Here is a 121,896-nt window from a genome sequence, read left to right on the forward strand (position 1 = left end):
AATTTTAAAAAGAGCTATAATATTCATAAGAATAATTCTGCTAACCAGCCCTACTCCAAAGATAACCCCACCCTCCCACCTTATAGAGCACCCCACCCCATTCAGATCCAAACTGTCTAGTTGCGAAAGCAGACAGGCATTTTGAAGCAGTTCGGGCTTACATATTTTAAAGACCTGCTTCTGTCTTTCTTTCTAAACACCTCACCCCTGTCTTTTACGCTCTGGATTCCCTAAAAATATTTACTTCCAGTAGCAAAGAGTTTGAGCTCCTGCCAGTGTTCAGTTCATTGAGTATTGGTACATCACTAGGTATGTGACGCTGTGCTCCACTCTCTGGGGTAAAGATGATGAAAAGTCGGTGTAAAAAAATGCCCCTCATTGATAAAACCAAACTAGGAAGCCCTATACTTTTCAGTGTGGGAAATTAACAGAGAATGCAAATCTCCCATTAGGGAAGGATAACTGCCCAAGCAACCTTGGATGTGTGTAGTCCCTAGAATTGTCTCCCATCCAACTACTAACCAGGCCCGACCCTGCTTAGCTTCCGAGATCAGACGAGATCGGGCGTGTTCAGGGTGGTATGGCCATAGACTGTGTAGTCCCTGGAATTGTAACAGACCTGCCTCCCCAAGCACAGGACGACTCCCAACATCCTTGGCTGCAGCCCCATTGTCCCCACCTGGAACTGGAACAACTGCTTAGGCACCTTGCTATCTTTCCTTCCCAGCTCTCCCTACCCACCTCCTGAAGAACATTCCCTAGACTTCCCTATCTCTTCCTTGAGCCCTTAAAAGACAGGCCTTACGGGGTGCCTGAGGGACTTATGGGACGCCTGGCAGGTGCCTGGGTGACTCAGTTGGTTGAGCTTCTGACTTCGGCTCAAATCATGATCTCATGGTTTGTGGGATAGAGCCCCCGGTCCGGTTTTGTGCTGACAGCGTGGAGCCTGCTTCGGATTCTCTGTCCCCCTCTCTCTCTGTCCCTACCCTGCTTGTGCTCTCTCCCTCTCTAAAATAAACATTTTCCACTATACGTCAAACTAGAATGTAAATTTTAAAAATAATAAAATTTAAAACAAATTAGAAAAATATAAATAAAAATAAACATTTTATTTTAAATTTTTTAATGTTTATTTTTGAGAAAGAGAGTTGGGGGGAGCAGAGAGAGAGGGAGACACAGAATCTGAAGCAGCCTCCAGGCTCTGAGCGGTCAGTACAGAGTCCAACCCGGGGCTCGAACTCACTAACCTCAAGATCATGACCTGAGCTGAAGTCCAACGCTTTAACCAATTGAGCCACCCAGGTGTTCCAATAAATGCTTGAAAAAAAATTTTTTTAAAGACAAGCCTCAGCTTCTCAGACTGTCTCACTCCCTCATCTTCCATCCCCCTTCCCACCCGGAAGACTCACTTCTCCCACAGGTGATAGCTGTGCTGTACTGAGTTCTCTCATAATGGAGCTCATTCTTCAGCTGAGAACCAGCCCCAGCTGAGAAGGGAGGGCTACTTTGCATCGCAGACCCCCATTGCTACAGGAAAGCAGTCATGATGTTCATACAACAAGAATTATGTATTTGTAGTGACAGAAGGGCCATGCCTTCTCTCATGCAAGGATGAGGAGCTAACCATCTGGCAGGAGAGACAGAACAGTGCAAGACTAACTCAAGACAGAATGTGAGAGAAGTCCACTCAGTGGCACTGATAAAGTGTCAGGAGGACATAAATGAGGGAGAAAACCTTTTTTTCCCATTGTTGAAGGAAAGTTTTAAGAAATGAGAGGCATTTGAACCGGCTCTCAAAGAATGAGGAAGGTTTCCATAGGCAGAGACAGGAAACAAGACTGGCCAAGATTAAAAATTTAACCACACACAGTGGGCAATACAGGCATACCTTGGGTGTAGAAAAAAGTACACTAGGACTTGATTATAAATAGCTGGGTTTGAGCAAACCAGAACTGTGTCATATGGGCTTCTTAATATTTACATATTAACTTTTTATTTTAAACTTGAACAAAAGTCCGTACCCAACTTAACTGTTGAATCCTTTTGCTTTTCAGGCCAGAGAAGGGGAAGTAGCCATTATTGATAAAGTCCTAGACAATCCAGACTTGACATCTAAAGAATTCCAACAATGGAAGCAGATGTACCTCGATCTTTTCTTGGATATCTGTCAAAACACCACCTCAAATGACCCATTAAGTATTTCTTCTGAAGTAGATGTAATCACTTCCTCTCTCGCACACACTCACTCATACATTGAAACTCATGTGTAAGTGTATTCTGCCCTCTGGCCATCTGGTACCTTTTGGTACTTTGAATAAGTATATGAGGTAGTTTTATATCAGTGTGTGGGACACTTGACAAGCTATACTTTAATGTTACCAAACTACATGAAACAAACCATATATGGTCATTATACCACTGTCTTTAATGAGCATTTGTATATTTTATATGCAATTAGTGCTCAGCTTATGTTTACCATGTGCAAAATCAACTGTCTTCAATGACTTAAAATTAACTTTTGCAAACAACTCTGAAGACAGGTTGTCTTCAAGTAGTAAAACCACAAAAAGGCAGTTTTCTGTATAAGGTCATCTTTTCTCCCTTTAAGTTAATTTTATATAAACAAGACTTCAAAAGTAAATCACACTTTTTCAGGTGCAGACATCCTTGTGGGTGGGAAAGAATTTAAACCTTTTTTATATTTATTAAAATGTTCTAAGAATTTTCTTAAACATTGCACAAAGTTTAATGCTGTAGTTTTATTTTTGTGAAATGTAGATGTGCATACAAGAGTTAAGCAAAATAGAAGAGCATCAACATAAGAAAAGTTCAGGTATCTAATATTCGTCTTAATAGTCTATTAACTTGTGAAAGCTGGTTAATGGAAGTATTATTCCAAATCTATGGGGACACTTAATGGTGTATCAGGGCAAAGCTTTGTAAGATGTTTTTGTAACTAAGACCAAAATTGAAGATAGAGCTGCTTTATTTTCTTGGTTTAAATCTTCCTTTATTTTTGTAGTGATGAAATGCTGATTGTGTACAGAGGAATTTGGGAGTGGATTTTTTTAAAACACAGCTAATTCACCCAGAAAGGCAGCTAAGATAGATAGATATATATATAGATATATATATAGATATATATAGATATATATATCTATATATATATATATAATTTTAGCCCAAACTCATGTTTTTAAACTCCAGCTCCTAAAAAACAAGGTATAAACTGAAATGACTCAACTTTCCAGTTATTTTTCCAATTTTCCCCCTAGTCCATTAATTAAGCTTACATAATTATACTTCAAGCAGGGGAGTAAAATATGTTTAGTTACAGGCTGGTGTGTGTTCTAATATGAAAACAATGTTGAAAAATAAAAATGTGCCTCTCTCCTGAGGAGCAAGAGGATGATGGTCATTCAGAGATATATTACAATGAATTACATGAGAGAAAGAATTTATAGAGGTTCTTCCTAGCTTCATGAATTGTTCTGTAGAGTGGATGAAGTCTACGAAAAAGCACTCTTCACATATTTCCATTTATAAGTATCTCATTTTTGAAAGTGATCACAGCATGATAATGACTGTGCTGCTTTTTAGTGTCTGGCTGCATAACGTACAAGTCACAATTTGCTGTTTTTTTTAGGAGGAGGAAGGGGCCCTCCTTTACTATTCTATATCCTAAATCTACTTCTAATCAGCTTTATACTGTTGCCTGTACAGCTCAGTGAATGTACTTTCATCTCTAAGAGTTCAGATATATGCCAGTGAATATTTTTTGCTGTAGGGGAGGAAGTAAAAACTCCACAGCAGGGATCATTTTCTTTGCTTTTGAAATCAACATTGAATCACTATCGTTTTGCAGACTTTGCACACTGTACAGGAGAGTGGCCTTTCTACAGCACATTTTCAGTAATCCTATATTTAGTCAAAATGGATGAGAAAACATGTATTAATGTTTGTATGGAATTTGGGGTCTAGTGTAATATTTTTATCATTTAAAAAAACTATTTGTAAAAACATTTATTTACTGCATGGATATTGACGTACATTAAATTTGTGGAATTTTGTATATGTAAAAAAACAAAAACCTCTTGTCCTAAAATGAAGTGTGCTTGTTACAGGTGTTTAGACTTGTTGATGTTTACTAGACCAAATGTGTACATTCACTTAAAAATATCTGTACCTGATGGATGTGTCATGGATACAGCAGCAAGGTTGTACCCTGTAAACAACGAGCAGTTGATGGAAAGACTAGTTGTGTTGCTACTAAGCAGCTTTTACCTTTGTAAAGTCAGCTCTGTTGTTTTAAATGGTAAAAATTAAACTAATGAATTTTAAAAGACTCGTGACTAGCTCAGCATGAAAGAGACCTTTTAACACTATATTTATCTGTACATTTTATTGCATTAGTTTCAAATCTAGGAGAGAGGCAGCACTGTAAACTGAAGTGAAATAAATTTAGCTCTTAATGAATCCTTACAAAGCACCTACTTTATTCATGCAGAGTTCCTCACCACATTTCTTTGAGACCTAATCACAGAGCCATCTTCCCCCTACCCCCTTCCCTAGTTACCAGTTCTAACTTTGCCATTCCACTGGTGGTATAAGCCAGAAGCAGCAGCTGTTCAGTGTATGCAAGTATGTTTTCTGAGACCCTGCAAAATCAAGCTGGTTTCCCACTTAACTGCCACAAGCTTGAAAATTTCACATACTCCTCTTTCCTTCCTCTGTTGATTCTTGGGAAGTTGGGGGGGGTGCACCACCAAAAATAAGTTATTGTTTTGGGGGGTTGTTTTTTTTTTTTTACAAATATAACCTATGGCATGTCTGCAGAATGAATATTTAAAGATGAAAGAAACAGGTTTGGGTTTTGCTAGATGTGCTGCTTAACCAAAAGAGCCTGATTATTATGGCTAAGGACTGCTGAAATAAAACCAATGAATGGCCTAAAGCCAAGGCAAAAGCAGGCTAGGGATTAAGGATGAGGGACACAAAAATTTAACCTAGTATACTTTTTCCAAAAACAAGTGCTTTCCTAGAGATTTTTTTTTTCTCTCTCAGTTCTACATTTATATTAAACCAACAGAACAGAACTATAAACATGGTTCTGGATCATAAAATCATAGCTCTCCTTACAGTGATTTCATGCTATTTAATGAAGGCACTTTCCCTTCACTATTTATTCAGATAATGCCATATTTTCGGACTATTTATTACAGCTTTTATAGCTAACAATTTTCTGGGTTTTGTATATAATTTCTTGTACATTTTTGGCCTTGTTTGGCACAAGTAATTAGTCTAGCACCTAAGGAAACACTTTAAGAGGGAAAACAGGGTCATATCTTCTTTGCAAAAGTCCATCTCTAGTCCAGCGTGAGTCTTCCTAGACTTCCAGCTCACTGAAGCAGATACATATATCCTTTTGTTTTGACTCATCCTGTCTCCCATTCTCAGCTTAAGGGGAAATGTTCCTGTTGGGCCAAGCCCTTGTTTGCATATTTAAACTTCAGAAGCCGCCCTGCTCCCAGAGTCCCATTCTTAGGAAAAGCCCACGTATTACTCTGTAAACCTGCTCAAGCGCGACTTTTTCTCCCCTGTCGCCCGGAGACTGCACTAACCCATTAAGCCCAGCATTAAATCTGGCGTTTCTCCGAACCCTCCCTCCCTCTCCTCATCCCCACCCTCAGCCAGCTGCAGCACTGCACACTGGAGGCCGTTCCAGGCCCAGGGTAGCGCGCAGCCAATGTCCTCCCAGCGGTCCAGGTCGAGGTCGTAGCCCACCACGTTCCGCGTAGACACCTGCCGCGAATCCCGCCACTTGAGGCCGCCCAGCAGCAGCGCCGTCTCCTCCACAACGGCCAGCCCATAGCAGAAGCGATCATAAGGTAGCGGCCGCAGTCGAGTCCACTGGTTCGTGCCGGGCTCGTAGCGTTCGATCTCAGAGAAGGGCTCATAGCGCCCCAGAAAGGCGAACACCGCGCCTCGCAGCACAGCCATGTGGTGCCCGAAGCGGGCAGTGCTCATGGGCGCCCTCTTGCTCCACGCTCGCTCCCCAGGGCCCAAGGTGTACATGTCCCGGAGGCTGCTCGAGCTGCCCTCGCCTCTCCCCGCCTTACCCCCAGAGATGTACACGATGCCGCGGTCCCCGATGGCCCCCGCGTGGCCATACAACGCCCGCGGCAGCGCCCCGGCAGTCGTCCAGCGGTCCCGGCGCAGGTCGTACATCTCTACCGACGCCAGCGCCTCGCCGTTGGCGCCCAGACCCCCGACGGCCAGGAGCGCCTCGCCCACCGCGCCGCACCAGAAGTGGGCCCGCGCTTCTCGCATAGCGGGCACCGCCGTCCAAGCGTGGAAGCGCGGGTCATAACGGTGCACTTGGGCCGTGACGGCCTGCTGTCCGCCTGCCAGGGGTGAGGAAGCGCCGTCCGAAGGGCTCTCCCCGCCCAGGACGAACAGGAAATTGCCTGCGGTGCACACGCTGTGCCCCAGTAGCGGTGCAGGCAGCCGCGTGAGACTGCGCCAGCAGTGGTTGTACACGTCGAAAGCCACCACGTCTTGGGTGAGCTCCCAATCCTCCTCCTCCTCTTCCAACTCACCTTCCTCCTCCTCCTCCTCCCCCTCCTCCTCCTCGGGCTCCGCCATGGCGCCCCTGCCCCTGCCTACTGGCGGTGGGGCCGCGACCTCCTCGGTCACCGCCTCCCGCGCCCTGCGCCCTCCGACCAACAAGATGCGAGTTTGGGGGCTCCGGACGCTGGTCTGCTCGCCCTGCACGAGAGGCTGGCGGGAGGGCGCAGTGTGGTAGTTGAGGGCCTGGATAATGAGGCCCTTAACCCGGGCGGGCAGCACGAGGCCAGAGCCCGAGTACACGCGCCGCAGCACGTCTGCAGGTACTAGGCCGAAGCGAACGCGCTCAAGCAGCGAGGTGCAGTGGGCCAGGCGTTCGGCCTCAGGCTCCTGCCGCAGCCAGGCCAACGCCAGACCCAGCAGCCAGGTCTCAGGCACCCGCGCCACGTCGGGGGCACCCAACACAGCCTTCAGCGACGTGGGGTTCAGCTCCAGCAGCCCCGCGGGGCCCGCGCCCCGCACCAGCAGCTCCCGCAGGTGGCGCACGATGCAGCGCTCGGCCTCGCCTAACGTGTGCGCCAGCCCGAAGCGCGCCGCCACGTTGGCGGCGAAGCAAGAGTTCTCTGGAGCCAGCTGGCGCTCCAGGTAGCGACCGCACAGCCCCAGTGCTTCGGTGACTTGCAGATAGCTGGCGGCCTCGAGCGTGTCCTCCACCGTGTCCATGGAGAGCGGCAACCAGGCGGTGTAGATGAAGTCCAGCAGGCGCTGCAGGCCGGCCGCCGACGGCACGTGCAGGTGGATCACGCGCGCCCTGGATTCCCGGGTGTGGCTCTTGAACAGGGCCCTGAAGTAGTCGCTGGAACACGCGAGAAGCGACCTATGGGCCGGGAACTCGCTGCCCTCGGCCTCCAGCGTCACATCGCACAGGAAGCCCTCCGCGCGCAGGGCCTGGTAGCCGGTGAGCAGTGCACCGCCATGAGCTTTACAGTAAGATAGAAAGTAACTCATGATGTCCAGGGTGGAAAGCGGCCTGGCCGGGGCTGGGGGCCGCCGGGCACGGCCAGAGTCATCTCGGGGCACCGCGCCCCTGGGTCCCCCACGCGAGCCGCAGAGCCCCTAGCAGGGGCCCATTTTTGCCTGCTCAGCTTAAAGCCCAGGGCTCCTTCATTCAGGTCTGCAGATAGCCCTGTATCCCTCTCAGAGCAAACCCGGTCGGGGAACGGTTTCCATAAGCTCCTAGTAGCAAAGGGCACGGAGTTTGGATTCTTCCGGAGGGTGCAGGATTTGGTTCCGGCGTCTGCAGAGGCTGCCAGCACGTTGCCCAAAGCCCCCTCCCCGGCCCAGTTTGGGAAGCCCACACCTGCGCGCCAGGGGCCGCAGTGGCCACACACCATCACCTGGAAGGGCCGAGCTGAGGGTGGACTGACTCGGGGTGGGGGTTGCTGGATCTCCGACGGCGCAGATGCAAAGATGTGGCCCGCCTCGGGCGTCCCGGGAGTGCGGAACGAGGGCTCTGGCCTCCCGGGGGTGGACGAGGAGGACGGATTCTGCGGGCACCCGCGAGGGCCGGGGACAACTGGGTACGGGGCGGAGAGGGGGGTGAACTTGTTCCGCGCGGAGGATCAAATCAAAGCCTGGGGGATTAAGAAGGGGGGGCGCAGGTCAGCGCGGCGCGTCGGAGGCATGATTGGGCGCCGTACATAACATGCCGGTAGCTCACAGCGACGAGAATAGCGCGCGGCCTCGGCCTCCCTGGCGTGCCCCGCCCCGCGCCCCGGGCTGCTGGCGGCGAACCCAGGGCCGGGGCGCTGGAGGAAGCGGCCTTGGCCTGGGACTTGACTCCGGTGACCCGACCAGCCGCCGGTCACCAGGGGGTCTCGGGAACTCGGCTAGGGCTGTGGGAAGCGTTCACTGGAGGTGCGCCAGTCTCCCGGGACGCTGTACCTGGTGGTGTCTGGGGGAGAGGCGGCTGGCTGGGTCGGAGGAATGTCGACCCCGTGGTGCCCTTGCGCCTGGGAAAGAAGCCCCCTGGCTCGAAACTTTCTGCTTTGGGAAGGCCCTAATTAATCTGGCGGGGGCGGGATTAAGCGGCGATTTTGCGCGCTGACACCCAGGAGGCCGCTGAGTTGAGAGCTACTAGCTGGAACCACGCCCGGGGGAATTTGGGGCTCCCTGCCAGGGGCGCTTCGTTACACGCCCCTCACCTGGACTCACCCTTTCGAGATGCTGGGCCTACTCTGCGCCCTTCCCGAGGCGGCCCGCGTCTCCCGGGCTGGCTCGTCTCACATTCTGCGTTGCGGAATTTGCTCCTACCCCCGCTCCCTGACTCCCGCTGAGTTCTCCCTTCCTGTTCTTGGACCCAACCCAACCCATCCCTTGGCAAAGTGGACAAGAAGATTGCAGGTGACTTGGATTTTCTGCCTTTGAATGACCACTTCCTTTAAGAAAGTAATTCATTCCAGTTTCTCTCCCTGACTTTCCAGACTCTGATCTGATTACTGCCTGCTACGTCTTCAACGCTGTGACGAGATAATGGGCAGTAAGGAAGGTCACAAAGTTCCGTAGAGGCTAGAGTTTCATAGGGCCCCATTTCATGAAGTTATTTATAAGATGCACCCAGCACAGAAATGGTGACTAAAACCACCCAATCTTGAGACATTAGGAAGCACTTCTCCATCTCCTCCATCCTCCTCTTAAATAACTAAATGATTAATATAACTATTCTTTCTTGCCAATTTGGAGCTTCTGTGTTTTGCTTTCATCTAGAATTGATTTTTCTGTTTTCTAATGCAACCCCTCTGGCAATCTGTTCTAAGTGAACCTTTTGAGAGCATCTGAAATAACTTGCATTTCTGACAGTTGGGATTGTGTTTCATAAAAAAGAAGAAAAAATGTCGAATGAAGGATTAAAATGAATCATTTTCTTCCTCTTATGCCATTGTACTTACAACGTTTCCAATTAGAATTCTTGAAGTGCAAAAAAATATTAGTAAAATGATCCTGCTTTCTTTGTCAGAGATGGAACTGCATTATGACTTAAATTAGCCAAATTATAAAATGCAGGCAGAGGCTCAAGTTAAGGGCTTACTTAAACTCCAGAGGCTAAAAATACTCCAATTTGAATTCCTAATGTTAAAACTACAGATGGATTCAGGCGGGGTGCTGGGTGTTTTGGGGTTTTTTTTTTTAAGTACTAAAATTTCTTAGTTCAAAAATAAGATACCAGTTTGGTTCAGTGTGCACAAATCTGAATGGTGAAATTAAACGGACTTAATAGAAATTTGGTAGAAGGGATATTATAGATCATTTAACCAAACTCTCCTTTTCCTCTGCAACTTCTTGTTTTTCTTTTCAAACAAATGTAGCAAATGAGCCCCAGAGAGAGTACAGTTTGTCTGGGTGACTAGGATATTGAGTTACGGAGTCTGGACGAGAATCCAGGGCTCTCTCCCCACTATATTACGTGACCTCTGTATGATAAAAATAAAATAGTGCAACACAAAGATTACTGAAACCAAATTTCAGAATAGTAAAGTTTAAATACAATTTTTAAACACGTTTTTTTTACCCCAGAATCAATCACATCTTGTCAGATCTATCCATCATCATGCATTTAGATTGAATCCAAAATGTCACACTTACTTGAAAATAGAGATGCTGTGGAAGACTCTACATCTTGACATCAAAAAGTCAATTGTGCACGATAAGCTTGTGTTCATTGCCGGCCCAATATGCCAACTTAATGTGTTTTGACATTGGGGATATAAATGAATTGTGTTAATTGAGGAAATTTTCATATTGGGTGTGTTTCCTAGGTTTTCTCTAGAAAATATAACTATCAGTCCATCCAAGAACATTTTTGTCCTTTGAGTAACGTTTGCAGAAAGGGTCAAAATTTTAATTTTTGTGCAATATTAAGTATACTAAAAAACATTTCAGTGTGCTTTTTTTAGTTGTGTTAGATGTGTGTCTTAAGTTGGGTCCCCTAGAAGCAGGCTCTGCAACCCAACCTGAATGCTTGGTGATGAGCACATGTGATAGGATATTATCATCATGTTAAAAATGATCTACTATGAGTGGCCTTCCCCATTTAGACTATAAGCTCCTTGAGGGCAAGGACGGTTTCTTGGTCTTTTTATTTCTAGCCCCTGTCACAGTCTTTGGCATAATTAATGTTGGGTTGAACAGATCTAGGTACCTGGTGGTACCATCAGTGGGAGGAGCAACAGGTTATTAAGAGGAACTTGACAAGAACAATTAGTTCCTTCTCTCTGGCTCTCTTTCTTGCATTCACACAGCTAGGGTTGAAGACACATCCTGGTCAGGCTGTGAGCTAACAACACTAAGAATCAAATGGGTAACCATGGGTGGCCCCTGACTGGACCCGACTCTTCCGAAAAGGCCAGACCACCTCATCCAGCCCCCACTGCAAGCCAGCACTGCCCTGCAGCCTGACTCCTTTACCCAGATCAGTCCCACATGACTCTTGGCATCTAGTCAGACATGCTGCTGCTACTCCTCCCTGGAGGAGGGGCCCCAAGTGCCCCAGTAGCTCCTCTGGGTCCCAGCTCACGTGGCTGGGCTTCTACTGAAGGCCCAGATATGCACTCCAGCATGCCTGGTGGGATCCTGCAATTTGCTCTGAACCCTTCACCCCTTGTCAGAACTGTGACCTCCTGTCAGCATTCCCTTCCATACACCTGAACCTCCTGTGAGAGAACCTAGAACCGCAGTCCTCCATGCATACACCTTACTTGCCACATCAGGGTGGCACTGCTGTCAGCCATGGAGCCCCACTTGGCCTGAATCAGTCTTGTCTAGCTCAACCTACATTTCATAGTCCTCGTTTCTAAAAGAATTGTGTATGTTTTAAAAAAAATCAAAAATTGCAAATATCCACGTATAACAGACACAGCATTTCTTTGCAAATGTAATGTGCTTTCTTTGGTAACAGTTTTATTGAGATATGATCCACATACCATATAACTCACTAATTTAAAGTGTACAGTTCGGTGGTTCTTAGCATATTTACAGTTAGGCAACAACACTGGAGTCTAATTTGGGGGCATTTTCATCCCCTCATACAGAAACCCTGTACCCTTTCTGCTGGTAGGAATGCAAACTGGTGCAGCCACTCTGGAAAACAGTATGGAGGTTCCTCAAAAATCAAAACTAGAGCTACTCTACAGCCCAGCAATTGCACTACTAGGTATTTGTCCAAAGGATACAGGAATCCTGTTTGAAAGGGGCACATGCACCCCAATGTTTATAGCAGCTCTTATTGACAGTGGCCTAAGTATGGAAAGAGCCCAAATGTCCATCGACAGATGAATAGATAAAGAATATGTGGTATTTATATATAATAGAGTATTGCTTGGCAATCAGAAAGAATGAAATCTTGCCATTTGCAACAATGTGGATGGAACTAGGGTGTATTATGCTAAGTGAAATTAGTCAGAGAAGGACAAATATCATTTGACTTCACTCATATGTGGAGTTTAAGATACAAAACAGATGTACATAAGGGAAGGGAAGCAAAAATAATATAAAAACAAGGAGGGGGACAAAACAGAAGAGACTCTTTTTTTATTTTTTTAATGTTTTTATTTATTTTTGAGAGAGAAACAGAGTGCCAGCAGGGGAGGGGCAGAGAGAGGGAAACACAGAATGGGAAGCAGGCTCCAGGCTCCGAGGTGCCAGCATAGAGCTCAACACAAACGATGACATCATGACCTGAGTCCAAGTCATATTGCTTAACCGACTGAGCCACCAGGTGCCTCAGAGACTCTTCAATACAAAGAACAAACTGAGAGTTGCTAGAGGGGTTATAGGTGGGGGAATGGGCTAAATGGGCAAGGGGCATTAAGGAGGACACTTGTTGGGATGAGCACTAGGTGTCATACATAGGGGATGAAGCACTGGATTCTACTCCTGAAATCATTATTGCACTATATGCTAACGAACTTGGATGTAAATTTTTTAAAAAATGAAAGGAGGGAAAGAGGGAGGGAGGGAGGGAGGGAGGAAGGAAGGAAGGAAGGAAGGAAGGAAGGAAGGAAGGAAGGAAGGAAGGACCAACCCCTGTGCCCTTTAAACTATCACTTCTCGGGGCGCCTGGGTGGCGCAGTCGTTTAAGCGTCTGACTTCAGCCAGCTCACGATCTCGCGGTCCGTGAGTTCGAGCCCCGCGTCGGGCTCTGGGCTGATGGCTCAGAGCCTGGAGCCTGTTTCCGATTCTGTGTCTCCCTCTCTCTCTGCCCCTCCCCCGTTCATGCTCTGTCTCTCTCTGTCCCAAAAATAAATAAACGTTGAAAAAAAAGTTAAAAAAAAAAAAAACTATCACTTCTGTATGCCACCAAGCAGCCCTGGCCTCAGCCCGAGGGAACCACTTATCTACTTTCTATCTCTGGATATTTCATATAAATGCAGTCATACAACACCTGATCTTTTGTGACCCACTTCTGTGACTTACCATGTTTTCAAGCTTCATCCGTTGTAGTGCACTTTTGAGGAAGAAAACGATTATGTATAGTAATAACATTGGGAACCTTTTCTCAAAACCACAAAACTCTAAACTGTGCTCGTTTGGTATTTAGGATACTGTTTTTGGCAGGTTAACTCCTTATCATCTATCTTCAGTTCTCCTTTAAGTCCCAATATGCTTCCTTCTTACGTAGGGCTTCTGGCAGCCTCCATAGAGAGCCTGTTACTAGAAATAGGCACATTTAAGTTAGCTATCTGTGAAAACATGATCACAAACAATAAAGACATACAGTAGAAAAACACTCCCGTGTCATCTTCCCCCTGTTCCAAGACCCCTTTTTGTGCACAGGAAATGTATTTTATCTTTGTGACATGCAGTTCAAGCAAAAGAATTTCAAGGGACGGGGTGTGTGTGTTAATCACATGTGATTTTGGCATTCTGGCCCAGCTGACAGTTTAAGAAGCAGCCTGGCAATGGGGAAGGACTGGGCTTTGGGGTCAGACAGACCTGGGCTTCATTTCCAGATCTGCCCCATGTGACTTTCAGCAAGTGACTTAAATTCTATGAGTGTTGTTTTATTGTTTTTAAAAAGAGGATGATAACTGTACACTCACAGGTCTGTTAAAGTTAGATTATGACTGCTCGTGATGTAAGTACACACAATAAATGTGCGTTTTTCCTTCTTTTTTCTTCCTTGACTAAAGCTTTCTGAAAACTCCTAATACCAGAGTCTAAGCACACTGGAAGTGTAACTGAGTAGTGGTTCTCAGTGATCTTCCTGCAGTATCACCTAGAAACCTATTAAGAAGTGTAAATTCTCACCCCCCCCCAAACCTACTGCATCAGAAGCTCCACTAGTGGAGAGCCCAGTAATATGCTTCTCCAAACCCTTCTTCAAAAAGTGTGTGAAGCACTGGAATCGAGCATTGTTCTGCCACATCCTGAATTCACCATACTCCGTAACAACTTGTTCTGGGTATGATGTCAGCGTTTTCCAAAGAAGAGAGGAGGCACTAGCTCCCAAAGGTCAGAGGTCAGAGACCCAGATGGGAAAAATTAGTGGCCCCGTGTCATATGACTGGTCATATTAACAAAAATAGATTGTGGACTTATTTGCCTTTCATACTTTACATGATGGTAACATTAACAGCAGATCACTGAAGCATGAGATGATGACTTGGTAAGCAATCCAGTTTCTCAAACTCTTGACTGAATACTCAAATGAGAAGCCCTGAGTTCCCATCTGGAGCCACATTTTAAGATGCCTCAGATGAATCAGGTAATGTCCAAAGAGGCCAGCTAGAAGGAGGGGAGGGTCTGGAAACATTCTTTCTCTCAAACAGGGATCAGGTAAAGGAGGTGAAGATTTTAGGCTAAAACAAAAGAATCTTTTAGAGGTTAAATGATCTTTGTTGTCAACTTTCTCAAAGGCAGGAGGGACATAGGTGGTGGTCTTGTGGCTACAGACCTAGGACCAGTAAGTAGAAGTTACAAAGAGATATTTGGCCACAGCATAAATGGGAACCTTCTAGCAATTTAGAACTTTGAAAGAAAATGTAGAAGTAGAAGTAGAACATACCAGGCCATTAGAAGAGTTACCTGAGCCTTGGAGAAGATAGGGAACTCGTCCAAAGTGACAAAGCAGACCTTGTCAGAGCCCCACCCATGCACATCTATCCCAGTCACTTTTACTCCCCAGCAACCAGCACCTGGGTCCCTTGGTGGACAGCACCCCCCACCCCAGGCTGCTGGAGCCCACCTTGCCACTGCACCTGAACAAAAGAAAAAGTACCGGAAAATTACACCTCCTGAGAGCCACCCTTGACAGCTCCCTTTCCAGGTGTGACCCACAGTTTCTAGAGATCCCGCATGGGATTGAGCCAAAGCCACCTTCTGTCGGATCCTGTGTGGTGACTTCCTTCTCTTCCCAGTCTCGCCTGCCTACCTATTTTTTCCAGGAATACCTCCTAATAAATGACTTTCACAGGAGTCCTCATCTCAGAACGAACCCCTGCCTCTGGGAAACCCAATGCAAGATATATAAGTGGGAAATTTCTCAGAAGGTGGTGGCACATATTATATCCACAAAGAGCCATCTGTCATCCGCTTGCAGCCATGTACGGAGCACGACAGATGTGCTGTGTGAATAGATGTGTGTCCGGTGGCACAGAAGGCCTGGGAGTCAGGACAGCCTGATGCTGGGGCTGGGCACCTCCACCTCTACCCAGGTGGGCTTTCAGGGATCTTGTGGGGAACTGAGTGAACTCCAGGGTCCTTTCAAAGCCAGCACACCACACTTCGGAATCACTGGGCCCTGAAGTCTCATCTGCAGGTGCCATTTAAATGTGAGCTTTACCTGACATCTTTATTCTGTAGGATTGATTCGGTTCTTCTATATCATGCCCCCCCTCCTCAGGCCAGCTGCTGCCTATGAGCCTCACCACCTCCAGCTTCCATCTGCATCGCATGTACCTTAGAGCTATGCCCAGCTTTTTCCTTCTAATACTTCTCTCTCTCCTTCCTACATGGATGGCCTCATGTCTATTCTTTCACTCTACAACAGCTCACACCTGAGGTCCCACTTTCATCCATGTTCGTGCATGTGGCTTGCCACACTTGGCTGCCACTGAGCTTTGCAACCGACTTGGTTTCCAAAGGGGCAGTTGATGACTCTGGTAACTTTCTCAGTAAGAGAGATACAAACCATCCGCGGTTCTGACCATGTGGTTGCAGACCATCAGAACCTCAGAGCTTGTTAAAATGCAGGCTTCTGGACTACATGCCAGACCAACTGCATCATAATCCCCAGGCACAGAGCAAGGGTGTCAGCCTTGTAATAAGCTTCCTGGGTGTTTCTCACACACTCTGAGGCAGTACTACTCACAGTGTGGTCAGCCAACCCGCAGCACAGCCTCACCTGGAAACCTGTCAAAGATGCATATTCTCAGGCCTTGTCCCAGACCCCCAGAATCAGAAACTTGGGAGGTGGAGTCCAGCCATCTGTGTTTTATCAAGACCTCCAGGACATTCCAGTGTACACTAAGACTTGAGAAACATTGCTCTCAAGTTCAAGAACCATGTAGAATTTTCAATCCATTCATTCAAAGATGTTGGGGCACCTGAGTGGCTCAGTGGGGTAAGCGTCCGACTCTTGATTTAGGCTCAGGTCATGATCTCATGGTCATGAGATCAAGCCCCACGATGGGCTCCACACTAAGAGGGATCCTGCTTAAGATTCTCTCCTTCCCACTGTGGGGCACCTGGGTGGCTCAGTCAGTTAAGCATCTGACTTCGGCTCAGGTCATGATCTCCCAGTTCAGGAGTTCAAACCCCACGTCCGGCTGTGTGCTGACAGCTCAGAGCTTGGAGTCTGCTTCAGGTTTTATCTCTCTTTCTCTCTCTCTCTCTCTCTCTCTCTCTCTCTCTCTCTCTCTTCCTCCCCTGCTCGTGCTCTGTCTCTCTCTGTCTCTCAAAGATAAACATTAAAAAAATTATTTAAAAAAAAGATTCCCTTCTTCCCTTTCCCTTTACTCCTCCCTTGCTTGTGCTCTCTTTCTCTCTCTCAAAAAATAAAAATAAATTCAAAAAAAAGAAAACATTTAAAAAATATCTATTATGTTCCAGATATGCTAGGCACTGATGGCACAATGATGAGAGAATGAGTCAGAAGTCCTGCCCTAGAAAAACTTAAGCCTTAATGGATTCCATGTCATGTTGGTGCTTCAGTATGTCTTCTAGATTGCCAAGAAAATTCAGCCTTCTTTGTCCCTTTCACTAGGTCTTTGCCTGTCCTACTTCATTTGGCAATAAGCCATCTAAGTAGGAGAATCTAGTGCCAGCTCCCAAATGACTGTTGCTGAGGTGCAGACTTGGGCTGGCTGAAGGGTTTCCCAGAAGAAGATGGAACATCCTGTGTCAGCTGATCACACCCTGCACCAGGTCTGCAATCGGCCCACAATGAAGTGGGTTGGCTTTTAGCATCTGACCCCAGAGAGCCAGCTGTCAACCACTTATAGCTGTGTACAGATACCCAAGCCCATGATTTTTGATGGTTGGACCTTCTTCAGAAAGATGAAACAACATTCTTTTTTTGTTTGTTTGTTTTTTAATATTTTTGAGAGAGCACAAGTGGGGTAGGGATGGAGAAAAGGGGACAGAGGATTTGAAGCAGGTTCTGCACTGACAGTAGCGAGCCTGACATAGGGCTTGAACTCACAAACCGAGAAATCGTGACCTGAGCCCACAAACTGAGAAATCGTGACCTGAGCTCAACCGACTGAGCCACCCAGGTACCCCTAAACCACATTTTGACATTAACATCAGGGTCTCTTATGCATTTTTCAAAATGGCTGCATGGTTCAAGGCGCCTAGGTGGCCCAGTTGGTTAAGCATCCAACTTCTCTTCAGGTCTTGATCCCACAGCTCGTGAGTTCAAGCCCTGCATCAGTCTCTGTGTTGACAGCTCAGAGCCTGGAGCCTGCTTCAGATTCTGTCTTGCTCTCTCTCTGCCCCTCTCCCATTCATGCTCTGTCTCTCTCTGTCTCTCAACAATAAATAAACATTAACAAAAATTTAAAAAAAAAATTTTTTTTTCAACGTTTATTTATTTTTGGGACAGAGAGAGACAGAGCATGAACGGGGGAGGGGCAGAGAGAGAGGGAGACACAGAATCGGAAACAGGCTCCAGGCTCTGAGCCATCAGCCCAGAGCCCGATGCGGGGCTCGAACTCACGGACCGCGAGATCGTGACCTGGCTGAAGTCGGACGCTTAACCGACTGCGCCACCCAGGCGCCCCAACAAAAATTTTTAAATGGCTGCAGAGTACAAACCAAGTCATATAATGGAAAGTGGCTCAGATATGTCATTTGAGCATAACCAGAAATAAAATCATGGAATACCTTTGGGGTGTTAGTAAGTTTCTCCAATCACCCATGCCTGTTAAAGGAGTTGCAAAGCTTGGAACATCAGATGCTTTTTTGTTAACTAACACTCCTCTATAGAGGTATTGTACTCTTTCCTGAACTTTTCCTGTATCTGATACATGGCCAACATGTCAGCTGCACCAATTACTTCTGCTATTTTCAGAACCTTTTTCTAATGATGCTGGTCAGTGACTAATATAGAAAAATTCTGCACAATATCTCGCCAACAGGAGGGAGCTTACCAGATAGTTTGCTCTCAAGTGCTTATAAACTTCTTAAAGGTATTCATAATCTTAACAGCCTCAAAATCTTGTGGCATTTGTCCATTTGCTAAGGAAAATTTAGGGGGCGCCTGGGTGGCTCAGTTGGTTAAGCGGCCGACTTCGGCTCCGGTCATGATCTTGCAATTCGTGGGTTTGAGCCCCCTGTAGGGCTCTGTGTTGACAGCTCGGAGCCTGGGGCCTGCTTCAGATTCTGTGCCTCCTTCTCTCTCTGCCCCTCCCTTACTCATTCTCATTCTCATTCTCTCTCTCTCTCTCAAAAATAAATAAAAACACTTTTTAAATTTTGAAAAAAGAAAAATTCTGCAAAAGTATCTACTAAGATTTACCTATACAATCATGGGCATTAAACAGTAACTAAACAAGTGACTGTTCTCTGAGCAATGTTCAGTTCTTTCACTCACGAAGTTTCAGTTTGAATTCCAAGCAGGAGACATTTCCCACTAGAGCAATCAGATCTGCCCTGCCCTCTCACCCTAGAAAGGGCATATTACCATCAGAATTATGAGGGCATAGGGTAAGAGCAGTGTTTCCAGAACCTGCCCACTGTAGGAGGTCCATGCACCACCATATGCAACTAATGTAACCCTGGCCTCAGCCTCCTTCAGGAGTTCAGTAAAAATGGCACCAGCCCTCTCCCTGCAAATGGCAGAAAACCCAGTATTGCCCCAGTAATTCTGAAGAAACTCAAAGGACTTACATCTCTCCTAGTAACTCTTTGCTCCAATTCCTGCTTCTGCTGATGCCTTCATATCATTCATGTTTTGCCTCTTGGGGTTGTTCCCTGTTCTCTACTCTGTGCTCACCCACCAATGGAACACAGTCACTAAGCCTTTATTCTCCCCCTTTACTTCTCATACAACCTGTGAGAGTCTATAAAAACTTTTACTGAAGACTTGAGTATGACAGGCACAGAGAAACAGCAAAGCATAGAGTAGCAGATAAAATCCATACCTAGTCCAGTTTTTAAAATTTCCCATCTGTCAGTTCATTCTCTCCAGGGGCCATTACGCTGTGTAGGGCCCGGTCTCCTTCCCTTCTCCTCTTCTTTCCTGCCCCCACCACACCCCTGTCTCCCAGACTTGTTTTAGAAATCCAAAATGCGTGTCATTTCATTGTTGAGGACACTTCAGATTTCTGTTTTCTCTAGGCACTTTGTCCTGGCCAGACCTGATTATGGTGTGTGTGTGTGTGTGTGTGTGTGTGTGTGTGTGTGTGTGTGTGTTTATTAAAGTATACATAATGCAAAATTTACCATTTTAACCATTTTTAAATATACAGTTCAGTGGCATTAAGTACATTCACATTGTTGTGCAATTATCACCACTGTCCATCTCCAGAACTTTTTCATCATGTCACATAACCTCTGTATACATTAAACACTGACTCCCCAATTGCCTTTCCCCCTACCCCTTCCAACCACTATTCTACCTTCCATCTCTACAAGTGTGACTATTCCAGGTACCTCATATAAGCAGAGTCATAAAATATTTGGACTTTTATGTCTGACTTAGGATAATGTCATCAAGGTTCATCAATTGTGTAGAGTGTGTCAGAGTTCCTTTCTTTTGTATGGATGAGTAGTTTTCTACTGTAGGTATAGAGCACATTTTGTTTGTCCGTTCATCTGTCGATGGACATTTGGGTTGTTTCCCCCTTTTGGCTTTTGTGAATATGCTGCTGTAAACACAGGTGTACAAATATCTCTCACAGTCTCTGCTTTTAATTCTTTTGTGTATATATCCAGAAGAGGGATTGCTGGATCATATGGTTATTCTGTTTAATTTTTTAAGGAACTGCCATACTGTTTTCCACAGCAATTAGCAACTGGCAGTGCATGAGTTTCCACCAGCAGTGCATGAGTTTCTCCACATGCTTGCCAACACTTGTTTTTTTGTTTTTTGTTTTTGTTTTTGTTTTTGTTTTTCTAGCCACCATCCTAATGGGTGTGAGGCAGTATCTCATTGTAGTTTTGATTTGCATTTTTCTAATGATTAGTGTTGTTGAGCATCTTTTCACATGCTTATTGGGCCTCTGCATATCTTCTTTGGAGAGATGTCTTTTCAAGTCCTTTGCCTATTTTTGAATTGGTTTATTTCGGTTTTTGTTGTTAAATTGTAGGAGCTATTTATATTTTCTAGATATTAATCCCTCTTCAGATAAATTATTAGCAAATATTCCCTTCCATTCTGTGGGTTGCTTTTTCACTATGTTAACAGTGTCCTTTGATGCATACGAGTTTTCAATTTTGATGAAGTCCAGTTTATTTTTTCTTCTGTTGCTTGTGCTTTTGGTGTCATATCCAAGAAATCACTGCCAAATCTAAATTCATTAAGACTTTCCCCTATGTTTTATTCTAAGAGTTTTATAGTTTTAGCTCTTACATTTAGGTCTTTGATCTATTTTGAGTTAATTTTTATATATAAGGTAAGAGTCCAACTTCATTCTTTTGCATGTGCACATCCAGCTTTCCCAGAACCATGTGTTGGAAATACTGTATTCTCCATTGGATGGTTTTGGCACGCTTGTCAAAAATCATTTGACCATATATACATGCAAGGGTGTATTTCTGGGCTCTCTATTCTATTCTGATTGTCTATATGACTGTTTTATGTTTTTATTACCAGTACGTTTTAGAGTCAAGAATTGCAAGTCGTCCCAACTTTGTTCTTTTTCAAGATTATTTTAGCTACTTGGGGTCCCTTGAAATTTTATGTGAATAATAGGATGAAGTTTTCTGTGTCTACAAGAAACATCATTGGGATTTTGGTAGGGATTGCACTGAATCTGTAGATGGCTTTGGGTAGTATAGCCATTTTAACAATATTAAGTCTTCTAATCCATGAACACGGTATGTCTTTCCATATACTTGTGTCTTCTTTAAATTCCTTTGGCACTGTTTTCTAGTTTTTTCAGTGTACATGTCTTTCTCCATCTTGGTTAAGTTAGTTCCTAAGTATTTTATTATATGTGAGGCTATTGTAAATGAAAATGCTTTTTTAACTCCCTTTTTTTGGACTGTTTGTTGTTAGTGTATAGAAAAGCAACTGATTTTGGCCTGTTAATTTTGTATTCTAAAACTTTGCTGTACGCATTTATTGGTTCTGTGTGTGTGTGTGTGTGTGTGTGTGTGTGTGTGTGTAATCTTTGGGCTTTTCACGCATAAGATCATGTCATCTTTGAACAGAGACAATTTTGCTTCATTTTCTTTTTCTTGCCTAATTGCTCTGACTAGAACTTCCAATTTCATGTTGAATAGTGAATTCAGGAGTCCCTGTTTTGTTCCATGACTATGTCTTCAGCCTTCCCTTTCATATGCAGAGAAACCTTTAAGGCATTTTTATACACATGTCCCTGACTGACAGAACCTGCACTGTGCAGAGGAGATGTGACAGTCTTGCAGAAAGTAAACACCAGGGAAATTTTGGAAATGGTCTAAATTTTGAATACACTCCTGTGCTTAGAAGTGATTTTGTAGGAAGTGTGCCCAGAAAAAATTACTAAAGTAGAGGTGAAGAGGGCCTGGGAAGGACGCCAAACAAGGATGCAGCAGCCAGCAAATCCCTCAAAGGATAACTTGGGTTTGGTCCTGAGGAATCCCTGGGACAATAGAGGTCATACCTCAGAATTGTCCCCATTGGGAGCACAGGGACTGGAGTGTTGATACTTCTGGATATCAGTCATTGGTCAAGGACCAAGTGCTCCTGGGGACACTTCCAGCTCTCTCTTTACACAGGCAAAGCAAGGGCCAGCAGCCAAAGACAGTCTTCCAGCAAGGAGATGCAGTTGCTACTGTTGGGAATGAAACACAAAAATGGTGAAGGAAGGCAAGTGATATGCGTGGAGCACTGACTGCATCTACTATGCCCATGTTAAACTAACAGGTCAGCAACATCTACTAATATATAGGGAGGCTCTGAGAACTCAGCATTCCCACCCCAGGAGAACACTGGATGGGTGGTGTATCCATGGTCCCAGCAATACCAGCTATTGATGACATTGTGAGGATCAGACACACCTTACCCAGATAATGCTTAATGTCAAATACTGGGAAGACTGGTTGCCCATTAAGCAATGAACAGATTTGTCCTCAGGGGCTACATGGCTAAGCACTGGTGACCCAAAGACACTGCTTGATGCCCAAAGATCAGTAAAGCGACACATCACAGGCCCAAATTGACAGGTGTTGTGAGGGAGGTTGGAACACACTCACTTTTGCTCCCTCTCTGTCCACCTACTAGTGCAGTGGTCAGCCAGCATCCCCCATCCCCTACTGTTCAGGAGGACATTATAGAGCAATGTTACTGAAGGATGATGGCAAACTCTTGGCACACTCCTCTCCAAATAAGATTTCTGAGGGTGACTGCGTAAATCTGCCCTTCTCCTTTTGTCTCACCCCCATCTGTCCCTATTTCCCTCATTGATATTTCTTATTCCTCTGAGTCTGGCAACCAGTTGTGACTCCATAGGCAACTCACCTCTCTGTGCTTTTTTACCTACAAATAGAGACAACGTTTAATGTAGTGTTAAAAGGGTGCTCTGGAGCCATTGTGCCCAGGTTCAAATCGTGGCTCTACCATTCTCAAGTCATTTAGTATGAGACAATTTATGAGGCTTCCCAGTTTCAGCTTTCTCATTCTGGAAGTGTGGAAGTACACAGAACAGGGATAAGGAGTGTGTTAATTCATAGCAGCACTTGGTACATTATAAATAATAAACATAGATACTCTCCCTAAATACATTACGGAAATACACATAGCTCTAGAAAAATGACTTTCACTCAGGAGTTTTCATATATATTGTTCATGCAACCTCGGTGTAAATATACAAACATCTTACCGAAAAGCATAGAGTGACTCTTGAACTAAGGTATTTAATAGCCAGGATTGATGGTACAATATATTAACTTACTAAGAAACCATTCATTAGTAATATATGCTTCTGTAGGAAGGAAAAATCACTAAATGGGAGGGATCAGTAAGTTCATGTCCTGTAATGAGATTTTGCCCAGGATCCCTCCATAACACTCCAAGGCACTCAAGCTTACATAGGCACAGAGTCAGACCTGGAACCCAGGTTTCCAGAGCCCCCTAGAATAAGATTCTGCAATGTGATGGGAAGTGCTGCAACACAAAAACAGCAGCATGTGAGGTCTTCCTTGTAGTCATGTTCTCAGATCAAACTAAACAGCACGAAGGGATTTCACAAAATATTTCTTTCAGCTGCAAACCTCGAAGGAATGAGCTTGTGTGACATAGATGTTTAATAGTAAATAAACATTGAATAGTTTCACAAATTGACATTGTAAACAGAGTACATCATATAAGCCTGTGACCGTTAATTGGAGGGTGCACCCCAAGCCATGGTGGCCTGGTAACGACACTCTGAGTCAGTGTTCAGATTAAGGGTTGTGCATATCAGCCATCTTCCTATGCTTAAGGTTATGGAGCCACGTGTCTTAAAATTGACCCATTGCATAATAATATAAATACTGTTAGCATTTTTCTAACTTACACACATTTTCCCCTTAAATAAACTATGTTGTTAATTTTCCCCATCTCTGTTCAAAGATATAGAAATTTCAAATTTTTTGCCAAAACAAAGGAAGCAAAAGTACCTCAAGTCCTTCCATTCAGTAACAACCACTGCTGTCATTGGGGGTTATTACTGAATGGAACATATTCATATTCATGTAGACTTGGGGTAAATAATTTTGCACGAGTGAGATCACACCATGTGCTATTTTGGGGCCAGCTTTTTCACTTAATTGTATGTTGTGGGGATATTCTCAAGCAAATGTATATGGGTCTACATACACTTTCTAATATTTGCGTAGTATTGTTTATTTGAATGTAGCAGTTTAACAAATTCTCTTCTAATAGATATTTACGTTACCTCCTTGTTTTCATTCTTATAAACTAAGCTGTAAGGAACGTCCTTATACAAAACTCTTTGAATTGCTGTGTGATTAGTTCCTTGGGATAAAGTCCACAAATGTAATTCCTAGATTAGAAAGAATGCATTTTTTTAAATACAATTTATTATCAAGTTCGCTAAAATACAGTCTATACAGTGTGATCTTCTTGGTTTGGGGGGTAGATTCCGATGATTCATCGCTTACAAACAACACCCAGTTCTCATCCCAGAAAGTGCCCTACTCAGTGCCCATCACCCATTTTGCCTTCTCTCCCGCCCCCCCCCCCCAATCAACCTTCAGTTTGTTCTCTATATTTAAGAGTCTCTTATGGTTTGCCTCCCTCCCTCTCTATTTATAACTATTTTTCCCCTTCCCTTCCCCCATGGTCTTCTGTTAAGTTTCTCAAGTTCCACATATGAGTGAACATATATGATATCTGTCTTTCTCTGACTGACTTATTTCATTTAGCATAATACCCTCCAGTTCTATCCACGTTGCTGCAAATGGCAGGATTTCAAAAGAATGCATTTTTTAAAGGGAGGCATGTATATAAGTACTTGCATATGCAAATATAAGTCTGGGAGGGTATAAGCCAGAATACGATCAGTAATCATAACTGAGTGAACTAGGTAATTTTGTTCTCATCTATATATTTAATTTTATAGGGCTATAGATATTTTTTCTCCTGTTTTTAATATTCATAGAGCTGTCAGCTAAAACCTAGGTAAGGCTATAGAGAAGTACTTGGGATAATCACAGGAATATAGATGATATATGGATAGATGGATAGATAGATCACAGGAATATGGATGACATATGGATGGATGGATGGATGGATGGATGGATGGATAAATAGATAGATAGATGTGGAAGACAGGTAATGATGAGCCAACATAAGAATAATTGATGTTCTAGAAATAGAAAAGCCTGCTAATGAAAGAAAGTATGCTCATCAGTATTATACAAGAAAATCTCCCTAAAATAAAGAAATAAATGAACTTGCTGATTGAAAGGTAACATTTCATTCCAGCGAAATGTGTTGCAGAACATTCAACAATAAGACATTTCCTTTTTAAGCTTTTGAACTTTGAAATTAAAAAAAATTCAAGTGTCCAGGAAGAAAATGAAAATAGCTACAAGGGTTAAATAATAATCAGGCTGCCTCAGACTTACTCATACCCACTACTCAATAATTCTATATCTAGGAACTTAGTCTAAGGAAGTAATTAGATGAGTTTCAAGATCTATGGGGTGCCTGGGTGGCTCAGTCAGTTAAGCATCCGACTTTGGCTCAGGTGATGATCTCACGGTTCATGAGTTGGAGCCCCGTGTTGGGCTCTGTGCTGACAGCTCAGAGCCTGGGGCCTGCTTTGGATTCTGTGTCTCCCTCTCTCTCTGCCCCTCCCCACTCACACTCTGTCTCTCTTTCTCTCAAAAATAAACATTTAAAAGAAATTCAAGATCTACATAAAAGGATTTTTAATACATTATTTATAAACGTTTTTTTCAAATATATGAAATTCAAGAAAGATTTAAATGCTAGAATACTAGGCAACCTTTAAAGACTACTTAATGACATGGGGAAATGCCCGTAATATGATTGTCAAGTGAAAGAATCATGTTACAAAAAAGTAATCACAGTATTACTCTAACTAAATCTGTGCACACGTGGAGGGAAAAAAAAAGGCTGGAAGGATGTACATGAAAACGAGAAGAGCAGTTATATCTAGCAGAGTATTACAGGGATATTTTTTCTCTTTGTCCTTTTCTACATTTACGAAGTCCCCAACAGTGACAAGTATTGCTTTTATATTGGGGAGAAAATGATAAATTTTATTTAATCAATTATACAAAAGATGTTACTGGTAACAAATCAGCAAGATTTATAATGTAGTATAGAGTTATAAGATTTGGGGTCAGTTTCTCTGACTAGACTTTTGGAAAACTCAGCCAATCCTATTCGTGAGCAATTAGCCTGGGGATGTGTTGATAAAAGAAATAAAGTTTTGAACACTTCAACTCCTAAACCTGCTCATGGTCACCATTAACCATCTTTACTTGGATTACAAATCAGATGAAATGTCAGTCGGGCTATAAATTTAAGCAGGCTACATTAGATGGGAACATAGAACATCTCTGTATGTTTGGATAGGCACCATTTGCTTCATGGTATGAATAAATGTATCTGTAAAATGGGCCTCTGAAAAAAATCTAGTATCTGACTGTTGTCAGAACACACATCAATGGTGACACATGGTGTGCGTAAAAAAAAAAAGCATTTATTGAGGGACAATGTATAAAAGAGTAGAAAGCATGTGCAGTCCTCCCAAAGTGGCATTATCCCACTGCTACCATGGCCAACGTTCCAATAGAGAGGGCCCTCCTCTCCCTGTGATGCTCTACATACTGTAGTTCCAGGGTCAGGAACTGTGTAACATCGTGAACGTTTCCTGTGGCCTTGGTAGAAAAAGGAAGCCTCCAGACCCAGTAGCTGGTAGCAGCCTGTCCTTTCCTTAAGCTCACTAGACCTGCTGAGCCAGATTGTCCCTCAACTCCCATTAGTAGGGAGGAAATTAGGCCCCAGAGCCACCCAGATGAGTCTTACATCACTGCTGTTTGATGCATTTAGAGCTAAGACCAAGTTCCTCAAAACTGCTAGATACCTGGATTGCCACAACAAATTTCCTCCACCAAAAAGGAAATAAGAGCTATTCCTCTATTTGGACACTCGTCATCCATCACGTGGAAACCCAATATTTCCGACAAGGCCTTGCCCAAATGACAGCCTGTCCAAAGTCCACCCTTCCATTCACAGCTGGAAATGATTTTTTTGTCCCAACAGGCTGGTTGGATGACACCAGTGATGACTTCTGAGACTCATTACAGCTCCTTGGTGGCCTCTCCTTGTGATATTTTAAATTTCATAACAGTTTTAGTCATTTAGTCAGTCCTTGGTCTGTTATGAATCTACTGTTTCTTTTATTTGAGTCTTAGGAATTTCTTCCATAGTGCAGCAACATGTTAAACTGGAAGTATGCAAAAGGGGCTCTCTCTCTCAACATTGTTATGCCCTAAAATCTATTGAAGACAAAAGCCCTCCCTCAGCTCTTAGTGACCTTCCAAAAATACTGCAGAGTTGGGTTTTTTCTTCCCACAAATTTCCTTTTATGATAAGCTTAACATTTCTGCAAAGAAAATGTTACAATACCAGAAACTTGTAAGTTGACATTTACTTAGTTTTTACAAGAGGAATATTTAAAATTTACACAAGGCTTACATCTGAACATCTTCAAGTTTTGTAGGTATAAATCTCAAAGGGTAACTCTAAAACAAAACTTAAGGCCACTGCATTTGCACAGGTAAACAGAAACGTATCCACATGGCTGTTTCTAGATCAATATGCTTAAATCCTTGAACTTTGCTGGATTATGACCCCAGGTAGCCACCTGCTTGCTAGGGGAAGCCTATAGAGTGAGCTATGTACTCAGATTCACCAATGAGAAGCAACACGTATGAGCAGTTAATTATTTATATCCCCATGCCATAAAACATACCCATAGACTCCCTCTGGAATTTCGCATGAATACTTTAAAGGAGGCTGAACTATGGATTCATTCCCAGCCTTTCATTATGAGGATCATTTTGCAAAGTAACAACATTTTACAACCCCTCAGTTAATAGTGGCCCAGCTCTTCACAGTTGTCCTTTGGGAGAAAAAGAGACCAAAAGCTCCCCTGTTCTCAGCCAGAAACAACTGTTTTTGAAAATCTAAAAACAGAACGAGAAAGTATAAAGGAGAAAATTGTTCACATTTACACATCCAGAATAAAATGTTAATATCGTGGCATGTTTGGCTTCCAGAGTTTCCTCCTCTCTTACCTCCCGCCACAACCTTCCTTCTCTCTGTCTTATTTTCTCTTTTTTAAAGAAAAAACAGCCTTTTTTTAATTAAAAGATTTTTTTTAACATTTCTTAATTTTTTTGAGAGAGAGACACACACACACAGAGTATGAGCGGGAGAGGGGCAGAGAGAGAGGGAGGCACAGAATCCGAAGCAGGCTCCGAGCTGTCAGCACAGAGCCTGACGTGGGGCTCAAACACATGAACCGTGAGATCATGACCTGAGCCGAAGTCAGATGTTTAACCAACTGAGCCACCCAGGTGCCCCAAAAACCTAGCCTTCTTTTGTCAACACGAAACATACTTACTTTGAGGTTGACAGTCCCCCACAAAACACCATCCAAAAGTAGTTATCACTGATACTAAGAAGGCTCCAGGTGACTACCTAGCCTCATGCAAAAAGATGGATAAGTAGATAGACAGACACAGAGAGCCTTTTTTTTATTTTACTTTTTTTTACTTTTTATTTTTTAAAATTTGCATCCAAATTAGCATATAGTGAAACAATGATTTCAGGAGTAGATTACTTAATGCCCCTTACCCATTTAGCCTATCCCCCCTCCCACAACCCCTCCAGCAACCCTCAGTTTGTTCTCCATATTTATGGGTCTCTTCTGTTTTGTCCCCCTCCCTATTTTTATATTATTTTTGTTTCCCTTCCCTTATGTTCATCTGTTTTGTCTCTTAAAGTCCTCATATGATTTTTGTCTTTCTCTGACTAGTTTCACTTAGCATAATACCCTCCAGTTCCATCCACATAGTTGCAAATGGCAAGATTTCATTCTTTTTGATTGCTGAGTAATACTCCATAGTATAGGTATACCACATCTTCGTTATCCAGTCATCCATCAGTGGACATTTGGGCTCTTTCCATACTTGGGCTATTGTGGATAGTGCTGCTATAAACATGGGGGTGCATGTATCCCTTGGAAACAGCACACCTGTATCCCGTGGATAAATGCCTAGTAGTGCAATTGCTGGGTTGTAGGGTAGTTCTATTTTTAGTTTTTTGAGGAAACTCCCATACTGTTTTCCAGAGTGGCTGCACCAGCTTGCACTGCCACCAACAATGCAAAAGAGATCCTCTTTCTCCGCATCCTTACTAACATCTGTTTTTGCCTGAGTTGTTAATGTTAACCATTCTGACAGGTGTAAGGTGGTATCTCATTGTGGTTTTGATTTCTATTTCCCTGATGATGAGTGATGTTGAGCATTTTTTCATGTGTCGGTTGGCCATCTGGATGTGTTCCTTGGAGAAGTGTCTATTCATGTCTTTCACCCATTTCTTCACTGGATTATTTGTTTTTTGGGTGTTGAGTTTGATAAGTTCTTTATAAATTTTGGATACTAACCCTTTATCTGATATGTCATTTGCAGATATCTCCTCCCATTCTGTCAGTTGCCTTTTTGCTGATTGTTTCGTTCCTGTGCAGAAGATTTTGATTTTGATGAGGTCCCAGTAGTTCATTTTTGCTTTTGTTTCCCTTGCCTCTGGAGACGTGTTGAGTAAGAAGTTGCTGCAGGCAAGATCAAAGAGGTTTTTGCCTGATTTCTCCTCGAGGATGTTGATGGCTTTCTGTCTTACATTGAGGTCTTTCATCCATTTCGAGTTTATTTTTGTGTATGGTGTAAGAAAGTGGTCCAGGTTCATTCTTCTACATGTTGCTGTCCAGTTTTCCCAGCAACACTTGCTGAAAAGGCTGTCTTTATTCCATTGGATATTCTTTCCTGCTTTGTCAAAGATTAGTTGCCCATACGTTTGTGGGTCCATTTCTGGGTTCTCTATTCTGTTCCATTGATCTGAGTGTCTGTTCTTGTGCCAGCACCATACTGTCTTGATGATTACAGCTTTGTAGTATAGCTTGAAGTCTGGGATTGTGATGCCTCCTGCTTTGGTTTTCTTTCTCAAGATTGCTTTGGCTATTCGGGATCTTTTCTGGTTCCATACAAATTTTAGGATTATTTGTTCTAGCTCTGTGAAGAATGCTGGTGTTACTTTGATAGGGACTACATTGAATATGTAGATTGCTTTGGGTAGTATCGACATTTTAACATTTGTTCTTCCTATCCAGGAGCATGGAATCTTTTTCCATTTTTTTGTGTCTTCTTCAATTTCTTTCATAATCTTTCTGTAGTTTTCAGTGTATAGATTTTTCACCTCTTTGGTTAGATTTATTCCTAGGTATTTTATGGGTTTTGGTGCAACTGTAAATGGGATCGATTCCTTGATTTCTCTTTCCGTTGCTCCATTGTTGGTGTATAGGAATGCAACCGATTTCTGTGCATTGATTTTTATATCCTGCAACTTTGCTGAATTCATGAATCAGTTCTAGCAGTTTTTTGGTGGACTCTTTTGGGTTTTCCATATAGAGTATCATGTCATCTGTGAAGAGTGAAAGTTTGACCTCCTCCTGGCCGATTTGGATACCTTTTATTTCTTTGTGTTGTCTGATTGCAGAGGCTAAGACTTCCAATACTGTGTTGAATAACAGTGGCGAGAGTGGACATCCCTGTCTTGTTCCTGACCTTAGGGGGAAACCTCTCAGTTTTTCCCCATTGAGGATGATATTAGCGTTGGGTCATTCATATATGGCTTTTATGATCTCAAGGTATGATGCTTTCTATCCCTACTTTCCTGAGGGTTTATGTCAAGAAAGGATGCTGTATTTTGTCAAATGCTTTCTCTGCATCTATTGAGAGGATCATGTGGTTCTTGTCCTTTCTTTTACTGATGTGATGAATCACGTTAATTGTTTTGCAGATATTGAACCAGCCCTGCATCCCAGGTATAAATCCCACTTGGTCGTGGTGAATATTTTTTTTAATGTGTTGTTGGATCCAGTTGGCTAATATCTTGTTGAGGATTTTTGCATCCATGTTCATCAGGGAAATTGTTCTATAGTTCTCCTTTTTAGTGGGATCTCTGTCTGGTTTTGGAATCAAGGTAATGCTGGCTTCATAGAAAGAGTTTGGAAGTTTTCCTTCCATTTCTATTTTTTGGAACAGTTTCAAGAGAACAGGTGTTAAGTCTTCCTTAAATGTTTGGTAGAATTCCCCTGGAAAGCAATCTGGCCCTGGGCTCTTGTTTTTTGGCATATTTTTTATTACAAATTCAATTTCCTTACTGGTTATGGGTCTGTTCAAATTTTCTATTTCTTCCTGTTTCAGTTTTGGTAGTGTATATGTTTCTAGGAATTTGTCCATTTCTTCCAGATTACCCATTTTATTGGTATATAATTGCTCATAATATTCTCTTATTATTGTTTGTATTTCTGCAGTGTTGGTTGTGATCTCTCCTCTTTCATTCTTGATTTTATTTATTTGGGTCCTTTCCTTTTTCTTCTTGATCAAACTGGCTAGTGGTTTATCAATTTTGTTAATTCTTTCAAAGAACCAGCTTCTGGTTTCATTGATCTGTTCTGCTGTTTTTTTGGTTTCAACAGCATTAATTTCTGCTCTAATCTTTATTATTTCCTGTCTTCTGCTGGTTTGGGGTTTTATTTGCTGTTCTTTTTCCAGCTCCTTAAGGTGTAAGGTTAGGTTGTGTATCTGAGATCTTTCTTCCTTCTTCAGGAAGGCCTGGATTGCTATATACTTTCCTCTTATGACCACCTTTGCTGCGTCCCAGAGGTTTTGGGTTGTGGTGCTTTCATGTTCATTGACTTCCATATACTTTTTAATTTCCTCTTTAACTGCTTGGTTAGCCCATTCATTCCTTAGTAGGATGTTCTTCAGTCTCCAAGTATTTGTTACCTTTCCAAATTTTTTCTTGTGGTTGATTTCGAGTTTCATAGCATTGTGGTCTGAAAATATGCACGGTATGATCTCGATCTTTTTGTACTTAGGGCTGATTAGTGTCCCAGTATATGGTCTATTCTGGAGAACGTAACATGTGCACTGGAGAAGAATGTATATTCTGCTGCTTTACGATGAAATGTTCTGAATATATCTGTTAAGTCCATCTGGTCCAGTGTGTCATTCAGAGCCATTGTTTCCGACACAGAGGCTTTTTAAGAGAATGCTTTTATTTAAAATAAGAATAAAATAGTTAAATGCTATTTTAATTTCTTTTTTTCTTTTTGTTAAAGAAAAACTAGCTTTCTTTTGTGAACACAATACATACTTAGCTTGAAGAATTCAAACAGTTTAGGAAAACACATTCCATCATATAATGGCATATGCACGCAAAACATTAGGTAGTCAATGTTTTAAATGTTTAAAGGTTCTAACATTTACATCGTTGGTCCATGGTTCCAGAGAGCTTTAAGAGTGTTCTGGTGATATTTGAGAAAATTGGTTGCAGCTTTTGGATGGGCTGTGAATACATTGTTCTTGCCATTTAAAATAATAGAGTATAAGCTTCCTTTATCTGAACATTTGCTATCCCACGTGTTTTCAGGAATGGATTAGATGCAGATAGCAAGGGAGGTCTGCATTCACAAAATTAATGTAGAGAGACTGAGAGGCATCCGCCAAGAATTCCTTCACAGCATTAAAGAGCCTGTCTGGTTGAAAAACTGCCCCTTTCTTGCCTCATTTGTAACTGCCTCATGACAGAACATGTACATGAGCCAAAGGGGGAAAATCGTGGGGTGGTGGTACGAAATACTTTGGGAAATATGTGAAGATTTTTTAGGATTATAAGAAAAAAACAGTTCAAGGAAACCCCAAGGGAAAACTCAAGGCTGTATGGAATAGCAGCTCAGATTCTCACTCCAAAAAATAACAATGCAGAGAGAATGACAGTCTGCAACCAGAACTGATGTGAACCAGATTCTTCAAATAACCTATTTTTGCAGGTTACCACCAGCCACAGCCAGTTAAGGACAGGTCTAAAGAAAACTCCTGTCCTAGTGGAGCACCACTTGGCTTCGTTCAAGTGAAGACTCCATTAACCAAGTCTGTACTCAAGCCTTGACATTTCTCACAACAGTCATGAAGAATTCCACTGATTATGTAAAGTTCAAAAGGAGTCAAACAGCGTAGAGTGATCCAAGAGAAAATTTCTTGTGGAGATAGGTGATCCAGAAAATCAGCTTTACCCTTCTGCTTCAAATATAAACATAGGTCAAAACACACACATTTTCCTTAACTCTGAGAAAATCTCTGTAAGAATAACTTACAAATGCCTATCCAGTACAGGTAAATTACATCTGGCTTGAAATACTCACAAAAGGACCCCAGGCATGTAATACCAAACAGAATCAAACAAAGAATTTCAGCAAGAATAATGCTTTTGATTAGGCATTTATATACCATGGTCAGGGCATTTATTCCGTGACCACATTTGTAAGCCTAAATGATTTCAGAATTCACTCAGCATGTATTGAGTTACTAGAGGGAATCAGTGGTAACTTTAAAGTGGAAATTATACTGTTCAGCAAACCTTGATTGCATCGATAGCTATAAGGAATGAGGTAATATGATGCAATACTTGTTTTATCTCTGCCTGAAAAGTTTGTCTGTTCTAGGAATTCTGGAAGTGGGCCAAGATTAGTCCTGTTGTAACAATTGAGGCCATATGTTTTCATATTGACAGATTGCTATATTTTCACTAGATATCTACAATGGAAGCACTTGATTCTGTAAAATTAACATGTGAAAGTATATATTCTATAAAGCAACTTCTCATTTCTTGATACAGTATGCAATCACCATTTGTTCTATTTAAATAAACCTAACTCTATTCATAGGCACAGAATTTTTCTGTCTGCAGACTTATCCCTCCAATTATTTACTTTATGTAGAATATCTTCTATTTTGGGGGCACCTGGGTAGCTCAGGTTAAGCGTCCAACTTTGGCTCAGGTCATGATACCACAGTTTGTGAGTTCGAACCCCGCATTGGGCTCTCTGCTGTCAACACAGAGCTGCTTCAGATCCTCTGTCCCCCCTCTCTCTCTTCCCCTCCCCCACTCACACAGGTGCTCTATCTCTCTCCAGAAAAATAAATAAAACATTTTTAGAAAAGAATATGTTCTATTTTTTTTTCTTTTGAAAACAGGTATATCTCTTTCAAGTCCTTTTAAGTTTTATATCTTAAAACCTTCCCACACTAAAGTTAGCTCTCCTGGTTTGTTGACAAATACTTACTGAGCTCTCACCATGTGGTAGACACTGAGTTGTTCTCCCGGATGGGCCAGAAAATCCCAAGATTGGCTAGATCAGAGGGAGAGAGATAGTTTAGCAAGCAAGAGCCACAGAATGTAATGGTCCCCAGATCCAAGCAGCATAGGGTCTCTGCAAGCCCTTGCAAAAGGCACTTATCTCTGTAAAGTCCAGGATTTTTTTCTGATGTCCCAGAGTGTTACTAGTATCCTTTTTTTTTTTTTTGATAGAGAACACACAAGTGAGCACAAGCAGGGGAGAGGGGGCAAAGGAAGAGAGAGAGAAGTGAAAATCTTAAGCAGTCTCCACACTCAGCACTGAGTCTCACACAGAGCTTGATCCCACAACCCTGGGATTGTGACCTGAGCCAAAATCAAGACTCAGATGCTAAACTGACTGGGCTACCCAGGAACCCCACTAGTATCCATTCTAAAGACAAGACATCGAATACCCAGCGTTCTGAGGTCAGGGAATTTTCACAGGTTAGGGAAAGCCATCTTAGGGCTTGCCAATGGGGAATTAGTTCAGACCCATCCTATCCCCCAAGTCTGCATAATTCTACCAAGAGTGGAACATGTTGAAGGCCTTTGGGTTAGTGCAGCATTCCATAAAAGAGGCTATTTTCTCTTCTCTGAATCTGTTGAAGCAAAAAGAATCACTAGTATACAAGGGTTGGCAGGAAAGGTCAACTGACATTTCATCTCCAATTGGATACTGGCTTAGCCATTGGACTTGTCATTTAGTCCCTGGCTTCCTTGAACAATGGCAAAGAGAACAGGCAAAAGGTGACAGGGCTAAGAAAGGAGCTGGCAACATACTTGCTTGCCTACCCACCATTTCAGAAGGGGAGGATTTGGGAGCTTCCTATGGATTTAGTGGGCACCTTGCAAGGTATCTGGGCTTGAGCAGTGTTGCTGGTCTCTTCCACCAAAGGGGTATGCTGCAGAAAGAGGTCAAAGGGTAGACTGTCTTTGTTGTGGTAAAGGGTGGGAATCAAAGTGGTCCTGGTGAAGGCTGGTCTCCCAGGACAGGAAAGAATGCAGTGGGGAAGACTTACCCAGGTGTTGTGAAGGAGCCATATATGTGCTCCATGAGACTCAGGTAGCAAGGAGCCTGCTGAAACAGGTGTCTATTGTTGTGTGTTAGTGTTGGTCAGAGGAGGGGAGAAAAACAAAGAAGAGTAGTGTCAACTTAATCAGTACAGAAAGGGACATTAGCTCTTTTCTTTTGCCTTTCCTCTGCCCTAACGCATGCAGAAGTTAGTCTTTGTAACAGGGAGGAAAGGAATGTATGTAAACAGACCATGCATCATCCCCCACTTCAAGCCTGACCTAAGGGTAGAAGAATCAAATGAATGTTCAGTTGACCTTGAGATTGAAATTTCAGAGTGAAGAGGACTGAATATTTGAGCTGAATGGGAATTGTTCCAATAAGCAAAAGTGACTGGTCAAGATGTTTTCAAGGACCTGCTACCTGGTGGAGAAGGGGGAGGTAGTAATTGGACAAAAACCAAGCACACAGACAGAGTCCTCAACAAACCAGTTGCATCTGTTTACAGGGCAAGGGAAGGCTTATCAGTGGAAGTGGTACCTTGTGATAAATGTTAGTGCTGCTTATGGATAATGACGCTTTTCATCATTCTTGGCACCTGGAAAGATTTTACATCTCTGTCCCCTTAATGTTAGGCAGGGCCTTGGCTTTGTGACTGTTCTGCCAGTGGGTTGTTAATGCAAGTGACATGTGTCACTTCTAGGCCAGAGAAATCGTTGGTTGGTGTGAGACCAGTTCTTCTTTCTCCCTGTTATGGCGAGTGTGGAAACCTATGCTGATATGAGGGTACAGTCCTCAGCCAGCCTAAGGAGGAAAGCTGCCCTGGAGAGGGGGCTAGGCCTGCAAAGGACCTTGTGTGAGAGAAAAACAAACACTTGTTATCTTAAGCAACTGAGATTGAGTGTTTCTCACTGTGGCACAAGATAGCCTATCCTGGCCAATACACAAGTTAACTGAGACCTAACAGACAAAAAGTAGTCAGCCATTGGAAGGAGGACATGGGCAAAATGTTGCCAGCAGTGAGAATAGTATGTGTTAAGTCTAGGAAGGGAGAGAAGCAATGGTATATTTTGTGACTTGAAGGAAGTACAGAAAGGTAACGGATGGTGGGATGAGTAGTTTGGAGAGATGAGGTGCCAGGAACCAGATTGTGAAGGACCTTGTCAGGCATATGTAAGAGTTTGTGCAATTTTAAGATCATGATTTCTGTAAGGACCAGGCTATAATCTATCTTCTCCAATGACCCCACTGTGGAGTTAAGTGTGGGATAGCAGGCAGCAAATGCTATAGAAGGCTTTGCTTCCAAATTGAATCTCAACTTTCAGTTCTTTCCTAGATGAAATTTTACTCCCCTTAGAATAAACTTTTCTTTAGGGTTCAGGAAGGGTATCAGATATTTGCAAACTGGACATTAATTTGAAAAATAAAGTGGTTGGCCTACACAGGGACTTTTTTTTAGTTTATTATTTATTTTGAGACAGAGAGAGTGCAAGCAGGGGAGGGGCAGAGAGAGAGGGAGAGAGAGAAAATCCCAAGCAGGCTTCATATTGTCAGCAGTGCAGGTCATGACCTGAGTCCAAATCAAGAGTCAGATGTTTAAATGACTGAGCCACCCAGGTGCCCCAGGCCTACTTAGAGACTTTATGAACATTTATCAAATGAATGAAAGCACGAATAAATAGAAGGCTGTTTTGATACAGCCACTAAATTCAATGCATCTCTTGGTTTCACAAATATAAGTAGAGAAATCTCCATTATTTTGATATTGATTAATGCCTCCAACAGTGTGCTTATTAAAACATGGCCCACATGCTATATACATGCTCCAATAATTCATGCAGTTTATAAAAGATTAATAAAGTCTATCATATCAGTGTACCCATAATTTTGCATAATTCTGTTGAGTCATGCTTCTCACAAGAGTTGATATTCATAGTTTCATCAAATTCTATACACTGTTGGTCTTCATAGCTTGGTTTGTGAAATTGCCTCATCTTCTAAACAGATATCAATGAGCAATCTTTATCCCTTGACCTTGCAAGTACTGCTCAAACCCACAAAAGTTAAAAGTAGAGAACTGGCCTTTTAAGTACCACAAGCACCAGATGCAGGGGGAAAAACATTAGGCCCATGGCTGAGAAATTTTGTATACATTTAAAACTAAAAACTGGAAAGGATAAAATGTCAAAAGAGTGATTATTATACAAAGTTCTACTATGCAAGTTATTTATGGTGTTTTTTCTAAAACTCCTGACCCTGGAATCAATTTGTAAATCAGTTGGAAACCAAGTTTATCCTGAATGCAACCCATATATTCTCAATCAGAGCCAGCTGGGACTTTTCCATTGTTGTGCAGTCATCCTCCCATAGGTTTCTTATCTGGGTGTGGAAAAGGGAAGAAGGGAATTGTTCCTTCTCATTTGCCTCCTGCCCAGGACAGATTTTAAGAGACATTATCTCCATGGTTCAAACCAGTTAGTTATCCATACCAATTTGTTGTGCTTTTTTAAAAATTATTATGGAAGAATTTAAACTATGTACCAGAGAGAATAAAGTAATAAACACCCACGTACCCAACCACCTTAGCTTCACTCATTACCAAATCATGGCTGATCTTGTCTCATCTGTATACCCATTCAGATCTTCTTTCCCATAAAATTTTGAACTTCCACTTTGTAAGTATTGCATAAAGGTAAGATCTTATCTTTGGATAAGAAATCACTACTCTTCCTCCCAGTTCTCTCAGATGGTCACCACAGAAAGTTACCCAACAGAGCTACCTAGAGTCCACTCTTTTCTTGCTGCCCCGAGGCATATATCTTGTCATACTGCCCATGTATCCCATCTCAGGAACTCTCCTCTTACTGGCAGGCAGGAAAATGATAGCCCACATGCATCATTCAGCCAGCCACAGCTCTTTTCGGGTCCGTGGCAGAATCATCAGGGACCCAAATGCTTTTCATAAACTGGAAGTTTTTGCTTATTTCTTTCCCTAAGTATATTTCTTTTATTGATTTCTGGTTTAATCCACTTTAGTTTGAGAGCTTACTTTATACAATTTCAGTCTTTGACTTAATTGAGACTCATTTATGCTCCAGAACGTTGGTCTGTTTTGGTTAATGTTTCATGAGATTTCTGCAGGCATGCTACAAATGTCAATTAGATCATGGGGGTTGATAGTATGTTTAAATTTTTTATGTCTCTACTGATTTTTTTTCCTACTTGTTCTAGGAATTAATGAGAAAGTTTAAGTTCATACAAATAATATTGTTGATCTGGGTGTACTTTTAGTTCTGTGAAGTTTTTCTTTTTATATTTTGGAACTATGTTATTAGAAGTACATTCACATTTAGGATCACTGTGCCTTCCTGTTGAGCTGACTCTTTTTCATTATGGTCATCCTCTTTATCTCTAGTAATACTTCTTTCCCTAAAGTCTACTTCAGCATTAATATAGTTAGAGAGTTTTCTTTTCAGTATATCTTTCCCATATTTTATTTTTATTTTTTCTGTTCCCTGATATTTTGTTTGTCTTTGCCTTGTCATTAAAATGTTTATTCCATTTACATTTAATGTAATTATGATATAGTTCGGTTTAAGTCTACCAAGTTGCCTCTATTCCCAACCTCTCTCATTGCCCCAGATCTTGGCAAAAGGCCTATTGGAGAAAACTGTCTAGATGTTTGGGGCTTCTCTTGATTTCAGTCAGTTGTGCCAGCCCACACAACTGTTAGAAATTTCCTTGGTTTCTTTTTACCCCTATGATGTCTCTCTGCATATGGTAAGCTTATTCCTCAGTACTTGCCCACATTTGGTAAATGGCTCTGGAGGGGATGGCAGTTGCATTTCTCTGCTTACTTAGGAATGGTTCTTCCCTCTTAGGAAATTTACTTAATGAAAAAAACAAAAGGAACAGAGAATAAGTGAAATGTGAGGCCCTGTAAAGTAGTCCAAAATTCCATATATCTATAGTCACAAATTGTTTAAAATCTTGCCACATTTGCTTAATCTTTTTCCAGAACACTCAAGTAATTGAAGATATCATAGTATGTTACCTCTAAATGCTTCAGCATTCATCTACTAAATACATTCTCCTGCATACTGACAACACAATTGTCACATCGAAGAAATGTAATGTTGCTACTATAATATTATCTAGTATACATTTCATAACTTCTCCAATTGTCTCCAAAATATTATTTGTACTTTTTTTTCAGACTGTGTGTGTGGGTGCATGCACAAGCAGGGGAGGGGCAGAAAGAGAGGGGGAGAGAGAGAATCTTAAGCAGGCACCATACCCAGTGAGGAGCCCAATGCGGGGCTCAGTCTCACAACCATGAGATCATGACGTGAACTGAAATCAAGAGTCAGACACTTAACCGACTAAGCCACCCAGGTGCCCCATTTGTATTTTTTTTAATAAAAAAATTGTATGTGGCTGTTGTGGATTTTTTTAGTCTCCTTTAATCCAGAACAGTCTCTCCATGTTTATTTATCTTTCATGACTACTGACATTCTGGATTTGTCTAATTATTTCCTCACTCTTAGGTATAGATCATGTTTTTGGTCAGAATACTACATAAGTGATACTGTGTCCTTCCCACTGCATCATATCAGGAGGAACATGGTATCAGTTTGTCCCATTACTGGAGGTGCTAGATTTGATCATTTGTTTAAGGTGGGGTCTACCAGATCTCTCAACTGTAAAGATATCTTTTGTACCTTTGAAATTAATCAGTAATCTGTAAGGTGACATTTTGAGATTATATGAATATCTTGTTATCCAACAGCATTTCACTCATTGGTTTTAGTATCCACTGATGGTTTGCATAAATCAATAACTACATTGTTGATTGTGAAATTGAGATTTTTGAATTCTATCATTTCTTCTACATGTCTAAGCTGACATTCTCTTGAAGAGCTATTCCTCCTCCCACCTTTTATATATAGTATTACTGCAGAATCATTGATTTCCTTGTTATAATCCATTACTATCATTAGTCTTTGTGGTCCTTAAATTATCCCAAATTTGGCTTTCCAGCCAATGCCTGTGCCCCTTTGATGCATCCCCACTGTTCCTTGAGCACTTCCTTGCTTTCTGCACCACAGGATGCTCCAGGTTCACATTGTACCTTCCCTGCCCCATGCCTGGAATCAGCCATTTCTCCAAGGAGGGTAGTGGTCTTCATGTGGTGTCCAACAGTCAGTGATACATAGGATGTCCAAATGCAGTGGCAGTTCTAATGATGTTTATGTGGTTTCAGTACTGGGGTGTGATTTGTGCATCTTTCTTGGCTGCATAGCCTCCTAAGCCTTATTTTCTGGCCCTACTGAGGATGTTATGAGCCACTTGATACCATTTTATCATTCCTTGTTCATTTAAATGAGCCAGAGTGTCTGTTGCTTATAGCCAAGAACCTTGATTGATACAAGCACCAAATGATTCACATAATAAGACTGAATTCCCTGTTCTCTGGGTGGCAGTAGATAATCCGGAGCCTGTGAAAAAGTGTGATGTTGTAAGGGCTCATAAGAGTAGATTGGATGAAAATGAATTTAATAGCACTTTTCAGTTCCATAGCACTTTAAGCATCATCTTTAATACCCTTGACATGTTTGAGAGCTGTATTATTTTCCTCATTTGAAAGATGGGAATTTGAAGTAAATGTTGTAAGAACATGTATTAAAACTGAACTGTTTGAAGATAAAAGGTGTGCTGAAAACTCAAGCAAAAAAAAAAAAAAAAGAAAAATATACCCAAATATGGGGGTTTTTTGGTAGTCACTTCAAGAAGTCAAATCAACAAAAGCATACAAATGCTACTATCTAAAGCTAGGATCTCTTAATTGTCCCTGAGGGGCCATTTATCTGCAAAGAATTTTATATTAAATTCATGAAGATATACCAGTAATCATTAAAAGGGACTATACTGAGAATACAGTAAGACCCTGGAATAAAAAGAAATGGGATGTAAATTACTGAGATAGAACATGAATTTTAAATGGTGGTTGTTTTTCACAGCCAATTGAATTAAAAATCTTATCTACATTAACTTCACTCTCTCTTTGTAAATCCCCCATAACTACTCTTGACATCCTTATATGCTTTTTCTTGACTCAGTGATTCTCCATGAGGGTGAACTGACTGGAGGAAGCATGTAGCAGTATATACTATTCCAGGTGTATTGGTTATTGCTTGCTGTGTAGCAAATTACCCCATGTCTTGGTGTCTTAAAACAGTAGCAAATTGCCCCATGTCTTGGTGTCTTAAAAACAATACATGTTTATAAAGTCTCAGTTTCTGTAAATCAGGAATCTAAGCATGGCTTAGTTGGGTCCTTTGCTTCATGGTCTTTGATGAGGCTTTGATCAAGGTGTTGGCCAAGGGTTCTCAGTCTCATCCGAATTTTCACCCTCTTTACAAGCTCTTCATGTGGTGTCCAACAGTCAGTGATACATTCTGTTAGCAATATTCTGTTATCTGCTGGCTATTGGATGAGGCTTCTCTCAGCTTCTCCCACATGACCACTTACTTCATCAAAACATATAAACTGAGAAGTCAGTAGACAGAGTCTGTTGCAAGACAGAAGTCAAAATCATTTGTAACCTAATCATGGAAGAGACATCCTATCACCTTTGCCATATTTTTTTGGTAAAAGCAGGTAACAGGTCCCATCCTCACTCATGGAGAGAGAATTACACAAAGGAGGGCGGGGATCATTGGGGGCCATCGTAGAAGGCAGACTCCCACACCAGGGACACTGTTCTGAATGTAGTATTGGGGCAGCCCTTCAAAAATGGCCATTCCCAGTGAGATGGAAAACAAATCTTGGGCTTACTGTGATCCATGGTATCCCTGAACCATTCTTTCCTGACTTTCTAAAACATAAGCACTTTGGGGAAACTGTGATTGCTAAACATTCTTGTTTATTTTTGAGCATAGATAGTTCTTAAAACATACATTTTAACAAGTTAATCATTTAACAAAGACTTTAGGGACTAAATTTTATTCAACCCAAGACCATATGTGCAGGGAGGCAGGGGAAGGATAGAGGGATGCCCTGTATTTTTGCTGCATGTAAACATAAAATACTCATCAGTGTAAAAATATTGTTACTCATCCTCCTTGGATTCCTTCCCACTCTCCCACCACCCCTGCTGTGCTTTCTACTTACATATCTTCCTGTTACCTAGCACTTGCCTATAATTTCCTCTGATGAAGGGCTTTGTACCTCACTCGTCAGGAATCTCCTTTGTTAAGCAAATTGCTTGCTTTTACCCTTTGAAATATTCCACACACTTTTCCTAAGCTGTATTTTTCTTCTTATGATCCTATTTTTCCTTAAAAAGATAAGCCCCACAGCTGTGAGTAATGGAAGGTGCCAGAAGAAAAGGACGCTGGGACCTCCAAAATCTGGAAGGATGCTTTATCTGGTTGGTTGAGAAACATAAGATACAGGAGAGAATTGGAAGGGGAATAAGTTTCCCTTCATCCTAAGGAAATTGTCCCCACTCGACCACCAGCTTATGAGGGGCTAGTGGTAGTGGTGCTGAGGTGGCTGATACTGGTGACTTTAGTGACACATTGAAGATGTAGGAAGCACAGGACTTGGTGCAGGAGCACCAGGAACATCGAAAACCCTCAAAGGAGGAGTTTGGGAAGGGTCAGGTGCAGGACTTCCCAACTATTCAGCCATGACAGGGTAGGATGTGAAGGCTCTAAACTGCCAATGAGAAAAGAATAATATACCTGCTTTTGTACCACGAATGAAGCCATCAGCAAAATGAAAAGGCAACCTGCTGAATGGGAGAAGATGCTTGCAAACAGTATGTCCAATAAGGGATTGATATCCAAAATATATAAAGAATTCATACAACTCAATTAAAAAAAAAAACCCTAAACAGCCTGTTTTAAAAATGGGCAAAGAGGGGCGCCTGGGTGGCTCAGTCGGTTGGGTGGCCGACTTCGGCTCAGGTCATGATCTCGTGGTCCATGAGTTCGAGCCCCGCGTCGGGCTCTGTGCTGACAGCTCAGAGCCTGGAGCCTGTTTCGGATTCTGTGTCTCCCTCTCTTTGACCCTCCCGCGTTCATGCTCTGTCTCTCTCTGTCCCAAAAATAAATAAACGTTAAAAAAATTTTTTTAAATAAATAAATAAAAATGGGCAAAGGACCTGAACAGATATTTTTCCAAAGAAGTCATAGAGATGGCCAACAGACACGTGAAAAAGATGCTCAACATCACTAATCACCAGGGAAATGCAAATCAAAACCACAATGAGATACCACCTCACACCCATCAAATGGCTTTTATCAAAATGAAAAGAAATAAGTGTTGGTGAGGATGTAGGCAAAAGGGTATCCTTGTGCACTGTTGGTAGGAACGTAAATTGGTGTAACCACCATGGAAAACAGTATGGAAGTTTCTCAAAAAATTAAAAATAGAACCTCCATACAATCCAGTAATACCACTACTTGGTATGTATCTAAAGGAAATGAAAACACCATTCTGGAGAGATATATGCACCCCTATGTTTATTGCAGCATTATTCACAATAGCTAAGACATGGAAGCAACCTAAGCATCCATCAAAAATGAATGGATACAGAAGTTGTGATACATATATTCAATGGAATATTAGCCATAAAAAAGAATAAGATCTTGCCATTGGTGACAACATGGATGGACCTAGAGGATACAGTGCTGAGTGAAATAAGTCAGAGAAAGACAGATACCATATGATTTCACTTACATGTAGAACCTAAAAAAACAAAACAAATGAACAAACAAAACAGATCCAGACTCAGATACAGAGAACAAACTGGCAGTTGCTAGAGGGGAAGGTGGTGGCAGGACTGATGAAATAGGTGAAGGGAATTAAAAGGTACAAACTTCCAGTTACAGAATAAGTCAAGGGGATGTAGTATATAGCATAGGGAATATACTCAAAACTGTATTCCAAAGTATTGGAATAACTTTGGTAATAGTAACTAGTAACTATTGATGTGATCATTTTGTGATGTATAAAAATTTTGAATCAATATATTGTATACCTGAAATTAATATATGCTTGGCCCTTGAACAACGTGGGTATGAACTTCATGGGTCCACTTATATACAGATTTTTTTGATAAAGGGTAGTACTGTAAATGTATTGTCTCTTACTTTGTCATAAAAATACAGTGTATAATGCATATAACATAAAAATATGCATTAATCAACTGTTAGTCTTTTCACTAAGACTTCCAGTCAGTTGTAGGCTATTGGTAGTTAGGTTTTGGGGAGCGAAAAGTTATATGCAGATTTTCAACTGCACAAGGGTCAGCACCCTTGCATTGTTCAAGGATCAACTATATATTGTATGTCAATTATAATTCACTTTAAAAATGTTTTTAAGGGACACCTGGGTGGCTCAGTCAGTTAAGCATCTGACTCTTGATCTCAGCTTAGGTCTTGATCTCAGAGTCATGAGTTCAAGCCCCACATTGGGCTCTATGCTGGGCATGAAGACTACTTAAAATAAAATAAAATAAATGTTTTTTAAAAAGAATACAATGTTCAAACACTGGAAAGTGGGGGGAAAGAGGTGTGAGGTGGTGTGAAAACATGAGCATCCTCATTGTTCATAGCAGGAAGTCTAAAATTGGAACAGGTAGTTAAAAATTTACAACTTCAGGGGCACCTGGGTGGCTCAGTCGGTTAAGCATCTGACTTCAGCTCAAGTCATGATCTCGTGATTCATGAGTTCGAGCCCCTCATCAGGCTCTGTGCTGACAGCTCAGAGCCCAGAGCCTGCTTTGAATTGTGTCTCCTCTCTCTGCCCCTCCCCCACTCGCACTGTGTCTCTCAAAAATAAATAAACCTTAAAAAAAATTCCAGGTTCAACCACTTAATATTTTAGAATCTTCTTTCTTAAACTCAGGAGTCTGTTAGGAAATAATATCTGGTGGGGAAGAGATATTGATTAGGAATTCTTTAGTTTCGCTTCAGTTGCTTTTTTTCTGTGATATTCAAGTAAAATTAAAAGTAACATTTTAATTAAAATACGATTTAATTCTTATTTTAATTAAGAAATAGCATCCTCTTTAAAGCCTCCGTGTCTGTGTCTATCTATATACTTCTGTATCTTTTTGCATGAGCCTAAGCACTTATCTGGAATCTTCCTAATATCAGTGATAATTGGTTTTGGATTGTGTTTTGTGGGAACTCTCAACTTCCCTAACTTTGTGCTTTTCTAAACTTTTTGAATTCTCTAAGCATGTATTGGGGCACCTGGGTAGCTCAGTCGGTTAAGCATCCAACTTTAGCTCAGGTCATGATTTCATGGTCTGTAAGTTTGGGCCTCACATCGGGCTCTGTGCTGACAGTTCAGAGCCTGGGACCTGCTTGGTATTCTGTGTTTCCTTCTCTCTCTGACCCTCCTCCACTTGTTCTCTCTCTCTCTCTCTCTCTCTCTCTCTCTCTTTCTCAAAAATAAATAAACAGGGGCGCCTGGGTGGCGCAGTTAAGCGTCCGACTTCAGCCAGGTCACCATCTCGCGGTCCGTGAGTTCGAGCCCCGCGTCAGGCTCTGGGCTGATGGCTAGGAGCCTGGAGCCTGTTTCTGATTCTGTGTCTCCCTCTCTCTTTGCCCCTCCCCCGTTCATGCTCTGTCTCTCTCTGTCCCAAAAATAAATAAACGTTGAAAAAAATTTTTTAAAAAAATAAAATAAAATAAATAAACATTAAAAAATAATAAATGACAAATAAATAAAATAAGCACATATTGTGTTGACAAAAGAAGGCTAGTTTTTCTTTTGAAAAATGAAAAAAATAGGGGTGCCTTGGTATTTCAGTAGGTTAAGCATCCCACTTCGACTCAGGTCATGATCTCACAGTTCGTGGAGTCTAGAGCTTGCTTTGGATTGTGTGTCTCCCTCTCTCTCTACCCCTACCCCACTTGTGCTCCGTCTGTCTCTCAAAGGTGAATAAATGTTAAAAAAAATTTACAGAAAAACTAAGGACAGAAAGAGGGTAGGAAGGAAGAGGCAGAGAGAGAAGAGAGAGGGGAGGAAATTCTGAGAGCAAACATGCCAAGATATTAGCAGTATATTCTGGATGCGTAAATGTGGACATTTTTTATTTTCTCCGTTATGCTTTCTGGTTTTTTTTTTTTTTTTACATTTTCTCATAATTGACATACAGTATTACTGTTGAACAACATGGGGATTACAGGCGCCGACCCCTTGCACAGTCAAAAATCCTCATATAGTGTTTGGCTCCCCAAAAACCTTACTGATAGCCTCCTATTGACTGGAACCCTTACCAATCACATAAATAGTTTATCACATATTTTGCATGTCATATATATTATATCCTGTATTCTAACAACAAAGTAAGGTAGAGGAAAAAATGCATTTTTCGCTTGATTTTCAAACAAAACAAATGAACAGAAGGACAGAAACAGGCTCACATTTTTTCAACTTTTGGTGTATGTCAGAATCATCTGGGGAGTTTGCTGAAGCACACAATCGTGTGACCCAGAATTTCAGATTCAGGAGACTGAGTTGGGACCCAAGAATTATCACTTGTAACAAGATTTCTGGTGATACTGTTGCAGCCTGCATGTAGAGTATATATGAATTTCATCCTTCTTCCACATTCAGTGAACATTGCTGAAATATAGATAACCAGGGTGGAAATAATATCTTTAAGATGCTTTAAATAACGAATGAAAATTACACTTAGTAAAATGAAATAAAAGGGCAATTTTCTAATGATGGTTATTGGCCAATGGAAGAGTTGCCTCAGCAGAGTCTGGTGGCCAGAGGAAGGAGATGGACGCTTCAGTCAGGTTGGCATTTGGGGGTTAGTAAAAGAGTCAGTGGAGCTGTAGAGGCCTCACATCTTAGAAGTCCAAATACAAGGAACTCAGGGTTAGCTTTCTCTGGCATGTGAGACTCCTGAAGTGGGTGTGACTTTGAGCCATAGTCTGAAGCTGTAGATGTAACAACGTGAAGGGAACAAAAGTTCTCCAAGTGGCCATCTGTTCATATTCTCTTTGCTTACGGTTATGTAGCTCTAGACAGCATGAGACGGGCCTCTCATCGCATTTTTGGAGCACGGTGCTTACTTTGGTATCATGCACACACTCACTGCAGCATTGGTTTTGTGGATGTGAGCTACAATTTCTTTTGAAGATTCAGCATTTGGATCCTCTTTTTCCCTTTCCTCTGATTGCTGATGAACATGAAGCTGAATGAATACTACTTTGTGAGAAAACATTTTTCATTTAATGATTGGGAACACTGACCCTCTGGATGTTGATGGTACACATTTAAACAACATCTATCAGGCAGTGGCCGAGATAGGACTGCAACACATTCTACAGCCCCTTACCTGGACTCACTTGCAATGTAAACAGGCTTTCTGGAACTTGCTTACTGATTTGCAATAGCAAGTTTTTGATTCAGACAATAAATCTGGAATAAACATTTTTGTAAGTCATTTTAGTGAGTAGTTGGATAGTGAGAGTTCAGATAATGAGGGATACCTGGGTGAATCAAACCTTTACATGTGGCAGGCATAGGCCTGGGTGCTGGGTATATAGTAATCAACACAATAAATATGGTACTGCCCTCGTGGCCTTATAGCTAGTGAGAGAGCGAGACAATAAAGCAGCAAAGGAATAAAATGTATACCCCTGCAAAGCGTGATAAAGACCGAGAGGAAAATAACAGGATGCTATTAGAGATAATAATGTAGGGATGGGGAAGGGGTGGGGAGCCCTTCTGAGAAGGTAATATTTTATTTTTTGTTTTGTTTTTATGGAACATTTTGTTTTGAGTTTTCTATGGAAATGTTTAAAGCACAAAAAAGTACCAAGAAGAAAATAACAGCCACCCACATTTCCACCATCCAGAAATAACCTCGTAGAACTTCAGCATTGTTACTTGCAATTAAAGCTTGTGAAAGATCTCCTTTGCTGCTGTGGGAAGAGCAGGGGATTCAGTGGAGAACTCGGGGTGGCCTGGCTTGAGCTCCTGACTGTAGCTAAGGAGAAGGGGGGCTTGGGGATGAATGAGTAAGTGGCTGAGGAGGATGGAAGCAAATAGGATGGACCTCACGTGTTTGGTGTAGTCAAATGGGCGATAATGACGTCATGAAGGAGCCAGGAATAGGGTGTGTGAAATAGGCTGGAGATGGGTAAAGGAGACCAAAAATGCAGTAATTTTGAAGTTTCACATGAAACACCTAAATGGAGCTGTCAAGTAGGCCACTGGAGAAAAGATTCTGGGGCACAGAAGAGAGAAGATATTTATTAGAGATGTTGTATACAGATGCTATTTAAAGCAGTGGGGATGGAAGAGATCACCTGGGAAGAAAGTTTAGAGAGAAAAGAAACAGGGTCAGGACTGAACCTCAAGAAAAACCAACATGAAAATGGAAGCAAGGAATAGCAACTGGGCTAAAAGAATGAAAATGACTAACCACGAGGGTAGGAGGAAAACCTGATGAGTTCTATGGTAGGTAGAACAGTGGCCACAAAACATCCATGTCCTAACCCCTGCAGCCTGTGAAGCTTTACCTCAAATCGCCAAAGGGACTTTGAAGATGGAATTAAGGTTCTGGACCTTAGATGGGAGCACATCCTGGATTCCCAGTGTCATCACACAGGTCCTTGAAGTGGAAGAGGGAGATGATGGTGGAGGAAGAGGCTAGAGACAGTCAAAGTGTAGAGAGACTTGATCCACCATTGCTGGCTTGGAAGATGGAGGAAGGGGCCATGAGCCAAGGTACTTGGGCAGCCTCTAGAAGCTGGCAGCTGCCCTCAGCTGCCAGCCCATGAGGATGTGGCACCCTTGGTCCTATAGCCACCAGAACTGAATTCTTCAGATTCTTCCCCAGAGCTTCTGGAAAGGAACCAAGCCAACACCTCAGTTTTAGCCTGAAGGAACCTGTGCCAGACTCCTGACCTCCAAAACTGTAAGATAATACATTGTGTTGTTTTAAGCCTCTAAGTTTGTGGTAAATTGTTACAGCATTTCATGCTCAAACAGTATTAGCTATTATTATTACACTCTTTGAGACTGTCTTTTTAACTCATGAAAGTAGTGATTCTATTTCAGTAGGAGTGGGTAAGGTGAGAATTGCTTCTCTCATCTGTGGCCTGGGGGAGCCCTTAGAAAGTTCACCAAAGTATCCATACCAGAGGGCATCAGAGGCAGTGGCTGGTGAGTCTCCCATTAGGTCAGCCTGTCTTAATTGGTCTCTCAGTTCCCAGCCAATGGCACAGGGATGCCACGTGCACACTGCACAAGGTATGATGGTGTCTCACTCCCTCAGTTCTATTCAGGCCATCTGTAGTTTGCCATCAGAGTCCCTACCCTGTGCCCCCACTAATGCTGCCTCCTCAGAGAAGCAGAGAGGACTTGCATACAAAGTAACACAAGTGTCAAGACACTTTGTGCTCCCTGCCTAAATGTCAGGCTTTGAGAACTGTGCCCTCCCTATTCTCCCAATGTGGGTAATGTCCTATTTCCTGACAACTGGAATCTGCTCATCTGTTACAGCCACCCAGGGACAACCTGCAGCCCGCTGTCTTAGAGCAGTGCTTCTCAACGTTGGCTGCACATTAAAAGCAGCTAGGAAGTTTTTTGAAAATACTGATTTTTGGGCCCTGTTCCTTTTTTTTTAAATGTTTTTTTTTGTTTGTTTGTTTTGAGAAAGAGAGACATTGTATACCTAAGCAGGGTAGGTGCAGAGAGAGGAGGACAGAGGACCAGAAGTGGGCTCTGTGCTGATAGCAATGAGCCTGATGGGGGGCTCCAACTCACAAACTGCAAGATCATGACCTGAGCCGAAGTTGGATGTTCAACCGACTGAGCCAGGTGTTGGGCCCCATTCTAAATCAAGTGAACCAGGATCTTTGGGTGTGGTGCCTGGGCATAGGTACTTTTTGAAAGCTCTCTGGGTGATTCCAAAGCCAAGTGCTGTTGGAGAAGCACTGCCGTATAGCATTTCCCTTTGGCTGCTGAGAGAGGGAGGCACTCCTTATACCCAGGCATCTGTTAAAGTCTGAGGTCCACAGAGCTAATGGACAGAGTACCCACATTGCAGAGATCTTCCGCAGAAGCCAGGAAGAGACATTCAAAGACAGACGTCTCCAAGTCAGAGTGGAGAACTCAGCTACAGCTACCTTGACTGGTGATACTGTGCTCTGGCTCATCTGGGAGATTGGAAGGGGCTAAGGCTTGAGAGACAAAGATATTTCATTCTTTTTCATAAGCTTTATTCAGGATGCTCATTTTTTTTTTTTTTTTTTTTTGGCTAAGCCATAAAATTTCCATCAGTTCTAGTTTCACAGTGTGGCAGACAAAATGATCTCCATAGGTCTTAGTCAGCTTGGGCTGCTGTAACAAAACACCACAGACTGGATGGCTTAAACAGCAGACATTTATTTCTCATAGTTCTGGAGGTTGGGGAGCCCAAGATCGAGGTGCCAGCCAATTTAGTCCCTGGTGAGAACTCTCTTCCAAGCTTACAGATGGCTGTGTTTTTGCTGTGTCCTCATATGACCAAGAGAGTAAGCTCTGGGGCCTCCTCTCCATCTGTGAGCACTAATCCCATCATGGGGGCTCCACCCTCATGACCTCATCTCAACCTATTTACCTCCCAAAAGCCTCCCTTCCTAATACTGTTACAGTGGGCCTTAAGGGCTTGAACACATTAACTCTGAGGGAACACATTCAGTCCATAGCACCATATTTCCATACAATTTCTTGACAGTCTATAAATTAAAATGATCAGTGTCCTGTAGATATTTCTAGCAACCCAAGTAGCCAGAGCTTAATAAAAGTGGTAGGAAGCTATATCTTTAGAATCTTTGGCTAAGACTGACAGAGGATTGCTGTGGTAGGCAGAATGACTCACCCCTCCCAAAGATGTCCATGCCCTCATCTCTGGAAGCCATGACTACCATCACCTTACCTGGCAAAAGGGGCTTTACAAGTGTAGTTGAGGCTACAGGCCTTAAAATAGATTATCCTGGGTTATTGAGGCAGTTCCAATCTCATCACATAAATCCTTAAAAGCAGAGAACCTTCTCTGGCTGGTGGCAGAAAAGACACTGCAAGAGGGGAAGTAGGAGAGACCTGAAGCAGGAGAGAGACTCTGTGCCCCATCAACACAATGAAAATGGAAGAGGCAACATGATAAGGATGTGATGGCCTACAGGAGCTAAGAGAGGTTCTCAGGTGACAGCCAGCAAGGACATGGAGACCTCAATACTCTAACTACAAGGAACTGAATTCTGCCAACAGCATATTCTTCTCCAGAACTTCCAAAAAAGAGCTCAGGCTACCTGGCCCTTTGACCTCAGCCTTGACACCTAGAACAGGGGAAGCAGGGGAGCCCACCCAGATTTCTGACCTACAGAATTATGAGGTGATAAATTCATATGGTTTCAAACTACTAATTTGAAGTGATTCTTTAAAAAGCAACAATCCTGTGTGCCATTCCTCATCCATAAAAAAGGAGCAAGGTGGAGACTCATCTACACATTTGTCTAAAAAATACACACACACACACACACACACACACACACACACACACACACACACACATTCCCCCTTCAAATAATGCAAGCTACTCTATTCCCAAAGAATTTCCCAGTATTTCCTCGGTTACTTCTTCTGTACCCCTGCCCATAGCATCCAAGGGATATCTATTTCTGATATAATCCCTTGTCAGCCACCAGCCCACTCTATGTGCAGTAGCAGAGCAAAGGAAGAGGAAAGAAAGTGCAGTCACTTAAAATGTGTAAATATATACTTGGCGCAGTGATGAAAAGAATCTGGAAGAGGCTCTTGTCCTTGTTTCTGATCCTGAGGTATTTAGGTATTTAGGACTTCCCTCCTCCATTACTCCCTCATATTCCCATAACCCTCAACCCCACTACAGCTGACTGCAGCAGTATGCTGGTAAGCGTTTAACAATCAGCTCTCCATTATAAATTGTACTGACACAAAGGATGTTTAGCACAATAATAAATAAAATAATAATAAAATACACAATGCTCTTTATTGAAAATTCCATATTGGCAGTTGATTGTCAAAGCTTAGGTTTTTTGGAATGTCTCATTGCAGTTCTTTTGCCAACCTGTGGTTGCAGTTCAACCATGATTAGACAAAACTAGACTACAAATAAAGGCATGATGACTACTCCAACTCGGCCAAGAAGTTGCTCAAGTCATTAATAAGTGTATTTCTGACATGGATATTGGTTGATAATTCTGTTTGCATTAACAAGGAAGATGGCAGGGAAAAAATAAAGATACATGACAGAATTGTATTTGTTCATCAGTGACGTGAGCAACTGCTTTACTGAATCAAGTAACTTTTGAAATATTAGATGACTGTTTCCTCAGATTTTTGTGATATGATATATATCAGTCATCAGGTATTTTAAATTCTGTTTCTAAGAGTTAAAAAATAATTTTTAGATTGGGGCACCTGGGTGGCTCAGTCGGTTAAGCGTCTGACTTCAGCTCAGCTCATGATTTCACGGTTCATGGGTTCGAGCCCCGCGTCTGGCTCTGTGCTGTCAGAGTCTGGAGTCTGCTTTGATTCTGTCTCTCCCCACTCTCTGCTCCTCCCCTGCTCACATTCTGCTCTCTCTCAAAAATAAATAAACATAAAAAAATTTTTAAATGTTTTTTAGATTAAGTTATCATTAGTTATTTGTACACAATTGATCAAAATGACATAAATATAAATATTGATAATCATAAAACACAAAAAAGCAAATTTTAATGGAAATTGCATTTCTCAGTAATATGGAAGGGGATGATTTTTAGAAACTAGTTCATGTATCCGTGGATAAATATGAATGAGGCAGGGCTCGGCAGCAATTAAACAGTTTATTTCTGTTTTTTCATTGTTAGAGATGTAAGTCCTGAGAAGTCTTGCTCATATAAATAAGTATACAGGAATGGAATAGTTTTGCCCCTCAATTTGTTGAACTCTTTCCAAGTATGTGCTAAAGTGACATAGTAATCTTACAACAAATGTTATTTTCAGTGAGGTATCAGCTCCTAGCTCGTAGGTTTTTCAGTTTTGTTGAAAGCAAAGAATTAGAACTGTATGATTTAGGAAATAAATTGTCATCTACTCTCTGCATCATTTACATTCTCCATTTCAGAGAGTATACTAAAAAGACATTACTGTGACTTACAACACAACTCTTAACATTACTTGTTGCCCTTTCTCCAACAGTCATCTTGTTTAGCCTTTATACTCAGAAAAGCTTAGCAAATCCTTTTAGCTATTTGTTGTTACAATATTATTTATAAAGTATTTTTATATTGCCACGTGCCTTATTTTATTTTTTAATATATTTTTTTCATTTTCTTAATTAATTTTTTAAATATTTACATCCAAGTTAGTTAGCATACAGTGCAATAATGATTTCAGGAGTAGATTCCAGTGATTCATCACCTATGTATAACCCCCAGTGCTCATCCCAACAAGTGTCCTCCTTAATGTCTGTTGTCCAATTAGCCCATCCTCCCACCCACAACCCCTCCAGCAACCCTGTTTTCTGTATTTAAGAGTCTCTTATGTTTGTCCCCCTCCCTGTTTTTGTATTAGTTTTGCTTCCCCTCCCTTATGTTCATCTGTTTTGTATCTTAAATTCCACATATGAGTGAAGTCATATGATATTTCTCTTTCTCTGACTGATTTTGCCTAGCATAATATACTCTGGTTTGAGCCACATTGTTGGAAATGGCAAGACTTTATTCTTTTTGATTCCCAAGTAATATTCCATTATATAAATATACCACATCTTCTTTTTCCATTCATCAGTAGATGGACATTTGGACTCTTTCCATACTTTAGCTATTGTCAATAACACTGCTATAAACATTGGGGTGCACGTGCCCCTTCAAAACAGCACTCTTGTATCCTTTGGATAAATACCTACTAGTGCAATTGTTGGGTCACAGGGTAGTTCTTTTTTTAATTTTTTGAGGAACTACCATACTGTTTTCCAGAGTGGCTGTACCAGTTTGCATTCCGACCAGCAGTGCAGAAGGCTTCCTCTTTTGCTGCATCCTCGCCAACATCTGTTGTTGCCTGAGTTGTCTGTTTTAGCCATTCTAACAGGTGTGAGGTGGTATCTCATTGTGGTTTTGATTTCTATTTCCCTGATGATGAGAGATGTTGAGCATTTTTTCATGTCTCTGTTAGCATCTGGAAGTTCTCTTTGGATAATTGTCTATTAATGTCTTTTGCCCATTTCTTCACTGGATTATTTGGGTTTTGGGTGTTGAGTTTGGTAAGTTCTTTATAGATTTTGGGTACTAACTCTTTATCTGATATGTCATTTGCAAATGTCTTCTCCCACTCCGTTGGTTGCCTTTTAGTTTTGCTGATTGTTTTCTTTGCTGTGCAAAAGCTTTTTATTTTGATGAGGTCCCAGTAGTTCATTTATGCTTTTATTTCCTTTCCTCTCCAGAGACATATCAAGTAAGAAGTTGCTGTGGCCAAGGTCAAAAATATTTTTGCCTGCTTTCTCCTCTAGGATTTTAATGGCTTCCTGTCTTATATTTAGGTCTTTCATCCATTTTGAGCTTATTTTTGTGTATGGTGTAAGAAAGTGGTACAGGTTCATTTTTCTGCATGTCACTGTCCAGTTTTCCCAACACCATTTGTTGAAGAGACTGTCTTTTTTCCATTGGATATTCCTTCCTGCTTTGTCAAATATTAGTTGGCCATACATTTGTGGGTCCGTTTCTAGGTTCTCTATTCTGTTCCATTGATCTATTTGTCTGTTTTTGTGCCAGTACCATACTGTCTTAATCATTACAACTTTGAATACAGCTTGAAGTCCAAAATTGTGATGTATATTGCCACGTGCTTTAATTATATTTTCATTCAGGGGCGCCTGGGTGGCTCAGCCGTTTAAGTGTCTGACTTCAGCTCAGGTCATGAGCTCACGGTTTGTGAGTTCAAGTCCCACATAGGGCTCTGTACTGACATCTCAGAGCCTGGAACCTGCTTCAGATCTGTGTCTCCCTCTCTACCCCTCCCCTGCTCATGCTCTGTCTTGGTCTCTCTCTCTCTCTCTCAAAAATAAATAAACATTAAATTTTTTTAAAAAATTATATTTTCATCCAAAGCTTGGAACCACAGCTTTAGATTGAATCATTCAAGGTTTGGAAAATGTCTTCCATTTCATCTGTATGGGAAAGCCCATTTTCATTGTCAGACCAGTTCATCAAGTCATATTTGCCTCTTTTTCCATGTGACATCTCACACTGACTTTGGCTTCTCACAGTGTGGTGGTCTCAAGGTAGTTGGTCTTCTTCCAGGGAGGCTGTCTTCCAAGAAGTGGGAAGCAGGAAGTGCGCAGCCAGTTAAGGGTTACACATAAGACTGGTATGGCATCATTTCTGCCCTGTTCTATTGATCATAACAGCCTCAGACCCCACCCAGATTCAAGAGGGTAGAGAAATAGACTCTACCTCTCATTGGGGAAGTATCAAGGCCACAGTTCAGAAGACTGTTGGATGGGAGATTCTGTATCCATCCTTGGAAAAAACAGTCTGCCACAGCCTGTTTCTGAGAATGTATTTCATCCCTACTTAGGAACTGAGGAAACAACCTGGGGATGGATTCCTATAGGCATTACCATGAGGTGGACTCCTGTCCAACGTCCATTTATTTTCTGACTATTCTGACTAATGGGCCACAGTAACTTCCAGGGTCCTCAGGAATTAGGGCTGTCTTAGAGCCAATGTCCAATAATCCATTAGATATATGTGTTTCCCTTTTTCCAGTGCACATTTACTATGGTAAACAATACAGTTTCTCTGATGAGGGCCAGAAGAAAGACCCAAGAGGTTCTGGGGAGGTCTCTGCAGGTTCCTTGCTTCATTCAAGGAGCTCTATTCTGGGAGTTGAGTGGCTCAAGTTTTAGAATTAGATGAGAGGGGGCACCTGGGTGGCTCAGTCAGGTAGGTGTCCACCTCTTGATATTGGTTCAGGTCATGATCTCAGGGTTCCTGAGTTCGAGCCCCATGTCAGGCTCTGTGCTGACAGTGTGGAACCTGCTTGGGATTCTCTCTCCTCTCTCTCTGCCCCTCCCCTGCTCTCTCTCTCTCTCTCTCTCTCTCTCTCAGTCTCTCTCAAAATAAATAAATAAGCATTTAAAAAAAGAATTGGATGAGAGGCCTCAACCAGATATTTTTTAGTTTTTGGCACATGCTTAACTCCTTATCTGGTTTTGTTGTTGTTTTAAAAGTTAAATAGGGCTTTAGTAGACTACCCAGGATCTTCATATCTGGAAATCCCATGATCAGTCCTTTACTGCCAAAGATCCTCGTGGCTCACAATCTTCTGCTTCCCACTCTGGTAGCCATGATCATCTTGATCCTGGTGGTGAAGAAGTGTCCCCTGGCCTTTGTTACTCTGATGTATTTCTAACACATTGATATCAGGAAGCCCATTTCTACATTATCATATCCTGTCAGTAATTCTGGCCTATAGAGAAGAAGCTCTACCATCACAAATTTATTTCTTAAAGCCATGGGGGGGCATCTTCTGGGGGTTCTCAAGTGACATCATTAGTGGAAGCACATAAATGAATCAATGTAAACATTACTATGTCTGTAAGTCTTTAGAATCCTTGAAAATGAATTTCTTGGATCTGTATCATTTAAGGTAAGCCACAACTGACTACAGGTTTCAGTGAAGCAGCCAAGTCAACTCTTAGAAATATTTTCAGCCTCTCAAGCTAGCCTACTAGATCCAAAATCTCTGGGAAGTGGACCCATGTTGATTAATTCAGCCCAGTATAAAGTTGTGCTTTTCCATTTTTGGTCTAATACCCTCATTTCTACATTTTCCCCAGATTTTTGCTGATTATAAGTGAACATCCTGCAATTATTTTGGTGTATAAGCCTTCTTATTCTGGAGTGACTTGACGATTGGCTACCAGAACATGCTGGTCTGACTCTAGTGGTGGGGGGCATAGAGAGTAAGAATTGGCTTTCTATTGAATTCCTTCCTTTAGGAAGTTAGGAGACAGATACCACATAGTAATTTTGGGGAAAGTTTAAAGGATTACTAACTAGTAACAGGAGATTAGGTACTAAATACTTTGGACAACTGTAAAGAATACACGAATAGTTGATATAGGGAGCAGCCACTACGTCTAGGCTAAGGCAGAACACCTAAGGAAGGAACAAATATGAAAGAAGCCTTATCAACCAAGGCTGAGATTCAGACCTTGGTAGAGAGAGTAAGGCAGTAGTCCTGGAATGCAGATGAGTTTGCTGTGGCGCCACAGAATAGCTATGGCAAGCTGGAAACCAACTCCTGGAGCATCAGTGAAACTCATCAGGAAGCTCCCTGTTGAGATGCTGGTAGCACTTGCCGGGGAAACCGCCAGTGGGGGTGCACAGACGCTTACTGGATGGCAAGTCCACCTGTGCATCTTGCACCTCCCTGGTTGCCACATGCTGAAGATGCAAGGGAAAGCACACCAGCATCAGGAGGGGCCCCTTCCTTCTGCTGTGCCCTTGTAGGTCGTGTCTACTGCCAACACTTAACATCATGCAAGAGGGCAAAGGAGAAATGTCTCCCAGGTCTGGCTCTGGTAGGCAATGAGTGGATAAATGGATAGCTGGCATAGGAATGACCTCACCAAACAAAGGACTGCCGTCAACAATCCCTTGATGTTCACTGGACCTACAGCCAATGATCCTGCCATCTTTCATATTTTCATATTTTCCCTTCTGATCTTCATTGCCCCCCCCTTTTTTAGCTTTATTTCTTTGGTCAACCATTTCATTTCCCTGCCCTGGTTAAACCCAACTCTATGAAAGATGGAAGTAAAAAATAAAAACAGCCACCATTTGTGAGGGATGAACATGAAGTAATGTCCTCTGAAGAAAGGCAGGTTTTCCTTACAACATGCCCAGTGCTCTGGGTTTGTTCAGAGAAGAGATTGAAGACAGAGTGGCTTTTGATGATTACCAGCTAGGGGTTGCAGAGAGCACTTTAAAGGAGGTAGGGAGGGCTGGGAGGTGGAAACTGAATGGGGATATACAGAGCCCTGTGGGACTCTAGCAGAGAATAGGAGGGTGACATGTTAGTCTGGGCTTCTTGTAATGAAGGAAGGGAATTTAGGACACAATGAGACTAGTCCTGGTGGTCTTAAGGAGGCTGATGGTGAAGGGGTGAGTATTAGGGGAAGGTGGGAGAGATGAGAACCTACAGCTGCTTGCCTCTTCTCTCCTGCCAGGAGGAAAACGATCCCACCTCTTGGGCGAGGGCTTCACTTGTGATGCTGCCAGTGGTGATGTGGCTGTTCAAGGGGGAATGAGTCTTCAATGAAGACATTATTCCAAGTGACCATACATGTGTAATTTGCTGGTTTTCCAGTGGCTGCCACATGCCTACCCCTTAACACTGTCTTTAGAGCCAACTAGGACAAATAACTCATTCCCAATAGCTTCTGTTTCTCTAAGGCTATTTGTCACATCTCATGCCCAGATAGAAATTTCTGTATGAGTCAAGGTTTATGACTGCACATAGTAGATGCTGACCCATCACTGGCAGCATATCGGATAATTCACATATTCAGTGGGAGTGCTGGAGAAACTTTATTGGAAGGAGAATAGGAGAGAAAAGAGTGAGTGTGTCACCAAATTATGCCACAGAGAAGTTTGGTTAGGACACCAGTGTACCTTACTGAGCCATGCCTCAGGCACTGCTGCCATCAGACTGGGGAGGCCACTTCCATCGATCTGGAATGAAATCTAAATAAATTCTGAACTGTCCACTGTTCCTTTTGCCATTCTCAAATGGCCTGCCTACCTTAATGCATGTGCCCAAGCTCTGGCTCTCCATGGAGACAAGTATCTGTCCTTTCTGTACAGGCAGGTAGGGTAAGATACAGAATGACAGAACCTCTGAATGTTAAGAAGTGAGCACATTGGCTGGTCAAACAGGAAATCTACTCCAGCAAATAACTCACAGGTTCCCATATTCATCTCCATGGAGGAATCATCATTATGCTTGTCAAAATAAGGTTCAACGTGAGTAACAAAAAGCTCAAAGTACAAGTAAGTGGTTCTGTTTCTTTCCCTCAGAAATGGAGGCAGTCCAAGAGGAGTGTGGTGGTTCTATGGGCCCCTGCCCACACAGCTTCCAGCACCTAGCCCGGGAGAGCTGCTTCCACTCCCACCATTACATCTGCATCTCAGCTACAAGGAAGGAGGAGCAGGGAAGAAAGAAGTAGCTGACCTCTCCCTTCAGGGATACTTACGAGGAATTATAAACACTGCTTTTGCTTAATGACCCTTAGCCAGAATTTCACCTCGGGGCTCCTGTGAGCTGCAAAAGGGGTGGCTGTGCAGGTGAAGTTCAGAGGTTTTATTGCTGAGGAAGACAGGGAAGAATGAATCTTGAGGGACACCTACCGCTCTCAGCCACTCAAGGCATTTTTACATTACACAGCTAGGAGACTGCCCTCTTGCTCTTCTGGACTCCCATCACCCTGACTCACCGTGGCATGGAAGCCACTGGGTGGAAAGGACTTGCTTGCCACCCTTCAACCTCAAGGCTTTTCAGAACCTCGTCTGATCTGCTCAGCCACATTTCCACCACCAGTGCTTTCACTTACTATTCCTCCTGGATGCTGTTATCTCATTTGCCATTTTCACTGCAAAGCCTAGCAGCCCACTAGATCATCAATACCGATTACACATTATGTTCAAGTCATCTTTCTCTCTCTAGCTCTTTTTATTACTTTATTCAAGGGTGCTTTCTTATTGAACTGACACTTAAGCCCCAAGTTGTGTACAGTTTTGCAATGACACATAAACAAGAATGATGAAAAGTCAAGGGTGCTTTGGGGCCATGGGGTTTAACCATGAGGATATTTTTTTTCAGCTTTCAAAAAATTCTAGGAGATGAAACTGTTTTTACAGAAAAGAGAAATCTGGGTCTGATTAACTATTTTTCTAGGGACACATCTATCTATTGTAAAATCATGCCTTCACAGTTATAGTAATTTTGTATGTTAATTGTATATGGAGAGCAAATAAGATTAATTATGTAGTAATTATCTATATTTATATAGATATACTTACTTACATATGTATTTATATAGATATATGCCTTCCTGGCTTTATCTCTAGATCCTTATGATGAAAATGTAGTTTGACAAATATGCAGGAGTGGGGAGGGGGATAGTTGTGAAATTGAGATAAGATGTCCTATAGAATTTCTATTTTTAAAATTATTTGCATCATCAATACTGTTTCAAAATGGTTACCCTTGTAGGAAAAAAAAAAAGAGAAAAGGATCCCTATCCATGTGTTTGACCCTTCACTCATCTGTAGTGGGAAAATAGCAAGAATGATTAAAGTAATGTTGTATATTTTAGCCAGTCACATCTTCAGTAGAAAATGTGTCAGTGATCTTCAATAATATTTTTAAAAATTTTTTCCGTTTGTACGTAGAAGTTGTAATGGCCCTGTGCCTCACCTCTTGGCTTGTACATTTTAGCACACATGACTCAGCTTCCAACCTGCCAATCACCGCATTCCTTTGTCTGGGGCTTTCCCTGACCTGCAGCGTGCGCTTTGCCTGCTGGTGCGGCGGGCAGCCCTCAATTAACAATGGATGGGGGTTGGTGCATAAATACCCCAGCTCCCTCATTTGAACTGGAGCGAATATTCTCTTCAGACTTCCAGAGCTTCACCTGTAGAATTAGGCTTCAGTTACCCATAGTTATAACTGCCTTCCCAGCCTCTCTCTTGAGCTGCCTTCCCGGCCTTATCTCACCTCACCAGAGCGCTATTGGCATCCCCTTCCCTATCGAAACAAGTTACCTTCACTTGAATCCTTGTCTCAGAGTCTGCTACTAAGGAAAGAAACAAAGAGCAAACCAAAAAAAAACAAAAAAATGCTTATTTATGTGCTTACTACCCTGAACATTTGCCTAAATCATAACTTCTGATTTAGGTAAAGGAGTCTGGATTATGGGGGGTTTAAATTAAATCCAAATGTTTGGATCATGACTTAAATCACTAGTTATATAGATTCATCTTAAATCATTGTTGGTAATTTCTCCCTGTAATTTAGCTCTCCATATGCTCATCAGATACGGCCCTCACTGTCACCCTCAGAGTCTTTGCAACTCTTCTTTGTAAGTGTCTGGGTGAGGGACTCCACAATACAGCGTTCTTTCCTCCAGTAGGGCCTGGCTCTGTGCTGGATAAAGACACATTGCCTATTGATTTGGCCGTAGTTTTAGTTTTGAAAACACATGCAGCATTGTAAGTGACCGTTACCCTAATAGAGCAGCCAGGATTTCAGTGCAAATCGATATGAGTTCAGAGACCATGCTCCTGTGTGCAGAACTGTGGAGCTGGTCCCGGAAAGCAGGAGTGCTGCTCAGAGCTGCTCTGTGGGCTGTGGCTGTGTTAATCTCACTGGAGGAAGGAGAGCAAATAAGGGATTAAGAAAGGGCCAGTGCCTGAGTCACCCCAGGGCAGTTCCAGGTCACATGTACAAGACTATGTGACATTTAGATGTCTCGGGTGACCTCAAGCCAGATTATCTTTTAGTCCTTGCTTGGCTCCCCACACACACTTGGAAGCTCTCATGCATCCTTCTTGCCCTTCAGAAAAAAAATAGATGATGAGTGTTCGATTGTGCACAAAACAGATAGGCTTCCCCAGCTCAGCCAGTCCCCTGGGAAGCCACAGAATCTTCTTCAGTGACCTGACTACCAGGCTCTAGAAGCAAATGCTCTCTCTCTTGGTCTCTCATGTCCTTTTTCTCATTCTCTGTCTCTCCCTCCTTCCCTCCTACACACCTTTCTCTTTACTACTTCTTAAGCAGCAAGAAAGCTCTGAAGTTTAAAAGCACATCCTTTGGACATGTCTTTGGGTAAAGTCATGTGACTCCAGGCTGCCCCTCAGACATTCTTTGCAGCTCCCAGCTCTCTCACCCACCCTCCTTGCATCTGGGTCTCTTAGTACATCAGTTATCAGGTTGAATGGGTCAAGTCTCCTGAGGAAGAATCAGTTGTCCTAAAAATCTGATTCCCAGAACCATAGCAAGTGATTTCAGCTTATTTACTGGGATGAAAAGTTGGCAAATAACCATGATGTCTGAGGACAAGAGACTGTTACATAATCATCCTTTGGCAGAGACAATGAGGTCACATGTTTGCCCGTCTAATCACTGATCGGGGACATGTTTGATTGCAGATAATGTGCTCGCTGGCCCACAACTTAATTACTGAGTGTCTGAATCAACTAAGCTTTCAGATGTAGGTCTTGCCTAATGGTGCATCTGTTAGAGATCATTGCCTTTGCTCAGCCTCTAAACAAAAGGTCTGGGGGATACAATGGGTCATTGCCAGCACTGTTCTTCAATGACCTCTCATTGAAAAGCATGCCAGTTCCCACAGTTTATTTTCCAAGCCAGCAATAGGCATTATTGTTTATACCCAGGGCCAAATGGAAGGAATGACTCCGGGGTGGCAGATATTGGTAAAGCCTCTGGTGGAAGCACACTCTCCAAGGAAATTAATGCCACAGTCATTTCAGTATATCTGCAGGCAGAGTCCACTTATCCAGATGGGAAGGTTCCAGAGCACAGAGAGGAGAGAGTTCCTTTCTCAGCTGGTAAAGAAAATATATTGGGAAAAGTCCAGGGAAATAAGCAATAAGCAAAGTAGGGCCAAAATGTTTACTCTGTGGTTTGGTGTTCCAGCACTTGACCAGGATCTAACTGCAGAGTTTGGAGACCAGTGGGTCTCACTAAGGGACATCCCTCCTGGCTTTTTCCTCCTTCTAGATTTCCCACTCCATGTGTGTAGGGTTTACCTAGATTACAAATGGCGCCCCCCTCCCCCTCCTTGGCCATCATTATCATAACCACAATGCCTGGCAATGACTTAAAGATTTGGAAAAAAATAAATTTGGGGTGGGGGGTTTTTGGTGTTTTTTGTTTGTTTGCAATTTAAGGAGTCTTGGTCTGTGCACAATTATGTAATCACTAGGCCCGTTTCCTTGCCTGCAAATGTAAGTAAATGCAGCATGCCATGTTAAAGAGATTATAATAAAGTTGGATTCACTCAGATTTTAGAATGCCAACCAAACGCCTAATTGCCAATACTGAGCAGAAATATCCATGCCCTCATGGGTGTTGAGGCCCCTAGGAGTTGAGATATTTTCTTTAGTTTTTTCAAATGTTTATCACCTCCCACTTAATTCAGGAAAGCTCATCTCAGGCTGGGTGAGGAGGGTGAGGATTGCCTGAACCCAGGAATCTTTCTCTGTGTGGTCAGAGCAAGAAGGCACAGTATAAAATAAAACAAAAAACAAAAAAAGAAAAAAATGGGGCACCTGGGTGGCTCAGTTGGTTAAGCGTCCGACTTGGGCTCAGGACATGATCTCATGGTAGGTTTGAGCCCCGTGTCCAGCTCTGTGCTGAGAGCTCAGACCCAGGAGCCTGCTTCGGATTCTGTGTCTCCCCCTCTCTCTGCCCCTCCCTGTCTCATGCTCTCTCTCTCTCAAAAATAAATAAAAAGATTTAAAAAATGTTTTAAACCCCTGTAAGTACAAAACCTCCCCTGCCTTTTTAAAAATGTTTTAATGTTTATTTATGAGAGACAGAGACATAGCACAAGTGGGAGAGAGGCAGAGAGAGACACAGAATCCGAAGCAGGCTCCAGGCTCTGAGCTGTCAGTGCAGAGTCTGACGTGGGGTTCGAACTCATAAGCAGAGTGATCATGACCTGAGCCAAAGTTGGATGCTTAACTGACTGAGCCACCCAGGCACCCCTTTTTTTCCACTTGACTAAAGCCTGCCATGAGCTGTAAGGCAGCGTGGCTTGTGTGAGTGCATGGATTGAACTGTGTGTTTCAGAATGTTTCTGAACAAATTCCTCCAGGACCCTGTTTTGTCTAGTGCACCATAGATGCATGAGCAATATTTAAAAGGAGGAATAGTTTCTGGAGAAGCCTAGAATTCTTATTTTGTATGTCTAGAGACCGTAAGCAACCCATACTGGGATAAATTCCTGCCTGCATATCCCCCTTCACCCCAGGCATCATTGTTCCACCCAACTCAAGATCACATATGAAAATTAGATTTTAGAGTGCAGACCTTCTTTTGCTTTGCAGCTCATCTGCAGGCATCTGAAGCCCAAGAGGAAAGCCCCCTTGCCCTGTGGAATCCATATCTTGAATGTATCCTCACCGAACCAGGGAAAGAGCTGGTCATAACAAAGAGCCTTGCTATCTGATGGTGCAGTCTCTCCTAGTCAAGGGTGGAACTGAATTATTTTGCACAGAAGTCAAATGTTATGAGAGTGATTTTTCTCCTTTAATAAACAAGTATGGGGTTGAGGGATATGAGGCCAAGTGCATCCCAGAATCTGAAAATGATTACTTAATTGAGGTTGTTTTTCTTTCTCTGAAGAACACCTTTAGGTGATTGTGTTGTTACCACTGTAATCTTATTTTACAGCTGAATTCCCTCTTTTATAATCAGTGTATATATATTTTTTGACAGTGTGATTTGCCTTCAGTGCAGAATCTAAGCAGATTTGGTCATTTGCTTTGAGAAGAAAATGAACTCAGTGCATAAACTTGAAGGGTTTTGTTCACCTAGCAACATGCTGGTAGGTCATGTTCTCCCCAAGTGGTTGTTCTGTGTGGGGCTTGTTGACTGAATACACAGTTGTATCTGAATGGGATGATAATATATCCTCTCCTTTAGAGAAATTTCATTAATGGTATATGAGGCAAGGAACTAGCTGTGGACCGCATCGATGCCTACATTCAGAGAGAGGTTAAAATCCCAAAGGAACATCAATTACCAGGTTAAATGCAGTTTCTATCTCAAGTTGATTACAAAGCCCTGGGATAATGCCACACACCCTCCAGGGGAACCAGTTGTAATTGATCAACCTGTGGTCCTTGAATCCAGATGAGCCCTCTTCTCATTCCTCATGAACCTTCCCATGTCTTATCGCAGAGCGGGGAGCCCTGATTCTAGGTCAGCCCAAGAATGTAAGTGTGGTAGCTTCATGGGATGGTACATGCAGATTAGTACTGTTCCTTATCAAAAATGAGAGGCTTTTTGTAAATCCTCTGTTCTAGTTAGAAATAAGGGATTCATTTGAGTCATTATCATCCCCCATACCCTGGGCCTAACTTTTAAAATTCTACTACTGTCATTCATCTACTCAGGAAGTAACCTTGGAAGCAAAGCTAATTACCTTCCAATCTGTGCTCTTAAAATATAAAGATCCTAAAAAATGATTGGTTGAGAGGATTTTGGAGAGCCTTGCGTGTCCCAGATGGCTTCTGCTCCAAAGGAGATGCTTTTCAGGTGTCTCACACAGCCCTGAACCCCGTGGGGTCTTCTCTTTCATCACTCAAATGCAGTATTGAAGTATCAGAAAATCCCATATGGGGATGGAGCGGGGAGAGGGGATGTGAGAGAGGGTTTCTAGCAAGGTGATATTCTGGGAGAATGTGCACTCCTCCCAGCACTTAGCTTAGAGCCTGCCACCAAGAGTAGGCAGCCAGGCAGTGTGGGCAGGGCTACTGAGATCACACTGGGGCATTCCCACCTATTAGCAGAACACCTAACATTTGTACCATGTAGAGTGCTGGCACTGAAAATGCTATTCTACCTTATGCTTTACTTTAATTGCTCAAACTGATGTCATGTCTGGTTTTGTTCTCTCTCCTAATGAACCTTCAACTACTTGTATCTTGTTTCTTCCACATGGAAAAGTTGCATAATAATTGGTTGTTTACAAACAAGTAAGATAAATAAGGCTCTTCCAAATATGAATTGTTAAAGAGCCATTTAGCATGAGGCTTGTGAATATTTTTAAATACCTTCATTGAAAGTAAATGCTGTCTTTTCTTATATGTGCTGTCCAATGAATGATAGAATGTGGAACTTGCTAGATCCCAAATACAGTGAATTTGAGCCTTAACAAAATAAAACACATAGTAAATTAAAAGCTGTCAACGAATCCATTGAATTTGATGACTCTGGTCTGTATTATGCTACGCATTTGACTTGGGAGACTGCAGGAAAGTATGAAGACAATTTTTATAACATACAACCAGAATGTAATTTTGAAACGAACATGGATCATTTATATATAAACAAAGGGAATACTGAGGTTAAAAAAAAAAAAAACCTTCCCAACTACCCTAATTAGGAAGGAGTGGAATTGCCCAAGGCAACACAATGCCACATTATTTAGGACCTGTTCTGCTAACAGGATTAAGCTGGCAGGTTTTGTTCTGACTGATAGTCTCCTCCCATGCATCTATATTAGACTTAGATCACCAGGCTAAACCACAGCCCAGAGACGGGTGCCCTTTCAGGAAAACCTAAACTCATCAGGCCCTCCTGAATCTATAGCCAGTCACGTGTTTGTGCACAATTACCTGCTTTTAGAAACTGATCTCTAAGAAACAGAAAAGCTAAAGACTAATTTTTGCTTGGGATGTTTAGAAGAACATCTGATTTTTTTTTTTTAATGGGAGGCACTGAAGCAAGGAAAATTTCATGATGCTGGGGTCTCTGTATACCTGGTAGGTGACACACTTGCCTTTAAAACATTGTGGTTTCCAGAACCTGTTTCCTCAAACCTTTACACTGTGATGTTGCCCCGGTATCTGTGAAGATCAGAAGGCTCTGGAGGGACATGAGTAACTCTTTGGTTTATGATGGTGTTGACCACTGATTAAGTTTCATAGGGACTCTCTATCTTAGCAGCAGGAGATAGGTTTCGTCTTTCTTTGGACAACTAAGATATGACCTGCCCCTCTCTTTTGTTCTGATCCTTCTGCTTTATTTTGTTGTGCCTTTTAATGAACTCTTTCCCTCCTGAACAAAGGGAATTTCTGAGCCTCTATGGAAGTAAAATGCATTCAACATAAAGGTCATCCTTGGAGGAGGAATATCAACAATGCCCAGTTCTTAGGGCAATATTTAACTTCATTTGCAGTGATCAGTCAGCCATAATTTTACCCATGGTAGCTGGTTACTCAAAAGAAGAAACCCCCACTTAAGCAATGTGGGATTTGGTTGGTTCTTATATCTCATTTCTCTCCATGTGGCAGAATATGTAGCTATCTGAAAGTATGAAAATTAATTTAGTCTAGATTCACATTTTACATTTACTCAAGTATTTGAACTCATAAAAAGTTTATTGATATAATTGAGGACGTGAAGAACTAAAATACATTCCCCAAACTGACCAAAATAGTGTGTGAAGTAGTTTAGAGAACTTCCAATGGAAATCATTGTTATTCATATTGCCCTATCCCTCTCAGTAAATCCTGCTCTTCCTCAAAACCACACCATCCAGTTGTGAATTCTTGAGCTGATTTGTTCTGCAAGGTGCCAAACATGAAGATAAAGTAAGAAGTGCAGCCAACTAGAAGGAAGAGATATAAATGTACAAAGAAGACGTTTCTGCTAGAGTCTCAGGCATTCAGGAGGTTCATAATCTTCATACAAATATATAAAATCTTTTCATGAGCTATTTTCATTTGAATCCATTGTCTTTCTCTTCAATTTTTCACATCAAACCTGCAAAATAAAAACCAAAGGAAGAGTTAGTTTTGTTTTCATGGTTTTATTTAGGGATAACTTGAAAATCAATATGTTAGGTACAAGTCAAGATTGAAGACCTTATTTTCACTTGGAAACTTCATCTCTTGATTCCATGAATGTAAAATGAACTATGAGTAGAAGCTGTGACCATCAACTTCAGCTCTAGTGATTTAAGTAATTCCAAACTAAATTAGGATGGCTTACCTCTGAAATGATTAGAATATAAGGCTAACCTTACATTTATGACTTGAAGACCTTTGGTCTCTGTGGTAAATTTGCAATCATGGATCCAATTTTACACCCCTGCCTATTTCCATTGCCATGTAACTTTTTTGTTTCCTACTATTGTGGGTGGGGTATAATTCCTCATGTCTGAATTTGGCTGTGAGACTTGCTTCAGCCAACAGAATGAGGCAGAATGATCTGCCAGTTATGACCCTGGGCCTCAAGAGGTATCACATGTTTTTTGTTAACTCTCTTGTATGTCTGCCATTGGCCTGCCTACTTATCCCAGGAAAAGGATAAGAAACATGTGCAGTTGAGCCACCCCAGCTAACATGCCCCAACAAAGCCCCATCTAGCACAGAGCCCCAGCTAATAGAGGTGCATAAGTGATCCCAACCTAAATGAGGCACAAAGATATGAGCCAGTATAATGAATGATTTTGTTCTAACCCATTGGATTTTGGTGGGTGCAGCAATAGATCATGGATGTGGTGTCATTTATTTTAAAATCTCTTGTATGTAGAGATCTTTGGACATTATTTACACATTTGTTTTTCATTATTCCTGGGTGTCATACCTTGTGATTTTATGTGAATAGGTTGCATCTTTTTTAACAAATAAAATGCTACATTTTTTTTTTTAATTGTCAATGGCTGGAGAAAGAAAACTCCACAAACAAAGCTCTGCCACTGCTGTGACAGACACTATGGCTTGGTGCTCTCTCTTTCTCTTTCTCTTTTTTTTAATTTTTAAAAATGTTTATTTATCTTTGAGAGAGAGTGTGTGAGCAGGGGAGGGAAAGAAAGAGGTGGGGACCGAGGATCTGAAGGAGGCCCTGTGCTGACAGCAGAGAACCCGATACTGGGCTCAGACTCACAAACTATGAGATCATGACCTGAGTCAAAGTCAAAAGCTCAACCAACTGAGCCACCCAGTCACCCACTGGCTTGTCTCTCTCTGTATCCATTCTCAACTACCTTCACCCTTCTTTTTTCTCTACTACAAAGGCTGATAGGCAAATACTCTACCTCCCAGTCTCTCTTAAAACTAGAGGCAGCTGTGGGATCCAGTCATGGCCAGTGAGCCCTGAGGAGAATTCTATAGCAGAGGTCTTTTTTTTCTTTTCAAATTTTTATTTAAATTCTAGTTAGCTAACATACAGTGGAATGGATTCAATGATGAATTCAATGATTCATCACTTACATACAATACCCAGTGCTCATCACAAGTGCCCTCCTTAGTATGCATCACCCATATAACCCATCTCCGCCCCCAACCTCCCTCCATCAACCCTCAATTTGTTCTCTATCATTAAGAGACTCTTAGGGTTTGTTTCCCTCCATCTTCCCCCCCCCCCCACCCATACATTCATCTGTTTTGTTTCTTAAATTCCACATATGAGTGAAATCATATGTATTTGTCTTTCTCTGGCTGACTTATTTTGCTTAGCATAATATTCTCTAGCTCCATCCATGTCGTTGCAAATGGCAAGATTTCATTGTTTTTAATGGCTGAGTAATATTCCATGATATATATATGTATATATATGTATATATATGTATATGTATACATATACATATATATATATATACACACATATATATATACACGCACGCACACACACACACACACCCCACACATCTTCTTTATCCATTCATCGTCAGTGGACATTTGGGCTTTCTGCACAGTTCGGCTATTGTTGAAAATGCTGCTATAAACATCAGGGTTCATGTACCCCTTCGAATCTGTAGTTTTGTATCCTTTGGATAAATATCTAGTAGTGCAATTGCTGGATTGTAGGGTAGATCTACTTTAACTTTTTGAGGACCCTCCATACTGTTCTCCAGAGTGGCTGTACCAGTTTGCATTCCCACCAGCAGTGCAAGAGGGTATCTCTCCTGTAGCAGAGGCCTTTTAGAAAGCTTTGCTTTCTGGTGTTTTTTCTTAGAGCCTGTCATGTCATTTAACGCTTATAGCATCGCCGTGATGCACTCTCTGTTTACATGGGCACCCCTTGTTCTATTGTGCTTCACTTTATTGCACTTTGCTGATACTACATTGTTTACAAATTGAAGGTTTGTGGCAACCCTACGCTGAGCAGGTCTATCGGCACCATTTTTCCAACAGTGTTTGCTCACTTCGTGTCTCTGTCTCACTTTGGTAATTCTCACAATACTTCAGGCTTTTTCATTGTTATATTTGTTACGGTGATCTGTGACCAATGACCTTTGATGATACTATTGTAATTGCTTTGGGGTGCCACATACTGTTCCCATGTAGGATGGCAAACTTAATGTTGGGTGTGTTCTGATTGCTGCACTGACTGGTTGTTCCCCCATCTCTCTCCTCGGGCCTCCCTATTCCCTGAGACATGGCAATATTGAAATTAGGCCAGTTAATAACCCTACAGTGGCCTCTAACTGTTAAAGGGAAGGGAAGAGTCATGTGATGCAGCAAGCTTCACTGTTGTCTTACTTTAAGAAATTGCCACAGCCACCCCAACCATGTTGAGGGCTGCTGACAGATCAGGGCAGGGCTACCGAAGGTAGCAAAAAGATGGTGACGCTGAAAGCTCAGATGATGGTTAGCAGTTTTTTAGTAATAATGTGTTTTATTTAAGGCAGGTATGTAATGTTATATATATATATATATATATATATATATATATATATATATATATATAATTGCTCACTTAATAGACTACAGAATAGTGTAAACATGACTTTTATAAGCACTGGGAAACCAAAAAATTCATTTCAGTCGCTTTATTGCAGTGGTCTGGAACCAAAGCCACAATGTCTCCAAGGTATGCCTATACTCGTTGTCCAGATGAAATACAGAGAGGTCAGAAGTCAAAAGTAGCTCAAAGTCTCATAGCTGGTGAATAGAAAATCTGGGATTCGAACTCAGGTGTTTTGACTCCAGAGCTTTTTCCACTCCACTAACAGGGAAGGTTTGGATAATTCTCAAACCAGAGGGAAAGATGGGAAAAGATGAATAATTATAAAACAGAAAACATTATCAATAGCAGTTGGCATAGGCTCTCATATTTCTTTAGCATTTTTTTTAGAAACTCCTGTTTTCTGTCCAAGCCAGTCACCAAGAGGAAGCAAGATACCAACCCCTTCCCAGCCCAGGAGTTCTGGATGAAATTCATTTTGTTGGCCAGCAAAACTCCCAGCCTCATCTGGGCCTTCCAGCCAGTCTGTATCTAACCACTTTCCCTCACACGCCCCACACTCTGAGTTTGCTGGACCCTCACCGCTTCTGTAATGTGAGAAGAGCTGTCAGGCCTCGCCCTCTGTGCTTATAACTTTTGAGTAAAGTCCCTCCCCATGACTCTCCGCATTAACACGCTGCACTGTAATTATCTGTTATATGTGCCCTCTCTCCTCTCATGTCTTTCCCACGCAGCTGTCCTGCCACTAGGCTGTGACCTCTAGGAGCGTATGAACATGTCCTATTCATTTTTACACCCTACTGCCTATCACAGCCCCTGACACAGAGCAGGGGCCTGCTGACTGACCAGTGGGACCACTGGGGAAGTGAGAACAGGAAGAGAACTGGAGTTGGAGTTACAGCCAAAGCCACCTTCTTCAGTGCGAGGCAGCAGGAAAGAGTGAGGGGGAACACACTAAACCAGAAGTGTTGATTTGATGTGCTACATCCCCATGGTGCTGTCACATCTGCCCTCAGCCCTAATGTGGCACACTCAAGCCATGTGATTACTGTGGTGACCATGCTGGGTGACATATGGCCAGTCTTTCTGGCTAAGTGAGAGGCCCATGACAATCTGCCCTTGAAGCTGAGACATTCCTCCAGCTTCTCTGAGCAGCGTGGGAGGGGTGATGAGTCATAGCAAATTGTCACTGAAGCATGTTCCATGAGGTGTGATTTCTCTCCAAGAAGTGTCCAGACCGTGAAGTGCCATCTGCAACCCAGAAATGGGAACCATTTCTGTAACAGGCTCAATATGGACTTTGACCATCACATACACGTCCCAGGTGCCTGAAATTATGGCTGTACTTCTCAGTATAGGATGATCCATTTGCAATGATCCTTCAGTGAGTATTTAAAAGCCCTAAGGCACCCCTCATGACTGGGTTCAGATGGTAGACCTCTATCTTTGGGACAGTTTTGGAAACATAGAGAAATGTTGACCCAGTTTTCCTAGATAACGCTTGGCCCTGTAAGATGGCCATATGATATAGAGAAACAAATGTCTGGAGTTCTTTATGCAACACTATTCCCGGGTGAACTGTGCTCTTCCCCTTCACTTAGTGTGCCTGCAAGCCATGGGAAGCATGGGGAACCTGGTGAAAGAAGGGCCCCTGTGCCCAAACCATCGGCCTGTGCTTCATAGGGGAATGGAGAAGGAGCTGATGGCGGTGGTGTCCCTTTTGACCTCGTATTATGTGCCACTTTACACAATTAGTTCATTTAATCTACAGTGTGAACTTGATTATTCCTCGTAGAAGGAGCCAGGCAGGAGGCAGCAGATAGAGCAGAGAGGAGTTATGGCAGCTGTCCTTCTGCAGACCACCCTGTCCTCTCCCACCCCCCAGCTTTCCCTCTCCCTCCCAGGTCCCAGTGGAATCCAAGAGGACCCAGCAATCCTGGACACAGGACACTGCTGATAGCTGAGGTCACATATGGTTCTGCCAGCACTGCAAAGCCTCCAAAGGACCAGAGTCTCCATCCTTAGCCTTCTGGGCCTCAGTGTGTTCTTGGGGTACCTGTCGGTTACCAGAATACAAGAATGCAGGAATTCAGAGACCTGGGGTCAGGGCTCAATTTTAGAAATGGGAACAATGGGAAAGGATCCAGAGCTAAAATTGCCCATGCCGCAAAGCACACTTGTTTGTCGAGTTGTTGGAATGCAAGTGTGTTGGGCGGTATCCCGGGCCACACTGCTTTGCTGCCTAGACAACCAGCTGTCAGCTATTCTCCTGTGTCCTGTTCTCCTATAGGGGACACTTGTGAGAACGATGGGGAACATGAGGCATTCTGCTGAACAGTCACTCACCAGGTATCCCACACTCCTTTTGTACTTAAATCAAAAAGACACAGAGTCACCACTTCTAGTTTATATTTGGGAAGGACACACCTTGGCTGGTACAGGGGTGCTACACCAAATACCTCCCTTGTGTCACCTTAAGTCTGGGCTGAGGAGCATGTGATGTTTACACGTTGCCATGATCCATTTATAGCTCTGTTAGTCATAGTGGCTGTGGCCCCTCATACATCATTTATGAAATGGAGTCCACTCAACACTTGTCTGCATTTAGTCCTTTAACCAGACACTCAGGGACTGTGCAATGATTACTTCCTCCTGCGTGGTGCTAAATCATAGAGCCATAAACACAGTGACACTCAAAAGTAGTCAAGAGAAAGGTGTATCTCACATTCTGTCTGGTTCCATGTGCAGGGGGTAGCCATGCACCCAGAGAAAACTAGCTGAAGCTTTGGAATTGGTCAGAGGGCATTGGCAGGGCCCTCCAGAGTTAATGAAGCACATTCACACACACTGTATCGTGTAAATGACAGCACGGAGAGGAGGCAGTGCAAGCTATAATCATGGCTCCTACAGAACCTCCCACACCAGGGTCAGGGAAACAAGAGGAAGTGCACAGCCTGGAATTGCACTCAGGTGAACTCCAAACCCACAGTTCTCATTAAAAGAAACAAAACTCTAAATAAAAACTTTAAAATCTTTTTCTTAAACCATGAAACATCCACCCAAATTGGCTTTTGTGCATCATGAAGCTTTTGGTGGATAAAGTGAAAATTGAAATCTTTCTACCAATAGCTATTAGAAGCAGGGAACATGAGAAAAAGCACAAAGAGTAGGACATTTTTTTAAAAATTCTGCACCTAAAATCCAGATTCAAATAGTGTTCTGTGCTTGACGTGGAAAGTTTGAGTAAGGAAAAGGCAAATTGCATGTCCAAGTCAAATCTCATTAAAACAAGCTCAGAAGGTTTTATTTTAATCCTATTGTACTGCGAATTTGTTGTATTAGGTAATCAAGCCAGAGTCAAGGGCCTGGGACAGCAGCTGAGACAACAATGAACTGGGGAGATCTTAGTGGAGAAAAGGGCATCATCCAAGACTAGTCACCACTGACAGCTCCTGGTTTTGTGGTCAATTTCTCTCCATCTACCAGAGCACAGACCTCCCTATTTCAAAAGGAGCCAGTGACTTCACTGGAGAAAGCTGACCCAAGACTTCCCACACAAAACAGAACTCACAAACATCAAAGGTAGACAAAGTGATAAAACAAAATGGAGTAGACTACTGTCTCATCCAAGAGATTCTCCAAGTTTCCAAAGATGGCGAAACCCTTCTGTGTTCAGGCCTAAGCATTCAAGGCCTATAGACAATGGTGCTTACATCAGAAATATCCAGCATCCTCTTAGAAGTATCTGGCAACTGTCTGTAGCAGTCACAGGTTCTGGAACATCCAAATGGTAAACCAATTTCTTGACATAAAGTTAACAGAATCTGTAAAATAAATATAGGCCTCTCTGTCTCTCACCCATAAGGCATCCTGGAAAACACATTGCCATTGAGATCACCTTAGAGCTGACTGACTTTGTTTGTTTTTACAGTAACAATGATGGTACCAAGAGGTCCAAAGATTCAGTATTCAAAAAAAAAATATGGCTTTTGATGTACCATCAGGCAAAGATAGAACTACAAAGCTTTAAAACTATTTTTGAAGATTAACAGAACTAGAATTTTAGTATTGCTTCTCATTTTAGAAATTAGGAAGTTAAAATCCAGATACATTGACTTGCTTGTCTAAGGTCACACAACTAGTTAATGGCCAGTCCAGGATTTAAAACCTTTCTGGAGCTCTTTCCCCTATGCTAACCCCTTTTTCAAAACCTATATAAAATGGGCACAAGTAATCTGTACATATTGACAGTATCAGATTCACCTTGCCTGTCTGTGGTGTATCAATAATTTGACTTAAACATTCTTGTACTTGTTCTAATGTACACCAAAATTTAACTTAAAAATATTTCTTGCCTTCTCAGAATTTAGCAGGATTTCTTTCTAATATTTTTTGTAGAGTAAATGCACAAATCTTAAGTGAACAACTTGATGAATTTTTTAATTTATGTACATAGCATGTATGGCTTTTATTTTTACATAGATTTTATTTTTTTAATTTAAATTTAAGTTAATAATATATAGTATATATAGCTTTTAAATACTACTGTATATGCTAGCATATCCTCAAGGGTTGGTTGGTTGGTTGGTTGGTGGGTTTGAGAAATAGTAGCTCCAAGAGACAATAAAGTTTCACTTTTGAAAGAAAAGGAGGGGAGGGAAAAAAAAAGAAACTTTCCATGGTCAGATAAATGGAGAAATACTGGGTTAAACAAAGATAAACCATTTTCTAAGTTTTAGGGCTCCTTGGAGCTTTATTTTTTTAATGTTTGTTTATCTCTGAGACAGAGAGAGACAGAGCACAAACGGGGGAGGGGCATAGAGAGAGGGATACACAGAATCAGAAGCAGGGTCCAGGCTCTGAGCTGTCAGCACAGAGCCCGACATGGAGCTTGAACCCACAAACAGTGAGATTATGACCTGAGCCAAAGTCAAAGGCTTAACCACCTGAGCCACCCAGGCACCCCTAGGGCTCCTCAGAGCTCTAAATATACAGATGCATATTGTGTGTTTTGGATTGTGGGGATGACACCATGTAGCATTTTCAAAATTTACCTTATTACTGAACCATTTTTCCAGTTTTCTACTATTTGTATTCTTTTTTCATTAATTATTCATTATATAACAAATAGTGTCTGTAGTATTTCATCAGGTGGATTCACCAAAGTTTACTTAATCATAATCCTGTTAATGGGCATTTGTGTTTTTAATCAATTTTGCTATTGTAAATGAATAAAACTTTTCCCACATGAACATCTTCTTTAGGTTGCCTTCCATCAAGGCCCAACTGGGTTGGGGGAGATAGAAATTCAGTGGCTGGAACTTTTCCATTTAGTAAGCCCCACACCCTGTGTAGGCTAGCGGAGTGCCTACTCTACAGAAGACACTATCTATTGAGGGAATGAGCAAGGGCCTGTTCCATGATCATTTTCCCATTCATCTTTGTGAATATTGTAAAAAGAAAATTGGTAACTCTTTCCATTGAGCATCCCTTTGATTACTAGTCAGGCTGCACATTTTCTCATGCTTCTCTAATTATACATCCACTTTTGTGAATTGTGAGTTCATTTCCTTTATTTATCTATTAAGGTGTTAGTGTTTTGCTTCCCAATTTTCACGGGCTCTTTATATTATTGCACATTTCATGCAAAACAATTTTCCTGATAGAGTTTGCTGTTTAATGTTTGGAATTTTTTCAAGTACAGACATTTTTTTAAATTAGCAAGAGTTTGAGATATGATTCTGATGGCTCTTCTTTTTTTAATTAAAGGGGTTTAAAAAATTTGTTTAGTATACTTGACATGCAATGTTACAGTAGCCTCAGGTGTACAACATGTGATTTGATAAGTTTACACATTATGCTGTGCTCACCGCAAGTGTACCTGCCATCTGTCACCATACAACACCATTACAATATCACTGACTATATGGCTTTTACGTCTTTAAAAAGCTATCTGGGGAAGCTTAAGCCAATGACTTCATTTTTCTTCCAAATCTTTCCAACCATGATTTCAAGTTAGTTATGGCCAAATCCTACATTTTTAATGTTTATTTTTGAGAGAGAGAGAGAGAGAGACAGACAGACAGACAGACAGACAGACAAAGCGTGAGCAGGTCAGGGGCAAAAAGAGAGGGAGACACAGAATCGGAAGCAGACTCCAGGCTCTGAGCTTTCAGCACAGAGCCCAATATGGGGCTCGAATCCACGAACCACGAGATCATGACCTGAGCTGAAGTTGGACGCTTAACCGACAGAGCCACCCAGATGCTGCAAATTTACCTTTCAAAGCTATCATCAAAGGCCCTTCATTTTATCATCTGAAAAGTGATAATAAGTCAAAAAAGAAGGATGTTCATGGAAAGGAAAGAAGCATCACTCTGGAGATGTGAGGTCTTGCTTACAGGCTTTTGGAAATTACTCCCAAAGTTGTAGGGCAGGTTGTTCTTAAACTATCCACAACAAGAAACATAAACTTGGCTGCACATTACAATCACCTGGAGAGTTTTAAAAAATCCCAAGGCCCAGGCTGCCCCAGACCAATGACTTCAGAGTCTCTGGGGGTGAGATCAGTATTTTTTAAAGCTCCCCAAGGCCTCTTATGTGCAGGTAGGGTTGACAACCACTGGTCTAGAAGGGCTTCTCAGACTTTAATGCCCATAGGAAGCACCTAGGGATCTTGTTAAACTGCAGATTCTGACTCAGGAGCTCTGGGGTAGAGCCTAGGTTGTGCATTTCTAGCAACCTTCCAAGAGATGCTATTGCATTTGGTCCATGGACCACACTTTGAGAATCAAGGGCCTAGAGGAGTCATTCGCAGTGTGTGGGGTGGTATTTTGCTCCTCCCCACCATGGACATTTGGCAATATTTAGAGACATTTTGGTTATTACAACCAGGAGGAGGGGATGCCACTGGTATCTGGTGGGTAGAGGCCAGGGATGCTGTAAGCATCCTATAGGGCCTGGGACAGCCCACACCCCCAAAGAATTATCCAGCCCAAATGTGAATATTGCTGAGGTTGAGAAATGCTTCTGTGAAAGAAAATGATCCCAAACCTGAGCTGGGACAGCTGTGTGCTCTAGTGTGATGAACAGTCCCTTCTGGGGCATTTGTGATAAAACATATGAATGATTTTCTGATCAACTTTGATTAGATTAATGGCCCCTTCTTGGAAATTAGATTTACCTGCCTCACTAAATTAGCCTTGTAGCAGAGTTTAATGACAACATCTACCTTGTCTAACAATGTTACCTAACCACATTTTTTTCCTATTCCAAGTTTTTGAACTCACTTTTTGAAGCCTCTTTTAGCAACTTTTTGTTTGTTTTATTGAATCATAGTTGACACCAGCGTTACATTAGTTTCAGGTGTACAACATAGTGATTCAGCAAGTCTGTATGATATGCTGTGCTCACAAGTATAGCTACTGTCTTTCACCACGTATTACTATTACAGTACCATTGAATGTGTTCCCTTGTGCTGCACCTTTCGTCTCCATGACTTATACATTCCATAATTGGAAGCCTGTATCTCTCATTCCCCCTTTTTAAAAGCAACTTTGAAATAAAGCGTTCACGTATACTTGCAATCAATTCACCAGAGAAAATGCTTTAAAAGCCTTTGCCTTGCCAGCCTCCAAACTGGTTCCCAGGTGGGACCCTTGTCTATATGTTCAACTAATGTTTACTGAACGCCTAGTGTGGAAACATTTTAACGCAGACTCTGCCTTCAGATCCCGGCTCTCCTGCTTCCCAGCTGTGCTACCTTGGGCAAGTGTTCTTTTGAAGTACAGGAAACTAATAGTATGAAGCTTGTAGGGTTGTTGGGAGCATTACTTAATAAAGCATTTAGCAGAGTGCCTCCCATATAGCAAAAAAAAAAAAAAACAAACAAACAAAAAAAAAACAAACAAGTCCCACAAAAAGCTTATAAGTCAACACATCCCTTCCTCCACCTCTGCCTTCCAAGCAAGATTCAGTCGTTGTCATCTTGGCTTGAAGCTGTTGGTGGTGTTGACAGCTGGTGGAGGTCTAAAGGGCTGGAGTGTAGAATTGAAAGGAGTAAACTGACTCAAAATTATACGAAAAAAAGAAGGGCTGGGGCAACCAGTGGATAGCTGGGTTTTAGGTAAATAATGAGATATTTGGGGTAAGAAGTCTCCAGGGTGAAGGAATCTTGGGCTGATAATGAATCAAGAGACTTTTGGGGTAGTGTTACTATGTGTTTTACAATGTAAATCTTTCTTAGATGAAGATTTGCATTCATTTTTGAGGCCGTTTTTGGAAATCAATTTAGGTTTCTTTTGGATGTGGCTTGGTGGTTAAATGGTCTTAAATGCCTGGCTTAAATTTGGTTACATCATATGTCAGAAAATGTATTAGGCACTGTGGGCACACTAGGGGACAAGTGACAAGTTACCCTCTTCAAGGAATTGAACATCTAGAACGAAGTAAGACAATAAAATAAATGACAGCTGCTGTGGGTGCTGTTGTGGGTGCTATCCCGTTAAAAGGCCATGGGCTTTCCAGAAAGTGTATTTAAACTGAGACTGCATGAGGGGTGGGAGTGAACCAGCTAATGGGTAGGGGAGGAGAGAAAGACTTGCAAAGAAAATTCTCAGCATGTGTAAAGACCTCGTGTCAGCGTGGCACCTCCATGGACTGGGAGAAGTTCACTAGGGTTAGAGAAGGAATGCCCTGAAGGGGCAGAAATGCAAGATGGGGAAAAATTGGTGAGTGTGAGCCAGTTAATGCAGGCTCCTGGGGTAATGGGGAGCCACTGAAGGATGTTCAGCAGGGCAGTGACATTATCACTTTTGTTTTTGAAAGGTCTTGACTGCAGGGCTCTGGCAACTACAAACAAGTGAGAAAAGGCTTTGAGAAGGGAAGTGCACAGGTCACTTTGACAGCTGTGGGCCATTAATGCTCCAGTTGTTCAGTGAGGTCAGCTGTGTGACAGCAACAAGAATGGTGGATGAATGGAGTTTGCATACCTTCTTTCAAGGTGAAGAGAGGGATCAAATATATCAGAACCTCCTACCAATTGTCCAAGGGCTCTCGCCTGAGGATTGAGAAAGGAGGTCCTTCAGTATGCGCAAATGCCCAAGAGCTGCTCAGTAAAGCACTTCAGCTCCAGATATCAGACTTCCATCAAGGGCTTAGGAAAATTCCCATGGGCCACACAAGCATTTCTTAGAGAACTAAATAGGAAACAAATAGCAAGTGACCACAGACTGCTGGGCGGGCAGTGGGAACTCATACTGAGCTCTCACCTGTCGGTTCACAGTATTTTGTGGGCAAGGAAGAATCTGAACTTAAATAGAGCAGAAATGGACAGTCTCTCCAATCCCATGGCTTAATTTATTGAATAGGGGAAATAAGCCTTGGGAGGGAGACAGATCCACTTCTAACGATTTAACCATTAATACACCCTGCTATAAATGAAACTCAGGAGAGAAGGTAGCGTGGCAGAGGACAAACGAGTGGGCCCCATTGGACAAAATAGGTCAAGCAGGGAGAAAGCCGTCGTGTCTCCTGACAATTACATTGATCAGAGATGACAGGCCTTGTCGGTTTTTAACTGACTGAAAAGGGATAGAGAATAAGGAAGAGGTTTCTTTCTTATTGCTGCCTTTCTTAGGAGATGGCTATTTCAAAGAGGATCCTGAAGAGAAAAGAACTGATAATATTGATCAGTTCTGAGTCTTGCGGTTAAAAATCTTTGTGTGCGTATGTGTGTTTTCAGAAACATAAGTTTTTACAGAAAAAAATTCTGTGATTTTCCTAGGGAGTCCTTGTGGCCAGATCACTGTCTTTTATCTGGGATTAGTGAAACCCAAACTCCTAAGGAGGGTGGCCTCGCCAATGCTTTGATTTTTGGTGATACTCTGATTTTTTTTTCCTATTTATTGTCTTCTTTTTTCTTGTTTTCACCCTCAGAAATCAAAAGAAAGAGCAGGAAAACCATCACAATATGGGAACAAGCTGAGGAGAGAGAAGAGCATGCAAAAAGGTAAAATTTATCCCTCAAACACTGGATTCTCTTCTGTATTTGTCTTCCCTTAGAGGTTCTGCTTTTTTCTCCCTCCTTCTGTAGCACTTCCTCCCTAATGACCCAAGGAAATGAAGAAAAACCTTTCCTGAGTGCTCAGAGTATGCACTTTGCTTACTCTGAAGGCTTCTTCTGTTAAAAAAAACATCAGGGAAACTGGCTTCACATTTGGAAATAATCTTTCTAATCTTCCCAAAGATAAACAACATTTGGTGTTTTAAATAAATACAAGAAAGTGTGGGTGGTGAGGATCACTGGGGTTGAAAGAAAAACAAATATTGAAATGTTAAGGCTATGTGACTTTGGGCAAACCTCACTTCTCTGGACCTCAGTGTTCTCACTGTTTTTTTTTTTAAAGGTGATATTGTAGGCATCCTCCCAGATGGCTCCCAGTGAGTCTTGCCTTCTGGTATTCATACCCGTGTATAGTCCCCTTCACACCAAATAGGGCTAACTTGGGTAATCAGGAGAACATTACAGAAATTACAGAATGTAACTTCTAAGGCTAGCTCATAAAAGCCACTGCATGTTGTACTTTTGCTCCCTCTTGGATCACTTGCTCTGGGAGAAGCCAGCCACCATATTGTGAGGACACCCAAGTAGCCTAGTGGTGAGGTTCACATGGGAAGGCACCAAGGCCTCCTGATAACAGTCAGCACCCATTAACCAGTGGCATGAATGCACTGTCTTGAAAGTGGATCTTTCAGCCTTAGTCAAGGCTTTAGATGACTGTAGTCTCAGCTGATGTCTTGACTGCAACCGCACAAGGGACCCCAGGCTGGAACCACCCAGCTCAGTCACTGCTGAATTCTTGACCCACAGAAACTCTGAGATAATATTTATTATTGTTTTAAGCTGCTGGGTTTGGGGAAATTTGTTACACAGCAATAGGTAAGATAGTTGTTCAACAGCCAAATGATGGAAAGAGCCAAAATGTCCATCAACTGATAAATGGATAAAGAAGATGTGGTATATAGATACAATAGAATCTTACTCGGCTATAAAAAAGGAATGAAATCTTGCCATTTGCAATGATGTGGGTGGAACTAGAGAGGATTATCTAAGTGAAAAAAGCCAGAAAAAGACAAATACCATATGGTTTCACTCATATGTGGGATTTAAGAAACAAGACAAACAAACATGGGAAAAAAGAGAGGCAAACCAAGAAATACTCTCTTAATTATAAGGAACAAACTGATGGCTACCAGAGGGGAATTGGGAGGGGGATGGGTGAAATAGGTGATGTGGATTAAGGAGGGCACTTGTCGAGATGAGCGCTGGATGTTGAATATAAGTGTTTAATCACTAAATTCTACACCTGAAACTATTACACTGTATGTTCATGAACTGGAATTTAAATAAAAACTTTATATATATATATACGTGTGTGTGTGTGTGTATATATATATACACACACACACACGTATATATATATACATGTATATATATACACGTATATATATACACACACATATACATATACACACACACATATATACATATATGTATATATATACGCATATATGTATGTGTGTGTATATATGTATATATGTGTGTATATATATATGTGTGTATATATATATATACATATATATATGTATATATATATATATATTTTTTTTTACAACTGCTGTAAGCCAAGCCCAGCTCTTATATTTTATGTGTCAATAAATAGGTGTTACTGGTAGGAATCATGAAAAAAATGGCATTTATGTCAAAAACCAGTTCCTTAGCCACAGGGTAGGAACATATTGCTTTGGGCATTTCTGAAATGGTGGATAGCCAGACATTAGAGATCTGGCATCCTGAGAACTCATGGATTCAACTTTGCAGGAGCAGGCCAACATAGCTGACTGATCTTGAACCAAAGCTTACAGTGCAACACTTCAGCACTCAGCAGTTAGTACTTTGCATATCACACTAAAAATATAACCCACTTATATTATGTTTATACCCAAAGGTAGAACTAGTTAAAAGAAACTCCAATGGAATGGGACTTACTTGGACTCTCAATGAGTCACTCCAAAGGGTGCGACTGGGATTATTTGGAGGGGACAGCAGCCCTGACAGTTTTTAGAGTGAGGTGGATTGGGATAGAGATAAAAAGTTGCTGAGTTCATTGTTAAACCCAAGTCACTCTCCAGGGTAGGGGACATATCTGGAAAACATGGAGTATAGAGAGGACCTACTGGACTGGGTTGGACTAAGTGACACGGATGGTCCCCTGACCTATTAGAGTATGACTTTACGTATTGCTGGCTAAATACATCACAACACTGACAAGGCACAGCATACTCACTAGTGGGGACCAGAGTGTCTTCAGCCCCTACTAAGCTCAATATGGCTATTGTTCTGGACTCCTCTGGCATTCTGGATAACAATATCTCTTCCCTATGTGCTATCCCAAACAGAGGCTGTGGCTCACAATTGGACCACCCTATGAATAAGTGTATATTTATGCTACATGGCTTTTCAAGAATGCTTAGCTATTTCCCACATTTAGGGACTTTCATACCAGCAACCTTGACATTCAACCAAAGGAACACTTTTCTAAGCAAGAAACATTTCAGTTTGGTTTATCCTGGGAGGAACTGAGAAACCTTCTCTAACTCAGTCCTTCTGACCCAAACTGCGTGTTATACTCACCTTAGGATCTTGTGAAACATACCCCTCCCTCAAAGAATTAATTGGTCAGAGGTGGGTCTCAGGCAAGTCCTGGTGATCCGAGTGTGCAGTCTGCACCTACAACCACAGGTCTAGCTGTATCCAGCAATTCACTGCTGCCTGACTCCAAGACTACGATAACTAGAATAAAAACAAAGTGATTCCCACTGAAAGCCCAAGGCTGGACAACTCCGTTGTTCAGAAACTGGCTTCAGTTCTTATGCCACAATATTTGGGAAAAGCTATGCAACTGCCAATCAATCAGCCAAGTAGCTGTGATCCCGGTCCTGTCTTGTATTGGACTTGAAAAATGTTCAAATTTAGAACCTCTTTTGTGTTTTCCTTCCAATCCCTAGATATCCATAACAGTATGCTTGAATAAAGAGTATCAAATCCGGCTTTTTTGTCTCTGCATATATTTGAAACATGGCAAGGCCTTCCTGAGAAATATTTCTACAGAGATTAGAAAAATAATTTTTGTTCTTTCTTCCAAATCATTGCATCCAGGGATCTCTTTGTGTATTTCTTACAACTGAATGTGAATCTAGAATTATTTCAAAATAAAAAGTTTAAAAAGAAAACCAGGTGGTAAACTGTATTTGGCCTATGGGCCCTAGTTTGCCAACCCTTGGATTGTAACAGTGTCAGAACTTAATAAACAATTACATAAATTAATGTTGAATCAGTGAGGTTAAGTGACTAGCAGGTATAAGTTGATGCCACTGGCAGAATTCCTCGTCTGTTATATTAGGAATGTCCTTCTTAAGTTACACAGCACATTTCACCTCTATGGAGCTTACCCTATCTGCCACATGGAGAGTTAGCATGGGGTAATGGGTTGAGATTCAGACACCCTGGGGTGCCTGGGTGGCTCAGTTGGTTAAGCCTCCAACTTCGGCTCAGGTCATGATTTCACTGTTTGGGGGTTCAAGCCCCATGTTGGGCTCTGTGCGGACAGCTCAGAGCCTGGAGCCTGCTTTGGAATCTGTGTCTCCCTCTCTCTCTCTACTACTCCCCTGCTCGCACTCTCTCTCTCAAAACTAAATTAAAAAAAAAAATTTTAAAAAAAGTCAGACGACCTGGATTTGAATCCTGTATGCCCCATTGTGTAGTTGTGCCACCTTGGGGGAAGTCACATAACCTGTCTGTGCCTCAGGTTTGTCACCTGTAAAATGGAGCTCTTATGTGTACTAACTCATACAAGAATCACAAGGTAAAATACTTGGCACAGTGACTGACCCTTGGAAGCACTTTTCTAAGCATGAATGACTGTTGCTTCATTGATGCTTTGTGTATCTGAATTTCAGCAAGGACGTTTAACCAAGTTGCTCACTATACGTTTGGATACTAGCTATAAAACTGTGGACCAGATGATAGGTTAGTTAGGGGATTTTGAATGTCCAGACCTAAACAATCTAGATTGATGCCTCTACGTCAGTGGTTCACAAAGTATGGTCCCCAAACCAGCAGCAGCAGCCCTTGGAAACTTGTCAGAAATGCAGATTCTCATGCCTACCCTAGAGCTACCGAATCAGAAACACTGGTGGTGTGGCCCAGCCATCTAAGTTTCAGGAAGCCCTCCACCTGATGCCGATGTGCGAGAAAGTTTGAGAACCACTGCTATAGGGCAATCTGAATGGTTTCTATTGCCACAGTCCACAGGATGCTGTCCTTGGTGCTGCCTCGTCCCCACTCTCCTCAGGATCTCAGTTAAAGATAGGGACAGGCTTGCCTCTGCAGTTGGCACATCAGACATGCGAAACCAGCCTGGAGGAATAGCTGCACTCTGGCTGCTAGAATATGGACCTGAAATGATGTCATTCGTCTGGCAGTGTCAGCCAAAATTCACAAAGTTGTTTTGATTTTTAACAGAGATAGCTTTATTTTTACCTGACCCAAGTTTCTAACTCAAGTTTCTTGGCATTTTAACTCCTTCATGTTCAATGAAGTTGCCAGTGGATGTGGGTATCCAGGCACTGTGTTTCTTGTTAGCACTGTGGCCAGGGCTGCAAGACTGTAGCAGGCTGACCCTGGGTACAAGAGCAAAGTCCCACCTGCCACCTCTTGACATGTCATAATTTGATCACCTCATTAGAAAGGGTGCTGCCCAGGAGGGAAAAGTGAGTCTGAAGTCAGTTGTGAAAGAATGGTAGTGAGATGGTGAGGAGGTTCAGGGGTCATACTATAATGCAGTTGCGTTTCCCATCCGTGCTGGTCTCCAAACACTGTCTCAGCTATTTTGTCTTATCTGGGCCATGATCTCTCCTACCCCTGTACAGGGAGTCCCTGCCAGCCAGGGGCTCTGAAACCAGCTGGGTTGGTGGTATGGCCCATTCCTGGCAATGGAAGCAGGTCTATAATTGGCCCATAATTGAATTGGATTTGGCTCAGAATGACTCCCAGGCTTTCTCCCCTGACAGATAACCAGCAGTAAACTTCATCTGTGATTCTACAGGGAATCCAGTATGCCATTTCTTGGCTGTTGGTGACAATGAAGAGGTTTCCAGGAGAGTTTACTTTCAGGGTGATGATTTGGGGGTTTCTTAAAGGGAGGTCTTTCCCTGGGGCATTTGTTTGCCACCCGGTCTTCCTGAAATGAAGACATTTCAACCCAATTTTCAAATCTGGGATCGTGTGTGTGTGTGTGTGTGTGTGTGTGTGTGTGTGTGCTGTATGTTTATATGTGTATAAAGGATACAATTTGGGGTGCCTGGCTGGCTCAGTCAGTAGAGCATGTGACTCTTGATTTCAGGGTCGTGAGTTCAAGTCCCACACTGGGCATGCAGCCTACTTAAAATAAATAAAATAAAGGATTAAAATACGATTTTCTAAAATTAGGCAGCAATAAAACAGTAAATAGAGGTGAAAGTTGAGATAGTACATTTCCTTTGACATATAGCTATAGATAGAAGTGGGTAGATTAATCCTGGCTTTCTTTTTATGTCAGTGAGAAAAATCCTCCTGTTCAGTTGTGGCCCATGCATGGGTCTTTGGTGCCTGCTACAGACTATGTCATGATCCTACTTTTCTGATTAAAAGAGGTCACACCCATTTTCTACAGATGCACTTATCTAGGCTTAATTTAATAATTAGTCTTAAAATGAACTTTCTCTGGAAGGAGATGATGATATATTCCACAATCTTCTATGCTGTGTGAAGTTGGAAGTCACATAAGAATGAACTGCAATTTTGAGGCACCTGGGTGGCTCAGTCAGCTAAGTGTCTGACTCTTGATTTTGCTTTAGGTCATGACCTCACAGTTCATGAGTTCGAGCCCCACATCAGGCTCTGTGCTGAGAGTGCAGAGACTGCTTGGGATTCTCTCTCTGTGCCCTGACCCTGCGCATGCTCTCACTCTCACTGTCTCTCTATTTCTCTCTCTCATAACAAATAAATAAACTAAAAAAAAAATGAACTGCAAATTCAATGCCCTGCCTGTCTTATGGAACTGTTGTGGGCCTCAGAAGACAACACAGAAGTAATTTGGAATTCTTAAAATCAGATGCAAGGGCTTGTTAATATTATTGCTACTATTAGCCTCTCGTTAAAAGATGTGAGTTAGTTTTTGTCTTAAAACTCCACATAAGCCTCTGTTTCCTCATTGTCTGGCTCATGATACCCCCTTAAGCGGCCGATCACAGTGTCTAAGCTGCCATGTTGTTTGGTGCCTGTGTGTATTAATGACTGCCTACCTGTTTCACTCTTATTGCAAAGTAGATGTAACTTAATGATCAAGTTAAGTAACATCAGAAAGAGGGAGAGAACACTCCTGGAGAGTAATAATAGGTGTAAGTTGGATATGAATGGGGCATAAGCCAGGACAGGATGTCATAGAGAAGACACCTCTGGGTATTCAGATTGACATGGATCTTGTTTTAGTTTCTAGACCAGACTCCAATAGTACATAGTCTGTGCACAGAAGATTACTAAAAAGATGATATGCCTCTTTTTGCCATCAAGCCCATTCTAAATGCTCAGTAAAATGGTGTCTCAAATGCATTGTTTCACTTTTCCTTGATAGTAGTGTGGCAGCTTGACCTTCTAAATATTTCTTAAACTGATTGCCTTCAGAGAAAAGTCTGAAATTACAAACCGGATGTATCTGCTACTTAAAAATGGTCAGGGGTGGAAATCTCTTGAAGTCTCCATAACAAAATGAAAGTGCTCAAATGAAATGTTTGTAATGTTGCTGTCGAGACAAGGTCTCTGGATACTGGAGCGACTGCCAGTTTTGAAAAATGGGACCGCAGTGCCTCCTCCAGGAGAATGAGCATACTTACACCTTAGAAATCAGCTCACGAACTGGCTCAAGCTCAAATGATGTAAGGTGGGTGGCAACTGAGAAAGAGATCCTCTCCGATGCTTACAAGTGCTGCAATGAGCTCATCTTAGTCACAGACAGTTAATGGGGTTTCATTTTCAGTGAGATTTTTCGTATTCCCCAGGCAAAAGATGCAGAGCTATTCTTTAGAGATTATTTCATTTAAAAACCAACCAACTGACCCCTGCCTTTGGTAGAAAGGGTCAGAGGATGGAGGGCATAAGCAAGACGTGGAGACCACAAAGGGAATGAACACTTTCTGGATGCTGTTTCATGCCAGGTCACCATCTGAGTCAATTCAGTGTCTTTATGGTTCCCTCTCAAGATAGGTATTACCACTCCTATTTATAGATGTGGCTCACAGTAACCAGGAACTTGCCCAAAGTAACAGAATTACTATGCGATATGGCTGGAAGCGGAGCACAGATGTACCTACTCTAGTACAGCCAGTGCCTTCAATTAAGTTCCTTCTGATGCTAACATGCTATCATCAGTAATAATAGCTACCACTATGCTGAGGACTGTATACACACTGTGGAGTTCAGTGTTTCTTAGCCTCGGCATTAATGACATTTCCTGTGGGGAGCTCTCCTATGCACTGTGACAAATTCAGTGGCATCACTGGCCTCTACCCACTAGATGCCAACAGTATCTACCCTGAGGGGTGACAACCAAAAATTTCTCCCAACATTGCTAAATATCCCGTAGGGTAGGGAGCAAAATCGCCCCTCTGAGCTAGGTATTTTTGTCATTTTTCAGAAAAAGAAACAGAGCAATTATGCCAAATCACAGCCCAAGGGAATTGCAAAGCCAGGGCATGAACCTACACCTGAATCACCTCTACAGTGTACGCCCTTCCACCTTCTTTCAGTAGAATATCTGTTTTCCAGCATCCTGTCTAGAATCTTCATCACCTATATTCAAAGGCTGTGTCTTGTCTCGTCCTTCCTGCTGTAGCCATTATGTGCTAATGTCGCCTCTCACATCCTAACCTGACTGGACTGGGAGTGCCTGGAGGGGCACCTTCCTGTATCGCCTGCCTCTAACATAGTGCCCAGCATGTAGTAGGTGTGCAGATGTTCACTAACTCACTGAGTAAATTATTCCAGTGCTTTAATCCTTCGCATTCAAATCCAGTTGATGCTATTACCTTGCATTATGAAGAAAAAGGTTCATTCAGCTGAATCAAATTCCAGGTAGCTCATGTACAAAATGATTAGAAGATGAAAAATAATGGAGTCTGAATAAATGGATGTGTGAACACTCAGAATTTAAGAAACCTGTTTGGTAAGTTCACAGGAATTAATCACTGCATCTGAACCTCAAAGGCAGTCGTGATACCTGTCATCTGTGTCCAAAATTGAGGGTGAAGCAAGAGCTAGGCAGTGAAACATGTGTATTACTTGTTAAGGATTAGGCCGTGCCTCCTACGTGTCAGGGCAGGTCTTCTGGGATGGCAGGAAGTGCCACTGTCCTTTCTACAGAAGGCATCCAATGACTTTTGGGCAAGAGGACATGCTTGCTTTCTGCTATTTTTCCAGCAGTCGAGATGAATTATTCTGAGCACCCTTTCTGCCACCTGCCTGGACAAAAGCAACTCCAATCTGTCGACTGCTTAATAGAAATCTCCCTCAGTGAGAAGCTAGTTGACTGACCCCGCCTGGGATTAAAGCAGCGACCACCTCGCCATCTGCATAAAGCCCTAAACCAGAGAGTGTGGAATGATCCACAGGGAGTGGTGGCAAGGGACTATGAGTTCAATGTGCAAGTCTTGATTCACTCCTCATGATTCCCTCTCCTTCTCAAATGCCACAATGTGTGGAGGGAGTTAAAATGAGCAGTGTTGTCACGATGCAGCCAAGCCCAATTAGACAGCCTGGAATTCATTTCCCCAGTTTTCTGTGTGGGCTGCACACAGCATGAGAGGGAACGAGAGAAAAGACTTCACAGGTAGGAGCCGGCTGCCTCATGATGACACAGAGATGCCTGCCAAGCCCTCTCTCATCTCCGTGGCAAAGGCGTCCTCTGCAGAGGCCTCATGCTCCTTCTTCTGGTGCAGCTTTGTCAGCACTGAGCCCTGTCCACATTGTCCCCAGCCGCTATCAACTGCTCGTCCACCCCCTTCTTTCCTTCCTTCCCTTCTCTTCCTTTGCCTTTCTTTCAGTCCTTTTCTCTGTTATGCTCTCTCTGATATTTACCCTTCCTCTTTTTCAAGACCTTTAAAAAGAGCCAATTATTTGTGCTTCATGCATTGTTCTCCCCATTCAACTGAACCCATCTAGACACTGATTCGTGTTGGAGTCTACAACACTGATATCCTCAGCACCAGGCACATGCTTGATGCTTAATGAATGCACACATGAAGGAAGTAAGGAATTAGCAAATGAAAGAATGAATGAACAAACCAACATGTCACAATTATAGTGTCACCTCTTTGTGAAGGTGACAGTTTCTGCAGTCTCTTTAGCCTTTGCTTGTTTTACTCCAAACTAACACAGTGAAAGATTTGCAAAGCCTGGAAGATAGGACTAAGAACATTTTAAAACAATGCAGTGGGTGATAGTGATTACAAGGAGTGGCTGTGAGTATGGCAGATAACAGTTTACATCTCACCTCTGTGACTTACAACCAGGGTGACCCTGGTCAAATTTGTAAAGTCTCTTAGCCTTCTTTCCCCCATAAGGGAACGGGCATGATAGTATATACCCCATGTAGTCAGCACGAGGAGTGAATGAAATATGTGAAGCATAAGACATGACATTGGGCATCTCCTGAACACGTACTAAATGGTAGTGCTAACAAGGACAATACAAATGATGACATTGATGTTGGTGCTGACGATTGCAAATGCTTAACATTAATATTTTAAAAGACTTGATGAACTGCTAAGATAACCTACTGCTTTCTGATACATTTGCGATAAAAACCTACAAAAAGTAGTTGTGTTTAAGGCCCAATATTATAACTCAGGGATATTCCATATATACCATATATCATAAATATATTTAGTGTAGCAGCTGACAAAATAATCCTACTTAAGAGGGTTTTATCCCTAAGTCTCTGATTAATGTAAAGAGATTATAAATATTAGGCAATTAATTATTTTTATTAATGTTTTAATTTCTTTAAAATACAATGCACTGATTGTTCGAAAGGTAAGTTTGCAAAAAGTTGGTCCTGGCATCAACCTTTAAACTAGGTAAATCAGGGTTATTACTCTCAGCACTCCTAACATTTGGGACTAGATAACTCTTTGTTTTGTAGGGGGAGGGCTGTCCTTGACCTTATGGGACATTTCCTAGCATCCCTGGGGTCTTCCCACTAGATGACAGTACCAGCCATACCTCCCTCCAGTTGTGGCAACTCAAGCTGTCTGCAGACCCTGCTGCCCTGCACCAGTCTCCAAACTACTGAGACCAGGTAATGAGTTCCATTGTGTTGCAAACAGGGCAAGTGGTGTCAGTTGTAACTGTCCTTTATCCCATGGAAATCTACATGCCAGTGTCCAGGGTTCTACAGATCTGGGTCCTGAGTCACCTCCATCTTCTACCAAGCTGGCTGGAGCATTTGTGCTTCTTTGGTCTCAGGTCTAGTCCCTGAACACTCTATCGCCAGTTCCAACTCCCTCCCACCAGCTCACCTGCTCAGCCCTCCAGATCTCTGTTTTAATAGAAACCATCCAGGGGTGCCTGGGTGGCTCAGTCGGCTAAGCGTCCGACTTCAGCTCAGGTCACGATCTTGCAGTTCGTGGGTTTGAGCCCCGCGTCGGGCTCTGTGCTGACAGCTCGGAGCCTGGAGCCTGTTTCAGATTCTGTGTCTCCCTCTCTCTCTGACCCTCCCCCGTTCATGCTCTATCTCTCTCTGTCTCAAAAATAAATAAACGTTAAAAAAATTTTATATAAAAAAAATAGAAACCGTCCAGATAGCTTCTGTGTGTTTGCTATGGAGAGGCTCTTAAAGCAACTGCCACAATCAGCTCAAAGGCTCCTTACTTTCACCCTCAAGAGCACTTTACACCCACACAGGTTGTACCAGGGCCTAGAACAATAGCTCTGCTGGTCAGGAAAACAAATGAATAAAACCTTGAGGCAGTTCAGAACCATGGCAAAACTCATCTTTATCCTAACCAAGTGGGGAGAAAAAAAAGAGCATCACAAATCAAAAGAAATATGACTTCACTGGAGAGTGAAAAATCTCAGGATAAAGCCATTTTCTTAAAAAAAAAAGTGATAGAGCTTCTGTAACTGAGTTGAAGTGGGGAACATTTTAAAATTGAAGACAAAAATTTCTGGCAAACAACAGAAAAGATATTTGGAGAAGTCTTTTTTCTTTTTTTAAATTTAGTTATCTGGAAAACAATAAACCAATCCTTTGTCTTCTGGAAAAGGGAAAAGGTTATGAATCATGATAAGCCAAACAGTGTGAGAAATAAATCATCTTAATTCTGAAGGCCACAAAGCAACATAAAGAATGCTCTTCCAAGAAAATGTAGAGTGGAAAAAGTAAAAGGAGAACCAGTTGTATTGTATTGTATCCAATATGTAAACTCAGAGGAAAAGACTGGAAGGGTAGCTATCCAAATGAATGTTATGGTAAAATGGTTATCTTATGAGTGATTATTTTTTATTTCCCACCTTCTATTTTGTTGTTATGGTATCTATACAAATTTATTTTTAACACTTACAATTACATCTTACCATTTGAAAGGAAGGATATTTCCATTTACATATCAGTTTAATCATCTGCCATGATTGATATCAATTAAGTTTAAGAGAATAAAGGGCATATTTCCCAAATATGGAACTGCTAATATTGATTTGATTGGTTGCTAAGTGATTTAAGGTCTTCTTTAATGTGTTTACAACTATAAATTTCCCTCTAAGCACTGCTTTTCCTGCATCCCACAAGTTTGGTTTATTGTATTTTTTTGTTTGTTTTTCTCCAAGTATTTTCTAATTTCCCTTGTGATTTCTTCTTTGACTCATTGGTTATTCAGGAGTGCTTATTTAAGTTCCACACATATGAATTTCCCAAACTTCTTCTGTTACCAATTTCTAATTTCATCCCATTTCTAATTTCAACATACTTGACACGATTTCAATCCTTTTAAACTTATTGAGACTTGCTTTATGGCCTAACCTGTGGCCAGTCCTAGACAATGTGCCATGTGCACTGGAGAAGAATGTATTTTTCTGTTGTTGGGTGGGAGTGTTCTATAGATGTCAATTAGATCTAGTTGGTTATAGTATCATTCAAGTCTTCTATTTCTGCTGTTTGGAGGTAGGGCCTTTGAGAGGTGAGTAGGTCATGAGGGCAGTGGAGCCCTCTTGAATGAGATTAGTGCCTTTATAAAAGAGACCCCAGAGAGCTCCCTGATCCCTTCCACTATGCAAGGATACAGTGAGAAAATAGCCATCTATAAACCAGGAAGCAGGGTCTCACCCGACAATGAATCTGTCAGCATCTCAATCTTAGACTTCCCCACCTCCAGAGCTCTGAAAAATAAATCCCTGTTTATGAGCCCCCCCCCCCCAGTCTATGGTATTCTGTTACAGCAGCCCCAGAAGACTAAAACAATTTCCTTGTTATTTTTGTCTCTTTCTTCCATCCATTGTTGAAAATAGGGTCTTGGTCTCCTTTTATTATTGTTGAATTATCCATTTCTCCCTTCAATTTTGTCAGTTTTTGTGCCATGTATTTTGGGGGTCTAGTGCTAAATGTACTCTTCATCAAATGTCTGGATACGTCAATTTGCCCTCCTGCCAGCAGTCTCAAAATCAGCCCTTGAATCAGCATGAACAACGGTGATGCATAATACTTAACATTTAAGAGTAATGAACACCTTATGCTCTCTTCTAGCAGAAATGGCATCTCATAAATATGTCTTATCTGTACCTAGATAGTCTTAGAAAAGTAAAACCAAATAACTCTTGATAATTAAATGATTTTCTTCTGGTTTTACAAGGTTTTCTCCCCTTTGAAGACTATGAACCAAAACTGATGTCTTCCTTCATTTTTCGGTTTCCCAGAGGAATAATGTTATAATCTGAATTAAAGTCAAATTTCTGAGCCCTTAAGTGATCGTGGTCAACACTGTTACTTTCAGACCTTGGAAGGAAGGCTAGTCTTACTCTTAAGTAGTAATCTCCCTGATAATAAAAGGACGTGGGAAGTTTACAAGAACGCATTTCTAGGGACCCGCAGACTTGCTATGGTCAGAGCACCTGTGACATTCTTCAGACATGCCTTGTGTGTGCATGATCTATCAGGTGCCCCCTAGCCTTTGAGAAGCTATAAACAAGAAAACCAATACATCACTTTGGTAACTATTGTGACCACATAAACAGAAGATGCCAGGGGTGGAACAGAGTGCTGGAAGAAGGCACATCTCCTCTATCAGGCATCATAATAGTTCTTTTCACATACACAAAATCCAGAAGCAAGGCTGGTTGACTGATGCGGTGTATGGGATTGAGGCTTACTTGAGATCATGGTGGTGTATATGGCTACGTAGGCATTGCAGATCATTTGAACTCACTCTCACAGCCCTACCACAGTGTTTCTCAGAGTATGGTCCAGTGCCCACTGGTTGACCTCAAAAGTCTTCCTGATGCAAAAGCACAAGTGCTTTCCTCAGTCCTTAACAGCAAATGGGGATTTGGCCCTTAGATTTTCACTTATATGCATGTCCAAAAGCTATTAAATGGGTTATTAAGAATCACTAAAATGTTGCCTATTTCTGAAACCCTGGTTTAGTACCTAATCATGAAGTCTGCTGCCACACAACATGTGGCCATGCTGCACTGTCCAACACAGAGAAGAATTCCTGCAGCTTTTTCAGAACGACAGTTTCTTTCTAGTGCTTCATCGGTCCCAGGACTTTCAATTGCTGCCCTTTGTGTTCATTAACATAATTGTAGACCTAAGGCTTTACCTTTATTAATTATTTTTATTTGATATTTATTTTGTTCCTCTCCAATTCTTTGTTATCACTGAGTTCTTTTATTGCTGGAAAAAGAGAAGAGATGGTATGGGCTGGTTGTGGGATCTTATTTTGCTCTACTCCAGAAGTTTAAGAATATTGCCCTAGAGGAACTGTTTGCTTTCACTAGACTTATCTATTAATGGTGTTCTGGGCATTCCATATGTCCAGAGGCTAATTCTAAGCCTCTGTTAAACTATTCCATTTTCAGCACCTCCTTCAAATTGTCCCTGACCCAAAATCATCATGAGTTCTCCCTCTCATAAATCATAACATAACTGCCTACTTAGGGGGTCATAAACAGCTGTTGGATATCTTGAATCACTGAACTGTTGTCTAATTCTTTAATTGCTGCCTTTTACCTTTTAGAGTATTTTATTTTATCTTTCCACCAAGACTGAAGTATCCTGAGAGCAGGGGACAAAGGTTGCTATCTATATATCTTAGCACAGAATGAAGCAAATGGCCATGGTACAGAGGTTCTTTACTGAGCATCTGTGGTCTGATCTGAGGATTGAGAGGGAGCAGAAATGGACACAGAGTGTTGGACACCAGCCCTAAGCCATCCTCCAGGTGGTGGCTTCTGACTATGGACATGGGGGATTCCTGATCAAGCAGCAAACAACAAGCATGGGAGTACTGGAGGGCTCTTGGTTTTCAGACATTGCCGCTGGTCCTGTCTCTTCCTCTGGCTCCTGGGCTTGCTTAAATTACCATCTGGCCACCTTAACTCACAGCCAGGAGAATCTTGAGAGGTACGTGACTGAACACCCTACCCTGCCCCGTGCCCCATGACTATACCAACCTGGATTGGGGTCCCATTTGGGACAGTACTGTGTCTCTTGGTCTTGACTCAGTACATACTGTCCCTGTGTTGCCTGGCTCTGGTTCCTGATTGGGTCCAGGCCCTAAGTCCTTTGCCAAAAGCCATTCCTGGTCCTCAACTGGCTAGTTACCGGCCTTTCTGGTTCCTATCCTGTAATGTTTTTAACCAATTTCTGTGAAAAATTCTAGCCATGGCATAGGACATGGAAAGAATCTGAAATCCTACTTAAAAGGAGGCATTGATCTCAGCTGGAAGGAGATGCCGGTCTATCTTACATGTCTAAAATATTGTAATAGTTATAACCTGGACTTTGAGCCTTGAGTCTCATGGTGTTCACAGTGTTTGATGCTATGGACTTATTCACTCAAACTTCAAACAACAATCTGTTTGATCGAATCATTGAATTGGACATGGTGAGGATAGGTAACAAAATGGTAGCCCAAGAAGGAGGAAATCAATCCAACCAGTGAGGGGCTAAATGATGGCTGGTCCAGGATATTTACTCCTTATAAGTCCACTGAATCAATCAGTATTAAAAATAAAATGCTCTCCCTCTGTGACCACAAACCATGACCATGGAAGTCTCAAAATCTGACGTATTTGCACGAGAAGAATTGATAAGTCAAAAGCAAACCAACTTAATACCTCTCCTACAAGAAATAAAGATCATTCCTTGGCAATGTCCTCATTTAGAATTCAGATCAATTATTCTGACAATGTAGGTTCTCACATTCTTGTAAGAATAAGGAAAAATAGGCCTCTCTGAGTGGTTTTGCATTATTGGAATTGCTTCGTGAGAGAATAATCATTAAAGTCTTCTCTAGGAAAAATGAAGTAACAAAAATTTGTCCTGGATGTTTGGGTAACTTTTTAATATTTTATTGAGTTGATATTGTTCCCCATTACAGTACCCACAGATGCAAGGCTGCAGAATCATTGCCAGATAATAGTACAAGATCCTCTCTGAGCTAATTTTATTTTATTTTATTTTTATTTCTAATTTTTTTAATATTTATTTATTTTTGAGAGAGAGAGAGAGAGTGCAAGTGGAGGAGGGTCAGAGAGAGAGGGAGACACAGAATCTGAAGCAGGCTCCAGGCCCTGAGCTGTCAGCACAGAGCCTGGTGTGGGGCTCAAACTCATGAACCATGCGATCATGACCTGAGCCGAAGTTGGACACTCAACCGACTCAGCCACCCAGGCGCCCCTTCTCTGAGCTAATTTTAAAACAGCATTCCTTTGAATCTTTGAAACCAGGTTCTTCTGAAACTGTAACTGGGGTTAAATTTAGGTCTACATGGATTTCATAAAACCAAACCCTTTAAAGTTTACATTAAAGATTCATGTATGTAACTGGCCTTGGTTGGATGATGATGATGATAAATATTACAAAACATTAGTCTCCCTTCCCCGGGCTTTCTTACAAGAAGGTCCTGCAGCTTTGTCCCAAGCATATTGGAGTATTTCATCTCCGCCTGGCTATATAAGCAGGACTGAGTGTAATGATGTTCGCCATCAACTTGTGTCATTCTGTCATAAATAATGACAAGTGTGTGTAGCCACACTTTGGGTCAAATCTGCTCATGTAACTTTGTTCCCAACCAGGTTCCTGGGATTCATTCTAGAGTCATAGAGTCCACTGTATTTTATTTTTACTCCTTTGTTCTTTTATGTAAGCATGCTGAAAACACTAGATACTGTTCTTTTATTTTAACTCAAAACAACTCCTCCTTCTCTGTACTATAAAGTAATCGTTTCCCCAGAACTAACTTGCAAATGTCATTGTAAGTCAGCATAAACATGACACAAGTAACATTGCCATTACACATGGGATTACCCCAGAGAACATTCTGTCCTCTGTTATGTCTACAGGAGAAGACACAGCAGGGCCCCAGTGCTGTGCCTGTACCTACATGGTCAGAGGACCTCACCCTGACACCCACAGGGAGTATGTCATCCTTCATAAGGTGCAGTGGGAGGAAGAGGTGAGGCAGAATAACAAGTAAGTGACAGCACTAACTTTGAAGTCACACCTCTTCTTTAGGGTGCATGAAAGATGGGGAAAATCAGTCTTTCTAGAAGATCCATCTCAAGAATGAGGGCAGTAAGTGGGTATCAATAAGGCTCAACAGAAACAATGGATATGATGCTCTTCACACAGTAAATGGCACATGGTATGTGATTAATAAATGTTTCTAGTGCTCAGGACATGATAGCTGCTCAGTAAATATTGGTTGAATAAATGAGTAACTTGATGAACAAACAAACGAATTAATGGGCAGTCAGCCAGAAAAATACCTGTTTTATCATACCTGAAACTAATACAACATGGTATATTAATTATACTTGAATTAGAAAAAATAAAATAAAAATAAATTTCTCTGTAACAGTAAAAAAAAAATACCTGTTTTATGTTATCAATATAGATTCCTCTCTTCTAAACTTAAACTTCTGCTTAAGGAATGGAACAAACTGTGCACGGCAGGATTCAGTAATGTTAGACAAAGTAGATTTGCTCTCAAGCTTTCACAGGAGAGTTGGAAAGGAAGGCCAGGCCAGTTCCATACGCCACCTGGTGGCAGAATTCGCAGGCGGGTCCGCATGTGTCGGGTCTGCAGATGGAGGGCAGGGCGGAGCCCTCACCAAAGGGTCATCATTGAGCAGATCCAGTTAAAATGAAAATAAGGTCACAGGCCCTGCCTGCACTGCCTCTTCGGGAGGATGGCAGGTACAGTTTTGCGCCTACCCTTCCCTCATGCACATTTTGAGTCATCACTGGGTCCTCTTGGTCCGCTTTGCACACATCTGGGTTACTGGTTTCAAGGCCTAAACTGGTCCCTGCCCCCTTTACACTTCCAGACCTCCTCAGCACCTTGCTCTTCTTATCCCCTTCTCAGGACTTGCTCATCACTCTTTGTGGCATCTGGGTGGGGAAACTGAGGCATGGAATGAGGGAGGGCTCCCTGGACTCCACAATCGAAAGCTCCTCAAGGCCTCCTCCCAAGCATCTCCCCTCCCCCAACCTTGTCCTCCCCCAAATAAGAAAGGGGTTGGCAGGCAGACATCCTCAATGGCCACAAAGCTTTGCTTTCCCAGAAAACCTCTGCACGATAAAAACCACTCTAAACTGAAGGACCTGGCGCTTAATCAATGCTTCTGGAATTCCAGACTCCTGTGGAAAACTTCCTTCATCCATTTTACAGTGGTCTTTTTAAGAGGAAGGAAATAATTTTTCACTCACCTTCTTTCAACTACTGCTCAGCTTTGGGGACATACTTCAGTTCACTTTTAATATTCTGGATCTCTGATAGGTTGACCGCAGGTCCTGGAAATTTCTTCACTCCTGGAATTGGCTTCTTCTCCTCATCCGAGGTGGGAGGAGCACCCTGAAGAGAAAAAAGAGAAAGAGATCAGCTCACTGAAAAAGGCATTTGGTCTCTCTGTCAAAGGATAATTCTAGCCGCATTCCTGTGCTGTTGAGACACCCTCAGAGTCCCAAGAAGATCTCCTAAAGTCTGTGGAGGAATATGGAATAAAGTTGGAAGAAGAAAACAAGTAACTTCCACATGACTTAGAAAACACAAGAGTACTGTTCAATGTCTGATAACTAACAAAAATTATGACTAGTTAGGATTTGTGTTTCCAAGAGAAGCACCTTACGAGATAAAATTTAATTTCGTATCTTAGGATCCTAATATGCCTGAACAGCAGAGATTTGTAGAATGTTTGTGCATGGTTGGCTCTAGCAATGACTTCGTCCAGGAGTTTAACATTTTTTTTGTTTGGGGTGCAGTAGCTGTCAGCCTTTGTTCCAACAACATCTCCTGGAAGCATAAACAAACTGACACTGACATAAGCAAAACCTTCTCGAATGTGGGTGGGACAGTATGGGGCAAGAGGAGGCCCACTTCTCTCTTCCTGCTTTGGGAACTATTTTAAATTCCTTATTATTTAATGTTTTTATATTGTTGCAGCTTTAAGGCAGGACCACATTCTATACTTTTCTTTGTGGCTCCTCCAGAGCCTGGTATCAACGACATGCTTGCCGATTTTTGTTTAGTTCGTTAATCCCAAGAATGTACCATAATGACAAATATATGCCTCTGTGTACATACACCAAACATACATATTAACAGTGACTAAAACAATAAGATCAGTTGCTGTGTGTGGCTCCTAGAACTCCAAAGTCATTACTGCAGAAGAAATTGCTTGTTAGCTAGACGCCTATGCTAGACATGGGGAGCATATTCTCCAGCCCTGGAAGGAAGGTGTTGGAGGAACATTTGATCACTGTGGCAGCCATGAGAGCACGCCTGTCGGATCAGCTTTCTGCTAGGAGGGTAATTCAATAACAGTCCCAGCTGCCTCACCCTGCAACCCACCTGCCGCACCACGCTGAGGTCACACTTCCCACGGCTGCTCGTGGCCAATGACTGAGTGCCACAGGATCCTAAGGCCAGCCCATTCCTGGGAGACAAGACTCTTGAGGAGGAACTGCGGCTATAGAATTGTCCTTAGAACAGCAGTGAGATCTAAGAGGTTTCACTCCAACTCTCTGTCCCACTCTTCTTCACCCACATCATGGTCTAACCACCTTCCCATTTTTCCTTACAAATGGTTTCCCCAGTAAATATTTTCCACATCTCAGCCCACTGTTGTCTGCTCCTTGGAGGACCCACTGTTACATGGTCACAATGTGGGACTGGAAGGGCTTCATCTGCTCAGCCAACAACTGAATGAATGGTACAGTTCTAGGGAAAAGGAGTAAAACAATGCACATTTGCCTCTGGTTCAAGCCCTAAGCCCATACTTGTTGCCAACCTAATCAGGCAGCGATGTGACTTGGGTATTAAAGCTAATGCTGTTCTTTGCCCCCATCTGGCTCCTACGTCTAGTTCTCAAATTGTCTAGAACCTAAAGGGAAAGGGAAGAGACTGTTCAAGATTCCCAACCTCAAACCAATTATTTTGTAGGCATATCCTTTATAGAATTGCCTATTTGAGGGGTAAGTACAAATATAAAACATTGTACATCTACTGTTCTTCTATGAAGGGCTGATAGTTTTTTCCTATAGTCATTTTCTTTGAACCTTGGCACAGTACTGATGAAATAGCTAAGATGTAACCCACACAAAATGATAAAGTAATTCAGTGTAGACTGTGCCTGTTGTAAATATCTGGCAAATAGTATTTCCTCAGGCTGATGTACACAGTCATAGAATCAGCTTCCTTTTGTCATGCACACACATTCACCATTTATAAATGGCGATTTAGAAGCAATAATGAAAACTATTAAACATCTACCTGGAGGACCATGTATTCCAAAATGTTCTTTCCTAGACTTTTGGAAAGAGATTTTAAACAAGGCTATAAAATGGGGCTTTTTAATATGTGCAGCAGTGAAATGAAAAATTTTTCCTCACTTATGAATGTTCTGATGATGGTTAGGTGGGTAGATCTTAATAAAGAAGCATGAAGAAGAAAAATGTTTCCAATTCTTTCTGTTAAGTTCCTGGGTATGTCACCTTCACTGTGTTTGTGATATCAAAATGCGCTCTGTTGGCACATTTAATATGTAAAGCCAATGTGTATAGTTATGTCTATGTGCAAAGACTTATGTGAACATACACAGAAAAAAGGATGATAATATTTAATATTAGTCACTTTCAAGTTATTAAAACCTCAGTGCACTGTGTTTTTTTAATAAGGTAAGACTTTCAGCACTTGATTTGGTATGGTCACATATAATAGAAATTATAAGTGGATATATTCAATAAGTAGATATGACATTGACTCAGGAAGGGGTTAATGGTGGTACATATTCTTAACTGAATCTTCTCTCATCTTTTAAAAAATTGGGAATCGATTCCATTTCTTCTATAAATTTATTGTAAGAATTATAATAAATAAAGACATGAACGAGCAAGGTTCCAGATGGCTCCATCTGGCTAATATGTGGTACTTTTTTTTCTTTTGTACGTAGATATTTGAACTGAGAAGGGACATGAAAGATATTCTTTTATTGAGATAAAGAGAGCTTGAGAGAAGGTTTATCAGCCCCTGCACCTTTACCAGTGTCAGGAATGGCTGTTGTCAAGGGAAATGTTCCCCAGGGTGGGGGTGGGGGGGTTATAGAGTATTTGTAAAATTTGGCAAAATGGTGAACCATTTTCCAGCTATCTTGCCTTCATTTCCCTCTTTACTACCACTCTATTGAGTTTTCCCCTAACCTCATCTCTGTGGGGCAATATAGTCTGATGTGCTCATTCATGCTTAGACACTGAGGACTTACTAATAACAGCAAACACAATGCTAGCTATTCTAAGTTACATATGCTAACTCATTTAATCCTCACACCAACCCTATACATTTGCTATTACTATTATCCCTGTTTTATAGTTGAGGAAACTGAGGCCTAAGGCAGGGAGGGAAGGAGTAAGAAAATTGCCCATAGTCTCATGGCTAGGAAGTGTGAGACCAGAATTAAGTAGTGTGTTTGCATCTTGTAAAGGGACAAGGTGGAGAGGGAAATAATTAACAGAAAGTACCAACATGCTATTTTCTGGCTTAATAATGATGGAATTACAGTCAAAAGAGAGATTTGGGAAGCAGAGTGGAGCCTTGTCAGTACCCTTCAAATCGCTTTAAACAAGCAGCTGCCTTGTCTTATCCAAAAGATTGGCCTTATTTATTAGGATTTGGCTGCAAGGCCTCTGTGTCAGGCACATGCCAAACTGGCTGGGCTGGGCAGAGGGAGGGTGTACTCCAACTCTGTGAGCAAAGCAAAGGGCTCCCAGAGACCATAGGTGGGCTGGAGACCCAGCCAGCACTCGCAGGCCTTGTCAGAGGGCCAAAGGCTGGTCCTGGCTTCCTACTGGGATACAACCTCTTCACGCATGAGATGGGGGAGCTACTGGCTGTGATAGAGGTGGCCTGTTGTGTTCAGGGATGGTATGTTATGATCTCCATTTTATACAGTGCTTATCTTAATGCAAGGCTAGGCAACAAATCCCAAAACTAGGTAAGTAAGCATTTCCAGGTTTGCAAATTAGGTAATTTTTTAAAAGTGTGGTTGTATGAGTTATTTATTTATTTATCTATTTATCTGTGTATTTATTTATTTATTTATTAAGAGAGAGAGAACACATGTGTATGCACAGGGCAGTTAGAGAATCCCAAGCAGGCTCCATGCTGTCAGCGTGGAGCGTAACTCGGGATTCCATCCCATGAACCATGAGATCATGACCTGAGCTGAAATCAAGAGTGGGACACTCAACCAACTGAACCACCAGGCACCCCTGTATAGGTTATTTTTAATTCAGATTCCATTTTTGCCTTCAAACTATATGACAAAAGGTGGCAAACCCACAAAATCCTACTTAACTCACCTTGTAGCCAAGCCAAGCTGCCTAACTGCTCCCCTTGCAATGTTGTTTCCATGAGAAACTTACTCTAAGGTCCAGCCCAGGCCTTGAGTCATCAGATCCTCCCCCTACCTAAGATCCCACAAGTCCTGAGAGCTCATTTCTGCTCATACAGTAATGGAATACCATTCTCAGCTCCACCCTCCCAGCCCATGAGCTGGGATATAGCCCATGAGAAAGATATACCTCAGTTCCAGAAACACTTCTGGGGTCTCTGGATCTCTGTGGATACCTCACTCCCTCCATCCTGTGAAGAATATTGATTAGCCATTTGTACATGTGGCTGGTGATAAAGTAAGTGTTCACAAACAGGCTGTATCAGTTCTTGTCTATTTTAGAATGTGCTGGAACCATCAGACTGGGGACAAGAGTGAGAGCAAAATGTTTTCCCAAACCCCTAACTGGGACACTTGTGAGGAGGAAAGTACCAGTTGTACAGAGAACTGAAGGCCATCTGTACCATAGGGGAAGATGAGATGCAAACCTCCAAAACCACTGTTACATACATCAGTTTAGTGAGGAAAACGGTCAAGCCATCTTCTGAATGACTGCCATGGTAGTGACAGACACGGTTTAGGGAAACACAGGAAGAAAACCTAATTACAGATACATGCAAGTGTGGGAAGAGTTCCTCTGCCCTCTCTTCAACCTCTCCATGCCTTTTTCTTACAATATGCAAAATAATAGGCCTAGGAGTCCTTCAGGAAAATTGGATAATTAGATCAAATGATGAACAATCATTTATTGAATGGTTGGTAGGCTGTGCTGTGTCCATTATGTCACCGACTCCTCTCAGCAACCCTCTGAGGAAAAGAGTGGATCGTATTTGGCAGACATAGGCTCAGAAATACTTGATTAAAGTCCCAGAGGGAGAGCCCATGATTATGAGTTAACTGGATAGCCAAGTCAGTAGCATCAGAGTTTGAGATTATGTACCATAAGAACAGGGTAGTGCTGGGTTTTTTTCAACTTGTAGTTCAAACTTTTTATTCATCAAAGGTGACCTAGTGGCTGAAATTCCAGAACTTGGTGATATCACTCAAATACTCCCATCTCCTTCTTTGAAAACTTACCTTTCTAATGATAGGAGGCTGGAACTACTAACTCGGGACCATATCAGGAATTATTTACGGGGGGCGGGGGGAGGGGGAGGAGAAAGGTTAGATGAGGGACAACCAAAGTTTTATTAGGAAACTTTGAAATGGTGATAGGTGTTCTTTGGGGGCAAATACCAAAAAGGTCACCTACAAAAGTTCAAAAATAAGTCTTTTTAGAAAGATAAAATACAGTTGGCTATGCCCTATGGCTTTGTTGAATTCCACTTTCCTTGTCTTCTGCTAATGACATGCTCCAAAACCTGCATTTTTTTTTTCAGAATTAGACCTTCCAAATTTCATCAGAAAAGTCACAGTTGGAGAAGAAATACAGACCTTGAGGAAGGCACCCTTCTCTATTTAATGCACTTGTTATGAATTTTAGCCTTCATTTCAGCCAAGTGGGCATCTGAATTCAGAGGAAAGGTAAAGAATTAGAGGGAGGAAAAAAAGACAGAAATTGATAGACTCCCTTGCAAAGTCCTCTTTTCAAAGGAAATACACAGAGATTGGGGCTTTTTGTTTGAATCACAAGTAATTTAATGTGCTTATTACCTATGCTCCCACTGGGGTTTGTCACTCATCAGAAGCTGTACTAAATACATCTTGCTCAGTTCAGAATAAGTTCCAAGTGAGACCTTACCGAGCTAGTGACTGTTGCCAGACCAAAAGCATGTGAGAGGCTATGCTTCTCCCACCACACACACACACACACACACACACACACACACACACACACACACTATCAACAAACAACATGTTAAACTCAGCATCTTCAAGTAACTGTGCCAAGCCCTTAAAGGGCTAAAGAGAAGTAAGGAGCAGTGTGTTCCATGGCTAAGTGAGCAAGAGGCTCAAAGAAATGTATGTACTTTGTGATGACTCCTTGACCCACATCCATTCATGCCTCCCTTGTCCTGGAGAGCTGACACTCGCCTTGGCTTTGCCCCACTCTAGTCAGGAGTCTGGAGGAGAAAGGGCTGAGCTCTGCCACTAAGTTTTCCTCACCTCCTCCATTTCTGGAGTACACTCTTTTCTTCTGGGGGGTTGCCCAGCTCCCGGCCGAAAGGCTCCCATGGGGATGTTGATATTTGCCTAAAAGAAAAAAGCAGGGAAGATTTAACTCAAAAAAAAAAAAATTAGGAACTTGCATTGACACTTGGAGACCGTAATCACTGTGATAAAAAACGCATCCAAAAAGTACATCTTTAAATCTTTTTTCCTCAAGAAAATTGCAATAATGACAGTACAAAAATATGCAAAGGGAAATTTGACTTCCATTTATTACAGATTTCTGGTACTCATCTTTAGGTCTGTGCAGTGATTTCACGATTCCCTAATGGATAGAAGAATTTCAAGACAGTTTGTTCTAGCTGTTGCCCTCCTGTGGCACTTTACATTTTCCTCTCCCTCATATGAAAAAGGAACACATAATGATAGGAAAGGAGGAAACAGCATCCTCAGAAGCCATCCCACCTTAGCCCCTCCTTCAGGTTCCTTCAGATTCACCCTAGGAGGGGTGCACTCACACCTCCTGAACCCCTTCCTCCTTTCTGTAATGTCCTATGGCTGTCCTGGCACTTCTGTGGTCTCTGTGATTGACACTCCTCTACCGTCTCCCCAGCACACCACTGTGTGGGTCAGCACATAAGGAGAGTGCTGGAAAGCCAAGTTCCCTGGTATCACACTTCAGAGATTCTTGTCATTCATTAAGATAACACGCTAATCTCCATCCCCAGTAAACATAAAACATCTTCTAGTAAACATGAAATAGGCTAAATGTTAAATTATGTGAGGAATATATACTGACACAGTAATTTGAATCTGGGGGAAAGAATTTGTAAATTTTAATTTTATCCATATTTCATCTGATATCAAAAGGCAAGAATGTTTAATGCAGACCAACCAGGAGCATCACTCACATAAAACAAGCATTAAAACTTCTTTTTTAAGATAGAACCTAATTTTTTCCACTTAAGATAAAGTGTTGCCTTATGAATAACTGGATACGTGGACTTGAAAAGTTGAAATTGCACTTTGATGTTATGCATCAAAGTGATGCCTGAGCGAAGGAAACAAAATATTTTACTACCTTATGATACAGTTTGGACAATTTGGGTACCACATCCAACAAAATTACTAGAAAGTGTGGTAAGGTCCATTTGGAAATGCCTGATGTCTGTTACTAGGGGAATGTTCAACTCAAGACACAGGAAATATACAGGGTCCATGTTCAGGGAACATGGCAGATCTGTGTTCTCCCAAGAGAAGGAAGTGACGTTTTCCCCCTAGGGTCTTTAAAACTTACTTTTGTACTAGAATAATGCTGATCCCACAGAAAGGAAACAGACCCAAAGGTTTGTGGCGGGTATCAAGAGAGGTAAATCACCATTCCTAGGGCCACCAAGCCAAGAAGTATTTTTGATCAGTGTGTACTATATATGTCAAAATATAAATGCAACACAATCTTAGAGAAATACATTTCCTCTAAAAGCCTAAGGCTGAACCTTCTATGCTATTCCTCTGTTTATTGGAAATATCAGTGGCCTAGAGTGGGAGGAGGGAGGAGCATATGACAAGGGGGAAAATATGTCTTATGCAGTGGCAAATGTGGTAGCATACTTCATGAATTCCAAGATGCACCTCTTTTAATACCCCCAAAATCAAAATGTGTCTTATAACCAATGGTTTCTTAAATATTTAATTGGCACATTTGTTTTCTTTTTTAGCAGGACATAAAATAATGGTATTTTACAATTGATAGTGTCTTAGATCGGATGAAATATCATTAGGGTCCTGAAATAAGATCTAAACAATTTAAGACCTGAAGAAGTTTATCCACATTGAACCAATGTCTATCTCCATTTCTACAGTTTGAATGAAAAAAGGGAAAAGTCAATATAGGGACTTTTGGGGAGAAGGTTAACCGGTTAAAAGTTTTATTATATCATCACTACCCTGACCCATTTATTGAGTATCTACAGAGGGTGTCTTCCTAATAGTGAGTTGAAGTTAACATAGTTTCTGAAAGACTTGATTGCTGAACTAACCTATTTAATGAAGTGTGTATACTCTACAGTAGGTTGTAGTTTTCAGTAAAGGAACACATAAAGGTCATCCAGGGTAATGTATTTGGTAAAGCACATGCTATGGGAAACCACCTTTTCCTGCTTAGAGTTTAATTTTAGCAACGCATGTAGCCTCTCCATGGTAAACAGGTGGCTTATGCTAGTGAAAAGAGCCCACTGCAAGGAGTTGTTACAGATTCTCTGTACTTGAAAAAGTGACAACTGTTCTGGGTCTCATCTTTCCCATTTGTAATATGAACATTAGGCTTCATCAGTGGTTTTCAAACCTTTCAGCTATGGAACCCTTCCTTAAGTAAAGTATTGTGAGAACATCTAAAATGCAAACTAGGTGGAGGTAGAGCTGCTCTGGCTAAGGTAGTAGGGAGCCCAGAACCCTATCTGATTCCCCCAAACCCTGGGCCATGACAGGTTCTTTCAAACGTGTTGGGCCCAATCTGACAACCCTTGATAGAGATCATCCCTAAGTGGATGAGTACTGACATGTATTTCAAACGTTTGCTCTTCCCATTGTTAAGTCGTCTGTCATTTACTTTAAACTAGCATAGACCATGTGATATTTTATATGTTCAGTTTGGTTTAAACTACAGCTCTAGAGAATTCTATTGCTCTGAGAGTTCATCCTCATAGGGTGGTGGTTGGATGGTAGAATATCACTAAGACCACATTCCCATGATTGCTACCCCAAGTCTTTCTGTTAGTCATATGTCCACCAACACCTGAGGTTTTGATGTTTGAAGAAATGTCAGAAATAAGAGGCATGAGCTTTACAAATGGCTCTTACTGATGAAATTAGAGGTTAGGGTATGTAGATTGGTTAAAATATTTTAGAGACAATCCCCACCCTGCTGAACAGAATGTAAGAACCTGATAGCCTGTAGATTGCATCTTTAGAGACAGAGCTCAACGAGTGATCCCTAAATGGCCTGTCTCAAGCCATCAATAATGAGGATTTCCAACATGAGTCTTTTATGTGAGGTGACAGTCACTTGGAGTACGTAAAGCGAAAAGAGCTAAGGCTTCGTGGAGCTCACAGACAGCCTGCCTGGATGGTTTCATGCCTGCTTGCTAACAAATGTGTGTTTAACAAATGCCCATATGTGTGGCAGAGTTGGGCCTAAGACTGGCCTTCACCTTAACCTGGTGTGATGTTGGGGACAGTAACCCCTCCCCGCACGCACCGTTCACTACACGCTATTTTAGCCACCCCCAAGCCCCAATTCAGACTAGGTCCTACATCCTCACAACAAACTTCTGAGGTTCAGACTATCACCTTTGTTTCACTGATGAAGAATCTTAGCCTCAAAGAAGTTAGAGGATTTGCTCAAGGTCACACAAACAGTCTGAGGAAAAGCCAGGATTCCAAATCAGAGCCACCTCACCTTAGGGACAGACAGTTTCACTCTCTCAAGCCCTGTCCAAAGAGCTCTTTTTACTTGGCCAGAATGAGCTCTAACCACTCTAAAATTCTCTAAACTGGTACAAAAATTGCAGGCTTCCACTTTGAAAATGGCCATGGAAAATGGGCGTGCAAAGTGGATAATTCAAAAATAGGTGTCAAAGAAAGGCCACATTGAAAAATGAGCCATTAACTTGCTGACTTGATGCTTTTTAATCTTTAAGGCATCACTCAAAAAACCAGGAACCTAAATGGGTTTTTTGACAGCAGATATAGACAGCATCCAAAGCAGCCCAAGAATGCGTCAATTATCCAGTCATGAACATACTCCTGAAGGGAGTGTCAGAAGAGTGCTTTGTAAATGATTAGAGATGTTTCATTAATGTAATTGTAGGGTGGTGATATTTGAGTGACAAATTATACACTGAATTATAGCCATAAGAAAAATTCCTTGTAACTTGAATTTGATAGAAATATGTAGATCTTAGCTGTCTTTTTCATTTCATCAGCCAGAGAATTGTGTCATATTCTTGCTTTTCACCGACTAATTCTGTTTCAACACAAATAAAATACTTTCTCAATGATTAATTTTTCCATCTGCAAGTTGGGTATGGTATTTGCTATTCAAAATGGATTTCTAGTATGAGGTATATTTTTGTGAAAGCAAATGGAGTCTGTCCAAGTCACTGATGTTAGACTTTCTGTATGTTGAGTTGACTCCATATCATTGATGTTATTAGACTTTGTTTATTCTATAAGGGTTGGACTTCCTTCTCTATACAGATTCTGTATAAATGCAAAGGAAGCAGGCTTTTGTTTTTTCCTTTTGTAACACATTCTCTTGCATTTCTTTTCCCTCATTGACATTTATTCATCCTACACATTTTTAAATATGCCCCCCGATACAGCAAGCCTAGCGCATCGCTTTCCCAAACTATACATAATTTGTTACATCCTTGAAGTTTGGAATGGAAAAAAACCTACTAGATCATCTCTTGCCAGAACAGGATACAGTTCCCTGATAATAGACCTATCTGATGTGAAATGAATACTACACTTGATCTCACCAGGTGAAGAAAAGTAGAAAGAATTCCCTGTAAGTTAATTCCACTACTCCCTTAATTATTTGTACTGTTTTCCTGCTTGGCTCCAGGTTTTGAGCCTGAGGATTCTGGAAACAGTATTCCCTCCACAGCCACTCATATGTGACTTACAATGGAGTGACATCTTCTTTCCTCAGAGGGTTGGATTTTGATAGCTGCCTGACACTGGGTACTGACAATCCCTATCCACTTTGCTTTCCATAGCCATTGTTCTGCTATCTACCCCTCTCTGTTGGTCCCCACTCTGTTTCTCCTTTTAGTGCTGAAGCTTTTGGAGTTTCCTCTCACTGCATATTTGTTTCAGATGACCACTACTGATTCTATCTTTAGTTTTCAAAGGTCTCTAGCCACTCCTGCCAGAATCTATAGCCACCCCACCACGTCATCCTCCCAGGGGACAGGCAAAGGAAACCCCACAGGGCTGCATTTTGCAGTATTTCTTTCTGCACTTTCCTATTCTTAGTGTCCTGGGCCTCTCTGAATGGAGCAGGATATGACATTTTGAGATTTCTAGCATGTTCATGGAATCAAAAAGAATGAAATCTTGCCATTTGCAGCTATGTGGATGGAACTGGAGGGTATTATGCTAAATGAAATGAGTCAGTCAGAGAAAGACAAAAATCATATGACTTCACTCATATGAAGACTTTAAGAGACAAAACAGATGGACATAAGGGAAGGAAAACAAAAATAATATAAAAACAGTGAGGGGGGACAAAACAGAAGAGACTCATAAATATGGAGAACAAACAGAGGGTTACTGGAGGGGGTGTGGGAGGGGGGATGGGCTAAATGGGTAAGGGGCATTAAGGAATCTACTCCTGAAATCAATGTTGCACTATATGCTAGCTAATTTGGATATAAATTTTAAAAAATAAAATTAAAAAAATAGTAAAATTTAAAAAATAAAAGCAAAAAAAAGAAGAAATAGTAGATCCATGATCAAAGAAAAGGCCTTGATTATACATTAAAACAAGTGGCAAATGAAGGTTCATTTTTACTTTTAAATTTAAATAAAATATTAAAGGAAGATATGTATCATATTATTTGTAGCTTTAACCACTGTATTTGGTTAATGGACAAAATATGGGTGGTTATAGTTTACTCCCTTGTGCCAAGGACTGTCATGTACCTGTAATACTTTTTAAACTAGAAATCCTAGTCAGGAAGCAGAGTCCCTGACACCTGTCTGTAAAGACTTTTGTTGGGTTGTTTTTTTCTTCCATGAAGCCTTTATTCCCTGGGCGATGAGGAGTGAAGGAGCAATGATAACCAGTGGTGAAGGTAAAAAAATATTAAAGCTTGGGGCATCATGATATTCTGTTCTACACATGGGTTGGGTAGCAACAGACAAGTTCCCATAAGAAGCCACACACTCACTAATGATGCAGCATTCATATAATCATTAGGTTAGGTTTTGTTTTACAAGCAGCTTAGTTAAGTCAATTAAGCAGAGAGGTGGTAATGCAGTGGCCATGGCTGTTTGTACTTTGAGACCATGTGTGTCACCGAGTCACTTTGTGCTTTTCACTCCTAGCCAACTAATGTTTAAGATGACTTTAATCAGGGTATGCTATTAGCTTCTTCCCTAAAATGCTGAAACTATTTCTGAATGTCACTTGAGCTCTTTAAAAGGCAGGACCTGGCATCCATAAAATGGCAATTGTCCCCTGAGGTAGCCTTGGTACTTATGATTACCCTTTAGATGGTCCCACCCACCCCTCCATTCTCACTCTGTGCCAGGGTTGGGCTGGTAAGTAATGAGACAAAAGCATGTTGCAGAGAGCTTCCACACATGGGCTTTGGGATCACATGACTTGAGTTCAGGTCCTGACTCTCCTACTTACAAGCTGCGTGATCCTGTGTGAGTTCTTTCACTTCTCTAAACCTTCCATCATAATCCATGGGGATCTCACTGTACTATGCCAAGTATATAGTAAACCCTTAATAAACTGTGACTATTATTATCATCCTAATAAGAAACCTTACAAGTTATTCTCAGGAAGTTCATAGACTATTAGAAGCTGCACAGAGGCTGGGAGCCCATATAATGCAACACCCTCCTTTTGCATAGCATGAGGACGGGGGGGGCGGTGAAGTCACAGAGCAGAGCTACGAGTAGGGCACAGGACTCTTTTCCATTCAACCATGAAGCTCTCTGATCTCATGAGAAAAGACACATAAAACTCAGCTCACTTTGATCAATGGTGGAGATAAAAGCCAGTGACGACCCAGAGAACATTGGCTCTGGGTGAGCTGAGGCCCATGGTGATTTCCAAAGGGAGTGTGTTCAGAAGGAAGGGGAAGGACAGGCAGGTGCTGCCAGTGGCCAGTGTCACTTGGTCTCATTAGAGAGACTTGCTGAGCAGATCACCGATAGGACTGGATTTCCCACCAGCTCTAGCTTTCCCCACCTGTCATCTCAAATTCTTTCATCTGAAGGGATCAGACCCACTATGCTGAGTGTGCTGATGTTACCTTGGTTGCAACTCCATCCCCGTCAACAATGGGGTTTAACAAGCAGCCTGGAGAGTACAGAACCAAGGTCAGCAAACTATGGCCCATGGACCAAATCCAACCTGCCACCTGTTTTTATAAATAAAGTTGCATTGGCACACAGCCACACTCAATTCATTTATGTAATGCCTATATCTGCTTTTGTGCTATAATGGCAGAGTTGGGTAGTCAGAATAGAGACCCAATGATGTGCAAATCCTGAAGTATTTACTATTTTGCCCTTTATAGAAAACATTTGCCAACATCTGGGATACAGCCTTATAGCTGCTTAGGAGACAGAGGCCCTGTCCAGGCAAGGGAAGGATCAACTGACTCCTGCAGGATATTTTTATGTCCCTGGCATAAATGTGATTGCATTAATACAACTGAAAAGTAATGAAGACTTATATAGAATCCCCTTATAATTCAAAGCCACCTTTTCAATGTGGATATGAAAGACAACTGTCCATGTCCTCAGAGGTTAGGCCTAATTCTGGCCTCCCTTATTAATCTGGGGCATGGGGGAGATGGAACCAGCTGAAAAGAAACCAAGGCCATTCCATGTACTACCTGGAGAGTTAAAAGAGACTTCTCTTGGGGCACCTGGGTAGCTCCATCGGTTGAGCATCCAACTTCAGCTCAGGTCCTGATTTCATAGTTCATGGGTTCAAGCCCCACATTGGGCTTTGCACTGACAATGCAGAGCCTGCTTCAGATTCTCTGTCTCCCTTGCTCTCTGACCCTCCCCCCCTCTCAAAAATAAACATTAAAAAAAATTAAAAAGAGAGAGATCTTTTAAGGAATTGTGTGCTATAAACCAGGGCCTTGCTATTCATTATTTTATTCATTATAACAATCCTTAACATGTCTGATGCACACAGATGCAATAGTTCAACTATCTGCCCACCTGTTGTAAGTATAGCTGACAGTGGCTTAAGTTGCTCAATCCAGACAAAATAGAGATCTAAGACATTATTTTTTAGAAGTTTGTGCTGCAAAATACTATCCTGCAAAATACTCATTTAAAAGGTCCAGTATATTTAGGGATTCCTGGGTGGCTCAGTTGGTTGAGCATCAGACTCTTGATTTTGGCTCAGGTCATGATTTCATGGTTCATGAGATTGAGCCCCACATTAGGCTTTGCACTGACAGCATGGAGCCTGCTTGGGATTCTCTCTCTCCCTCTCTCTCTGCCTCTCCCCCACTCATGCTTTTTCTCTAAATAAATAAACAAACATTTTAAAAATATAATAAAAAATTAAACGTCCAATATGTATAAAACTTTGCATACATCATCATTTTCTTGGAAATACATGAAGCCATTACCAAGTTACGGACTCTGAAAAATTATGCAGTAAAGATCCTATTCAACTTTGCTTAATGTAGTATTTCCCAAACATTTTATCATGGAATCCTTTAATTAACAAAAAGCATCCATAAAACTAGTATTCTAAGAGACAGACTTTGGGAACTGTTGAACTAGATGATGGTGGTGATATGATGATGATGATAATGATGATGATGATGATTGATGATAATGGCTAATATTGATTAAGCAATTATAATAAGCCAGATACTGGCCTGAGTATTTACATGTATTAATTCACTTAACTCTCTGAGCAAACCTATGAGAACAGTACTGTTATTAATTCCCCACTTGATAGATAAGGAAACCAAGGCACAAAGAGGATGAACAACTTGCCCAAAGTCACACAGCTAGTAAGGCCTGGAGATTATGAGCTCCTCAAAGAGAGGAATCGGATATCAGTTCATCTCTGCATGGCCTGCACTTTGCACAGTTCCTGTCACAAATTGTATACCCAGGAAATGACAGTTGAATTGGAAATAAGATCCTGATAAAAAGGAGAAGCAGAGCACTTGGGTGGCTCAGTCGGTTGAGTGTCTTACTCTTGATTTCAATTCAGGTCATGATCCCAGGGTTGTAGGATAAAGCCCCACATTGGGCTCCACACTGAGCATGGAGACTGCTTAAGATTCTCTCTCTCTCTCTCTCTCTCTCTCTCTCTCTCTCTCTCTCTCTCTGCCTCTCTCCCCCACTCGCACTGTCTCTCCCTCTAAAATTTAAAAAAAAACTTCAAGGGGTGCCTGGGTGCCTCAGTTGGTTAAGTATCCAACTTCAGCTCGGTCATGATCTTGAGGTTTGTGAGTTCAAGCCCTACATCAGGCTTTGCACTGACAGCTCAGAGCCAGGAGCCTTCTTCGCATTCTGTGTCTCCCTCTCTCTCTCTGCCCCTCCTCTGCTCACACTCTCTTTCTGTCTCTCAAAAATAATAAATAAATGTTAAAATTTTTTTCATTTAAAATAAAAAAGAAGAAGCAACTAGAATGTGTTGAATAGAACATTTAAGATCTTTAAGTGGTATTTAAACAATAAAAGCATTCCCTCATCATTTGGGGTTTCTATTTGTTCCAGACAGGACTGTACCCTAAATAATGTTACTATAAACCGTTTTACATAGTGTAACCATTTTCATATTTTATTTAATAGACCCTACTTTAGGTTAATGCAGAAATTATAGAAAAGTATCAGATAGTGCAGATCTTATTTAGCCACAAGAAATAATATTTCATTTGAAGGTGCCTTAAATTAGGCTTTTTGAGTGGCATAAAGTATATTGAAAGAGGCAATACCACATCCATAAGAAATCACTCTACTGCCTTTGTTGGTAGAGTGGATGGAATTTTTTAAATGCAGTAAAATAACAGCTACTGAGAATAGTCAATAGCAGCTTTTTAAATATTACAGACCTAAAAATATATCAAGGTCAAAATTAGTAGATAAAATACTGGTGAATTTTCAGTGTAGATGTGAGGGAAGCTAGAAAGCGCTAAGGAAGAAAAATCAACACACTTTTAGCTTTAAAAGGAAAAGAAGCAAAGACAGCCTGAGAGAAGACTATGTTTTTCTGTCCTGCAAAATAAAAAGGAAATTTTCTGTTTAGCACTTTGAGAGCTTTAAATGCAGTGGTTAAATGGTATTATTTCTCTTCACGTTAACATAGAGCATTCCTGAATGATAATTATTATGATAATTGTCACTTAATGAGGGCTTACTATGCTGTTTAAACAACTTGTATGTGTAGCTCTAGGACATGAGGACATGATAATAACAATTATCCCCATTTTACAGATGTGGAAACAAAGGCAGAGAGATGAAGTCATTTTCCCATGATTCCACACTGGTATGGATTAAGGATTCAAACTCATGTAAAGAAGATTCAAAGGCTCAAGGATGCCCACAGATCTGGGAGGCAAAATAAATTCAAGGTATGTCAGACACTCACTAGGTGGACACAACAGGGCTAAACGTGGCAATGCGGAGTTGGATCCTTGCCAATAGGCTCTTTCTTGGTAGTCTGTTCTATGACTGGTTTCCAGAGGTTGTAATACATCTTTCCACTTAAGAAGCCCATCCACTTAAGACCGTGCATTAGTCATGACAGGTGAGGATTTGTCCACCCACCCACCTCATGTACCACCAGTGTGTGCTAGGATTTCTAACCCCACAATCTGGCCACATGCACACCCTTCCACAATATGGTCAATCGCTTATGTTTATGCTGTGACAGTGCATCAGACCCCAAATATTCAGGAACTATGCCTCATGTCCTGTGGGATTCAGAAAAGTCCAGGAAAAAAAAAAAAGTTTAAAAGCTCCTTTAGAGAAAGCACAGATGACTCCATGTTGATGGAAGAGAAAGATGGAAATTTATACTAAAGCAGTGTGCCCAGCATCACAGTGTGGGAGCCATTTGAGAGTTAAACCCAGAAACCTCAAAAAAATAAAAAATTAAGTATTGAGTAAAAACAATATTGAAAGTTACCTTCGTAATTGTATTTGTGTTCCAAAATGCCTGTTTCCCCCTCCCCTTTTTGGGGTGACTCTTAAGTCAGTGGAAACAACCAAAGAATTTGTTTGCTGGGAAGACAGGAGGAGACATAATAGCATACAGACTTTACAAGATAAATACCCAAACCTTGGGAATAACACTTGACAGGAAAGGATGTATTCTAAACACATGGGTCAGCAAATTTAATTGGATATAAAAATGGAAATTGATTTTTGTTAATGGCTATCATAAGCATGTCAAAAACATACAGATTGAAAAACGTCCAAAAAATAAACACTGCATGTTTTGGTAGGCAATCATTTGATTCTTAGTTATAACTTTGATTGTCTTACAATTGAGCACAATTGAGCAAAAATAGCTTCTCCGTCCTCAGTCGTACCTTACCAGCCTTATATCCTGTCTCATTTGTGCCCTATGAGTCGCGCTTTTCTTGAAGTTAATTACCAAGTTAGGGGTGAACAATCACAAAAGGTCTGAGTTATTAAGCAAACAGGCTAGGCGTCACAGAGCTGATGTTAAAACAGAAATATGCCTACTTACCTGGATGGCTCTGACATTGGAAACCGGCTGTTTCGACATATTCACGGGGTCTTATCCCTAAAAAAACAAGTGAGAAACTGTTAAAGGTGGCGGCATTGAGATTCTCAGTCTTGATAAATTAGAACTTAACTCATGATTCAACTGGGCAGTCACCCCTTTCACTGGCCATATATTCTTTCCGTCTCAGTTTCCGAAGTTACTGAGAGACTCTCCTTCCTAATGCCTTGGGGAGAGGGAACACTAGAGCGCCCGGATAAATCATTCAGGAGGAGAAATGCTGAGACGCCTTGCCCCTGATCGAATGATAGGCAATCAGAAACTTGAAAGGCTCTATCATCTCCTTCCCTGCCCTCCTGCCCCCACTGCCAAGAGCAGCAAAGCAAAGAGGTTGTGGGAAAAAAAACACCTTTGTTTGGGGCCTCAGAAGCTCTCCGCCTGAAACTGAACTTGTGATCTGAATGAGCTGTTGCCGGGGCTGTGTGTCAGTCCACTGGGAGCTCCTCCTCTCCACGAACACCCAAATAGAAATGGCCTCAACTACGTTCTCACTCCTGTGACGCCCTCGGCTCACTGTGCACATTGTCTGTGTTCACTGTGCACAGCCCTGGGAGACGCTGTGAGGATAGGGCCACCTCTCCCCACACAGTGTGTAGACCCCAGGCTCTGTAAACACAGGCAGCCATAAGCTTCACCTGTCTTCTTTTTTTTTTTTTAATGTTTTTTCATGTTAATTTACTTATATTGGGGGGGGGCGGGGAGAGAGAGAGAGCACGAGCAGAGTAGGGGAAGAGAGAGAGGGAGAGAGAGGATCCCAAGCAGACTCCACACTGACAGGGCAGAGCCCGATGGAGGGCTCAGTCCCATGAACCTCAAGATCATGACCAATGCCGAAATCAAGAGTCGGACTGAGCCACCCAGGTGGCCGTGTCGTCTCTTCTCTTAACAAAATAGCCTCAGAAGGCAAATAGGACTTACATGACTATATCATTTCCCCAAGATGTAGCAGTGCTTCCTTCCCAAAGGACTTGTGCTTTCTTTCAGATCAGGAGACCTGGCTTAGAGCACAGTGACTAGTGGCCAAGGTTTTCCTGGCGCTAGGGGGACAGGGAACAGCCCAGCTCTGGCATGTTATCGCAAGTCTAAGTAGTGTCATAGCTAGGTCTATTAAATGTTGACAGGCCCAGTGGAAAAAGGTGAAAATTGAGTGAATGAAAAACATACTGCTACTTAAACCCAAAGTATAAAATGGGTTGAGTGACATTCCTCTACTGACTGGTGTACATGCACGTGCTAACCTGTGAATAAATGAACACAGACAGCAGCGTGGGCATTTCCTACAAGTTCTGTGCAACCTGGCCTGTGTCACTCAACATTTATAGGCCCCTACCTCTTCCTCAAATTTTACCTGATTCACAGGCTGTGGTGAGAATCAAAATGACATAATGTTCCCCAAACTACCTTGTGAACACTTAAGCTTGACGCAAATATTTATTGTTTTATTGCCACTGTCCACAGCTAGTGACTTTTCTGTACTTTCCTGATGTACAGCTTCAAGTATGGAGAAAGAATTGGTGGGGGTGCCTCGGTGGCTCAGTCGGTTGAGTGTTCGACTCTTGATCTCAGTTCAGGTCCTTATCTCACGGTTGGTGAGATTGAGCCCCATGTCGGGCTCTGCGCTGACAGTGTGGAGCCTGTTTGGGATTCTCTCTCCTCTCTGTCTGCCCCTCCTCCACTCATGCTCTCTCTCTCTCCCTCTCAAAATAAGTACACATTTTAAAAAAAGAATTGATGTGGGGCGCCTGGGTGGCTCAGTTGGTTGAGCATCCAACTTCAGCTCAGGTCATGATCTCACACTCCATGAGTTTGAGCCCCACATTGGGCTCTGTGCTGACAGCTCAGAGCCTGCAGCCTGCCTCAGATTCTGTGTCCCTCTCTGTCTCTGCCCCTCCCCCACTCATGCTCTCTCTCTGTCTCAAAAATAAATAATAAAAACATTTTTAAAAAATTTTTAAAAAAGGAATTGATGTAGTGACGCCTCCACCACTTATAAAGAAAAAAGAGCTGAGAACTCTGAAAAACATGTTCTTTTAGATTTTCAAAGTCTTAGGTTCTATTATATGAAGTCAAACAATTACATAATTTTTTAAATCTCTAATCCAAATATAAGTCTTTGGAGTCACATACATGAAAACAATGAGATTTTTTAAAGTTTCACCTGAATGTTTTGGTAATACATAGATATATGGCCTCCATCCAGAAGAGCCTAGTTAGAATTATTTTCATTTTGGTTAAAAAATTAAAAAGCAACAAGAAATTGAACAATTAGGAATGCATTTTTCTCTATGACATGTTTCATATAGATTTCTGTCTTTCCTATAGTGTCAAAGATTCAATGAAGGCTTTTTAATTTTTGGATCTAGGATACATAGTTCAATTTCAAAAGGAAAAGCTTAGTAGTTTAATATTTAATGTCTCTATTCCTCAAAAGCTATTAGAAGTCATGCAAAGCAATAGTTCTCACAGGACTTTAAACATCTCCGCATATAGTTTTCTCTGTGTGTACAGCTACAGTCTAACCAATATCACTTGAAACTTTTAAAAAGTTACTGTACATTGATTTGAAACATGAGAAGTAGGAAATTTCTTTTGTTATTACAATAGCATGTTGAAATGTAAAAAAAAATTAGGCAATGAATGATTGTATTATTTATATGACATTGATTTTTTTTTTAATTAGGCTGATTTTGTTTTTTTTCACTAAACTATCAGATTGCTTTGTTTCTTGTGGACCTCTGAGACTAAAAGATAGATCTACCTTGGGCCTTGTCTCCTATATAGCCTCTGTATAATCTCATTTACATATGAATTCCTTCTTAACATATATGTCAATCTGCAATAGAAACATCTTTAGAAAATTGGTCAGATCCCAGCTCTCATTCCTTGAAAACAGGCCATATAACATTTGTGTAAATCAGTCCTGCAAGCCGTTCCCGCTGTCCTCATTATTTGCAGAGAAATCAGGGCAAAGCACGCTGATGAATAAAAATAGACACTGTTCCCTGGCTGTTTCCCTGGCCCTGCATTCACCTCCGTTAGGGATGCAGTGTAGAATGCACCTTCCTTCTTTATCTGCACGCCTCGTCTCACCAACAAAAAAGAAAGCTATGCCTTAGACGCACAAGTCTACTCACAGCTGGCCCCAGCTTTTCATCTAAAGAGGTACTCTTTAAAGCACTCTATTACTGTGTCTCCTGGTTCTGGCTAAAATTTGGGAACACGGAAAGTTTGACAAGACATATTGACTTTTACAAAGCCTATACTATAATGGAAATGCTTGCCAGATTAGCACAGTTGGGTTTTCCTGGAAGATCTGCAAGTCAGTGGGGGAACTTTAACGGTCTGTATGCTGAGTCATATACAATATACCTCTGCTGATGTTTTGATTGGGCAGCACCTAATATCTGACTTCTAAATAAGACTCTTACACTTACTAAAAATTTGTCAACATTAATATCACTAATTTAATAAGAAGGGATTCAGAGCAAAATAAATCAATATCTGGATAGAAGGGGCTTTGTTTGTTCTTTTTCAAGGTCTACTAAATGGCTGAAGCTCACTCTCACAGGGAATTATCTTCTGTCCCGCAGCTAAAAATAATCCCTGAGAAGAGTGTAGAAAGATGTTCAGCTGTCTGAACTGACTAACTCCTTATTCACTTTGCCTGAAATATGCCGAGAGGCAAGAGACACTCTCATCGTTGCCATGTCTCAGAACCTGGTGCCCACAGAGACAGACAAGTGCTGCCCTCCACCCTGCTGGGCACCGGGAACACCTGACCAAAGTGGCGCTTTCAAAAAGATGCCTTTGGAATGTTAATCGATCCGTACGTTGATAGAACTTTATCATTGGGGCCAAGCCCGGTGCTTAGGGAGAGGGGCAAAGCATTTTAAACTTGTACTGTGCAACAACTCCGGCAATCGTTTGCATTTAGGTAAATCAGAGAGCTAGCATTACAGGTTTCCTCTGCTGCAAATTCTCCTGATTATTTCTAGGCTTACAGCCTGAATCACTCTGCAGCTGAGTGACTGTAATCCTGGCCATAAGAATGAAAATGACATGATGTTCAGGATCACAGTCATCCTATCTGGACTGTGGAAATTTTTGTAATGGCACCATCGGTGAAAACTAGTTTTAGTTCAATATTCTTTCAAATAGCTCCCTCCCACACACACACACAACTTATAAAATAGGATCAGCAACAATACCCCTGAACAGTGAATTTATAGGGAAGCTACATCCACTAGTCACAAGCCTACAAAGTTCTAAGTAGTCACTTCAAGTTAGGTATCAAGGAAATCTCCTTCAGAAATCCCCAGCTCCCTGAGCTGGGTCCTCTTGCTTACCTGCTTTATGTATTTGTTTACTGCCTAAGGAAAGTCCCAAGCAGCCAGATGCAAGAATACAAGGCTCCTCAGAAGGTGGAAGGGACGCCTGGTGTCCTTTGAGCTGTGATCTCAATTCCGATGCTTTGCATGTGGCTGAAATAGCTCAAGTGTTCGGTGCCTCACTCAGTACTGAGAGCTGCTCCCCGCTCGGGGCTAGAGGGAAACTCGGTTTCAGGCTAAGTGTTAAAGAGAATTCCTGTCATAGCTCACAGTTGTTCTTCCTAAATATAGAGTTTGATACAAACCATATACTGGCTTCCTCCAAAAGGCTTGACCGTGCTGAAAGCAGGGCTCAAATGTCAGCCGGAAGGTTGCTACGGAATCTTACTGCCCTCCTAATCTTCCAGAAGATGCAGGCAGCACTTTCTCACATGTTCTGAAGGGACACAGTGAAGTTCAAAAAGTAGGAAAAGTTTCTATCTTTAGCATTATCACCCAGAGGCCAGAAGATGAGGGGTGTTCAATAAAAATAAAAATTAGAGAGAAGCAGCATGGCACCAAGCTGCCTATCAGGGGCACAGACATGCAGCAGTGTTTAAGTCCTAGCTTGGTCACTGAGGAGCTGTTAAATTTCTTTCATGATCAGTACTCAATAAATGGCCACTAAATGATGATAATTATAATATTATGTTGAACTATAAGACATCACCCTTTCTAGGGTGCCTGGGTGGCTCAGTCGGTTAAGCATCCAACTTTGGCTCAGGTCATGATCTCACAGTCTGTGAGTTCGAGCCCTGCGTCAGGCTCTGTGCTGACAGCTCAGAGCCTGGAACCTACTTCAAATTCTGTGTCTTCCTGTCTGCCCCT

At 41.8% G+C, this 121,896-nt stretch overlaps 3 protein-coding genes across 9 annotated transcripts in view; 1 reads left to right on the plus strand and 2 right to left on the minus strand.

Annotated features, from left to right (window-relative positions):
* The window catches only part of CNKSR2 (connector enhancer of kinase suppressor of Ras 2), a 292,571-nt gene extending 289,450 nt beyond the window's left edge, over positions 1-3,121 (plus strand). For 4 of the 5 annotated variants that reach the window (XM_027054659.2, XM_027054656.2, XM_027054661.2 and 1 more), the window contains one exon: positions 2,055-3,120. In XM_027054659.2, coding sequence (XP_026910460.2) covers positions 2,055-2,270 — 216 coding nt within the window. In that variant the 3' untranslated portion in view covers positions 2,271-3,120. Of the gene's footprint in view, positions 1-2,054 lie in introns of all 5 variants that reach the window. The other variant, XM_053202147.1, reaches the window with a different exon arrangement.
* Positions 1-9,083, minus strand: part of KLHL34 (kelch like family member 34) — a 13,879-nt gene extending 4,796 nt beyond the window's left edge. The window contains exons 1-2 of one of the 2 annotated variants that reach the window (XM_027054663.2): positions 8,782-8,928; positions 3,187-8,201 (exon numbers count right to left, since the gene is read on the minus strand). In XM_027054663.2, coding sequence (XP_026910464.1) covers positions 5,617-7,575 — 1,959 coding nt within the window. In that variant the 5' untranslated portion in view covers positions 7,576-8,201; positions 8,782-8,928 and the 3' untranslated portion in view covers positions 3,187-5,616. Of the gene's footprint in view, positions 1-3,186; positions 8,202-8,781 lie in introns of those variants that run through there. The other variant, XR_003418525.2, reaches the window with a different exon arrangement.
* Positions 9,084-67,458: 58,375 nt separating this feature from the next.
* On the minus strand, positions 67,459-121,259 carry SMPX (small muscle protein X-linked). Of its 2 annotated transcripts, none has more exons than XM_015080926.3 (5): positions 121,048-121,259; positions 116,645-116,701; positions 105,157-105,243; positions 98,873-99,017; positions 67,459-67,862 (listed from the first exon to the last, which is right to left on the minus strand). In XM_015080926.3, exons 2-4 carry the CDS (start codon positions 116,681-116,683, stop codon positions 98,883-98,885), a joined length of 261 nt encoding a protein of 86 aa, XP_014936412.2. In that variant the 5' UTR covers positions 116,684-116,701; positions 121,048-121,259; the 3' UTR covers positions 67,459-67,862; positions 98,873-98,882. The 2 variants fall into 2 exon arrangements, with proteins under 2 accessions (XP_014936412.2, XP_014936413.2); XM_015080927.3 differs by lacking the exon at positions 121,048-121,259 and adding an exon at positions 117,051-117,113.
* Between the last annotated feature and the right edge of the window lie 637 nt (positions 121,260-121,896).

Source organism: Acinonyx jubatus, chromosome X, assembly GCF_027475565.1.
Source record: "Acinonyx jubatus isolate Ajub_Pintada_27869175 chromosome X, VMU_Ajub_asm_v1.0, whole genome shotgun sequence".
NCBI classification, from domain to species: domain Eukaryota; kingdom Metazoa; phylum Chordata; class Mammalia; order Carnivora; family Felidae; genus Acinonyx; species Acinonyx jubatus.

Bases quoted from the DNA above. Each gene is read 5' to 3' on its own strand.
- SMPX (XM_015080926.3), bottom strand. From the start codon at position 116,683: ATGTCGAAACAGCCGGTTTCCAATGTCAGAGCCATCCAG. The intron at 105,244-116,644 runs GTAAGTAGGCAT...TTTTTCTTTTAG, and splicing joins CCAATGTCAGAGCCATCCAG to GCAAATATCAACATCCCCAT. The intron at 99,018-105,156 runs GTGAGGAAAACT...TTTTCTCTTCAG, and splicing joins GTACTCCAGAAATGGAGGAG to GGTGCTCCTCCCACCTCGGA.